Raw genomic sequence first — 144,179 nt, 5'->3', positions numbered from 1 at the left:
GGTTAGTCTCATGGGAGCATTGCAATTCAACTGCTTTCCTCATGAGAAATTGTCAAAAATTAAAAAGATATGGTATTCTTCCACAACTTTGGAAACACTACTATAGCATTCTCAATATTTAAATAAATGTTTTCTGCTGAATATCCATGCTTGGCTCTATTGATTTTTTACTGTGTAAGTGTGATCTGGCTTGGAATATGTAATATGTTATGAAATACCTACTTAAAGATTTATTAGGCGTATATTTTCAAAGTAGAAGGGAAATAAGGTGTCAATGATTGTTTGACCAGAGATAATATTTTAAATTGTGCATAAAAGGATTTTTATTTGAAAATGCATTCTACATGTGCTGTATAAACTATTTGGAAGCAAAAAGCATGTGTATACAATATATATAAATGCATAGAAAACAGCTATCTGTTTATGGCCAATATTTGTTGAATGTCTGCTGCTATGTGCCAGACACTACTTTAGGCACTCCGGATATGGTACTGCATGAGGCAGGGAAAGGCCTGCTTCACAAAGACTGTGATATCTTGGGAAAAGAAAACATTAAACTAATATTACAAGCATGATGAGTATTCCAATGCGGGAAATATCTAGTGCTATGGGGATGTATAATAAGAGACTAGACACAATAAAACATATTAACAGGTTATTTCTGGAAATCAAGAAAAATTACAAGTGATTCTGTATTTTTTATTTCATTTTATTTTTCAAACTTTCTGTTTTGAGCAAAAGTTTTTGCATTAGTCAAGATTTTCCAGAGAAAGAGAATGAATAGGATATATGTATAGAAGATATGTATACAAGGGGATTTATCATGGGATTTGGCTCACGTGATTTTGGAGGTCAAAAAGTCACATGATCTGCCACCTGCAAACTGGAGAACCAGGAAAGCTGGTAGTGTCATATTCCAAGTCTGAAGGCCTGAGAACCTGGAGTTCTGATGTTCAAGGGAAGAAGATGGATGTCCCAGTTTTAGAAGAAAGAGTGACTCCATCCTTCTTCTATCTTTTTTTGTTCTATATGGGCTAATCTCTTCCAGAAATCCCTCACAGACACATATAGAAATAATGTTTTACTTGCTATCTGGGTATCCTTAAACCAGTCAAGATGACACACAAAATTAACCATCACACTATGGTTACCAGAAAAGACATAATGTTCATTGAGTGAAAAAGAAAGTCAAACAAAGCATTTTAAGTGCTGCTTCATCTCTTGCAATTCTGATCAACAACTTTAGCTTTCTAAAGTTTATTTTAAAACATTAAACCCTAAACTAAAGACAACGTTTTCTTGGATTAGTCAGTGAGAATTGCTGACTTTTGTTCAATCCTGGACATCCTGGTAGCATTCGGATTAAAGAATACATTTATATAGCATAAAAACAGACATGTAGACCAATGGAAAGGAATAAAGAGACCAGAAATAAACCCACACTTGTAAGGTCAACCAGTGTTTTACAAGGACACCCAGAATACACAATGGGGAAAGGACGGTCTCTTCAACAAATGGTGTTAGGGAAAATGTGTATCCACATACAAAAAAATGAAATTGGACCCTTATTTTACAACATATACAAAAATTAACTTGAAATGGATTAAAGACTTAAATATATGGTCTGAAACCATAAAACTCTTAGAAGAAAAGGTAGGAGAAAAGCTACTTGACATTGGTCTTGGATATGACACCAAAGGCACAGGCAACAAAAGCAAAAACAAACAATTGAGACTACAACAAACAAAAAAACTTCTGCGTGGCAAATGAAACAATCAACATAATGAAAAGGCAACCTGTGGAATGGGAGAAAATATTTGCAAACCATGTAACTAATAAGGGATTAATATCCAAAATATCAAAGTTCCTGAACTCACACAACTCAATAGAAAAAACTCAAGTAACCCAATTTCAGAAGGGGCAAAGGACTTGAATAGACATCTTTCAAAAGAAGATAGACGAATGCCCAGCAGATCTGTGAAAAAATGCTCAAAATCACTGATCATCAGAGAAATGCATATCAAAATCACAATGAGGTATGACCTCACACCTGTTAGGATGACTACTATGAAAAATAAAAGATATAACAAGTGTCAGTGGGGGTATGGAGAAAAGGGAACCTTATACATTGTTGGTGGAATAAAAATTGGTACAGTCATTATGGAAAACAATATGAAGTTTCCTCAAATAATTAAAAATAGAACTAAGATATAATCTATCAATTCTGTTTCTAGATATATATCCGAAGAAAATGAAATCAATATCTTAAAGAAATATCTGCACCCCTATGTTCATTGAAGCATTATTCCTAACAGCCAAGACATGGAAACAACCTAAAACAACAATCAACAATCAACAGATGAATGAATAAAGAAATTGTGGGACATATATACATTAGAATATTATTCAGCAAAAAAAGAAGGAAATCCTGGCATTTGCGACAACATAGATAAACCTGCAGAGCATTATGCTAAGTGAAATAAGCCAGACACAGACAAATTCTGTAAGATCTCACTTATATGTGGAATCTAAAAAAGTTGAACTCAGCTGGGCACAGTGGCTAATGCCTGTAATCCCAGCACTTTGGGAGGCTGAGGTGGGTAGATGATCACCTGACGTCAGGAGTTCGAGACCTGCCTAACCAACATGGTGAACCATCTCTACAAAAAAACAAAACAAAACAAAACAAACAAACAAAACACCACAAAAATTAGCTGAGCATGGTGGCAGATGCCTGTAATCCCAGCTACTCAGGAGGCTGAGGCAGAAGAATCACTTACAACCTGGGAGGCAGAGGTTGCAGTGAGCTAAGATGGGGCCATTGCACTCCAGCCCGGGCAACAGAGCGAGACTGTGTCTAAAAAAAAAAAAAAAAAAATTGAACTCATATATAAGCAGAAAATAGAATAGTAGTTGCCAGGGGCTGGGGAGTGGAGAAAATGAGAAGATGTTGGTCAAAGGGTATAAACTTTCAGCTATAAGATGAACAACTTTTGGAGATCTAAAGTACAGCATGAGTGGTGATAGCTGTGTTAATAATAATAAAAATATCTTTTTGGGGGGTTTACAAAATAAGCACAGATTAAGAAACTCAAAGATTCAAGGCCAAGTTCCATGCTATACTTCTACAGGATAATGAACAGTTTGAATTTCAGTTCCTCCACAGGAAGAAAGCAGAGACTGAGATTGACCACCAGAGCATATAAGTGGGCTAGGAATTCTGTTTAAAGCTACTGCAAGTAATGCTCACATTTGTTTCCATTAAATTACAGATCTAAAGGGTAGTTAGTGATTCAATATCAGATTCTCCCTGGTGATAATTAGAGAGAAATAACTTTTATAACTGTGTATTATATGTTTTTTCAGGATTCTGAAATGACTCACTTATTCACATACTAAAAAAAAACCATCTCCATGAGAAATAGGCAGATGCCTAGAGCATATAACAGTTTTGTGCATAGAGGACACAGTGTTAAAAGTGACTACTGACAATTAACAGTTAAAAATAGATACTCGCCTAGAACACCTATACAACACACACATTACATTTCTAAAGGGCTTAACAATTAAATGCATTCAATACTAAAACTACCTGGACCACAATTTAATATTCAAAACCTGGTAGGCTCTTCATTATGAACATTATTTACTGTAGATATTTGGAAGTGTCACAAGATAGAATGCCTGGGCAGACATGCTTTTGTATTACATACACTATAAATGTATGGTACAAACTATAAATCAGGGTGACTTCTCATTTTTCAAGTGAGAGTGAATTATCACTTCAGCCTGGTAATTGGTATATTATGTGAGCTAGTTGATTTTTTAAACTTTAAAGGTAATATGTAATGATACAGGCACAACAATTTATAATATATTTGAGCTTCCCTGAAGTCAAACTTCAGACTTTATACAGAATCAATCCACTACTATAAATAGAGAATAGTAGATAGCATTGTATTTGGTCTTTAGAAGATCAGTGATGAAGGAAGTTTGGGCAAAATAGCAAGTGTTTAAATGGAAAACAGTGTGACAGAGATTATGGTGGGGTTGCAGCATTGGCAATTAGCTAATGTCAATGATACACTTAAGAAACACTGTGCAAGACAGCCGATAAATCACTGCCAACCATCATTAATAATCCATGACAGAAGGGAAAAGAGAAAGAAAGGAAAGAGAAGAAAAAGGTAGAGGAGAGTGTTCTGTAGTGGGATATACAGTAAAAATGAAGTATCCTATAATTAGCATTATTTCTATTACCAGAGTACTGAGGAAAAGCTATCTAGTGAACAATTCAACAAATAACCAGGGGGTTGATAAGCATATTGCTAAGTGATGAGTTTTTCACCTCTTCCCTTTCATTTTAATTGTGTGCATGTGAGTGTGTGTGCCTTTAAAAGTCATGGTATCAGGTGCCTTTATAATAAAAGGCACACATAGATATAAGGGAGTTGAATTTTGACTTCCTACATGTTTCTAAAAATATTACAATTCCAAACCAAAAGGTAGGTAATATATTGCCATATAGTCTCTGTTGGAACTTCTTAACTAGATAATTTGCCAGTGGCAACATTTAATAATAATCATTGGACTCAGAAAATAATACCCCAAAAGGAAGGCCGCAGAAGCAAAGTTTTTCTCTGACCTGCCCTCCTGTCTCTCACTCTCATTTTCCCCCAAGACTAGCCAAACAAATTAGGATCCCTCCTCCCTGAGCTGAGTCGTAGAAACCAGAATCCCTTTCCTCAGAGCCAGCCATAAAATCTAAAAATATTATTCTAACTTTCTCGCCCTACTTTTGTGTAAAAACTGGCCATACCAGGAGTTTGAGACCAGCCTGGCCAACATGGTGAAACCCTGTCTCTATTAAAAATACAAAAATTAGCTAGGCATAGTGGTGCACATCTGTAACACCAGCTACTCAGGAGGCCGAGGCAAGAAAATCGCTTGAACCCAGGAGGTGGAGGTTGCAGTGAGCTAAGACCGCACCACTGCAGTCCAGCCTGGGTGACAGATGACAGAGTGAGACTCTGTCTCAAAAAAAAAAAAAAAAAAAAAAAAAGAAAGAAAGAAAGAAATAGAGAAAGAGACTGGTCATAGGGAAATTATCTGACCTACTTTGTTTGAGTATAGGTCATAAGACTCCCATTCCTGAGAGGGTCTCACCCCTCACTCAGAAGGAAGGAATGCATGATCAGAGAGGCCAAAAAGAATCTAGACGGACAGGCCATGCTGGGTTTTCCCCCTCAGCCTATTAACATTAGATCTTACCCTTTTGTCCAATCATATTTTTATACAGCTTCCATACTTTCTTGAACCCAAGCATAAAAATGGGCAATTTCCCCTCTATCTTTGGGTTTTCATTCTGAAGGCTCCCATGTCAAGTAAAACTATGATCAAATAAATTTGTATGCCTTTCCTCTTAGTAACCTGCCTCTTGTCAGTGATTTTCAGCAAACCTTCAGAGGATGAAGGGGAAGTTTTCTTTGGCTCTGACATAACCATTACTTGAAGTTTACCCATATACAAAGAACTTTACACTCTTCTAATATCCATTTAAAGTTTCCAGTCAATGTTGTTAACTGTATCTTAACAATTATGCCAGAGTTCATAGTGAGAAGTGCAGCATGCTAATTTTTAAACACTGACTAGGCTATTAAACTGGCAATTACAATGTGGTGTGATAGGGGAATGCCAGGGAAAGTGGGAGGTGCTATCGTCAAGGCAATGACTTCAAAGGTCAAGGAAAGCTTCCTGCAGTGACGTATAATATGAGACCTGAACAGCTTGTAAGAAATAAACAGACAAAGATAGAGGAGGAGTGGGGTGGAGAATATGATTCAAGCAGAGGGAGTGTCATGTGCAAACCCTAAAAGTAAGAGGGAGTATGGCAATATGGAAAACGGAAAACAATTTAATCTAAAGTGATGGTAGATTTTGAGGTATGAGTGATGATAGATAAATCTGGAGAGGTAAATTGAGACCTAATAGAAGTTTGAGGCCAGTGACAAGGCAGTACCGAGTTTAAGCAGGGAAATGGCATGATCAGGTCTAGAGCAATTACAGTGATCCAGATAGGCTATGATAAAGATTTTAAGCACTAGTTGTAGTAGTCCTTAGATGATGGTTACACAGAGTTAATGAAGGGGATAGAAAGAGGTTGGAGGCAGAATTCACAATAATTAGTATTCATTATTGAATTACAAATTCTTAGAGGAATTTCAGATTATTATTTTACCCCCATGTATGTAGCACAGGATAAATATTCAACAAATATGTGTCAAATTAATTAAGAAATAAAACAAATTCAACCAAATTAATTTTTCTTTGCAACCTAACTTTGGAGAGGAGTTCTCATCTCCATTAACATTGGCAATGTCTGGAGTGGTGGTTTTTTTGTTTTTTGTTTTTTGTTTTCATTGAGCTGTCCTAACTTTAAGAAAGTGAAATTACTGTTCCAAAATGTTTATTATGTAAATTTTAAAACATATAGAAAAGTTGAAAAAATAGTAAAATAAATAACCCACCACCTTGTTAATAATTTGCAATATTTCCTTTGTGTGTGTGTATATGTATCATTTGAAAGTTACAGACATCACACTTCACTTCTAAATATTTTAGCTGTAATTTCTTAGAAGATGGGATTTTTTCATATAAAATTGTAATAGCATTATGGTCCCTAAGAAATATAACAGTAATTTGCACATATAACAGTAATTCTGAAATATAACACTAATTTACCTAATATAATCATTTTCAAATTTCTCCAATCATCCCAAAAATGTCTTTATAATTTTTAAAATAAGGATTTAATCAAGATTCACAGATGTGCCTGGTTGTTTAGTCTCTGGAAATGAGAGCTTTTTGGGTAAAGAATAAAAGTATAGAATTATTTGACCTGGTACAAAAGTGCTGAGACTCTCTTAATATTTGATAGACAGTATCGGGAAACCAGGTTTATTTCCTAATTGGAAATGCTTTCTTTCTCTTTAGCCAACTAGTTCAGTTGGCAAGTGCTTTGTATTTATGAGTCTTAGGTCAAAGATCCACTCTCCATATGATTTTCCTCTTACTTTATGGAGAATATCTGTCCACGTTATCATACATTGTACTCCATGCCCTAGGTAATCACCTGATAAAACAACTGGCCTTTGGTCACAGGCAGGAACTGAATAAGTGTATGTAGATTGTTAGGTGAAAATCTAGTACACCTTTAAGGGAAAAAACTTAATATAATAAGTTATTCATTTGGTGGGATATCTTCAAATACAAAATAACCCATTGGCTTAAGTGCATTCTTACATCATGGGGTAATTTGCATGGTGCTTCCAGTTGAGTCTGTGATTGGGAACAAAGGATAAGCTGAGATAAATGACAAGCAAAGTTGGACATCATTCTCTCCCATCGCACTTTCCAAATAATCAAAATGTAGAAAATATTAAGTACAAATATCTGAGCTTACTTTCTAGAACTAATATTTGTCCTCCTTTCACTTCCCTTTCCCTCTCCCGATCCTTCCTCTTTGATTGAAATGCCAGTAGGAATTTGATAGTGATGGACACCCTGGTGGCCTCATAATGAAGTTTGCAGTGTCTCCATTTCTAGCTGCACAAGACTGAAAGATGATAATAATTATCTTTCTTTGCATATGTTCAAGCACAGTATGGCATTCCAGGGTGCTCTCTCTTAAAATTATGAAACTGCAAGTTAGAGTGTTTTCAGAAGACTCAGTGAATGTTGGTTTATACACTCTAGTTCCTAACTACTTGAAGCTTCCCTGTGAGCTGTAACAGAGAGGACGGATAACTAAAACGGAAACATTTGAACTCTCTGAATAACTGGGGTAATTCCTTTATGAGCTTTCTTTTTCCCTTTAAAATTTGAAAATGATATATACCATTCTATATCACACACTCTGGTTTTATGTTAAAACAAGCAACCTGATTTTTCAATGCATATTAAATATAAATATTTGCAAAGGAATATTAGTGATAATGATGATGGGGCAGTCGTGGTGTTTTTGGAAAGTTTGTATGTGAACAGTAGTCCTTTCCATTTATATATGTATATCACTTTCTGGTTTTGGGTTGCTACTGCTATTTGTAGAGTCTACCCTTGATGGTAAGCAGATGTCTCTACTCTTAACCTCTATCCTTAGCCTTTGTTTCAGGCAAGTTGGCTCATTTCTAATTGTTCCACACTGGGCTAAGCCATCCCTTTTTCTTACAATATACTCGAATGGCATATGGTTAGATGCTGCTACAATGCAGATATTAGGGAATCCCTACATAATGCATTCTGTGAACATTCCCTGCTCATTGTCATTAAATAAAAATCCCCATTATTAAAATGCAGAGATAAATAGGGTTCCAGAACCAAGTGACTACTAGGGCTTCAGGACATTACCATTTTCTATTAAAGTTGATTCAGAAATAAAGCTCACAAAACTGGAAACGCCAGCAGATGGGACATCAACTGGAGGTTAGATGTACTTCAGGATATATTAGCAACTGTAATCACAAATTGTTCAGCTATATATTCATAGTAGAAAAGATTATTAGTGGACCAGGGATTCCTAATCATCAGTGTGTGGCAGATTAATGGGAGGTGAAGAGAAGGTTTACAGGTAGCCTTCAGATTATTGTATACAGTCTGCAGCCAACTGTATCTCTACTATGCCTGTAGTAACAGTGGGTATACATACTTGTGCATATAAATGTGACTCATCAGAAACCTCCTGCAGAAAAAAAAAATAGTTTGCCATTCCTCACTACTTGAAAACCTACATTTTTCCCTTAGAGTTTCAAGTAGATTAATTTCCTTTCCTGTCTGCCATTCTAACTCTCAAAGAAAAAGCCTTCTAGGAAATATAAATCAGTGGATTGCCTCAACTGACATAACATTGAATTGAGAACTTTATCAATAGTTGATATTACGGGGACATTTAGTGCTTTTGATGGAAAGCTGTTTAAGGAAATAGATACCCATGGGACTATCTTACTAGCATTGCATGCATTTCAGACTTTTACTGTGCTCAATTAGTGATGTGTTAAAATCACAAAAGCATATAGAAAGCTTTACTTTGTTTAGGAAATATGTTTACTGAATATAGTACAGGAATGTACAGTTGCCCAAAGGGAAAACTAAGAGGAGATTCTCTCTGCCCATTGCTCAAAGGAGGTTTCAGGATTTTATTAGCATCTTTATGTAACCAGGTAGGGGGAATCAGAGTCCTGGACTGAGCCTAAAGTAAGATTTAAGCCCATTCAAACATGTCTGAGGAAATTTTAGGCAGGACTTTTGCCATTTGCTGGAGAGTTTCTCTTTGAAAAACAGGGAAAGGTAGGGAGGTTTTGTGCCTCAGGTATGCCTGTTTCATAGCCAGGGCCCCAAGTGTGAAGTTTAAAGAGAAAGACGTAGTAGGCATGAAGCATCGAAGCAAATTCCTTAAAGCACTCAAGGGAGTAGACTGTGACATCAAGAGGCAGGAGGCTAAGTATTCCCTACCCTTCTGAGTGGAAAAGACCTTGGCTTTGGCACAGTAAGACTCCTGGAAATCCAATGTTGGGAGCATCTAGGGGAGGCACCGTGGTGTGGCTAGACATTAGCCTTGTCACAGGACCAGCAGCAGGGGAGGCAAAATGTACCCTCGGGTAGCTTAGGCAGAATCTGAGTTTTTATGAGTCCATGAAAACCATAAGTGGGAAATCCAAAAATAAATTGGTAAGACTTTAAGTGGGACAGAATTCCTGAAATCACAGGCAGGGGAATGAACCAGTGTTCTTCCCTCAATATTAGCCTATGTGCAATAATGACCACAGACAACATTTCTTTTGAGCATCTTACAAGTCCTAAATCATCGCCTTTATAAGTTGGACACTATTATCATCTCAAGGTTTTTTTTGTACATGATAAAACTGAGACACAGAAAAGTTAAATGACTTACCTAAGGTGACACAGTAATAAATGTAGAGCCCCAAATCAGACCCACCCAGACAATCTGACCCCAGACTTCTCTCTTTACCCCTTTACTATACTGCCTTGCAGTATTAAACACACTGGTCTGAGATCAATCAGGTTACCTATGTGACTTTCTATTTTCTTTCAGGAATATCATCTAACCCTTATAAATCTAAATAAAAACTAGAGACTGTTTATATTACAATAAATTAATTAGCATTGAAAGTTTTCTTTCTTTTTTTCTTTTCTTTTTTTTTTTTCCAAGACAGAGTCTCACTCTGTTTCCTAGGTTGAAGTGCAGTGGTGCCATCTCGGCTCACTGCAACCTCTATCTTCCAGGTTCAAGCGATTCTCTTGCCTCAGCCTCCCAAGTAGCTGGTAATACAGGAGCCCGCCACCACGCCTGGCTAATTTTTTTTTATGTTTTTAGTAGAGATGGGGTTTCTCCATGTTGGCCAGGCTGGTTTTGAACTCCTGACCTCAAGTGATCTGCACGCCTTGGCCTACCAAAGTGTTGGGATTACAGGCATGAGCCACAATGCCCAGCCAAAAGTTGTCTAAGTATCATTGGATTTGCAAGAAAAATGGCACTTTAGAATTACTTATTTATTAATGTGATAACTGTATCTACATACTCATGAATAGCAGTCAAATTAGTGAAGGTAAAAAATACAAAGAGATTAGTTGAGGAAGCTTGGCATATGGAATGGACATGGAGTGAGCAAAACCTAGTTCAATTTTGACTCTTTTGGCCACACCTTTTACTATACTTACATTAATTTCCTTAATGAGAGGCTCTGAGTCTAGTATATGACAACAAAGGAAAGAGCTCCAAAAACATCACCAGAAATGTGCAGTGTTCATAGTAATAAGCTAGTTAGAAAAGCATAGAAAGTAAGTCGAATAGGGGAATAGGGCACGGAGGGGAGCCTTCCTCTCTTTTAATCATTCTATGTTGTGAAAGCAGAAGCATTATAGATTAAAGATGGTGTTTGCATCTAATAGGAGGAGGCTTGACCATTAGGAGAGGTAGAAACGCTTTTTAAATATAGCATTTTGATTTTTTTTTTTTTTTTTTTTTAGTTATGGTCTTCGAGAATTCAGCCTGTCAGGGTTTGAGACCCTTTCCTTCAACCTTTTCATCTGGGTTGCATTCTGTTTAAGTTTTTACTGCAGGCTGAAGGAACCTGGAGGCAAGAGCAAATTTACATTTCTTTCTGGCTTCCTGTGATAAGCAAAGGAGGAAAGGATCAGGGCCCCAAAATACTGTCTGGGATTAAAAGCTGTATTAGGTTTGGGCCCCAGCTCACAGGTACCTAACGAAGGGCAGAGATCAGGAGGGACATACATCCTGGTTACCGTATATTAAGTGCCAAATTTCTGAGTTTCACTTATAAAATGATGATAGCACTGTATATCCTACTTACTTCCCAAAATTGTTTTCAAGATTAAATAAGATGATATATATGTAAGCTTTTAGAAAACTATATAGATTATTTTAAATTAGTAGGCAATTATTCTTTAAACTATATATTTGTGTGCTATGGCTTTTCCATTAGTAGTTATGATTATCTTAATATAATAGGATATTCTTTATTAATTACAAAAGCAGTGATTTTATAATATACTTTTGAAAGTAAGTATATTATACTACAATTTGTACTCTGCAGTCTTATTCAAGTTGAATGACTTTTCATTTGTATATTTTTTATTCTTTCCTAGATTTTGAGTGCCTTGTATTCAGGGAGTATTGGATTCATCTTTATTCCCAAGCTTCTGTCACTCAATAAAAGTATGTGACCCAGATAAGTGAATATGCAACCAATCAGTGATTCATAAATAGTCACCAAGGCACATATGTGAAGAAAATGTGATAAAATTTTCATCAAGTGAAAAATGTAGATAGTTAAATAATTTTTGAGAGAATAGAAGTTTTGGATTATTTGTTAAATGACTATACTAAATGTCTTCAGTTCTGGTTTAATGTGTTTGGAGGTACATAAATTCTTTCAGGCTACTAGGATGCCCTTTTAGTTAAGATAAAACCTATTTTACCAGTGGTACCCTAATGACCTCTGGACATTAGTGAAAACTGCCTAATTTATGCCTGTGGCTAACTCATTTATCAAATAAAGTCCCACCCAGAATACAGACATAAAGAGAAGCAGGGTTTAGATCACTCCAGGGGCAACTGAGCATCTGTTCAGTGCCCCAGGAGGCAAGATATTGAAAAACATGTCTGAGAATGAAGAGATGTAGGGCCCTAGTCCTGACTCTGCCACCAAACAGCTGTGCGACCTCAGCTGATCAAGCCTGTTTTCTAATCTTGAAACTCGCAGTGGATCTCAACCACTGCTAATTTACCACAAATATATATATGTAGCATAGATGGCATGCCTGAGTCTTTTGAACAAATTTTAAGCCATTATTATAATGAAAGGAAGCACAAAACTCAGAAAATGTTGTGTTTGCATTTTGTTGTTGTTTACTGTTTTTTTTCTGTTATGGTGAGACCCAGGAGCTTGCTGGATTTATACTGTATAAGAGGTTGAAAACCAATGGAACTAAATGATTCCTACTACATCTTCCACACTATGGTTCTGTGAGTCTAGTTAATCACTGAATGTTTGTATGGAAGGAAACAAAGCTGGCCATGAGCCAGAATTTGTTCTAGTTATCCAGCCAAAGCCTGCCCCTCTAAATAATGAGCTTTTAAAGTGGCTAAAACTGTTTTTATTCTTACAGTGAGCAGCTTGCTTATAATAAAAGGATAGCAGACTTCAAGGGTGTTCCATTCCCTACAAATCTAATATCCACATCAAATAAATCTGCCATAGATAATTACAGTTGCAAAAATTAGAAATGTTTGTCAAAATTTTTCCCTTAGAGTTTAACCACATGTGACAGGGAATTTTTTCAAAGTTATCTGCTGTATTTTAAAAAGACAACAATTTTCTTATTCTGTGTAAAATGCAAAATTTCTTTCTAAAAAAATTAAATAAGACAAAATTATTGTTTTTTTCATTTCACTGAAGAAGAGAGAACAAGACAGTATGTTCCAATTAGCATAAATACACAGATATTTTCTTTTCTGCTGCAGACATAGATCTCTGATAGGAGACATTATGTCTGGTACAAGTTATCAGGAAAGGATCAAAAGTATTTTGTAGCATGACAAACAAAGGCACAAAAAGCAGAAGGGAAAAGAAAACTGTAGCTACCACAGTAATAATGAAACAGCATAACATTTTACTAACCTTTCAAAATTTTCAAGACTCAGAAGTGACTCAAAAGCAGCAAGTTATTTTACAGAGATAAAATCACAATCAGAACACTTTTAACAGGTCTAAAGGAGAGAAAAATAGAAACCAAATAATCATTATGAAAACTTGCATTGATGGAAATAATTAGAAATATTAAGGGGAAAAAGGAGTATTTGAAAGGGCATGAATTGAAAACAAATGTATATATGCCATTATATATCACCACAAATCCGCCTTTACCTCAAAGTAGACTAGCCTAGGTAATAGATTTAGCTAGCTCTAATTTATATGAATTGGATCATGGAAGGATAAGATTTCTAGAAGAAAATCATTAATCCACTAATCAGTGTTTTCAGGACTGAGAACTGTTGCAATATATACTGGTTGGGAGACAATTCTCCATGGGTCTTTCACATTTATGCACACATTGTGACTGCCCTTTTTTGCGGACAATCTCAAGGGTGTTTGTATGGACTTGGCAAATGAAAAAAGTGTTGTGCTTCTGAACAAAGATTTGCTTACAGCCTTGGAAGATACAGACAGTATCAGCCTCTGGGGCAATGGACAGGCATGCCTAATATTCAGTATAACAAAGAGAATATCTCATTCCAAAGCAAAGGGCAGGCATGCTCACTGCCCTTATAAAAGATTCTGGCGAAGTTCAGGTTCCTTTCCTGTAACACAACCAACAGTGCATTACAGCTGTCATCGGCCCCCTTTGTGCTGTCCTGTAAGAGTTGGGGCTCCGAGAACCAGCACAAAAATTCTGACACTGGCTACTGCTATCTTTCATCTCTGATCCAGGAATCTTGTCTTTTTTTCAGCATCCATGAAACTGTGGCAGCATAACTTGTAAGCCAGCAAGCAAGGTAAAAATCTGAGAACCTTCACAGTTCAAGATAACACTGACATTTGTAATTAACATCATGGTCTCTTCTCTGGAGTTCTAGTAAATAGAAAAATTTCATGTGTTTAAAATCGATAATTTTTCAGGATATACAAACAGTAGTTTTACTGTCATATGGAGAGTAGATACAGAGATATGAATACTATCTGTCTGATCACCCCAATAAGTTTTTAGAAGTACCAGTACTTGCATATCTAGAAATTCTGTATTGTCTGGGTCCTTAGAGTTGTTACAGCCTAGGGACTAACAAAACTCATATGAGATCGATATATAGTTCATAATGCCTCTGCGTTCATTCGCATCAAAAAATATCATCTCCAGCCAGGTGCGGTGACTCATGCCTGTACTCCCAGCATTCTGGGAGGCCAAGGCAGGCAGTTTGCTTGAGCCCAAGAGTTTGAGACAAGCCTGGGCAACATGGCAAATCCCTGCCTCTACAAAAAAATAAATAAACATTAGCCAGGCATGGTGGTGCATGCCTGTAGTGGTAGCTCCGTGGGAGGCTGAGGTGGGAGGATCACTTGAGCCTCCATGGTCGAGGCTGCAGTGAGCCATGATCATGCCACTGCACTTCAACCTGGACATCAGAGCAAGACACTGGTCTCAAGAAAAAATTGTATAATTTCCAAGTGGATCAGAAGTTTGCCAGAAAAAGAACAGGTAAGTGCCAACTCTTACATGCAAATCCAGTGTAACTAAATTAAAGAGAGAATGCTCTCAGTGATAAGTCTCACCAAGTCTGGTACATGTATGACCACTTCAGGTTACATTCCAGGTTGATTATTCATATTCACTTCATCAGTGTGCCCCCTCTTCTGAATAATGCTGAATAACCACAAATTTTACTTTGGAAGATGTTCTTTTCCAAAATCCATACAGATCATTTCCTCCCTATAAATACCTGTTTTCTTCAGACAGCAAGCAATTCCATTGATTAAGTTTTAGCTTTCATTGTCACAGTTTCTTTCTAGTAATTTAATTTCACTGAAGATACAACCTTTGTACTTTGGCCAGACTCGGTTGTTCCCAAACCTTTTCTGTTACTCATTTAGAGATAATAAAATGTCTAGTTTCACTAGTTGTGTTTTCACTTTCAAATTCATTCTGACTTTCTTAAGTGTACATTCTAAAAACATGAAATTAGCCATAGGTTATGTGGTTTTCATTCTTTTGTTTTCAAGGTGTGGCTCCCAGTCCACTATCATTAGCATTACCTGGGAACCTATTAGAACTGCAGCTTCTGGTTCTCTACCCTAAACCTACTGAATCTGAAATTCTAGAAGAGGAACCCAGTAACCTCTGGTTTGATGTGCCTGCAGCTGATTCTGAGGCATACTAAAGAGACACCATATTAGTTAAATCTCGCTAGATGAATAAAGTGAATTCATCTAGAGGGCTGTTGAAATTATTGAAAAATATGTAATCTGCTTAATTAAAAACAATATGGTCATGGACTGGAAATATTTTGTTGTGTATAAAAAAATCTGTTAATCATGTTAATCTTTGCTATCCTTGGGAGAAGCTGGATGGAAAATGCATAGTACCTCTTTGTACTATTTTTATTATTTATTTATTTAGAGACAGGGTCTTACTCTGTTGTCCAGGCTGGAGTGCAGTGGCACAATCTTGGTTCACTGCAGCCTCAACCTCCAGGCCTCAAGCAATCCTCCCACCCCAGTCTCCCAAGTAAGTAGGACTACAGGCACATGCCACCATAAGAGGCTTTTTTTTTTTTTTTTTTTTTTGGTAGATGTGGGGTCTCGCCATGTTTCACAGCCTGGTCTTGAACTTCTGGGCTGAAGTGATCTACCCACTCTGCCTCCCAAAATGCTGGTATTACAGGTGTGAACCACCGTGCCTTGCCTGTACTATTTTTATAATTTGTTGTGAGTCTATAATTATTTCAAAATAAAAAATCAAAAACCCTTTAAAATATATTTTTATTATTAAGGGAATTTACTTTCATATAGAAAGAATTAAGGTAGCCTCATGGCACATAAATGAGAAAACAAAGATGTTTACCTAAGCAATCTGTGCTATACTGAAATCTCTCTTATGCTTTTTTTCATCGTATCAATGAGAGGGAAAGTGAGAAACATATCAGTTCTAAAGATCCGATGTCTACTTGGGCACTGTAGGACAAACCAAAAACAAATTGATATTCCCCCAAATAAAAAAAAAATGCAGAATATGTAATTATATTCATAAAAAGTTTTATAATTAATAAATATCAGAGTTTAATTCACAAAAGTATAGGTGTAAGTTTTACAGATTTTCAACAGGATTGTGCTTCAAAGGATAAAATTGACCAAATTAAAGGTTGGATGATTTTTGTGTTCTTGCCCTCAAAGGAGCAGGTGTCAAATGGAATTAGACATCCAAAAACTATGCCAATTTGGGACATTTTTAAAGGAACTCTGTGTGAAAATTTTCCATCATATATGGTTTGAGACCAAAACATTCTAATATAGTAAAAATTAATATAATAGCTTTCATACACACAGTAAAATACCTGATGCAATTTTTTCATGACTGTGCGACTCATGTGTACTGTATACTGTATAAGGAAGGACACAAAGCCCCAGCCCAGGTCTGGCAGTGCCTGTTAGAGCAAGGCTACAGACACCATCAGAGCTCTCTGATGATCAGGTGTTCACATAGTAGCCATTCATGGCCTTTTCATTTGTTTGTTTTTAATTAATAAACTTTGTCTTAGAGCAGTTTTAGGTTTACAGAAAATATGAGTGGAAAGTACAGAATTCCCATATACTCCCTGTCCTCACTCCCTCTCCCTACCCTCTACAGTTTCTTCTGTCATTAACATCTGGCATTAGTGTGGTACATTTAATGACCCAGTCCCAGTATTGATACATTATTATTAACTAAAGTCCACAGTTTATGGCTGAGTTCACCTTTTTGTGTTGTATAGTCTATGGGCTTGACAAATGTATAATGACGTATCCACCATTACAGCATCATAGAGATCAGTATATTGCCCTAAAAATCCCCTGTACTCCACCTATTCCTTCCTTCCTCCCTTACTCACTCCTGCCTCAAACCCTTGGCAACAGCTGTTTGTTGTTTGTTTTTTTGGTTTTTTACTGTCTTCATAGTTTTGCCTTTTCGTGTAGAAGCACATAGTACGTAGCTTTTTCAGATGTGTATTTAAAACATGCATTTAAGCAATCTGCAGTTAAATTTCCCCCATCTCTTTTCATGATTTTGTAGCTCATCTCCTTTTATCTTTGTATGAATGTACCACAGTTAGTTTATCCATTTACCTATTGAAGGACATCAGTATTGCTACTCTGTGCCCCCTCCCCTTTTTTCTTTTCCCTTCTTTTCACAGGTGTTCAACTGTGGCCCTTTTAAAGATCGAAAATAGCACTTTTGTGAGGTCTTACCAACTTCTTTATTAAGTACTCCAACATGATTCTCACTTTATGCAGAAGGAAATATAGCAGGTAGGATAGGCAGAGATTTTCTCCATTCCAGACTAAAGAGAGACACAAATCTTTCCAGCACAAAACAAAGCTTTAATCATAGTAAGCAGGGATTTCTGAAAAGAACTTAATGTTTATGGCTGTTTCCACCTTAACCTCAGCTACTAATTAATACCCTTTTGGCGAGTAAACTTTGAGACTCAAGCCTGAATCAAACTTGTATTTCTAAAACTTTGGTAAATAGTTGTTGGTAGTTTTCTAAAGAGATGTTCACTGAAAATAACAACAGAAGGTAACGCTGGATTGTAGGAAAGGTATTCATTTTCTTTTAGCTTTCCAGTAAATGGAGATAGACTTTTAAAATCAATTTCCGCCCCTTTAAAAAGATCTCTACAAAGAGAAACAGATGGTTTTCTCCTCCTAGCACACCTGTTTTACTGGTTACCCTTAGTCAGACAAAGCTTTAGACACAAAAGACTCACACTGGTTTACTAAAAAAAAAAACCTGTATAATTATAATACACATGTTCCTCTACAAAGTATAAGGGAACTGAGGTGTTTTCCAGTTTTTTAAAAAAACTACAATTGTCATTAATAAAATATTTTACCTAAAAAATAAAGGGAGATCAACTGCCTTTTATTCTAACCACAAAAGTAAAACATGTTTGGTCAGGTGTGGTGGTTCACGCCTGTAATCCCAACACTTTAAGATCTCTTGAGCCCAGGAGGTTGAGGCTGCAGTGAGACGTGGCTGTGCCATTGCACTCTAGCCTGGGCAACAAAACAAGCAAGACCCTGTCTTTAAAAAAAGTGTGTGTGTATATATATATATATTTGAAGATAATTTCTAATAGTCATTATCTAATAAATTTGGTTATTTAGTGGCAATGAAAATCAAGGCAAACTAAAGAGTGCAAAACTGATTTATTTATGCATGTACACTGCTTTCAGCTTATAGTCCTTGTAAATTCTTCTTCAGCAGTCTACTAGTATATTATGTTGACTTTCTGTATCATTTATGGAAAATGAAAGGAACTCAAGAAGTAAAATAGCATAACAGTGTGCTCCCTTTGTGAAAATTATGTAGCCACCTGTGTCCCCAGTTATACTTAAGGTATTCCACATAATAGTGGGGATAGCAAGCCACTGTAAATTAATGCTTTTCCATTGTTTCCTGAGGAACATGGTAAATTCACTCACCTACTCAACTCAGTCTCCAGGTTTTGCACTATTCCAGGGGCTCTAAAGAATGTGATGAACAGGTAGAGAAAAAAACTCTCCATATTCTCTCTGAGCAGAGAAAATAGGTAGGTGCCATCCTCCCTATTCTGCAGAGAAGACTAAAAAACTAGATCAGAAGTATAGCATATATAGGTTTATTGCCATGGTATAGATTTTTTGGGTTTTTTATATTGATTTTCAAAATATGGAATTTTTTGTTAATTTTTCAAGTCATCAGAGACATAATACAATACATACAGATTTTATATAAAAAGAATAAGCGGAAACTTAGGCTTAAGTTCCTGATCATCAATAAACAGACCTAACACAGTATTTTTAAATCTTTATTACCTGTAAAAAAGAACACAATTCAAGAAGAGAAGAACCATCTTATTTAATCTAGCTCTCCTCTCACTCCCTTCTAGCAGAAAGAATAATCTTTTTACTTAATGTATATGTCTGTGACACAATCTGCTCTTGTAAAACATACAGTCATTCACCCAGATCAAGCCATGAGTAATGCAAGATGAAAAATACACGTGTGAATTTCTTCTTCCTCTAACTGTCTCTTAGAGAAAGGGTAGAGGATGCCAAACCTTTGTATAAGTCAGAATAAAATGTGATTTTAAAAATGTGTATAAAATTCTGTCTTGTCCATACAGTTACTGCTTGGTTCAGGTGGATGTTTTATTTCCTAATTAGACTGTAAACTCCTTTTGGGCAGTGACTTTATCTCATCATCTTTTTTTATTCCCTTACAGCATATACAATTAATATTTGTTTACAGATTGCTTTGCAAGGCTTCAAGTAAATGAGCTAAAAGTAATGAAAACCGTGTAATAAAATGTGCTCATAATAAAAGTTAGTGCCTTGAAACAATATTACTCTCTATTAGATAATTCTAAGGCCAGGCTGGGTAGCTGAGGCCTGTAATCCCAGTACATTGAGGGACTGAGGTGGGAAGATACTTAAGGCCACGTGTTGGAGACCAGCCTGGGAAACATAGTAAGACCCATCTCTATAAATAATAATAATAATAATAATAATAAAATAAATAAATAAATTTAAATATTAGCAGGGCATGGTGGTACACATCTGTAATTCTAGCTACTCAGGAGGCTGAGGTGGTAGAATCGCTTGAGCCCAGGAGTTCCAGCTGACTGAGAGCTATGATTGCCACTGCATCCAGCCTGGGTGACAGAGAGAGACCCTGCCTGTAAAACAAAAAATAAATTCTGAGGCGATGGCTCACGCCTCTAATCCCAGCACTGTGGGAGGCCCAGCAGGCAAATCCTTTGAGCTCTGCAGTTAGAAGCCAGCTTGGCCAACATGGTGAAACCCAGTCTCTACTAAAAATACAAAAAAAATTTACCCAGGCATGGTGGCGTGCGCCTGTGTCCCAGCTACTCTGGAGGCTGAGGTGGGAGGATGGCTTAAACCCAGGAGGTTGAGGTCAAGCTGAGATCACACCACTGCACTCCAGCCTGGGCAACAAAGTTAGACCCTGTCCCTGTCTCTCTCTCTCTCTCTCTCTCTCTCTTTACCTCTACATAGATAGATAGATAGATAGATAGATAGATAGATAGATAGATAGATAGATAGATAGATAGATAGAAAATAAAAATAAATTTTAAAAATCTGACAAGAGTTTCTTTGAAAATAAAGACATTTCTAAGTTTTCATAGAGTGCAGTGAACCTCCACTAAACATAGGACATTATATTGAACCTCCACTAAACAGAGGCCATTATATATTCTGTATGTATATTGCATACATATATGTGTGTACATGCATTCCCTATCATGGTTGAAAATAACTTTTTGTCCCAAACATGATAAATAATCAAGAATAGAAATACAGCATTTTATAACTGTTTCACTCTTAGGTAAGACTAAATTATTAAAAACTTTTATTTTTCCTGCAAAAATAACAATAAAAACAGAAATTTGACTATCAGCTATTTGTTCTCCCATAAAAGGCTGTCATTGCATATATCTCTAAAGCTAAACTGGAATTTTAAATTTTGTTTGCCTCCCTCTTTAACTATAACCCTTTATATTCAGAGGAGCCAAGAGTGTAGCATCTATGTCTCTGAAACACACACACAGACACAGACACAGACACACACACACACACACACACACACACACATTGCTTCCAGACAGCAGGTGATTAAAAGGTATTTACTACATGCATTTTTCTTTAAGTGGTTTACTTGGATGCTTGTACAAATCAGTTAACAATTTGAAGTTTTCATAGTAACTTATGTTGATACTACTATCCTAGATAGGCCTTTACTAATGGATTAAGATGTGGAATGCTGTTAAATGCATAGTAGTCTTAATTTTTAAAAATATTTTGAATGCTATAATAACTATTTACAACAAATGCCTGGATTGGCCTACATAATAAACTGTGAGTTAATTATACATAAAATAGATTGACCAGATTTGAACACTGAAGTTCTAAAATTAAAAAAATAGGCTGTGAATTTTATAACTACTATAGTATAATACGAGTATTTCAAACACGTTTTGGTGGTCATATTTTTTTAAATAGGAATCTACATAGCACACAGAAAAAAAAGGTAGTAAGAAAACCAATGATTTGCATGATCTACTTTTGCCTGAATAGTCCATCCTCTGCCAACTAAACGTATTCAATTTTTCTGTATCTTGGAACCAATCATTAAAATGATGATAATATTTACTAGGCACTTACATGCCAGGCACTATGTTAGTTCACTGAATCCTTAAAACAACATTATGAAGTAGATATTACTGAAGCCATTTTACAAATGAGAAACCTGAGGCCTAGGAAAAGATTAAATAATTTGCCCAGGGTCATGGAGGTAGTGATTCAAATCTAGCTGCTCTGGCTTTACAGCTGAGATTGAAATCTAGCTGCTCTAGCTTTATAGTCTATGCCCTTAGCTCCCGTACCATTGCTTCAGAAATATGTATGGAGCATGCACAATGTGTCAGGTACCCTGCTGGATGCTGAGGAAAACATAGCTGCATATTTTCTGACCTCAGTGTAGCCTAGTAGGAGAGACAGACAGCAAAAAATAAGACAAATGACGAAAATAATTACAGATTTGTGTGTATGGCTACAGCATAGGCATACAGTTCCTAGGCTTGGGGTGGCACTGAGTCAGATGGTTCTTCCTGACATCACTGTGTCATCTAATTCCTGCAACAGCATCTCTTTGATGTTCTTCATCCTGCACTGTCTCAGTTCTCAAGGAGGTTAAAGTAACAGAATACAGGAAAGCATTTGATTTGTGTTATTGACAAATCTATCAGCTGAATTGTTCCTCTAACCCATAAGAGAAGCTACAGGGAGTTATGTCAGAAGGGATGATTCCAGTTCCATCACAGAAATTTGCTGCCTCCCTCAGGAGTCGAACTACTCCCCTCAAAATGGGTCTCAGGCCCACCTGGCATGTAAGGCCATGCGTGTTTAGTTTGTACCTTGGTAGAGATGGCTTTCAGTTGATGCAGACTAACTGATTATTATCTTATTTATGACGAATTTTATGGTTTTATGGAGGCATCATTTTGGAATAAGGTCCAATTGCATCTTCTGGCAAGAGCTACACCTCTGAGGACGTTGTCAATCAGATTCATAGCTCCATTTAAGTGCAGGGCTGTTTCCACCATTGAGGTATGTACATGATTATTTAAATGATACACAGGATTGCCTTTAATTGCTTGACTTGAACAAGTTCCTTGCACAGTCATGTACCGCATAATGACATTTCAGTCAGTGATGGACTGCATGTATGACAGTGACCCCATAAGATCATAATGGAGCTGAAAAATTCCTACTGCCTAGTGATGTTGTAGCTATAGTAACATCATAGTGCAACACATTACTCAAGTGTTTGTGGTGATACTGATGCAAGCAAACCTATTGTGCTGCCAGTCTTATAAAAGTATAATACATGCAATCATGGACAGTTCATAATTCTTGATAATAAATATGTTACTGGGTTGTATATTTACTATGCTATACTTTTTATTGTTATTTTAGTGTTTACTCCCTCTACTTATTACAAAAAAAAAAAAAAAGAAGTTGACTGTAAAGCAGCCCCAGGCAGGTCATTTAGGAGGTATTTCAGAAGGAGGCATGTTATCATAGGAGAGGACAGCTCCGTGTGTGTAATTGCCCCTGAAGACCTTCCAGTGAGACAAGATGTGGAGGTGGAAGATAGTGATATTGATGATCCTGACCCTGTGTAGGCCTAGACTAATGTGTGTGTTTATGTTTCAGTTTTTTTTAAAAGTTTTAAAATTGAAAAAAATTTAAATAGAAAAATGTTTATGGAATAAAAATATAAAGAAAGAAAACTTTTCGTACAGCCTGTACAATATATTTGCATTTTAAGCTAACTATTACAAAGAGTCAAAAGCTAAAAAAACTTTATAAAGTAAAAAAAAACCACAGTAAGCTAAGGCTACTTTATTATTGAAGAAAGAAATTTTTAAATAAACAGTGTAGCCTAAGTATACAGCATTTACAAAACTGAGAGTAGTGTCCAGTAATGTCCTAGGCCTTCACATTCACTCACCACTCACTGACTCACCCAGAGCAACTTCAAGTCCTGCAAATTCCATTCATGGTAAGTGCCCTAAATAGGTATGCCAATTTTCTCTTTTATACCATATTTTTACTGCACCTTTTTCTATGTTTAGATATGTTTATATACACATATATTTACTATTATGTTACAATTGCCTACAGCATTCAGTACAGTACATGCTGCATAGGTGTATAGGTTAGGAGCAATAGACTGTACCATATAGCCTGGGTGTGTAGTAGTCTGTACCATTTAGGTTTGTGTAAGTGCACTCTCTGATGTTTGCACAATGATGAACTTGCCTAACGATGCACTTCTCAGATGTATCCTGTCATTAAACAATGCACATGTACTCACTGGCTGTCTCCCCACATATGATTTCCATCAGGAATCTTAAAAATCCCCAAAGCAGCAAAGAAACAAATCCAAATGGTCTCCACATGTGCTCTAGGCCTTAGTGCCTCTGTAATACTTCAGGAAGCAAGTCAAAGCACTTATACAAAATCTGTGCCTTCTGAATGTTGTTCCACTTGAGAAATGTATTGGTTTTCCAGGGCTGCCATAAGAAAGTACCATAGAATGGGTGACTTAAACAACAGAAATGCATTTTCTCACAATTCTGGAGACGAGGGCTAAGATCAAGGTGTCAGCAAGGCTGGTTTCTCCTGAGGCCTCTTGGCTTGCAGATGGTTGTCATCTCCTGCATCTTCACATGTCTCTCCTCTGTGTCCTACTCTTTATTTACAAGGACGCCAGTCATAGGGCCGACCCTATAAAATAGGCCCACCTATTTTAACTTAATTACTTCATCAAAGGCCCTATCTTCAAACACAGTCACATTCTGAGTTTCTGGGGGTTACGACTTCAACAGATGAATTCTGGAGGGACACAAGCCAGCCTGTATCAGGAGAGGTCATCAGATGGGATAGCATTCCCTGATCAACATGTCATTCAGTTGTAGAGTGTAGGGGTTCATGGTAACTCCTCAATTCCTGAACAGTTTCCAAGGCTGGCCTAGGGCAACATCCAAGTCTGCTCCCTAACGCTTTACACAGGGCAGCTTCCTCCAGCAAGTGTTTGCTAGAGAGGTGTGCACGCTGGAAAGGAAGTGAGGTTGTAAAAATAATATCGAATCATATAGAGAAAGTGACTCAAAGTGCTTGCAGTTCTTTTGAGGAAGTCCTTGAACAGTACCAGTTTGTTAATGCTTTTAACAGTTGCTAATTCCTCCTACCTACTTTCTAACCTTTTTTTTTTTTTCTTTTCTTTTCCTAAACAAACAGAAATCAAGCCTCAGGCTCAAGAGCCTTTGGCAAGCAACAGCAACTAGCCTTAACTAAATACTTTTTAAAATTGTTTTCTGATTGTTTTCATTGAATTAATGAGGTTGCCTTGCATATCTTTGTGGTAAGTGATACTGTTTCTTAAAATTAAAATAATATGATTTTATTTAACACATATTTATATTTTAAGAAGTGAATCATTTCCATGAAAAATATTAATGATAGCACAGGTGGTAGGCAGATACAGAAAAATCATGAAGGTAGTCTACAAGGGATCTAAAGTCTTGGAAATGTTGCTGTACCATAAAAGCAGAAATACTGGTTTTAGTGACTCTTGAGTTGTCCACTAAGGGACACTCCTTAGAGCAATGGAACTTCCAGCTCCACCCTGAGCCACCATTCTCGGTATGGCAGTTAACACTCGTTTCCTGGGCCTGGTTGGTTTAAAGGCAATCTCAACTTCTTGCAACAATGACTGGGTTAAAAATTGGGCCTGAGCAAGTCAGCTGTGGCATTCCCCTAGCCACAGGACTAGTTCAGAAATGAGCCTGAGGGCCAATGTGAGCCAGTGAGACTCCAGCTGCTTGGAAAGAAATGTTCTTGCTTTTAGGAGAAAACTCCTAGAAGAGACATCCCCTCTTTCTCTGGCAGTCTGGCATGCTGTTGCAATGCCCAGGACTGTTACAGCCTGGCTTCAGGGAGGGAAGCTGACCTGAGAATGAAACAACTTAGAGAAGACAGCACAAATGAAAAATCTGCATTAATCCTAAAACCCTTCTTACTTCTAAAATATCAAAGGCATACATTTTCTTATTCTATAAGCCAGTTGGGGTAAAGTTTTCCATGTCTGGCAGCTGAAAGCACACTAATACTGATACAGCATATATAATATTGAAGAATTCTTCGAAATATATATGTATCATTTAACTTACCACACCATGGTTTTTGTGTGAATTGAGTTTCACTTCATAGGTTGGAATGAATAAGAAAAAAGAAGTGGCTTTAGTCTCTCTAACTATTGATTGAAGTTAATTACCTAAAATAGCATCTTAAATATTAATTCTAAAAGTTTCCATTAAATACAGCATCATAACATGGTTAGGTTATAAGAGGTGAGGGCTTTTAGCAATCACAAAATGTCAATGATTTTCAGCAAATTTCAATAATAGGATTTATGCTTAAACTATGTTTTACCTGTATAGTCCTTGGGATCTTATCTTAAAATATCAATGCTGATAAGCAATGATTAAAATACATTTTTTGTGAATAATTTATGTATCACATCATCAAGATGAAGAATTACATTAAAGGGAGAGTTCAATAACTCTATAGTAACGCTGGAAAAATAATCCTTATGTTTTTTAAAATGGTGTCTTTTCAGATCGCTCATTCAGTCCTTTAAATTTATTGTCCTAAAATTATTAAAATAAAAATATTTTAAAACAGCAACATTAACACTACAAAATTTAAGGTGAGTTCTTTTTTCCCTCTTTAGTAAAATTATGTTATATTCTGTTTTGTAATTTGTATGTCTAGGAAGTCAGTTACCTTTAGGGTATGGGGAGGAGAGGAGGTGATGAAAAACAGATGCAAGATAATCACATGATGATTTTCTAGGAGAAATGTAACTGCATTGAAAGTACATGTTTTTGAAGATTAGTTAGGTGCCAAAATAATTGTGGCACACCTGTATTACATTTTGATAGAAAAATCATCTGCCCTTCAAACATGCTTATTTGGGGGTTTCCAATTTCTCTTCATTAAATTCAGCAGTATTTATTTTGCAGACTACAGATCCACAGGCATATTGCCATCCATCTTCCATTATTTACTTACATTTAATTTGCTAGATTCATACATTTCTACATGTTATAATAGCATATGGCCACAGTGGAAATAAAGTATTCAAGCTGGCTGAATATTGATCATCGAGATTTAAATTGATTTCCATTTTGCTGACACAAGAAAGTAGGAAAAAAGATGGCTTCACCAAAAAAGAAAGCTCTTAAATTAAGGAAAAATGCATTAAATTGACTCTATTATTTTGGGTGTGGAGTTCATGTTTGAGATTTTAGGAGGGAGGGCAGTATCTGAACTACCAACTAATTAGACAACTAATGAGATGATTTGTAGGTTCTACTTCTAAAAATCTAAAACATTTGAATCCAAGGAGACTTTGTTTAGGGGAAGAGGGCTTGTTAACAAAATATCTTAATGAGTGAAGTTTTGATTGAAATAAATGCCATAGATGGATACATTATCAACTTTGAATAAAGCCATGGTCGACCTATTTGAGGGGGGTGGGGAGATGAAGAATGTACTGAATAATTTTTCTCTCATTACTGGATATCAAGTTAAAGTGTGTTTGATTTAAATAGATTTGAAGTTAATGAATAAGAAAAACTGCTAGGAAGTTCCATCTCTTTATATCAAAATGATAACATTAGGGACCCATACTCATGAAAACCAGGTTGGGCAAGGAGAAAAGGTAAATTGAGCTAGGCAGAAACACTTTAGGGGAAAGAACAAGAAAGGAAACATGACCACACGTGTAAGATGAGTGCACTCTAAGCTCTACTCTTAGAAGCGGTAAGTTGACTGTTTGCATGGGATGACAATTGGATCTATTGAGCTCCATTTGTTATACCATTTAATGCTTTTTAAGTGGAAGCAAACTCAAGCCCTGGAATGTCTGCTCAGTTTTCCTAAAACTTAGAAGGTTACTTTAATTTAAAAAAAAAAAAAAAAAAGAAAAAAGAAAAAAGAAATCACCAGCAAACTCTACTGAAAATAGATATGTGATAAATTTATTCAATTCCCCTGTGTACATTCAAAGGTAAATTTTTCAAGATAGATAACAATGTGGATTGGGGTATTTGAAATTTGAAGAAACTCCTGGGAATCTTATAGTGCCTGATGTTTCTACTTTGGTCCAGTTGGGAAATAGGAGAAAGTCCTTGAAAACCTCTGATTTCCACATAAAAAAATTGAAGTTTAGAAGTTTGACAAATGAGAAAGCTACTAGCCAAATACAATAAAATATTATAACATTTTATTGTGAAGAAGTGAATATTCCAAGAAAGTATTTAATATTTTGATTCATTTACTTTATAAAAGAGGATATTACTTGAATATATCATGTCGGATTAGATTTAACAGTCAGTCCATCTACTGACTAAAATCTATTATGTATCATGTTGAGCGCTTATTGTATGCCAAGCACTATTCTAGGCCCTGGGGATAGAGAGGTGAACAGGTGAACAAACAAGATACCTATCTCAGGTAACTTAATAGATTGTACTTCATTGGCACTTGTGCTAGCAATATAATGACACTAATTTAAACAAGGATTTAGCATGCACTATATCAAAACTCTTAAAATTCACAACAAAGAAATAATAACAAACACATAAATTTTTTTTAGAGGATGTCTTGGTCTGTCACCCCAGGCTGGAGTGCAGTGGTGCAACCTGGGTTCACTGCAACCTCTGTCCCCAGGTTCAAGCGATTCTCCTGCCTCAGCCTCCCGAGCAGCTGGGACTACAGTCACCAGCCACCAGGCCCAGCTAATTTTTGTATTTTTAGCAGAGGTTTCACCATGTTGGTCAGACTGGTCTCAAACTCCTGACCTTGTGATCTGCCTATCTTGGCCTCCCAAAGTGCTGGGTTTACAGGCATGAGTCACCACGCCCGGCTAATAAAATATCTTTTTAACTTCACCCTGCTGAATAGACATCATTTTTGTGTGTTCATATTCCTTGATAGAGATAACCGAACCCAGTTGGTTAATAAATGCTGCCTGGATGGTGAACAAAACTATAATAGTCTATATCTTGATCCTTTGTAAATGTTATATAAATAAGAAGTAGTAGAAGTGGCTGACAAATACATATGTTTTCAAAAAACATTCAGAAAATACCACTCATTGTATCAGTGGGTATTGGTTTAAGTTCTTCAGATGTCTAGATTTTTAACCCCCCTCCCCTCCCACTTCCTTCCCTCTCTCCCTCTCCCTCTCCCTCTCCCTCTCCCCTCCCTTCCCCTCCCTTGCCCTCCCTTCCCCTTCCCCTTCCCCTTCCCCTTTCCCTTTCCCTTTCCCTTTCCCTTTCCCTTTCCCTTTCCCTTTCCCTTCCCCTTCCCCTTCCCCTTCCCCTTCCCTTCCCTTCCCTTCCCTTCCCTTCCCTCATTCCTTCCTTCTCTCTTTCTTTCTCTTGTCCCCCTCTTACTCCCTAATGAAATATCCTCTGGTTGTCAGGCTTCTTGTGGTACTGCCAATGAAAATACTAACATAACATATAAACTTAATATTATATCCCTCCCTTTTCTTTCTTTTGTTCAATTTTTCTTCTTTCTCCTCTTAACACTTATAGATTAGACATATTTTCCAATGTTAAACTATTTACCCTTATCCCTTATATCCCTCCAAAATCATCTGTTTACAGTCACCTTAATATTTGAGCCTTTTCCCAAAGCATTACTGTAAATCTTTCTCTTCTCCTCCTGTGCAATAAATAATTTCCTTTCATGTTATCAAAAAGCTTCTGAAATCAAATAAATGCATCATAATGTTTTTCTTAATGCATCAAAGAATGGCTGGCAATTTTCTCAAATGCAGTTTGAGTAAGACAATCTCTCACAGCCACATTTTTCTTTATCTGCACTTAATTATGTATTCATTATTGTCTTCTACACATATAAGAATTATGTATGTCTCTATTACTCTATCACTGGTGTAAAGATCTAACATTGTTATAAATTTAGCTTCATTCATTTATTAAATAGGAATTTATTGAGTCTTTACTATAAATTTATTCAAGACACTTCTAGGCACTAGGAATATGGTAATAAAAAAGACACATTTTATAAGTTACTATAATTTACATTTGTCAACTTTTGGAAGATTATATTTTTCTTAATGTTAAGCCTGTAAATGTTGACATTACAGATTCTTAGCCAGAAACTTTTTTTTAAAGAAATCACTATTTTGTATCTCTGATTTCACTAATCTGGGATATTAATCAATTTTATAATTAGCAAATGTACTTCACATTCGTAACCATTTATAGAGTACACTAACATTCTGTTTTCACACTCAGCAATTATAAGGGTACTTCTCAGTTAAACATTCAACCAAATGTATCTGGAGTAACTAGAATATCCAAGTGAAACTTCCTAAGAATGTCATTCACTATATTGATGTTAACAACGATTTTAACATGTAATTGGAATAATAACTTTAATCTTCTTCTACCATATGGAGCATAATGTGGAAGTAGCACGTTACTTTCTCTTAAACATTAGGAAATGTTTCCCTTTCACTATTCCAAACAGCTTTCAATGTGAGTATGGCTCAAGAATGTAGGTGATGAGCTTCTCAAAGGTTCCCCAAGTTACTTCTTAAGTGCAGAAGAGGGTTAACATAGACATGGTTTCTGTAGGTTACAGGCTGAAGATATAATCCAAAACAAATTACTTTGAGGTATATTTTATATTTAAAAATCATGCAAGGCCATGTGTGATGGCCCATGTCTGTAATCCCAACACTTTGGGAAGCCAAGGCGGGCGGATTGCTTGAGCCCAGAAGTTTGAGACCAGCCTGGGCAAACACCGTCTCTACAAAAAATTAAAAAATTAGCTGGTCGTGGTAGTGCCTGCCTGTAGTCCCAGCTACTCAGGAGGCTGAGGTGAGAGAATCATCTGAGCTCTGGAGAGTGAGGCTGCAGTGAGCCATGATCATGCCACTGAACTCTAGCCTGGCTGACAGAGTAAGACCCTATCTCCAAAAATAATAATAAATAAAACATGCAAATGTTTATTGTTTCCGCATAGTTTCTATTTTTTTATTATAAATACAATGTTTTAATTTCTTACCATTGACGAACATTGTTGCTCTACAACATCATATACTGTTTCTACTCCAGTTTCCTGGCACAGCTCCATGTTCTCAGGGTACTTTGAGAATAACTTGGGTAGCTTAACATAAGCACTCAGAAGACCTGAGCTCTGATTGTTATCAAATTGCTCAGGTTATCAAACTTCAGATTTTCTCATCTGTTAAAACATGGTAAAACTCCTGCTTTTCCCTCCACAGTGTTGCTTAGGAGATCAAAAGTGGCAATATGTATGATTGGTTTATTCAACAATCTGAACTAGGGTCAAGTACAAATATGAAATAGTTCATGTTTTCTCCAAATACTGCTTTCAGCTATGTTCCACTGAGTCTTTTTCCCATCCCTCATTCACAACTTTGTCAGATCTCATAAGCTTTCTGATCACTTCCAGCTATTAAAATGTCAGTTCATTCCATTTTGATCTAATTTAAAATTTAATCTCATATCTATTTGAAGTCTCATCTCCTCCTACCCCTCTAATTTCAGCAAAGTTGCTGTCTGAGGGACTTGGATTGGGGAGGGAGTGGAATCAATTTTTTTCACTCCTTTTTTTGGGAGCCTTTTCCTGGGGATCAGAGACAGACTACAAATATCCTTACCTTAGTGATGTGGCTGTGTTCCTCACTTGTCTCTTGCTCTTTTTCTGTTCAGGATCCATCTGTCGCTGATGCTAAGTGGATCCCAGATAAATGTAGAGTCTCTCCTGGGACACAAGTGTTATTTCTTGGGTTGATGTTGCAGAGTGACGGAGTGGGGGGTCCCAGTGCCATATATTCTGTTCTTGGAGACCTGCATAATGCAGTGACTTCTGACATCTGCTCAACTCTTCTGAAACCAAATCAGTTCTTATTTTGGATTCTATACCAGGTAACGTTATGCTGCTTCAGTCTTCTCACTGGGTGGCCTGTCAACTTGGACACCAAAATAACTGAAAGTGACCTGCCATTATATTCTTTTCACCCACAGGAATCTCACACATTTTTGCCACGACAAATTTGGACACAGGCTGCTAATCAATTAATCATCTCTCTCTCTCTCTCTCTCTCTCTCACACACACACACACACACACACACACAGTCTTTCTCTCTTTTCTTTCTACTCAAGCATTCATGGTGAACTGCTGATCAGCAGGTTCACCCATCTCTGTGAGAGGTTCCCTTTACCTGCCCTCTTCTACCTGGCTTGGGGGTGAGAAAGGGAAGTGCTCCCACCTTCTAAATAGAAAGGGCCTCAGGCTTATCACTCAATACTCCTCTGCCCATCATCTAGGAATATAAAGTTAGGTGGTGCTAAACTGATGGCTGAAGGTAGCAAAGTCAGTGTCATCTCCTCTTACCAAGACTGGGAGTGGTATCTGTGCCTCAGTTTCCTTGGGTGTTCTTTAGAGAAGGGGGAAACACCACCTCTGTGTCATCTTTTGGGTCATAGGTGGTAACACTAAGGCAATAAATAAAAGTCACCATTCAACTTCCTGTTAACTGTTACACTTGCTAGATGCTTAGAAACGTACACATTTATGCAAATACAAAGCATTATGTTGGCAGCAGAAACACATACCATAATTCAGGAAGAACAGTTTTGTGGCTGATGCAATAGTCAAGGGATAGAGCTTTGTTATACCCCTAGTGAAATGGGTGACTCAGCTTACTAGCTGCTGGCTGCGGAAGCTTCTTGTGCAGTTGCTTAATGTATGATGGAGGCTTTTCTCGTCTCTGAACCCAGATTGTATGTTTAGAAACTTCCTCTGAATTCAAAGGGGAAGGGGGTTATTATTGACTGTTGTTATAATTTATTTATTTATCTATTTTGTTCCTTGAAACACAGAGAAGTAGGGGATAGTCTTATAACCTTCAGGTGTACTTGTAATGTTAGCATTAAATAGAACCCTTCTGCCAGAGATAGCTTGTAGTACAGAAGATTCTGTGTTGCCATTTACTGAGATCAGACTTTTATGGGCCAAAACACTGACCCAGAGCCTGGGGAATTTCTTCACCAGAGAGCTGAGTAGGCCGGCACCAGCTCTTCCTCTGCTATTGGCTCCAGTGTGTCAAAAGAAAGATTTTTGGATGAAAAAAAAAATCCACACACATCAAACATTACACAATAAGTGAATCAAAGTCCCACAATGTCATGTAGTGTTTCTCAATGTCACAGTGTTACAGAGAGGGGTTCCAGCATCTACCATCTGTTCCAATCTCTACTCCTAAAATGAAACCTGTTCACAAGTCAGCTGTCTCTAGAATGTGGTCATTTTGCCAATGGTATAGTTTTTCCAAAGCAAACCTGAGTAGCATTTTTTGTTGGCCTGAAACCCTTTGCTACAGTTCCAGAATGTCCCTACCTCTGCCTTTCCTCCATAGAGTAGGGGGCATTCTCCCACCCTCCACTCTATACCTTGCCTCAGGGAGAGCCACTGTGACACACACCACAACAGAGTGGCTCAACGCTCATCTCAGCCTAAAGTTATCCCATGAAGCTTAGAACACACAGGAGAGTGCGCAAGAAATGTTGCTTTTCTTTATACTCAAATTCAACCCCAATCTCCTTCTGCCAATCAACAGGAAATTCAATCTCAGTAATCACTGGGGCTTCCCTCTCCACATACATAGTGTTGGACAAAGGTGTTGGAGTTCTCACACAGAGCAAATATTGGGGGAGGCCTTGCTGGCTCTTGCCTTGCTGGTCACTGATAAGCTGACTAGTATCCAAGCCAACCTGCTGAGTCCGTCAAATTAGGGGCATAAGAATCTATGCCAAGGATGATAAACCAGGACCTAACGTCTCACTTCCCTAGGGTTCCCACGGGGCCACTTTCTGTGTCTGTCCCCTCTCCAAGACTCTGCCAAGGAGTGGAATGTTGGTCTCCACTATACTTTCATTCATCCTGTTTCTTCCTAGCTGTAGGCAATCTCTTTTATTTACCGCTCTCTTTTCTCTTCCCCTGACACCTATCACAACCATCTCAATGAATTTGGCTGTAGGTAACTAACCTGTGGCTGGCAGAAGTGTTCGGTCTGGCTCATGCAGTGTTTTTTGTTTTATTTTGCTTTGTTTTGTTTTTTTGAGACAGAGCCTTGCTCTATCACCCAGGCTGAAATGCACTGATGCAATCTTGGCTCACTGCAACCTTGCCTCCCAGATTCAAGCAATTCTCATGCCTCAGCTTCCTGAGTAGCTAGGACTACACGTGTGCACCACCATGCCCAGCTAATTTTTGTATTTTTCATAGAGATGGGGTTTGGCCATGTTGGCCAGGCTGGTCTTGAACTCCTGGCCTCAAGTGATCTGCTTGCCTCAGCCTCATAAAGTGCTGGGATTATAGGTGTGAGCCACTGCACCTGGCCTGCTTTTTGTTTTTAAACTAAATTTCGTTACTGGCATTTAAAAATTGCATGAGTTCACATAAAAAATCTATAATTCTATCTCCTTATGAAACTTACAATCTGTCTTATTGCATGGCAATGATCAGCTGGAGCAGAGCAGGGCTCCTCCTTGAGACAGCTGTGTGCCATACTTCTGCCCTCACCCCGCTTCACTACTTGATCACACCTGACCTGCAGGATGGTTTGACTTTGGCATGCTCTACTGTGGTCTTTCACAGAAGTCAAGGAGATATTATGCATTGCAGACCTGTATCAAAATATCTCACATAACCCATAAATATGTATACCTACTACATGCCCACAAAAATTAAAAAGCAGCCAGGGAGAGAGGAGCTGTTTTGGGGATATCACCAATAGAACATAAATATAGGCCAAGGTGAGGGAATATAAAGGGTCTGGTTAACTTTGTAGAACCAAAGAAAGGGAACAAATATCAGAATAATCCCACAACAAATTATCCCTCCATACTAACAATAAAACTAGCTACCACATTTGGAGATTTCATAGTGGCCTAGGTCCCTCACAGAAGCAATCCCATTTAATTCTGACAAAAACCATGTGAGGAAAGGACTAATACCCTGTTTTACAGATGGAAAAACTGAGGTTCAGAGATAAGTGACTTGGCCAAGTCACAAAGCTAATAAGTCATGCTACTTGAAATTCAGGGACATATGGCTCTTTGATACTGGGTTATCCTGCCTCTCTTATGATAGATGATAGAGGCCCTACTTCCAGGGATCAAAGATGCCCAAATTAATTGCCAAGTTTAATTACAGTAAATCCTGAATTGAAAGGTTCTGTCTTCTTGACACTAAGCGATGAGGACTAGTTATCACTTTTACTCCCATTCCCTCTTTCTAATGTAGTAATTTTAGAAGCACCTCTTGAAGTTGGGTCTGGCACCAAGCTTTTACAAACTGCAATTATTCAATAGACATGCTAATTTTATTAGTCTTTGGGAGCTTGCCTAAAATTTTACGAAGTGTATGTGTATTTTTGTGTATACAGTGGAAAAGGCTGAGGAAGAGAAATATAGCTCATAATTCCTCCTGTGGTGGTCGACAGAAGTGGTTAAAGAGAAAAAATATAGAGAACTACTACAAAGTAAAATGTTTTCCCAAAAGGTAAAATAGCTACAGCAAAGAAAGGCTTAAAATATGTCAAAATGCTTTGTTTTGTTCTTTTTTTGATAGAAAGTTATGGAACTAGAAAGCCACCTAATATGATTAGTTATTAGGTTGACAAACTAATGAATTCAGAATCAAGCCTTTAGTCAAACCTGTCAGTTTCACCCATGCGCGGTGGCTCATGCCTGTAATCCCAACGCTTGGGGAGGCCAAAGCAGGAGAATCACCTGAGGTCAGGAGTTTGAGACCGGCCTGGACAACACGGTGAAACCCCATCTCTACTAAAAATACAAAAATGAGCTAGATGTGGTGGTGTGCACCCGTAATCCCAATTACTCAGGAGGCTGAGGCAGGAGAATCACTTAAACCCTGGAGGCGAAGGTTGCAGTGAGCTGTGAGCCAAGAGCGTACCACTGCACTCCAGCCTGGGTGACAGAGCAAGACTCCATCTCAAAAAATAAATAAATAAAATAAAAAAACCTGTCAGTTTAAATTTATAAGCTTATAGTGTAATAAATCTCATATTGTCTTATAGATAAAAATTACATGTTACTAGCATTTACTTTCATATTTTGAAGCAGTAATTGGTACTTTATAAACTTATAACAAGATTTTCCCTCATAAATCTAAGCTTAAATGTGATGATTTATACTAGAACCGAAGTCACTACTGTTTAATATCACATATGAAAGGAAATTAGATTATAGAATAACAGATATAGATGATGATAGGATTATAATTCCATTTCTAGATGGGGAATTTTGTATCATTGATTTTGTACATTCTGTTAAAGACAGCACCAGGCCAACTAAATTGGTGACTTTTCAGTAGCTGTGCTGAAGTGATTTTAGGAGTAATAATGTTGTTCATGAGGAAAATCCAAATAAAGGGAATCATGTGAAATTTACTACATGAAAAAGTTCGTTTCTTTAATTTTAATAATTGTCAGATTTTTTATTACCTAAAACTATTTTATGGCATACACTAATGGTTTATAATCTAGGTTTGAAGCCCTTCTGGATATCCTAAAGCAAAACAACAAGGTATGCTGATGGACAGTTCCTGGCTCTTTTCACAGCTACTACTTAAAGGTCTGAGATTGTTCATATAAAAAAATAACAACTAGGTGGCATTTACTACATTTAAGTCCTGTACTAAAGAACCATGCGTACTGTCATTTTATAGCTGAAACTGAGGCTCAAAGAGGTAAAGTGATTTGCTTAAGGTCACCTGGCATGCAAATAGCAGAGGTAGGTCTCAAACGCTGATCTTCTGGGGTATTCTATCCATCAGAGGTACTTGGGCCTCTCTTTGTCTATAATGCTGAGTACTGGCTTACACCACTGATAACATTACATTTGCTTGTTGTTAATTTGTTTCCTAATCTTTAAGTGTTGTTAATGTGTACGTATTTATTAGACCTCTCAACAGAGGATATGTTAAACCACAACACTGGTATTATACAACAAAATTTAGACTGGTAAACTGCAGACACAACCAGTTTCTTCAATAAAGAATTTCAAGAAAAAAAAGTAGGATTGGGTACCTGCGTTAGTCTGTTTTCATACTACTATAAAGAACTGCCCAAGACTAATTTCAAAAGGAAAGAGGTTTAATTGACTCAGAGTTCAGTATGGCTGAGGAGGCCTCAGGAAACTTACAGTCATGGCAGAAGGCAAAGGGGAAGCAAGGCACCTTCCTCACAAGGCAGCAAGAAGAATAGTGAGTGAGTAAAGGGAGAAGAGCACTTAATAAAACCATCAGATCACCTGAGAACTCACTCACTGTCAGGAGAATAGCATGGGGGAAACCCCCCCCATGATTCAATTACTTCCACCTGGTTCCTTCCTTGACACGTGGGGATTGTGGGGATTACAATTCAAGATGAGATTTGGGTCAGGGCACAAAGCCTAACCATATACATTAAAAAGGACAAGAGACACACCAATCACTGTATTTTGGAATTTGTTTGGATCCTGATTTGAAAAAAACAACTGCAAAAAAATTATTAGACAATCAGAGAAATTTGAACAGTGTATATTTAATGGATTAAGAAATTTTTGTTAATTATTAAGTGTAACAATGTGATTGTGGTTAAATATTTAATATTTTAAGATTCTTTTAAAAGTGTTTATCTTTTTTTTTTTCCCCCAGACTGAGTCTCTCTCTGTTGCCCAGGCTGGAGTGCCGTGGCATGATCTTGGCTCACTGCAACCTCTGCCTCCTGATTTCAAGCAATTTTCGTGCCTCAGTTTTCTTGTTCCTGAGAAAATAAAGAAAATGCTCATCATCACTGGCCATCAGAGAAATGCAAATCAAAACCACAATGAGATACCATCTCACACCAGTTAGAATGGCGATCATTAAAAAGTCAGGAAACAACAGGTGCTGGAGAGGATGTGGAGAAATAGGAACACTTTTACACTGTTGGTGGGATTGTAAACTAGTTCAACCATTATGGAAAACAGTATGGTGATTCCTCAAGGATCTAGAACTAGATGTACCATATGACCCAGCCATCCCATTACTGGGTATATACCCAAAGGATTATAAATTATGCTGCTATAAAGACACATGCACACGTATGTTTATTGCAGCACTATTCACAATAGCAAAGACTTGGAATCAACCCAAATGTCCATCAGTGACAGATTGGATTAAGAAAATGTGGCATATATACACCATGGAATACTATGCAGCCATAAAAAAGGATGAGTTTGTGTCCTTTGTAGGGACATGGATGCAGCTGGAATCCATCATTCTTAGCAAACTATCACAAGAACAGAAAACCAAACACCGCATGTTCTCACTCATAGGTGGGAACTGAACAATGAGATCACTTGGACTCGGGAAGGGGAACATCACACACCGGGGCCTATCATGGGGAGGGGGGCGGGGGGAGGGATTGCATTGGGAGTTATACCTGATGTAAATGACGAGTTGATGGGTGCAGCACACCAACAAGGCACAAGTATACATATGTAACAAACCTGCACGTTATGCACATGTACCCTACAACTTACAGTATAATAATAATAAATAAATAAATTTATTTATTTATGAAAAAAAATAAAAAAAATAAATAAATAAATAAAAAAAAAAAAAAAGAAAATAATTTTATTTCATTTTAAGAATGCCTGTGACAGTCTCCCAAGTAGCTGGGATTTCTGGCTTGCACTACCATGCCTGGCTACTTTTTGTAGTTTTAGTAGAGATGGAGTTCTGCCATGTTTGCCAGGTTGGTCTCGAACTGCTGATGCAAGTGATCCGCCCACCTCGGCCTCCCAAAGTGCTGGGATTACAGGCGTGAGCCACCACCACGTCTGGCCAAAAAGTCTTCATCTTTTAGAAGTACGTATCCAAAAAAATGAATTGATGTGATGTTGGGAATTTCCTTAAAAATAATATAACAGATGAAGATGATTGGTCTTAAGTTGTTAATTGTCGAAGCTGGGGTCTCGGTACCTGGGGGTTCATTATATCATTCTGCTTTCTTTAAAGTATGTTTGACATCTTCCACAAAATCATGCATTGTTCAATGATGAATACAAAGTAGATCATTACTTTGATTTTACATTGAATAGTGCTTCATTTTAAGAATGCCTGTGACAAGACCTGAAAGAGCCTTAGAAGTAATTAGTCCAGTCTCCACATATTTCTCTTTTTCTTTTGGGCAGAAAGCAAAGAAGAAAGAAGAAGAAGAGGAAGAAGAAAACAATAGTGATGTTGTATTATTTGCTCTCAAAATAACTTCTACATTTACAAAACAAGAAAGTAATAGGAGAAGCCGGACTTATGTCCACTACCTAGTGCCATCTCTACAGCTTTATTTTTCTATTATGATTTACTTTTGTTTTCTGAAGCAGAATCTTTCCCAAACTTTATAATAGTGTCCACGATCGCTCCAACCAATTTGGTTATTTAGGTTTCAAGCTAGATAACCTCGAAAAGAATTTTGCCTTTGACTTGAATACATGCTTCATGCTATTTGAGTAGTATTTAGGAGGCCGTTCCCTTTACAAGTCTTGAACCATTTAAGTCTGAATTTGGGAGACGTTAAGTGGAAAGGGTCGGCAGACAGCATCTCAATGCCTTGTTTATGTTTGGTTTTGACTTTCCTAGTAACTTTGTGATCGGGGGTGGAAGAACCTATACCTTTATATTTCATTGCCCACGTGACAATGTTTTTGTTTTAGGGGGAATTTTTAAGGGACAGGAAATTCTCGGGGAGTTTACGTCAGCTCCAACAAGTACTGTGATTACCGTATTGACGCTACTTGTTTTCAAAGGTCGGAAATTTGAGGTGCCGCGTGAGCACGATTTAGGGACTTTAGAGTTTAGATTTAAGTTATTATTTTTCTGTGATTTAATTTTTTAAGCAGTGTTGACATTGGGTACCTCAACTAAGCTAGGTTTTTTTGTTTTTTTAATTCCCACTAACACAACTCTCAGGTTGTCGCTGAGGCACAAAGCACGTAATACGCTACACTCTTGCTCCTTAAAGGCTACGCAGTTTCAGGAAGCGTTTACAGCAGTAGTGCGCCTGCGCTGCTGGTCCCACACCAAGTCGTCCGCCTCTCCCCGTCCGGCTAGCAGAGGGCGCTGTGAGGTAATGAAGGCGTCCCCCTTAGGGCTCTGGAACAGAGCGTAAAAGGGCGGGAGGCGAAGCTCGCTGACGGGCGTTCTAGCCTTGACTGCTCTGTCTCTATCACCCTTTGTCCTCCAACCTCCCCTGGGCACTGGGCCTGCGGGCCTGGTTGCTAGGCGGAAGCTGGGCGCGGCGGCTGCCGCTGCGGCGGCCGGGGCGTTTGAAAAGCGGCTACGCAGGCGGCAAAAGGTCCTCGGGCGGCGGGCTCGTCTCTGCCTGCAGACTGGCAGGGCTGCAGAGCGGCTTTTTCCTTGAGTCGGGGCAGAGTTAGGGTCTGGGCTGGCGGCTCGGGGCAGAGGAGCCGGGCGCGCTGCAGCAGACGGCGGTGGGACCTGGCTGCGGAGCGGGGTCCGGGCATCAGGGACCGGGACCCGGGGCGGGCAGTGGGGGTCCCGCCGGGGGTCTCGGATTACCCGCGACTCACCTGGACCTCACTTTCCCCCAGGCGACTTCGCCCCCAGACCGCCCACCGCAACCATGGTCTCCAAATCCGACCAACTGCTCATCGTCGTGTCCATCCTAGAAGGTGAGCGGCCTGAGGCTTGCTTTTGCAACTGCTGCCTCCCGAGTTTTAAAAGATTAGTGTGGGACCGAGGCCTTGTTAACCTTAGGAACCCTGTCATCTGTGTTTTTATGGTCCCCACAGACTTGTTCAAAGTTGTACGTAGTGAAGTCTGTTAGGCAATTGATTTAAAAATCTCTCCAGGGATATGCGCGCTATTAGGAATAAGTGATATTTAGCGTGACTAGCCATAGCCCCAGAGAATCTAGAGAAAACGATTTTCATCCAAAGCAGCACGTCGATGGCTTTTATATATGAGCTGAACGTGGTCCTGAGAAGCGCGTTTTGATCAGCGGTTCCCAATAATAGCACTTGTAAGAGCTTTGACTTGAATACAGGTTTCCTGCAATTCCAGAGTGTTGCGGAGGCAATTGCCTTTACACGTCTTGGTGGAGGACTCAGGGGACTACAGTTCTTAAGAGGGTATATTATACATTTCTTAAAAAGTGTGTTTTGAGTGAATGACATTTGTTTATTGGGGACTCATTGAGTGTCAGACACTGTGCTGGGAATGTAATAATAACAGTCCTGATTCTAAAAAGCTAAGGATGTAGCTTGGAGAGTGTGTCAGCAAATAATTCATCGGGATATGAAAGACCCTGATGAATGACCACCTCTGTCTGAGGAAACTGGGGAAGATTCACCAGAGGAGGTGGCGTTTTTTTGGGTCCTACAGATGGTTAGGAATTTGTCAGGTGAAAAAGGGAAGGGCATTCCAGGCAAAGGGAAGAGCAGAGAGCACTTCAAGTATGGAAAAGCAAGACACGTTTTGCCTTGCTTCATTATATTCATTCAGTAAATGTTGCTTACATTCAGTGTAGTTGGAGAACAGATTTGCAAGAAAGTGGAGAGCAGAGGAGATAACAGGTGAATTGAGGACACTTTATGAATAATATGTTAAGAAGGAGTCATCTTGAGCCAGAGCAGAGGCCTGGCTGCATTCTTTCCCCCATGGGAGAGTATTTTATAAAGGCCTGGCGCTGTGTGAGGGACGAGAGCAAAGGAAACATTGTAATCCTAATCTTTGAATTTTGGGACAAGAGACTGACCAGAAGCCATAAAGATTTGGAGCACTATTAGCTGTTAGGTTACTTATTGTTTAAAAACGCAGGACTGAAATAACCTTCAAATTTGGTTAACAACACTTTTTTTTTTTTTTTTTTTTTTTTGAGACGGAGTCTCGCTCTGTCACCCAGGCTGGAGTGCAGTGGCCGGATCTCAGCTCACTGCAAGCTCTGCCTCCCGGGTTCCCGCCATTCTCCTGCCTCAGCCTCCCGAGTAGCTGGGACTACAGGCGCCGCCACCTCGCCCGGCTAGTTTTTTGTATTTTTTAGTAGAGACGGGGTTTCACCGGGTTAGCCAGGATGGTCTCGATCTCCTGACCTCGTGATCCACCCGTCTCGGCCTCCCAAAGTGCTGGGATTACAGGCTTGAGCCACCGCGCCCGGCCAACAACACTTTTTAGACTTAAAACTGACCATGCTATGAGAAAACAAACATCTACTTTCCCTCCAAGGATGTAGAGGTCTGTCCATGTGGGGAGATCACAGGACACAATATGTTGGGGTATAATATATTTAAAATATGTGATATGGATTATAAATATAGGTTTGAGGGTAGGGTGGGCGGGATGGCTGAAGTTCTTTAAGTAATAAGTGAGCTTTAGATATGTGACAGTTGAATTCTATGGACGACCCAGGCCAATCTGACAACCCAGGACATACATGCAGTTCATTTGGGGAAGCTGGTTTTAGAACAGCAGAAAATAAGGTCCTGAGAGAGGCCTATTAGTGCTAACTGGGAGAGCGGTGCCATGTGTGTTAATATTCCTGATACAAAGTTTCAAGTGAGAGCCTCAGGCTTAAACTAAAAACGTTAGCAGTGAAGGTCTTTCTGACCAGCTTGATTCCCAACCAAGTAACTTGTGCCAGGGTGAGCATGGTGGGTGGAACATTGAAAAGATCAGCAAGATGACCAGGGTGAATATTTAGAAATGTCATGGTAAGAAATGAGCTTGTACAACTAGAGCAAATAGGCCTTGAAAGCCAGTTTAGAATTAATGTTCTAAGAAATAGATTGGCCTCATGTATTCCTAAATAGAATACTTTTCTCGAGTTCAGTTTAGTAGCAGTGTGCAAGGAAGAGAACCTGGAGTCAAGGATGTCAGTTAGGTTGTTACCACAAACATACCCGAAACTAGCATGTGGTCCTTCCTCCAAACTATTCTTCTCTTTTGTTTGTACTGTATTTCCATTCATCATAACCATGCTGTTGCCTCAAGCCAAGAACCTAGGAGTCATCCTCAGCCTGGATTCACTCTCCATTTCTAACTTCCAAATGGTCACCATGTAAAATTGATTTTATTTCTGAATAATAATAGATTCTACATGTAAGTTTTTGAATGAATGAGTTTCCATTGTGAGTGCCTTGGTAAGGGGCGCTCATCATCCACCTAACTTATTGTAATAATCTTTTCAATAGTCTGATTCTTGAATGTTTTCTTCCTTTCCAGAAACATCTAGACTTCCTCCATTACTCACTGGGGATAATCTTTCTGAAATGCAAATCTGATTTTCTTAAAGTCCTTCAGTGTCGTAAAGGGTTATGTCTGTATTTCTCAGAATGGCATACGTGGCCCTTTGTGGTAGACCTCTTGCCTACCTTTTCAGTCTCATTTCCCCTCATGTATTCCCAGCTCTTCGGCTTGGTGGAGGACTCGGGACTATAGCCCTTAAGAGTTACTTGCAATTTCTTGACTACACTTTTAGAAATGCCCTTTATTCAAAAGAAAATGGTTAAGCTTTTACCATGAACAAAATTTGGGCTATGTACTAGATTCCAAGGAGGAAGAAGACGGTTTCTATTCTCTCTGTATCATTGTCCGCTGCGAGGCAGGCACCTGTTTGTTCCACTTCACATCCTCTGTTCTCAAGCTTATTGGAAGCTGTTGGTTCTAATAATGTGGAAAATATAGGTTCTTTGACATATATGACATTTCATTTGGGGAAACTGGGTATCTTTTGGAGCAGCAGAAATGAGGTCCTGAGAGGGGCCTCTGTTAATGCTAGTTGGGAGAGCTGTGTGATGTGTGTTAATACTCCCAATACAGTTTCAGTGAGAGCCTCAGGCTTAAACTCACAAGGTTAGCAGTCAAGGTCTTTTTAACAGCTTAATTCCTACACTTCCCCCACAAGTAGCTTGCGCCAGAGTGAGTAGCAGCAGGGATTTCTTTATTAATCAGTGGATAAAATTCCTCTCACTAGGATCCACCTTACCAGATTTATAAACAGGAGGACTAGTTGACTCAGGGCAAGATTCTTAGTGTTTCTTCGTTGATGTTCTTTAGCTTTCTGTTTTCAGTTTTTTTGGTTGTTTCTCTTAACTAGACCCTCAGGTTTTTTAGAGCAAGTACTCTGTTTTACTCATTTTGCACTCCACCGTCTGATATAATACCTGACTCTGAATATGTCTTCAGTAAACATTGATGAAATGGGGTTTAGCAGTACAAATGAAAAGTGATGTGTAGATAGAATATTTGAATACTTCTTGATAGTATACAATGTTGTCCTTGAGAATAGAATGAAGGAATCTATGTGGCTATTTTTCTGTAGCTAATTTGGAAAGTATGCTTTTTTTTTTTTTTTTTTTTTTGAGACAGAGTATTGCTCTGTTGCCCAGGCTGTAGTGCAGTGACACGATCTCGGCTCACTGTGATCTCTGCCGCCAGGGTTCAAGCTGTTCTGCCTCAGCCTCCCGAGTAGCTGGGACTACAGGTGCGTGCCACCACGCCCGGCTAATTTTTTCATTTTTAGTAGAGACAGGATTTCACCAGGAAAGTATTCTTAACTGAGTTAACGGAAAAATTAAGATGCAGACAAGTTTGTTTTTTACTAATTTATTTCCCAGCTCTTCAGATGACTGTTCTCTATTAAGTACTGCTATAGTAATATCTAAAATTCATGTAATCACAGTAAGTCTTTAATTCCAGATGTTGTTGAGATCATTCCTACTGAAAGTGAGAACCAAGGACAGCAGCATTCACATCACCTTGGATCTTGTTAGAAATGTGGAATCTTAGGCCCACCCTAAATCTACTGAGTCAGAGTGTACATTTTAACAGGGTCCCTAAGTGATTCATGTGCACACTAATGTTTGAGAAGCACATATTTGTAAATTATAGCTTTCTATTTGATTCATGTGTCTTATGAATTATGAAGGTGGGTGTATATGTGAGCCTGCATTAGTGAGGTAGCTTATGGAATGTCAACCACACTTAACAGATACTAGTTTTAAAAAACACATGCTAGGCTGGGCGTGGTGGCTCATGCCTGTAATCCCAGCACTTTGGGAGGCCGAGGCGGGTAGATCACCTGAAGTCAGGAGGTCCAACGTGGCAAAACCCTGTCTCTACTAAAAATACAAAAATCAGCTGGGTTTGGTGGCATGCGCCTGTAATCCCAGCTACTCTGGAGGCTGAGGTAGGAGAATCGCATGAACCTGGGAGGCAGAGGTGGCAGTGAGCTGAGATTGCACCACTGCACTCCAGCCTGGGCAACAGAGTAAGACTCCATCTCAAAAAAAACCAACCAAACAAAAAAATACATGCTAAATGATCCTGTTTGATTTTTGTACACTTTTGATTAATCTGTATATTCTGTTTCTCCAGGTCGCCATTTCCCCAAACGTCCAAAGCATATGCTTGTAGTGGAAGCAAAGTTTGATGGAGAACAGTTGGCTACTGATCCTGTGGACCACACTGACCAGCCAGAATTTGCTACTGAGTTAGCCTGGGAAATTGACAGGAAGGCACTTCATCAGCACAGGTGATTATCATTTTCATTTTAAAGTAGCTTCTTCATTGGTTTCTTGTTTTTCAGGCTGTTATAAATAAATGCGGGTTGAGTATTTAATACTTGCGACCAGAAGTGTTTCAGATTTTTGGAATATCTGCATAATCAAATACCTCGGGGATGGGACCCAAGTCTAAACATGAAATTTATTTGTGTTTTACATTATACACATAGTCAAAGGTAGTTTTACATAATGTTTTAAATAAATTTTTCATAAAATGAAGTATGTGTTAAATGCTTGTGTGTGGAATTTTCCATTTGTGGCATTACGTCAGCACTCAAAGTTTTAGAATTTGGAGCATTTCAAATCAGGAATGTTCAACCTATAAATTTTGTATCTCTCATTATGTTATAGTAATAATTACAGTTATTGAGTGTTTTTTTAAATGTGACAGGAAATTTTTAAAGTGCTTTGCAACAAAAACAGTTAAACATCAGAACAACACTATGAAGCTGATATTTTTATTTCCGCTGTATTATAGATGAGGAAACTGAGGCCTGATAAGTTAAGTATTAGTAACTTGCTTTGAGTCTGTTAGCTTAGTAGTGGTAGAGCCCAGCCAGTCCAGCTCCAAAGCCTAAGCTTTTACACTACACTTACACTGAGCTGTTTGGGGTTTTTTTTCCTTATGTGTGAGACAGTAGATATTCTAGAAATACCTTGATGATACCTACTCAGTACTAAATATGGTTGGAATTCATTAATTCTGTTAATTTACTTATTGTATATTTACCTGGCTTGCCAAGGATATATAGAGGGGTATCCAGTGAAAAGCTATGAAAGTAATTCTATCAAGGTTTCTTTCTAATTAATTTATGTTTGATTTTAAACAAAACCACTTTATTAGTATATAAAATAGACTTATAGTATATCTTTTATGTGAACTCTGTGACTGGAAGCAAGCAACAACAATAAAAGCAATACTCTTATTTATTAAAGGATTAAAAATATATTTTCTTCTGGGAAACATGTTGTCACTTTAATACTTGCTTGTTCTCAGTACTAAATTAAATCAAAATGGAAAGTTAAAGCAAGGAAAACTCAATTTGCCTCTATTGCTAGAGTAGTCCATGGATTTATTTGAAGAATTATTGCATCTTTAGAGAATATCAATGTTGGATTTCCTTTTAGTGGTGTCTGTAATGGAGTCCTGCTATGAGCTGTTAGAGCTTCCATTTTGTTAGTGCCAGATTAGTACCACTCTGATTGTTGTAGGCTGAGAAAATACAGATAAATTGAATTTATAAGTGATGAGTTTGTGCTAAGTGCAGTTCTATAATAATTCCACTAGATAAAAGCAATGGCAAAATCTATTCAGCTTAATGCATGAGCCAGTTTAGGGGTTCCCAACTAAAACAGAGCCCATGCTAAACAAGCCAATATCATTCTTTCAGAATATTGTCTTAAATTATTAATTTAAATTTTAATTTATTTTATATTCCTGTTTGTTTTTTAGCTACAAAAGAGCTATAAGCATGTATTTCTAATTTTATATATGTTGCAGTATAAGAAAAATAAAATAGATCCTGAAAATTCATGATAATTTTTTACTTTCAGAAAGTTTTACACGTTACAGAAGCTTGAGAAACATTGACCTACGTGATGGCTTCTTAGATGAAAGAATGTAAAATATGTTGACATGTTTTGTATAATATTTAGTTGGTGTAGAGGTTAGTAGATATAATTAATAGTTCTTGCCTCTTTATTTTTTTTTATTTTTTTTTAATTTTGGAGTCTTGCTCTGTCGCCCATGCTGGAGTGCAGTGGTGTGATCTGGGCTCACTGCAACCTCTGCCTCCCAGGTTCACGTGATTCCCCTGCCTCAGCCTCCTGAGTAGCTGGGATTACAGGTGCGTGGCACCACACCCAGCTAATTTTTTTTTTTTTTTTTTTTTGTATTTTAGTAGAGATGGGGTTTCACCATGTTGGTCAGGATGGTCTCGATTTCCTGACCTTGCAATCTGCCTGCTTCGGCCTCCCAAAGTGCTGGGATTACAGGTGTGAGCCATTGCACCTGGCCTAGTTCTTGCCTGTTGAAGAGTTTTTTAGACAATATAAAATAGATATAGTTTTATCCAACAAAATTATAAGTATCTTGATAATAGGTAATATTTTCAAGGCTAATAGAAAGTTTATTAAGCAAAAACCATTTTATTTATCACATGTTTTGTTATAGGCTGCAACGTACTCCTATCAAACTCCAGTGTTTTGCCTTGGATCCTATAACTTCAGCCAAGGAAACCATAGGTTACATCGTTCTGGATTTAAGAACCGCCCAAGAAACAAAGCAGGTATTGCCCTTTTGATGTTTTGCTAATGATTATGTTAGACAGTTGATTATTTTCAGTAGATAACAGATTGATGAAAAGGACGTGAAATACTAGACCTGATCAATCATAGGCTTAAGCCAACATGGCAGTTTTTTTTTTTTTTTTTTTTTTTGAGATGGAGTCTCTGTTACCCAGGCTGGAGTGCAGTAGCACAATCTTGGCTCACTGCAACCTCCACTTTCCAAGTTCAAGCAGTTCTCCCTGCCTCAGCCTCCTGAGTAGCTGGGATTACAGGCGCTCATCACCATGCCTGGCTAATTTTTGTCTTTTTAGTTGGAGTTTTGCCATGTTGGCCAGGCTGGTTTCAAACTCCTCACCTCAGGTGATCTGCCTGCCTCAGCCTCCCAAAGTGCTGAGATTACAGGCGTGAGCCACTGCACCCAGTCAGTATGCCAGTTCTTATGTTTTAGTTTATGAATTAGATTTAGAAAATCTCAACGTTTTAATCATTTCCTTGGCCAAGAACTGTCTTTCTCAAAAAAAGTCTCTGAACTCACTTGTATCCAAGTTGCTATTATCAGAAGCTTAACATGCCTAGCCCCTGAGCTTTCCTTTTAAAGGTGGTTAATCCTCTTCCAATGTTTCCTGCTTCAGTGAATTGTCGCCACTCCCCTTTCGGTTTTACAAGTTAGAAATACAGAAGTCTTCCTTGACATTTTTCCTTTTCCTTCCCCCATAACCACCTATTCCAGTTGGTTTTTTCCCTCCTGATCTCTCTGCTATTCTTTTCACTGCTGCCACTCCAAACTCAGCTGCTATTGTTTCTTACCTTGGCTATCATAATAGCCTCCCTGCTTCCTGCTCCTTGCATAGCAGTCAGAGCAAGTGAACTTATTGAAACACACTTGATGTTATTTAACCAGTACCTCTCTCTCTGCCCCACTACTCCCAAGAAAAGGAACTCAGAATCGTCCTGATTCCTGTGATAGTGACTTTTATTATTTAACATGGTGCTGTTTAGGGCTTTTTTTTTTTTTTTTTGAGATGGAGTCTTGCTCTGTCGCCCAGGCTGGAGTGTAGTGGCGCTATCTCAGCTCACTGCAAGCTCCGAGTCCTGGGTTCACGCCATACTTCCGCCTTAGCCTCCCGAGTTGCTGGGACTACAGGTGCCTGCCACCACGCCCGGCTAATTTTTTTTAAATTTTTTTTTTTATTTTTAGTAGAGATGGGGTTTCACCATGTTAGCCAGGATGGTTTCAAACTCCTGACCTCATTATCTGCCTGCCTGGGCCTCCCAAAGTGCTGGGATTCCAGGCGTGAGCCACCGCGCCCAACCGCTGCTTAGGGCTTTGAGTCTCTTCTGCCCTTTTCGTATGTGACTGCCTTTAGAAACCTCCCTTGCAATGTTTCTGCTTGTCTTGGGTCATAATTTTCTTCAGGGGGAAAAAAAGCTAAAAAATTAAAATAATATCTTCTCTTTTATTTAAAACTCCTTTCTTGATTTGAATCTTAAATTGGTATTCTGTGAAGAAAAATTTATCTCTTACTAACGTTTTTGCTGCTGATAGCAATGATATTTGCATATGATCAGTCAGCCTAGCCCAAGGTTGGAATAATTTAAAAGAAACTGCAATTTTAAAATGCTTTAAAAGAGGACTTGTTTTCCTCCCATCCTTGGTACTCATTACCTCTCTGCCCCTAAATCTTATCTGAAAAGGTTTTTCCTTCTTTAGTTTTAGACCCTGGGCCTTGATTGGGCTCTTGATGTTTCTCTTAACCACCTTCTCTCATGTAACGTGCAAGTGTCTAGAAGACACTTCTGCAGTCAGTTTAGTTGCAGAGAAGGTAAATCCTCTTAGGAGGGTATCTGAGGGATGAGGTCACGCCTTTAAATACTCTTGGCATTCCTTGTCCCCTTGCCCTCTAGGACAGTTTGTCAACGTATTTGTAATCAAAGTTAGGGAGAAATGGCTCAGTTATTTAAACCAAATGCTGTATTGCTTATTTTCTCCTGTTTGTCAGCATAAATATTTGAAATTGGATGGTACAATATTTGAAGCTCAAAATAAATTGATTCTCTGTAAATAAATATAAACAGAAAAAAATCCAGACTTATTTTTCTGAGTTATGTAACAGAAAAAGTCATCAATTCTCTGAGTAGCTGGAAATCTTTCTTTCAGGCTTATATTCAAAATTATAACATATTTGTCATAAGAAATACATCAATAAACTGCATTATGCGTTTTTATCTTTAAAAACTTAGGTTGTTGATTTTTATTTAAACCTATGGCCTACTTAATTCTGTTTTACTTATCAAACATGACTTGAATGTAAAATAGCAGTATAGGCACCATTTATTAATGTCTTTATATAACAAAGACAATATAAGCACCATCTACTATATCTTTATATAACAAATTATCAGAGTAAAAAATGCTGTTTCCAAGTATTGAGATGGTGTTCCCACTGACCAGTGATTCCTGCACTAATAATATATGTAGGCATGATGTATTTCAGGCGGTCTTGAGTACTAGAATTTCTGAGGTTGGTCTAGTGGGGATATTAAAATAATTTAGGATGCTTTATTCTGTAAGAAGGGTTTTGTTTCAGTATCAGTCAAGTACCTGGTTCATAATCCACCACTCTTCCATCAGGCCTTGACTTTAGTATTTTGTTAATGCTTTTTATTAACACTAATAAGATTTTCTTTTTTCTTTTTCTTATTTATTTATTTTTTTTGCAACAGGATCTCACTCCTGTTGCTCAGGCTGGAGTGCAGTGGTGTGATCATGGCTCATTGCAGCTTCAATTTATCATGCTCAAGCAATCCTCCCATCTCAGCCTCCCAGGTGTGCACCACCATGCCTGGCTAATTTTTCGTATTTTTAGTAGAGACGGACGGGATTTCGCCATGTTGCCCAGGCTGGTCTTGAACTCCTGGACTCAAGTGATGTGCCCACCTCGGCCTTCCAGAGCGTTGGGATTACAGGCATGAGCCATCCATCCAAGATTTTCCTTTGCTTATTGATATAAGCAGAACGAAGCAGGTCTGTGGCAGAAAGAAAAGGTATACTTTTAAAATGTGAGAAGATAGAGGTTAAGGAATTAGAAAACTGGTAGTTTTTTGTGTTGCTTAAGGGATGGAGTGACATTGGGGATATAAGGTGAAAGGTAGAAAGAAATATATTATGCTTTCTTCCTTTTAATATTTTACCTCTTGAAGCATAGAAGACAAGCAAAGAAAACAATTTAAACTTCTACATAGTTTTTCCAGAGGAAAATTCAGTTGATGGCTTCCTGAGGAGGATTAATTTGTTTTGAGAAAAATGTGAAAAAAAATTGTTTATAGAGGATAAAGTACTGAAAAGCTACAAGAAATTTATTTAGAACCATATAGCATTTCCCAATATTTTTTTTCCCTTATTAACTAGTAGGTGTTTTGTTATTTTGTTATTCTCTAGGCACCAAAATGGTACCAGTTGCTGAGTAATAAATACACCAAATTCAAGTCTGAGATACAGATAAGTATTGCTTTGGAAACTGATACAAAGGCACCAGTGGATAGCTTTAAAGCAAAGGGGGCTCCCCCTCGAGATGGAAAAGGTTTGTGCATCATCTCTAAAAACATTCTCTGAGAAGTTCCATCTTTGGACTAGAGCTTTAGGAAGGGGGAGTGTTATAGGGAGATATATGCAGGGTGTAAACTGTTCATCAGACAAGTGTTGTGACATTGTTACACATGCAGCACTTGTTGCTCTTAGCTCTTGTTTACAAATCTTAGGACATTTTTTTCTTTATTTGTTATGTAATAGAACAAAGCACAATGTTGTATAGTTTTAAAAATTTGCTACTTAGGACAATTTTCTTCCTAGGATGAGTACAGGAAAGCCCAAAATGGTCATGCTGTTCTCTGTTTATTAACTCAACTGTAGTTTAACAAAACCTTTATATTTTTTCTTTTTTAATTAATACACTTTATTTTTTAGAGCAGTTTTAGTTTCACAGTAAAATTAAGCAGAGAGAAATGAGAGTTCTTCTATATACTCCCTGTCCCCACATATTTGCAGCCTGCTTGCTGTCAACATGCCACACCAGAGTGGTGATGCTACAGTGCATGAACATACATCATTCATATCAGTGTCACCTAGGGTCCATAGTTTTACATTGGGTTTCTCTCTTTGTGTTGTACATTCTATCGGTTTTGACAAATGTAAATGACTCGTAGTATCCACTATTGTAGTATCATACAGAGTAGTTTCACTACCCTAAAAATCATCTGTGCTCCTCCTATTCATTCCTCCCTCCTCCCAGCCCCCTTGGCAACTATTGATCTTTTTTACTGTCTCCATAGTTTTGCCTTTTCCCGAATGTCATATCGTTGGAATAATTTCATATACAGCCTTTTCCAGATTGGTTTCTTTCCCTTAGTCGTAAGTGCATGTAAGGTTACTTCATGTCTTTGCATGGCTTGATAGCCCATTTCTTTTGAGTGCTGAGTAATAGTCAATTGTCTGGATGTATCAGTTTATTTTTTCACTCAGCTCCTAAGGGACGTCTTGGTCGCTTCTAACTTTTGGCAATTATAAATAAAGCTACTGTAAACTGCTGTAAACATCTGTGTGCAGGTTCTTATGTGGACAGAAGTTTTCAGTTCGTTTGGGTAAATTTCCAGGATTTCAGTCATTGGATCATGTGGTAAGAGTATGTTTAGTTCTGTAAGAAATATCCGCACTACTTTCCAAAGTGGCTGTGCTATTTGGCATTCCCACCAGCAATGAGTGAGAATTTCTGTTGCTCCATATTGTTACCAGAATTTAGTGGTGTTAGTGTTTTGAATTTTGGCCATTCTACTAGGTATATCATAGTATCTCGTTGTTTTAATTTGCAGTTCCTCAATGACATAGGATGTTGAGCATGTTTGCATATGCTTACCTACTATGTGTATATCTTCTCTGAGGTATCTGCTCAGGTCTTTGGCCCATTTTTAAATTGGGTTGTTCATTTTCTTGTTGAATTGTAAGAGTTCTTTGTATATTTTGGATAATAGTTCTTTATCAGATATGAATTTTACATATATGTTTTCCCAGTATGTGGCTTAACTTCTCATTCTGTTGACATTGTCTTTCCCAGAGCAGAAGTTTTAAATTTTAATGAAGTCCAGCTTATGAGTTGTTGCATTCATGGATTGTGCCTTTGTAGTTGTATCTGAAAAATCATTGCTACCACCCAAGGCCATCTAGGTTTCTCCTTTGTTATCTTCTAGGACTTTTATAGTTTTGCAGTTCACATTTAGGTCTGTAATCCTTTCTGAGTTAATTTTTGGAAAGGTCGTAAGGTCTGTGTCTAGATTCACTTTTTGCATATATGTGTCCAGTTGTTCCAGCACCATTTGTTGAAAATACTTTCTTTGCTCCATTGCGTTGTCTTTCTCCTTTGTCAAAGATCAGTTGACTTTACTTATGTGAGTCTATTTCTGGTCTCTTTATTATGTTCCATTGATCTGTTTGTCTGTTTGTTTGTCAATGCAACACTGTCTTGATTACTGTAGCTTCAAGTAGGACTTGAAGTCAGTGCCAGTCCTCTGACTCTATTCTTTGTCTTCAATATTGAATTGGCTGTTCTGATTCTTTTGCTTCTCCATATAAACTTAAGAATTAGTTTGTCAGTATCTACAAAATAATTTGCTGGGATTTTTATTGGGATTGTGTTGAATCTGTAGATCAAGTTGGGAAGAACTGACATCTTGACAATATTGAGTCTTCCTGTCTGTGAACATGCACTCCATTTATTTAGTTCTTTGATTTCTTTTATCAAAGTTTTATAGTTTTCTTCATACAGATCTTACATATTTTGTTAGATTTATATCTGAGTTCTTTATTTTTGGGGGTGTTCATGTAAATTTTATTTGTTCATTGCTGGCATATAAGAAAACTGTTGACTTGTGTATTTGTATCTTATAACCTTGCTATAATCTCGTGTGTGTGTGTGTGTGTGTGTGTGTGTGTGTTTTGCGTGTTTTGTTTTTTGAGACAGGGTCTTGCTCTGTCACCCAGGCTGGAGTGCAGTGGTGTGATCTTGGCTTACTGTATCCCTGTGTCCTGGGTTCAAGCGATTCTCCTGCCTCAGCTTCCTAGGTAGCTGGGACTACAGGTGTATGCCACCATGCCCAGCTAATTTTTGTATTTTAGTAGAGAGAGGGTTTCACTACATTGGCCAGGCCAGTCTCAAACTACTGACCTCAGGTGATCTGCCTGCCTCAGCCTCCCAAAGTCCTGCGATTACAGGCATAAGCCACCACACCTGGCCTTTATTTAAATTCGTTTCGTCGTCATTGTTGATTCTTTCCACAGACTTTTTTATGTAATCATGTCCTCTGTGAACAAAGACAATTATATTTTTTCTTTCCTAATCTGTATACTTTTCCTTTTCTTTTGTATTAGTAAGGCTCTAAGTTTGATGTTGAAAAGGTGTGGTGAGAGGGGACATCCTTGTCTTGTACCTGATCTTGAATGCTTCAGGTTTTTCACCATTAAGTATAATGTTAGCTGCAGGTTTTTAAATATTCTTTATTAATTGAGGAAGTTTCCTTCTAATTCTGGTTTATTGAGAGTTTTTATCATTAATAGATAATGGATTTTGTCAAATACTTTTTCTGCATCTATTGATAAGATTATGTGATTTTGTTTTTCTTCATTAGGCTGTTGATGTGATGGATTACATTAATTGATTTTCGAATGTTGAATCAGTCTTGCATACCTGGGATAAATCCCACTTGATCATGGTGTATATTTTTCTTTCTAAAAACCTTTTGTAAAGATGGAATCTCCCTATGTTGCCAAGACTGGTCTCGAAGTCCTGGGCTCAAGTGATCCTCCCACCCCAGCCTCCCAAAGTGCTGGAATTACAGGTGTGAGCCACCATGCCCGGCCTATAATTCTTTTTATACACTGATGGATTTGATTGGCTAATATTTTGTTGAAGATTTTTGCATTTGTGTTCATGAGAGATATTGGTCTGTATTTTTTGTTTTCTTTATTGTAATGTCTTTGATTTTGGTATTAGGATGATGCTGGCCTCATAGAATGAGTTAGGAAGTATTCTCTATGTTTCTGTCTTCTGAAAGAGATTATACAGAATTGGTATAATTTCTTCCTTAAATGTTTGGTGGAATTCATCAGTGATTTCTAGACCTGGTGCTTTCTGTTTGGGAAGGTTACTGATTATTGACTCAATTTCTTTAATAGATATAGGCCTATTCAGATTGTCTATTTACTCTTGTATGAGTTTTGGCATATTGTTTCTTTCAAGGAATTGGTCTAATTCATCTAGATTATCAAATTTGTGGGCCTAGACATCTTCGTAGTATTCCTTTATTATTATTTTAATACCCATAGGCGCTGTAGTGATCCCATCTTTCATTTCTGATATTGGTAATTTGTATCCTTTCTTTTCTTTTTTTTTTTTTCTTATTGAGCCTGGCTAGAGGCTTATTGATTTTATTTATCTTTTCAGAGAACCAGCTATTGATTTTGTTAATTTTTCTATATTGATTTCCTGTCTTCAGTTCCATTGATTTTTCTCTAATTTTTATTATTATCTTCTGCTTACTTGGACCTAATTTGCTCTTCTTTTTCTGGTTTCCTAAAGTGGAAGGTTAGATGTTTGATTTTAGATCTTCTCTTCTAACAAACGTATGCATTTAATGCTGTAAATCTTCCTCTAAGCACTGCTTTCATTGCGTGTCACAATTTCCATGCCCAGCGAAATTATCCTTCAAAAGTGAAGGAGAAATAAAAACTCTCAAATAAAAATTGTGTCTCACAATTTTTGTTGTGTTTTCATTTTCATTTAGTTCAAGATATTTTAAATTTATCTTGAGATTTTTTTTTTAACCCATGTTTTATTTAGAAGTATGTTTAATCTCCAAGTATTTTGGGATTTTCCAGCTATCTCTGTTACTGATTTCTAGTTTATGTAGCCTTGATAGCAGACACGATTACTATTCTTAAATTTGTTCATGTGTGTTTTATGGCCCAGAATTGCTCTGTCTTGGTGAACTTTCTCTGTAAGCTTGAGAAGAATATGTATTCTGCTGCTGTTGTTTGAAGTGGTCTGTAGATATCCATTGCGTCCAGTTGATTGATAATGTTGAGTTCAACTATGTCAATGATTTTCTGCCTGCTGGATCTGTCCATTTTTGATAGTGTGTGTTAAAGTCTCCAAGTTGGATTCAGCTGTTTCTCCTTGCAGTTCTGTTAGTTTTTGCTGCATGTATTTTGATACTCTGTTAGGTGCATTCACATTAAAAATTATTTTGTCTCTTTGGAGAATTGACTCCTTTATGATCATGAAATATTCCTCTTTCCTTGTTAACTTTCTTTGGTCTGTAGTCTCTTCTATCTGAAATTGATATAACTCCTACCATTTTCTTTTGATTAGTATAGCTTTTAATCTATATTTGTTTTTATATTTAAAGTGGGTTTCTTGTAGATAACATATAGTTGGATCTTGTTTTTTGATCCACTCTGACAATCTGTTTTTTAATTGGTACATTTAAACTATTGATGTTCGAGGTGATTATTAATATGTTGTGTGAATAACCTTATTTGTTAGTGTTTTGTATTTGTTTCTCTTGTTCCTTAGTCCTGTTTTTGTCTGTTACTCTTTTCCCACGTTTGTGGTTTTAATTTTATTTTCTCTTTCTTGCATATCAGTTATACTTTTTTGTTTTTGTTCTTTTTTTACTTTTTTAGTGGTTGCCCTAGAGTTTGCACTATACATTTACAAATTTCGAATAACAGTATACTGCTTTTACTTTGAAGGTCCAGCTTCAAATAACACAATTCTGCTTCACAGGTTGTTTTAGGTATTTTAAAATAAAATATTACTAATCCCTCCTTCTTGTCCCTTGTATCATTACTTTCAGTTACACATCAGCATACACACGCACATGCGTGTACACACATATAATTGAAGAACCTTTTATCTGTTAGATCAATTAAGAATAAAAAAAAGTTTTTATTTTATTTTCATTTATTCTCTGATGATGTTCATTTCTTTGTGTAAATCTGAGCTTTTTACCCATGCCATTTTTCTTGTCTGTGAAGAGCTTTTTAGTATATCTTGCACGCAGGTCTACTGGCAACGAATGCCCTCAATTTTTATTTGAGAGTTTTTATTTCTCCTTCACTTTTGAAGGATAATTTAACTGGGCACAGAATTCTAGGGTGGTGTTTTTTTTTTTTTTTTTTTTCTCTCAACATTGTAAATACTTCACTCTACCTTTCTTGCTTGCATGGCTTCTGAGAAATTGGATGTAATTCTTATCTTTGGTCTCCTAGAAGTAAGATTTTTTTTTTCCTGTTTGACTTCTTTCAATATTTTCTCTTTAGCTTTGATTTTCTGATGTTTTTATATGGGATGCCTAGCAGCAAGTTTTGTTTTGGCATTGATCCTGCTCAGTGTTCTCTGAGCTTCCTGAATCTGTGGTTTGGTGTGTCATTAATTGGGGGAAATTCTCAGTAATTATTGCTTCAAATATTTCTTCTGTTCCTTTCTCTCTTTTTTCTTCTGGTATTCCCAGTCTGTATTTATTACCCCATTTTTAGTTATCTCACAGTTCTGAGATGTTCTGTTCTGTTCTGTGTTCCCCCCCCGCCCCCCCCAGTCTTTTTTCTCTTGACGTTCCAGTTTTGGAAATTCCTATTGTCATATCAAGCTAAGAGATTCTTTCCTTAGCCTGTGTCCCATCTACTAATGAACCAATTCTCATAGTCATTCATTTCTGTTATAGTATTTTTTTGTCTCTAGCATTTCTTTTTTATTCTTTCTTACACTTTACCATCTTTCTGCTCCCATTATCTCTCTGCTCTTGTATGCTGTCTACTTTTTTCATTAAATCCTTATAAGGCATATTAATCATAGTTTAAAAATTTTTTTCTGTTTTGATGATTCCAACATTCCTGCCATAAGCTTGTTTCGTCTCTTCAAAACTGTGTTTTTTCTTTCTGTTTTTTTTTTTCCTTTTAGTATGCCTTGCAATTTTTTGTTGCAAGCCAGACATGATGTATGGGGCAAAAGGAACTGCTATAAATAGACCTTAGTAATGTAGTGGTCAGGAGTGGGGAAAGAGAAGCATTCTATAGACTTATGGTTAGGTCTCAGTCTTTTACTGAGCCTGTGCCCCTTGGGTCTGAACTTCACCATTGCTTCTCAGTTTTTTCTCCCCTTAGATGGGGCAGAGTGTCTGGAGGGGCTGGAGTTGTGTATTCCCTTCCCTTGCATGGAAGACCAGAGGCAGCTGGAGTTGGGTATTTGTCTTCTCCCAGGTCAGTTAAGCTCTGATAGAACCTTAACAGGTTAGGCTCTGGCAAATAGTTTCTCCCGAGGGCAGGCCTTGTTAACAAAAGCAGAATTGTCTTTTCTCTTCCCTATGCCAGAAGAATGAGGGAACTTTTCTCTGATATTCACTGTGAGGACCTGGTAGAGCTCCTGGAGGTAAAAGTCACAAAAGTGTGGGGCTCCCTTGTGACTGGGTCCCCCTGGAGTTTTTATCTCTCAGGCTGTTTCACACCAAGCTAGTAGCAATTCCTCCCAGTTCAGGTTTTCCTACTTCCTGCATTGGCTCTTTCTGTTCCAAAATTGTGATTCTCTGTAGCTCCCTGTTTGTTTCCTTAGTTTTGGGGAGCAGCAGTTTTTTGAGACTTCACTTCTCCGACAGATCTATGGAGAGTTGTTAATTTTTAGTTCGTCCAGCTGTTTATTTGCTATTAGGGCTAAGTGAAGATTTCTAAGCTCTGTGTGCCAGACTGCATTATTTCTTCTTCAGTGTTTTACAGTCCCTATTTTCTTTTTGGTAAAATGATGGAATTGAATGTGATAGTCTCTAAAGTTCTTTCCTACTCTAATATCTAGTGATTCCATCTCTTGTGTAAACTTTTTCTGTAGAGGAAGAAGGAAGAAGGTGTCTTCTGGAAGTGAGAGAAACGAGTAGTGAAATTGAAATCATACAATTGGCATTCTGTGCTTCAGTCATGTTGCATGCAATGTCCTAGACTTATCTGGAAAATAACGTTAATAGCACTCTTTGTATTGGCACATACATTCTTAGTTCAGTGAATTTATAAATAGTCTTGTCCTAAAAGTTTAATTCTGAGTTGAGAATTACCTTTTGAATTGAGAAGATAATTATAATTCAGTATTTTAACAATAACTTTTCCTCAGTTTCTTCTCTTACCAGTACTTCTTAACTTCCTTTTAGCCTTTTCTTCTTCCCAACCTTTATATGTTAAAGAAATCTCTTCTCATTCTGTATACACTCTTCTAATGCAATCTTATTTATTTACCAGGCATCAATCATACTCTTCTGTGCCAAAGACCCCCCACTTAGGCCTTTGGACCCAAATAGCACTTGCCTCCTGGACATCTTCTTTTGGATGACCTCTAGGCACCATGAACCCAATAGATGGTTAAATTGAACTTCAGCGATGTGTTTGCCAAAATGGCATATGTCATAAGTAGTGAAATCAGGATATGAACTTGGAAGTCAGATTCTAGAGCCTTTATTATTTTTTCCCTTAGTGAAAAAATATTTTTAAGAATTTGTTTTCTGTTGTGAAATAATCTGTCTTCCCCAAAAGTTGGAAGTATGTTATGAAGAAGAATATTTTTCCCTGGAGTATTTGAGGGGAATTTACTACCTAATGCACCTGAATATTTGCAGTATTTATTAGAGCATTCTCCTTCATAATCATGGTATATCCATCAGAACTGGGAAATGTACATCAATATATGAACACATATAACCTTATTACATTAATGAAACATTGATACATTATTACCACCTAATTTCATTTGAGTTTTGTTTTACCAATTGTCTTTTCCCAGTAATTTCTGTTATAGGTAAAGGATTTAGTTTAGAATTAGATGTTTATATTGAATTGTTGTATCTGTGTATTCTGAAATAGTTCCTTGATCTTTCCATGACCTTAACATTTTGAAAATTGCAGGCCAGTTAATTTGTAGATTGTTTCATGACTTGAGTTTGTCTGATTTTAGATTTAGCTTATGCATCTTTGGCAGGAATATCACCGAAGAGATGCCACGTTCTTCCCATTGCATCTTATCAGGTGGTGCACAGTTTTGATTTGTCCTATTACTGATGCTAACTTTGATGACTTGATTAAAGTGTTGTGTGTTAGTGTTCTCAACTGTAAACTTGTTCTTTTTTCCTTTGTAATTAATAACTTTTGTGGGGCAGAATTGTGAAATTTTGAATATATTCAATTTCTTATTAGACCTTCAATTCATTTATTTGTATCAGTCTGAATTTACAGTTTTCTCTTTTTGTTTAGTGTTTTATAATATTTAACTACCCTTGAATATTTGTCCCGGATTTGGGCAGCCCTTTCAAGTTGATTTTGTTTGCTTTTGAATGTCTCCATGATTCCTTGAACTTATCAACAAATATTTTCAGGCACAGCAAGATGTTCCAAGCTCATCTTGTGCTTACCCTGTCTCAGCTCTGGATTCAGCCATTTCTCGAAGGAGCCCTGCTTCCTTTTAGTAAAGAATGATTTTTAGAAGCCAAGATCTAGGTGCTAGGTATGTTAGCTGATATCGAGGTGTCACTGCTCCCAGGCCCTTTCAGTAGACAAAGTGAGGGAATTTGTGTATATATGTGTACACACACATATAAATACATACACACATTTGTATATATACATATGATCTTACCTGTTTTGTGCTGCTATGATGGAATACTACAGACTGAGTAATTTATAAAGAACAGAAATTTATTTCTCACAGTGCTGGAGGCTGGGAAGTTCAAAATCAAGGCACTGGCATCTGGTGAGGGACTTTGTCCTGCATCCTCACATATTGGAAGGCTGAAGAGCAAGAGAGGAACTCTCTCCACCAAGCCCTTTTATAAGAGCGCCTGATCTCATTCATTAGGGAGGAGCTCTCATGGCCTAATCACCTGTTTAAGACCTTATCTCGTAATATCATCACATTGGCCATTAAGTTTCAACACCTGAGTTTTGGAGGGGACACGTTGAAACCATAGCACATGTACACCATTTTGCTTATGTTTATCAATATACATTGAACAGGGCCAGGTGCGGTGGTTCACGCCTGTTCTAGCACTTTGGGAGGCTGAGGCAGGTGGATCACTTGAGGACAGGAGTTCGAGACTGGCCTGGCCAACATGGTGAAACCCCTTTTATACTAAAAATACAAAAAATTAGCCTGGCTTGGTGGCACAAGCCTGTAATCCCAGCTACTCAGGAGGCTGAGGCGGCAGAATTGCTTGAACCCCGGGGGGACAGAGGTTGCAGTTAGTCAAGATCCACTTCAGCCTGGGTGACAGAGCGAGACTCTGTCTCAATAAAAAACAAAAACAAAAAACACCATATATATGTGTATATATATGTATGTATATATGAGATATCTGAATTGATGCTGTTCTATGTATATTGAATTCAGATTCAATATCAGAATTGATGCTCTTCTATATATATGTATATAGATTGATGCCTCGGTATATATAATTCAATTCAGATTGACACCAATTCAGATTGACACCTTCAATTCCATTCCAACACCACAAGATTTATTCTAGTTTTCACCTTCACCCTATTTGTAACACCCTTCACTGTCAGTGAGAACATGTCATAGTTATTTTAACTTCTAAGCTCTGTCGGCCTTACTATGTAATGGCTACGTTTATTAAAGTGCTTAATGGGTCAGAGGCTGTGCTAAATGCTTTGCTTTCATTATTTAATTTGATCTTTCAACAACTCTATAAAAGCTTTCTAGAAAAAAAAATGGAGACTAAAAGAGATGGGTATAGTTTCCCTGTGCAACAAGTGAAGGACAGAACTGAGATTGGAACCTTGGTCTATGTGACTTAGATATCTGTGCTCTTAATCATTATACTGTTTTCAGCCACTGCTACTTTGAGCACAACTCTTTAGGATTAACTCCTAGAAGAAGGATTGCTTGTTTATAGGGTATGCACATGTAAAATTTTGACAGGCCCTGATACATCACCCTCTAGTAAGTTATTCTAGTGTATACCTGCCAACATTGAGAGCACTCACTTTCCTGCATTCTTCTCAACATTGGATATTATCAATTATTTTAGTTGTGTATATTTTTTGTTTTTTAAATCAATTTGAAAAACGCTGTCCCTCTTCAGTCTCCTCATACTAAAGCCTATTTGATTATGTCAGTTTTCTTCTCAAAACTTATTTCATGATTTTCTCTTATTCTTAGAAAACTATCCAAAAATGTATCTGGATAGCATACAGAAAGAATGTATGATATGGCTTCTGCTTATCCAGCCCCACCTCCCTCTGTATGTCAGTTCTCACTCTGTAATCTGGCACCCTATGCCTGTGTCAGTTTTCTCACACACACTTTCTCTTGTTTGCTTCTGTGTTTTTGTACATACTGTCCCTTCTGTCTAGAACACTTTTTTTTACTCCCCCATTCCCTGTTCAGCTACCCTTTTCTTCTTAGCCAAATATAGTTTATTCACTTTCCAGTTTAGATTCACTATAAAACCTATGTTAGATGCCTTTTCTTTGTGGTTTATTACCTTAAGGTTTTAAAGGGTTACTTCAGAATTTTATATACAGAAAGAATATGCTGGTTAAGTAAGGTTTCTTTGGTGAGTATGTAAGAGAGTATGTAAGAGAGTAAAGGAAACCTTACTAGATATTAACTGTATTCATGAAAATTACCAAGCAAATTAAAAAATACCAGTTTTAAAAGTCTTATAATGGTTTATAACAAACTGCAATGTAGTTTAATCGTGTTTTTCTCTGTAAAGTACCTGCCATCCTGGCTGGACTTGACCCCAGGGACATTGTGGCTGTGCTGAATGAAGAGGGAGGCTACCATCAGATTGGACCAGCAGAATATTGTACTGACTCCTTCATTATGTCAGTGACCATAGCATTTGCCACCCAGTTGGAACAGGTGAGACTTTCCGTGAGATTGGTGACTTATGAATAATTTGAAAACATTATGTAAAACATTTTAGCTTTCAGCTATTAAAAAGACTTGCAAGTAGACTTTTTTCTTTTACTTTTGAGAAATGAGAAAACATGTTTTCTTTCATACTAGAGAGAAAACTTTTTAATTTAGAAAAAAGAATAGATTTTGATGATCTTGATTGTAAGATAATAAATCTTCAGGATTTAGGAGAGTGACCATCAGTTAACATTGTTTTCCATTGTGCTGTGTGGCATTGTAAGGACTGACATGAAAGGATTTTTAAATTTGTGAATAATTTACTTTTTGGAGAAACTTAAAATGTCAGGAATACTTTCTGCCAGTAATGCTTAATGCATATACAGTTTTGGGTTCTATTTTACCTTGTTTATAAACTAACAAATTAAGCTGTTACTATCATGGATGCTAGCAGAAGACACAGGTTCTTCGATCAGAAACGAAGGAATTTATTACCCTTAGCACAGCAAGAACATGAATATTGGTATATTTCCTTCAGTTGCCCTTACCTTAAGTCCCATGGGGACTACACAGAGGGGCCCAGGTGGTTGCTCTGCACATAGTGGGTTTTATCACAGCTGAGGAAACTGAATTTGGGGAACCTGCCACTTTTATTGTAAGCAGTAAGCAGGCCTGGTCTTTGTCCAGGAAGACACATTACCTTATCTCTCAAGCTTAAACAACCCTGGGAAATGTGCTGAGTAAAAGAGTGGTCTGGGCCTTACAGTCTTGTCATACTCTGCAAGAATGTGTAGGGATGCTCAGGGCTCATGGTAGATTGCTTTCCTCCCAACAGCAGCTCAACACAAAACTAGCTGTTATTCCACTGTCTTTCTCAAGTCCACTTCCTCTTTTTTTCCCTCCTCTGCCATCAACTTGGTTTTACAGGTCTACTTTTCTTGACATTATGTTGTTCTATAGTAGCTGAAATGAATACTTACAAAAACAGATGATATGGCTTATAACTGTACAATTTTTATCAGATGATTCCCCTCCCCCTTTTTTCCCCTAAGAGACAGGTCTTTCTTTGTTGCCCAGGCTGGAGTGCCTTGGCGTGATCATAGCTCGCTGTAGCCTCAAGCTCCGACAGTCAATTGATCCTTCTGCCTCAGCCTCCTGAGTAGCTGGGATTACAGGCATGTGCCACCACACCCAGCTAATTTTTAAGTTTTTTGTAGAGACAGGGTTTCACTATGCTGCTGAGGCTGGTCTCAAAATCCTGGCCTCAAATGATCCTCTCACCTCAGCCTCACAAGATGCTGGGATTACAGGTGTGAGCCACCATGCCCAGCCTTATTTACTTTCTTAGAGGAACAGAATATCCATGTAATCCACATTCACAAATGAAATATGCAATTAGTGGCCACATTTTTATTTTACTTGCAAGGTACATCAGGTAAAGATTTTTATCGGGAAATGTGTTTACTTTGTCACACTGAATTCATGCCCACTATATAAAGAACTTGGTGTTCTTTGAGTATTTACTCTTTCTCTCCTAATTTGGTACTGTGAATTTCCTTGTTGATACATACGTACTTTTGCGTTTATATCAGTTTCTGTATTTTTCTTCTCTTCTTAAAGCTCTGCTTCTGGATTTGTTATAGTTTAATATGCCACTCTAGTTGCAAGGAAAGACAGATATCTGTTGGCTTTTTATTTATTAACCACATCAGAACACTCTTGTCCACATGTCAGATACTTAGGAATGTACTGTATTTTTACTGTGTTGTTACCATATTTTCTAAGCTTTTTATTTTTTATTTTTATTTTTTGAGATGGAGTCTTGCTCTTGTCGCCCAGGCTGGAGTGCAATGGTGCAGTCTCAGCTCACTGCAACCTCTGCTTTCCCAGTTCAAGAGATTCTCCTGCCTCACCCTCCCGAGTAGCTGGGATTACAGGCGCCTGCCATCACGCCTGGCCAGTTTTTATATTTTTGGTAGAGATGGGGTTTCACCATGTTCGCCAGTTTGGTCTCAAACTCCTGACCTCAGGGCATCTTCCTGCCTTGGCCTCCTAAAAGTGCTGGGATTACAGGCGTGAGCCACCATGCCCAGCTGAATTTTAAATCACTGTTTTAACAATTTTATCCTCCTTAGGGAGGCATAATTGTTCATATTTATTGATTACTTACTGTGTAATGCTTTGTATAATAGACATTGTGCCACCCACTCTGCATATTTTGCATTTAATCCTACCACAGTCTTAGAGTTGATCATTTTCATTTTAGAGATAAGGAAACCAAGTCTTAGGAAGATCTTACGGCTAGTTAATGGCCCAAGTATTTCTGACCATGTGGTCATTTTTAATGTTCTCTTGGTCCCATATAATGCTCTCTTGCCTCTTAATGAGTTTGGAATAAAATAGATTTGAGTTGTAATCTCATTCTATTTTCTAGCTCCTTCAACGTAGGCAAGTTACATAACCTTTTTGAGGCTTGATTTTATAGTTATACAGTGGTGATATTTACCATCTTTTCAGTTGTGCGTGAGGAATGAGGTAATATTAGTAAGTTGCCGACCATGTTGTTTGTGAGAAAGTACATTTGTATGGTAAAGTTTCCTGTGGGTAATTGACCTATTGAGTCCATAACTTTTAAAAACCAGTATAATACAGTTCTTGGTAATACAGGTGAATTACTGGGACAAATTACTATTTCAGTTTAGTTTTAAAAAAAAAACACACACAGGTTGATGTCTGGCAAACTGTTTACTATCTCTATAAAAAAGTAAGCCAGATAGATTCCTCAGAATGTTAAACAGAATTATGACATGATCAGCAATACTACTCCTAGGTATATACGCAAAAGTATTGGAAACAGGTGTTCAAATAAAAATTTGTATGTGAGTGTTTATAGCAATACTATACACGATAGCCAAAAGGTGAAAACTACCCAGATGCCCATCAGTAGATGAATGGATAAACAAACTTTGGTATATGTACACAATTAAATACAATTTAGCTATCAAAGTGCTGCCTGTGGGTGGTGTGGTACACAGCTGTAATCTCAGCTCCTCAGGAGCCTGAGGCAAGAGGATCCCTTAAGTCCCAGCAGTCCAAGACCAGCCGGGGCAACATAGCAAGATCTCCATCTTTATAGTTAAAAAAAAAAAAAAAAAAGGAATGAAGTACTGATACATGCCACAACATAAAGGAATGTTGGAAACATGCTAAGTGAAAGAAGCCAGACACAAAAGGCCACATACTGTGTGGTTCCATTTATATGAATCATCTATAATAGGCAAAAGTTCCTTCAAGCAGATTTGTGATTCCAGGGACTGGGAGCAGGAGAGTATGGGTGGTGGGGTGTTGCTGCTTAATGATTGTATTGTTTATGTTTGGGATGAAACTAGCTGTTTAGTTTTTTCCTCTCAACTTAGTCAAAGGCAATGTGAGAAAGCATCTAGCAATAAACAAATTTACAGACCTTTTCAGATGCAAGTCAGGGACTTAGCACATGTTACTATAAAGTTTTAATAGAATGGAGGATTGAGTTTGGAGCAGAAGCACTGGCTAGTGACAATCTTGCTTCCTCCTTAAATATTGAAAGTTAAGAGTAGGAAAAAAATACAGTCTCTAAATATAGAATAATAAAGAATTTTTAAATAATTTCTTCCCATAATGGGAATAATTTAGAATTAAATATACTGTGAAATGTTTAAGGGTCTTTATTTCTTAGTATTTTTGTTGCTTTATGATTATGAAAGAAAGTAAAATAAAATGAAAATCTTCTCTAAACTCCTCCAGAATAATCACTGTAACGGATAGTATGTTCTTCCCCAGGATTTTCCATTCTCACATAACAACAGCTAACTGTGTGCTAGGCGTTGTTGTAGCAGCAACTATGTATCTCTTTTAATCTTTCCAACCCTAAAACAAGTGGATACACACAGTGATTAAGTAATTTTTCTAAAATCTCACAGTAAGTTACTGATGGAACTAGAGTTGGGGTTTGGGATCTGACTCCAGAATTTGTGACTGTAACAATTATAAGTGCATAGGTGTTCCTCTCAATGTGTGTAAGTCCACATGATTAAAATCTCTTCACTTAAACATGAATACATTTTAAAGTAGGATTAAAATAGCTTACGTTTATTATGTGACTGGTACTGTGCTGTTGTAATCTAAGTGATTAGTACTTTTATTTTCACAAACTATACAAACTATCCTGTAATTTTTTTAAACCAACAGTATATCTTAGAGAGGGATCCTCAACCCTCAGGCTGTGGACTGGTACAGGTTTGTGGCCTGTTAGGAACTGGGCTATATAGCAGGAGGTGAGCAGTGGGCAAGTGAACATTACGGCCTGAGCTCTGCCTCCTGTCAGATCAGTGGTGGCATTAGATTTTAATAGGAGCACGAACCTTATTGTGAACTACACATGCAAGGGATCTAGGTTGCGTGCTGCTTATGAGAATCTAATGCCTAATGATCTGAGGTAGAAGTTTCCTCTTGTAACTATTCCCCCTATGCCCTCCTGTTTATGGAAAAATTGTCTTCCATGAAACCAGTCCCTGGTGCCAAAATGGTTGGGGACCACTGTCTTAGATAACTTTCAAGTTAGTATGTTATTATTTAGCAGCCATGCTGTATGATAATTATATTTAAGGCATCCCCTATTGATGAACATATTGAATGTTTATAGCTTATTGTTTAACAATATGCTAGTGAACATTACAGGTCTGTTAGAAAATATTTTATATTTTGTAGGACAGGAATCCCATCTCTTGGTCATATGTGGCCATGAAGCTAGTGACTCTGAAAAGTAACACTCATAGTACAAAAGGTATTTTTTTGGTGTTAATTCATAGGCCTCTAAATTTTGACAGAATAGCTAAAAACTTTATTGGAGACCTCAACTAAGATGTTATATATTAAATAGCCTGGATTAAATTTTTTTACAAACCTTTTCTCATTCATAACATAGAGCCTCTGATGGCTGAGGAAGTATAAGATGAAATAAAATATGTGAAAATAAGGAAAGCTCAGTTTGAAATACTTAATCTCTTTCTTCTAAGTAGAACTTTCACATATTCATGGACCAGTTGAATGCAATGAAAACTTTAAAACGACATAAATCTATAAAGTCTTTTAGACTCTGCTTTTCTAAGATGACCCTTTTTTAAAACAGTAATTTGGTAGCAATTTGGCAGAAATTCAGAAATTTTATTTGAGGGTTAAGACATCAAAATTAAAAAATCAACATTTTAGCAAATATTTTTGGAATGCAATAGATACACTAAGCATGTTTAGTGGTTTAGAAAGTAATACTGTTTTCTTTTTCCTGAAATGTTTAGTTAATTCCATGTACCATGAAACTTCCAGAAAGACAGCCTGAGTTTTTCTTCTACTACTCTTTACTGGGAAATGATGTTACAAATGAACCCTTCAATGATTTGATCAACCCAAACTTTGAGCCAGAGAGAGCATCAGTTCGCATCCGCAGCAGTGTAGAAGTTCTTCGTGTTTACCTGGCTCTTCAGTCTAAACTACAGGTGAGTACTGCAGCAAATCGTTTTTAACTGGAGGTGGTCTTTTAAGCGTTAATTTAGTACCTAAATTTAATCTTATTTCAGTAGTAGAGGTTATCTTTCTGCCACATCTTCTAATTTTTTTAGGTACTATCCTGTGTCCTGACATTGTTGGCATTACAGTTACTTCAGAATTTTATGAGATAGCACCTCTTTTCCCCGTAATTGAGAAAAGAGGTATATCAGTTACCAGTCCTTTGCAATAAAAACAATTATACCTGGAGCCTAGAGCAGTGGGCATGGGCAGGGTTTGATTATTGTTAGTGGAGATATTATGTGTAGGCACACAGATCACACTCTTGATTTCAAAATATATATGCCTTACTGCTATTAAAAGCAATGAGGTAAGACAGCTTTCTAAAATCTGCCCTTGATTTGAGTATTTTTTATGAACTCTTTTTGAATTGGACTCCATTTAAAAGCAAACATTGGCTGAGCATGAGCTCACGCCTAGAATTCCAGCACTTTGAGAGGCTAAGATGGGAGGATCACTTGAGGCCAGAAGTTCAAGAATAGCCTGGGCAACATAGCAAGACCCTGTCTCTACAAAAAATAAAAAGTTACTTAGACGTGGTGGTGTGTGCCTGTAATCTTAGCTACTTGGGAGGGTGAGGTGGAAGGATTGCTTGAGCCCAGGAGTTGGAGACTGTAGTCAGCTATGATCACACCACTGTACTCCAGCCTGGGCAGCAGAGCAAGACTCTATCTCAAAAAAAAGATAAGTTAACCTTACCTAGTAAACATTACTCTTCTGTCTTTTATGACACTTCCTTTTGATCAAAACCAAAATAGGGTGGTGTTGTATATGGTTAGATATTCATTTGTTTAAAATAAAGTAACGGACAGGAGGTGAGAAGAAGCATTAGGAAATTTTAGTAGAACTGAATTTTAGAGATGGTTCTACTAAACCCAAGATATTTAGAAAACTGAAGACTATATAAAATGATGACATGCAGGAAAAAGCAGTTTGAATTTTATTCTGTATCTGACGTATCAGTCCTCACCAAAAGTATTGATTTATTTATTAGTTTCTAATGGAGGACATTTACATCATAAAAATACTTTTTTTTCCAGCCCATAAAAATATTACACCTTAATATAATAACTTTGAGACTAAGTTACAGGTCTCTCTTAACTCTTTCACTGATGATATTAGAGCTAAATATATTTTACAGCATGATTGCTTGTTGATTATTCATTAAAATACTAAGTTTGCTAAGGCTTCAATATAGTAAGGGAAAATAAGTTATATATAATTTTCTGGAGCAGTCTTTTTTTTTTTTTTTTTTTTAACTTGTCAAAAGGTGGTAATATTGAACTTTTAATTAGCTATCAGTGATTCCACTCCAGAGATATTCTTTTACTTACTGTTAAGCACTCTTTTTAATATGAGGTCTGAAAAGCAAGAAAAGAGAAATACTCAAGATATCTTATGAGTGAAAAAAACAAAACTATTTGAGGTTTTTAAATTCCAAATCAGGATTGATCCACTGACTTAGTTTTTGAAACCATGTTTAAATTAATGGTAAAATGGAAATAGAAAAATGTTGAGGTATTTTTTTTGTTTAAATTCATGCATTAGTTATTTTCTTATACACTTTTCATAGTAAAATATTAAAGTAGTTCATCAAAGAGGCAGAAAAAGGAGCAATAACATATGATTATGTAATACCAAAAGAAATGAAAAGGGTAATAACTATTATTGAGTTTCTAGTAAACTGTGTTTTATCACCAGTTTTAACAGTTATGTGTGAGAATTCATTACTTAGTCACTTCAGGTCAATGAGGTGCATTATATTTTCTTTCCGTGAGTCATTTTACAACTTCTTATTAAGTTTATGATGTTTAGGAAAAAGGAGAAAGTGTAAAGCCCTATTTTGATTTTTCCCTTTCATATTAGATTCATCTCTGCTGTGGAGACCAGTCACTTGGAAGTACAGAAATACCTTTAACTGGATTACTTAAAAAGGGCAGTACAGAAATCAACCAGCACCCAGTCACAGTCGAAGGTGCTTTTACCCTTGACCCTCCAAACAGAGCCAAACAGAAGCTTGCACCTATTCCTGTGGAGCTAGCCCCAACTGTGGGAGTGTCTGTGGCTCTGCAGAGAGAAGGCATAGACTCCCAGGCAAGTAGTGGCCCTCCTTCATTCCCCTGGCTTCACTAGTCCCACTCATGATTACTTACAAAAGTTGAATTTCGGAAGAGTTACCTTCATAAGGATATATTTATTAATCTTAATTAGTGGCCTGTGTTATATGATACCCCCTTTCTGAAAAGACCTTTCTGAAAAGTGCTGTGACTTCTGTTGTGGTTCATAAGTGATCCTACCCAGAGCCCTCTTAGCCTTTGGGACAGTCTTCTTGTGTAGTGGAAACCCACTTATGGTCTCCCCGACCCCCAACTCAGTTAATGACTAAGGCAGAAAAGGAACTCCAGTGAAAGAGAACATTTTTAGACCTAGTTTCTGAGAATCTGCATTACTGGTATCTTTTTGGTTAATGCAACCGAAGCCAAAATAAAATCCTTGGTTCCTTAGTGCTTTGTAGTCCTCATACTCTTTAGTCACTTTTCATAATACAGGTGATCGTTTATTTGGCCGTGTATTTTTTTTTTTATTGTATCTATTCCCAGAATCAACTTTATCTTGTTCTTTCAAAAAGCTGATCTTTATACAGGTTGTGAATTAAAGATAGAAAAACCGAAATGAGTGTTTAAAAGATATATATACATACATTTTTATTGGGGAGTGGAATAAAGGAGAGAAAAAGTCATACTAGACATCTGTGTTTTCTCTTTAGAAGTATAGTTCTCCATTGTACTGCCTTGGTAGGAATAACCATTCCCAGGGACACCTATGCCTGACTTCTTTTCTCAAATATCCTTTCTTACCCATTAGGATGCATTTTGGTATTCAGCTCTGGATATCATATTTCCTCTGTTCATCTTCCTTTTTCTGGTGCTAGATGCTATAAAGAAATTTGCAAATTATGAAGAAAAATAGACTAGGAATATCCAAACTGGGAAAGGAAGCTTATATTTTTAAAAAACAACGCCAAGTTTTTTGCTTAATTATGAAGGAAAGTTCTTTGCAAATTATACTTTATTTAAAAATTGTTTTTAGTCTTTAATTGAATTAAAGACCCAGAATGAACATGAGCCAGAGCATTCAAAGAAGAAAGTTTTAACCCCCATAAAGGAGAAGACACTTACTGAGCCAAAATCACCAAGAGTGTCCCCTGTTCCATCTTACAACCAGTCACCTCCAACAAAAGATGATGCAACAGAAAGTGAAGTGGAAAGTTTACAGTATGATAGGGACACCAAACCAAATCCAAAAGGTAAGGTTTTTTTGTTTGTTTGTTTGTTTACAGATCTTTGAGGTATTGCATTTTGCAGCCATCTAAAAACTGACTATGAGAACTTAAATGAGTTTTAAGTAAAAATTATGGGGTTGTTAAGAACCAATAAGGTTGGGCGCAGTGGCTCATGCCTGTGATCCCAGTACTTTGGGAGGCTGAGGCAGGCGGATCACCTGAGATTGGGCATTTGAGATGAGCCTCACCAACATAGAGAAATCCTGTCTCTACTAAAAATGCAAAATTAGCCGGGCATGGTGGCTCATGCCTGTAATCCCAGCTACTCGGGAGGCTGAGGCAGGAGAATTGCTTGAACCCAGGAGGCAGAGGTTGTGGTGAGCCAAGATCGAGCCATTGCACTCCAGCCTGGGCAAAAAGAGTGGAACTCCGTCTCAAAAAAAAAAAAAGAAAAGTAAAGAAAAAAACCCACCAATAATGTGTGGAAATATAAAAAATTTCAATGCAAAGTCATTGCAATCTATCTAACTTCAAAATAGAATTCGCTAAATTTATTTAAGGGATTTTTTATTTTACTTGTACACTGGAAATATCGTATTCAATAGACATTAAATAATACAGTTTTTGCAAATAGATTTTTTAAATGATTAGATTCTTAAATATGTTGAATTTTAGAGAGAACAGTTATTAACTGCCTCTTATAGTAAACTCATAATAGCCATTTTTGATCCTAAAGTTAAGGGAGAGTCTGATAATGCATGATTATCTGATTTAATAAAAAATTTCCTTCCATTGCAGTTATAGTTAGTAGTGTAAATAACTAGTAGTGGATTAAGAGTTAGATCTCTTTGCTGTAAGTTACATCTCTGTCACTGAGTAGCTGTGTGACTTAGGCCACTCACCAAGTATCTCTGATCTATAATAGGGTTGGACTAGATATCTGTCTTCTTAAGTTTTAGCCTTCTGTTATTTTAAATATGCCTACAATAACCAAAACTACTTTAAAAAGGTGATGTCATTATATCAGTAAGTCTCATATACAGCCCTTCAAATGTTAAGTTATGTGCCTCCTGGAAATAAGTTAGTGCCTGCTAGGCTGCAGTCATACATATTTCTCTGTTGGTTCTGTACATTTTCTATGTGTGTTGAGAGTAAGCTCTTCTTTCACACAATTCTAGAATGGAAATTGAAACCTGGGTTATTTTGTATGAGTTACTTTTAAGATACTTATACCTCAATTCATACGTTCATGAGACAAAATAGCCCAATTCCTGCTTAAAGGTAAATGAGATGATAGCCTTAAACTATCTGTACAATTTAAGAGAAACTGTTAGCAAGTGTGATTGTTTTGTTTTATTTTATGTTCATTTTAGCCAGTTCTTCTGTACCCGCTTCACTGGCCCAGCCAGTGACTACATCCAATGCTTCAGAAGTAGCTTCAGGACAGAAGATTGCTGTTCCAGCAACATCACATCATTTTTGCTTTTCAATAGACTTAAGGAGTATACATGCCTTGGAGATTGGTTTTCCAATCAACTGTATATTAAGGTGTGATTTGATTTTGTTTCAAAGTATTATTTTCTGAAGAGAAAGGACTTTCCTGTGTTTGGGGAATTGCAAAGAGAAATGGTCACCAAAGAAGTTATAACATTTGTTAAATCAGTGGACTAAAAGGGGGTAAGGCTATATCCTAATGATTTTGAATTTAAACAAGGGTAGCATTGGTAGAGGAGAGGTAACTGTCTTATCTATTCTGTTATAATAATTGTAGGCATTTATAATAATTTAAGTAATATAACTATTATATGTATTTTGATATACATAATATGCCATTTAAAGTACAGTGCCTCTTAAACTTCAAAAGTGCTTTTTTTCTGGAAAAAGGTATTACCGGTCAAAATAATGGTAGTGTATTACCTGATTTTTCTATATAACTGTATTATAATGGGAGCTCATATTCCTAATACCCACACTTCATAGCTATGAATCTAAACACCATACTTAATCAGCTGTAAGTGGAATGTGTCTACATTGTTCTATATTAAGAATTTTATATAATATATATGTCAGTTAAGTAGTTTTACACAATTTGTTTTTAATGATGTTACATTTTTATAGTCTTTTGTGCCTGAGATATAAATTAAATATAATACAATAATGTGTTTAGTTTGGGGTAGTTAGCATCTCCTCATAAATTTCTTTGGAACAAGCATTAGCATTTACAAAAGTTGAGGAAATAAATTGTTAAATCCACTTAACACTCTTTATAGAATTCACTTGATACAGACTAATAGTTCTATCTTTGAATCATTTTAAGGCACTTTAAAAATGCTGACCATTTAACTTTTTCTGTTTGATAAATTTTCATACAATGCTCTCTATTGGTATGGAATTGTAGTTTGCAACTGTATCATGGAATTTGTTAGGTAACACTGGTATTTGAAAAGTTTCTCATCTGCATGACTTCCTTTATTTATTTATTTTTCTTTTAATCACTAAATCCTGTAGTGTGGTGGTAAGCATAGGGAGTTGAAACTCTAGGGCACTTAACTTTCTCAGAGATAACTTGATTTAAATGGATATGTAATTATATAGGAATTGGGTGAATACATAGAATTCTTGTTGGAAAGCAGTTTTTACTATTAGTGTTTAAATTTTAGTTCTCATATATGAATAACAAGATGCAAGATTAAATTTAAATGAGCATTATAATGTCTTTATATTTGGCTTTAAATACAAAGTAAGTTCAGCAGTAGTCAAGCATTCTTCCATTTAATCTAGCGTGGGTTTGTGATGAAAGGGAGAAACAGTGTTGTTATGTCACTCTCTGATTCATCCATAATACATTCAAATTGCTTGCATCCTTGCAAGATTACCATAATTACCAGATTACCCTGAATGCATCCTTTTGGAGTTGACTAAGGGCTTTTTATCCCATAAAAAATCAGGACACTATTGTATAAAATAAACTAGGTTTACAAATAAATTTAGGAAACATTTCTTGAATATTATATATGGCAGAAACTGCCTGTGTCCCTGGGAGTGCAAAGATAAAAAAGGTAGGACGTGTGCCCTCAAGAAACTTTTTACACAGATGGCAGATTGGTATTTCTACCATGTTTCTATTAAAAAGTTACATTTGCTCATAATATTCATATTGTACTTTTTTTCTAAAAAACAGACTAAATCTCGTCTGTATACCATATCGTAAGATTTTTTTTTTTTTTTTTTTTTTAATTCTAGGTACTCATATCCATTCTTTGGAAGTGCAGCTCCTATTATGACTAATCCTCCTGTAGAAGTTCGGAAAAACATGGAAGTTTTTCTTCCGCAATCTTACTGTGCATTTGATTTTGCAACTATGCCTCATCAGCTGCAAGACACTTTCTTAAGGTAATGCATACAGTGTATGTATGATATTAATTATTTTAAGTCAATTCTTGAAAATTTGTATTTTATTAAAAAGGAATTCCTATAGGTTTAAATCCATAGCAGTTTATGCATTTGAGGATCAAGAAACAAATTTGCTAATGATGTGTATGAAATTTGTGCATCTGCTACAGGGTCTTGCATGGTTTATTATAAAGGTTCTTTTTAGATTTTCCTATCTTATTTACCTGAATTTAGATATTTTAACTTTGTTAAAACAAACTATATGTAATGAGGGACCTTTGAAAAGTGGTCTTGCCTTTTCCTAATATAATATGGGAAGATAAAAAGCTAAGAACTAAATATTTTTGTTGATTCACCGAATGAAAAAAATTGTTTTTTCTAATTTTCTGAACCTATAACTAGAGATGTTAATCTGACTATCTGAAATGGATTCATGAAAAAATCTGAGATCTGCAAAACACCTTTACTTTCTCAGAGTATCACAATTCAAATTTATACATTATTTTAAAAAGAATGAAGGGTAACTTAAATCTAACCATTTGTGGTAATTGCAGCATTTGAAGGTTTTTATTACATAGAAAATGGTACAAAAAATGTAATAGTAGGCCTGGCATGGTGGCTTACATCTGTAATCCCAACACTTTGGGAGGCCAACGTGAGCAGATTGCTTTGAGCCCAGGGATTTGAGACTAGCCTGGGCAAAATGGCGAAACCCTGTCTCTACAAAAAATACAAAAATTAGCCAGCATGGTGGTACGCACCTGCAGTCCCAGCTACTCAGGGGGCTAAAACGGGAGGATCACTTGAGCCCAGGAGGTTGAGGCTGTCGTGAGTTGTGACTATGCCACTGCACAGCAGTCTGAGTGGCAGAGCAAGACTCTGTCTCAAAAAAAAAAAAAAGTATAGTCATGAATTACTTAAAGATAGGGATACATTATGAAAAATACATTATTAGATAATTCTATTGTTGTGAACATTGTAGAATGTATGTACTTAGACAAACTTGGACGGTATAACCTACTGTGCACCTAAGCTAGATGGTATAGCCCATTGCTTCTAGACTGCGAACCTGCACAGCGTGTGACTGTACTGACTACTGTAGGCAGTTGGATAAAGGTAAGTATTTGTGTATCTAAACAGAAAAGATACAGTAAAAAATATGATATAATTTTATGGAACCACCATTGTATACGAGGCTCATCATTGATGGAAACATCATTTCATATTTGCTGCCTGTGAAATTTAGTGTTCAGTCTAACAATTGTGTTAGATGACATTCCAGGTAACAAAAAACATCTTTGACTCCATTAAGGGAATTCAAAGAATTTAGTTCAGAAAAGACTTTATTTAGGTCAGAGTTGATAGGTATGAACACATGTTTCTCTCTTCCTTAGGATTCCATTACTGGTTGAACTATGGCACAAGGATAAAATGAGTAAAGATTTACTTCTGGGAATTGCAAGAATCCAGCTTTCTAATGTCTTGTCTTCAGAAAAAACTCGTTTTTTAGGTTCTAATGGTGAACAGTGTTGGCGTCAAACTTACAGTGAAAGTGTGCCTATTATAGCAGCACAAGGGTAATGCATTTCACAGAATTGGTCTTTGCTTTTTCTTTTTAATTCGTTGAATGATTTTGATTAGCCAGCTACCATTTCACCCTTTCATAACCTCTTTTTTCTGATCCACCACTTCACCCTTTCATAATCTCTTTTTTCTGATCTTCTCTGACCTGTGGCAGCTATACCCCACTTTGCCCTTTAGCTTTCTGATACGCATTTCACCTCACAAAAGTCAAGAGTCTGTGCTACCATGGTATTGTAATAGTCAGATGGCTAATTATTTTCCTTCCTCTCTCTAGCTTTAGAATTTTAAATGCAGGACCTATTTTTTTTATTTTGTAATTTGAGATTAAACTTTATAATGTGTTTTATATTATTTTGCATTGGGAATGGCTGAGACTCTTTTCCCACTTAAAATATTTTACTCCTACCCCAAATCAGAAGTCTGAGGACATTATAGATATTTGGCATTCAGAGGCGGTTTTTAAAATAATTATTGTTTTTTTTGCCCTCAACTTCATTGCCACAAAGAAAAACTTGGGTTTTTGTTAACATATTTTAAATACAGTAAAATACTTGTTGAATTATCTTTTTAAAATTAACAATAAAAGTTTAAAATTTAATTTAACATTATATATCATATGCCCTTTATTGTTAAAGACTAAAAAAAAGATAGAAATAAGGCTCAGTAAAATTTTAGATCTAAAAGTATTATTGAAATGTCTTTCCTCACTCCTCACCATTCGTAGCCATTTTGTTTCAGCTCCTATTGTTGAAGAATCTTTCTTAAAAATTAGCATTTTTTCTGTCATCATAAGATAAAATCATTAATAATGAAAGCTATTTTAATGCTGCCTGTTTGTTATGAATATTTACTTTTATTGCCCTACTTTGTAGACAGAAAGTTTTAGGAGATTTACTTAAGTGAGAACCTTAGATACTCTCAGGAGTTTCTGTCAGATATAGTAATGCTTCATTAACCTTATTCATTTCTTCTGAAATCTGTGAGATTACAAGAAGAAAATGTAAAAGTTGGTTAATTAAGATTTCTAATTGTGTGAGAACCATTCATTCAAGTTTTGTTTGACGAGAGTATATTTGATTTAGACAAAATCATGGTTTTGTATTGCTAATATTTTATTTTCTTCTAATATTTTCTCTTGTTTTCATTTGGCTAATGGCAAATGCTGCATGCAGTTCTATGATGCAAAGAGGTGCTCATTATGATAATACTAACATATAATTATCCTAGAAGCATTGCTTATGTGCCAATTATACCTAGAGGCATTGCTTATATCTAGTAAAATATTTATGAGTGTGTACATCCCAGGAAAAGTAGAAAAAAGAATTCAGAATAACCAATATAATCAAGAGTAGGGGAAGTGTTAAGTATATTTTACTACATAAATTCATTTGTATATTTTACAGACAATAAAAAAAATCACATTTTTAAATGAATATTATGATGTGAGAAAATGCCCCTGATGTAAATAGGAAAACAAGACAAAACTATGTGAAGTCAACATGGATGTGTGCATGTATATCTATATGTAAATAAAACAGGAAGGAAATAAACTACATATGAGCAGTAATTACCTGTGGGCAGTAAGATTTTAAATTTCACCTTTATACCTTTTACAACTCTTAACGGGGTCATTTTGTAGTAAACGTATGCATGTATTTAGCAGGGTGTTTGTGATGATCAGTTTATGTATATAGAAGGTGTTGAAGCCTACAGAAGCTGCTGCAGTTTCAAAAACAATAGAGTTAGGTGCAGAAAATGTTGCTTACTCCCCATTGCTAAAGCACTGTGGAAATAAAAGGAAAAATAATATAAAAGTATTTCTGTGAATTTTAAGGTATTTCTTATTTTATTTGTAGATCAAACAACAGGATAGCAGATCTTTCTTACACAGTGACTCTAGAAGATTACGGACTAGTAAAAATGCGTGAGATTTTTGTCTCTGATTCATCTCAGGTAAATATAATTTAATCTTGTCAAATTATTTTTTACAAGGAATCTAATGTGCATATGTGTGTGAGTGTTTAAATGTACTTTTTGGTTCATCTCTTAGGGTGTGTCTGCCATACAACAAAAGCCATCTTCTCTTCCTCCAGCACCTTGTCCTTCAGAGATCCAGACAGAGCCTCGTGAAACCTTAGAATACAAAGCAGCACTTGAACTAGAAATGTGGAAGGAGATGCAAGAAGATATATTTGAAAATCAGGTTACTTTTTAAATGTTACTTTAAAAATTCTGTTTTGTCTACTCTGTATATTTTTCCTTTTCCATAGCAAGGTTTAATCTCTAAGTTCTGTAGGTATTTTATCTAATTTCTTTGAATGTCAACAATGCCTTACTTAAAAAAAAAAAAAAATTGAGAATCAAAAATACCTGAAATGTGGCAACTTGGCAGAAGCAACTCAGAATTCTGTAAACTTTCTTCATGATTATTGGGTAAAATTAGGAAGTTACTCTTTAAATTTCATGTCCTCATTTGGCACACCCTCCTGGAACTTGCATCACTGGTCTCCAAACAAGTTAGAAAGCACAACCCACTGTTAGCTTTATACTTTCCTGAAGTGAACTCAAATGGATATCATTTGCCTCAGGCATCTTTTTTTTTTTTTTTAAGAATAAAAAAGAATGCGTGAAAAAGTCATATTAGTGATTAGTATCGGTTCTTTGACAACTGATTCATTTATTTGACATATTTGGGGTTTTCTGGCGACTTTATTTTTCTTCCTTCTGTAGCTGAAGCAGAAAGAACTGGCTCATATGCAAGCTCTTGCAGAGGAATGGAAGAAAAGGGACCGAGAAAGAGAATCACTAGTAAAGAAAAAGGTAATAACTTGTGTAAAAGTGAGGAAGAAAAGGAAGAATATTAATGATAGTATCTTGTATTTGCATTAAAGACAGTCTCTGGAAGGAATAACTAATTATAGTGGTGATATGTTGGCATGGAAGAAGTGGATGGTGGCTCTGGATAGAAGGGAGGCATTTCACTGTAAAGTATTTTGTGCTTTTGGAATATGCAAATGTATTACCTATTCAAAAAATATATAAATATAGGCCAGGTATGGTGGCTCACACCTGTAATCCCAGCACTTTGGGAGGCTGAGGGAGGATTGCTTGAGGCCATGAGGTTGAGACCAGCCTGCACAACATAGTGAGACCCCCATCTCTTAAAAAAAAGTGTGAGTGTATATGAATATACAAAAATGAATAGAGAAAAACCCTGCTGATGTGTAAAAAAGAAAAAGATAGCACATTTCAATATATATATAACTACATATTATAATCTGTAAGTTAATAAGATGCCTCAAATATTTAAGCTATTTTTAAGAATTATGAAATAAATCACATTTTTAAAAATGATAACATGAGACCATCTGATTTTATTCCTGAAGCAAGAGCTTAATATTTGTCCATTTACACTCAAGTTATTAAATAAAACAACCCTAACAGTTAGACTTTCTTCAAATATTCTATTAATAATTTTAGGGCTTTAGAAATACTCTTAGTGGTTAGTCAGTATTCAGCTTCAGATTTGAGGGGATGGCTCTACAGGTCTCCAGTGCTCCTTCTCTCTGTAACCCCATCCTCTCATCAACTCTAGTTGCCTCAGCCTCTCTAGTCTCCATTCCATTTTCTCAGCTCAGCAAGATTGCTAGTGTCTGTTTGGGTTCCCCTTTCTTGAGCTACAGTCTTCAGGCAGTAAGCTAGATATATTGTAGGGGTTGCCTTATTTATTTCCCACCTTTTAGGGATCATCGTCCTGTGCTGCCAGTTGCCCAATGGCTGAAAACAGTTGTTTCATAAATGTTGTTTAATTTGTGTTTGTAGAGGAGGGCCATTTGTCTTTTATGGGTGGAAACAGAAGTACACAGGCCTTTGATTTTAAAATAACCATATCAGCTTTTTCTAACTTAATTCTCACTATTAAAAACTTGAATAACCAGTGAACTTTTTAAAAAGCTGAAAGACAAAAATAAGAGTACATCAAAGTCTCTATTCTTTAGAAAAGTTCAGATAATCAATATTACAATAATTAGAAGCCCTGACATACATTTTAACATTATACTAGTTATCTTGTTATTTAAGAGTGAGTTTTATATTAAGTAATATTTATAGACCTCACCTATTAGATATTCATTGAATCTGGGGGAGCTGGAAAATATCATTTTAATTTTAAACATTTTAGCCTAGCCTTTTAGACAAGATGAGTTTATCCTTGAACCATTTTTCTTCATTGCTGTTAAAGAGTATTTTAGTATTGAGGTCTACAAAATTCAAATCAGAAAATATTTGAAAAGTTAATAAAATTACTAGAAACGTGACAAAAATTCAATTTGTGCCATAATTAAACTTTCTGTGAAAACTCACCAAGTAATTTTTGGTTTATTGTCATTTTGGTAATAATGATCTTCTCAGCTAAAATTTGTAATTGGTTTCCATTTATACAGCTTCTACTCTTTCAGCCTGGAATGATGAGTTCCTGGCTAGTTAATAACTCCAGTCAGAAAACAATGTGATGCCTACCTAATAAGTGATTGTGCTGTTTACTCAAATTAATCATATGGTAAAGGTAGATTTGAGATTGAGATTTGCCATTTTCTTTCAACCTAAGTGCATTTTTGGGACCAAATACTTTAATTCATTTGTCTTAAAGTATCCTGTCTTGCATGGGATCAGTTTTTCTTTTAAATTTTTTCAACCACTACAAAATAAAGTCAGTAGTGAGAAAAAAAAAAAAAAGTTGCTTTTCAGTATGATCAAATATTTTAAAGCTAAATACTCAGACTCTCACTATAGTATTTTTTAAATGTCAATTTTATGTGAGCCTTTTCTGTTTATTTTTGTTTTATTTACCTAATTTTTTTTTTAAATGATGTATAACTTCTTTCATACTTTGAAAATTTACCTGAAGGAGTAAATCTCTACGTCGTTCATGTTCTGCCCTCTGGAGCAACTGAGATATACTCTGTCTTACATATGACTGTCCATCAGATAGCTGAAGATAGTCATTACCCACATAGAAGGAAGACCTCAGTTCTACGTAAGGGAAAATGAGGAAGTGTTCTGTAGATAAGATCATGCTTTCACTTTGGTGAAGATTGGTGGATATTGCCAGGTAGACTCAAAAGGTATTCCAGACACAGCCCCTACAGCAAAAGGCAAAGAAGTTTGAAATAGACTCTGCATTAAGAAAATTATAAGTAGTTTGATGTTGGAAGAGGGGAGGAAAGAATGTGCCTCAAGAAATAAGAGAAGTTGATGCCCTGGAGAATAAATGATCTCATAATCCATTATGTAGAGTTTAGACTAGATACTGTAGGGTTTTTTTAACCAGGCCTTCCTGAGAGAATGAAGCCCTTAATACCCTAAGGGATCCATTATTGGTAATAAATTAACTTTATCCTACGCATCTAAAATGGTAGTTATGTACCATTTTAGGAGAGGATGGAGAAAATAATTAAATCATTTTCTGTGTTTTGTGTTTCAGATGATAAACCCTGGTTGAGAAAGGTAGAAATATCAGAATTTTTTAAAATGAAGATTTTTATATAAAATAAGATAGTTAGGTTTTCATTCTGTAACAATAATTCTGATGGAAGTATAGTGGATAGAATAGAGGAATGTGAAACTAACGTCCAGGAGACCAGGAAAGAAATATGTCTTAAAGAAAACGAAAGCCAAAAACTTACAGTAGCGAAAGGTTATGGAGAAAAGATGGGTGTTATAGAGATGATTTTAAGGAGGTTTAGGACCTCAAGCGCTAAGACGTCCTCATGGCTGCTCACAATCCTACTGCTTTCCCTAGTCAATTCATTTTCTCACTCACCAGAACAGTTAGTTTTTGTCTTAACAGACAATCCTTCCTCATCCTTACTCAGTTATCTCTGTCTTTGAAACACTTCCTCTACTTGGCTTTTTTGACTATACTTTTTTCGGGGGCTATACTTTACTACTGTTGTATTCCGCTGTCTTCACTGGTCTCTCTTTCCTAATTTTCATGCTAGATTCTCCTCATGTTGGCTTTATTGGCTTGTCCCAGAGCCCTGTCCTCAAATATCATCTTTTCTTTTCTTGGTATGCTCACTCCTTTGATGATTTCATTCACTCTCTTGGCATTATATACACCAAGACACCCACCACACACACACCCCCATCCCCTTACTTCTTCCCTGGACTCTGCACTTGGCTATTTAGTTGCTTACACTACATACGCATTTCAAATTTAAGTCTTTTGTTTCCATCCTCTGTAAATTTAGATTAAGTCTAATATATTAGAGGATGTGGAAATCATAATATATGAATAACAGTTAAAATTTGTGTTTATCTTGGAGAAGAAAAAAGACAAGAAGGAGGAAATATGGCCATCACCAGTCTCAAATTCATAAAAGCACATTTTTTCTTTGAATTGGAGGATGTAAGTTGTGACTTTCCTATTCTCAGGTCCTGTGTTTCAGTGAAATTATACATATTTTTGAATTTGTGTGTGTTTTAAGTTTGGGAGAAGGTAGGTAACTTTTTATTTTTTTAATACTATATTTTAGGTGGCTGAATATACTATTCTAGAAGGAAAACTTCAAAAAACTCTAATTGACTTGGAGAAGAGAGAGCAGCAGCTTGCTAGTGCGGAATCAGAGGTATTTCATTCATCTATCATATATATATTTTTTTCCAGCATAGAGGGATTTCTTGCAAAGTAGAAATACTATTTTGAAAGTTAGGTGCAAAATAGTCCCGAGAGAGAAGTGATTCAGGATGGGCTGCTTATAAGAATGAGACAGCAAAGACTGGAACTAGAGGGATTCCATTTATGGGAATCTTACATAATTATTTACAAAGAGGTGGAAAGTGGTGTTATTAGTAAGCATGTCATCTATCATATATCTTTATTTCACAGTCTATATATGAAATTCTTACTGTTTATTACTTTGTGCTCTATATATTTCATGAAAATTGTCTTTTAGACATGCAGAAAACTGCTGTTCAAACTGCTATTCAGCATATCTTACATATTAGAATAGGTAGAAAAGTATGTCAGAGTGTTTAAACTTAATAGTGTAGATATGTTCCTAATACTAAGGCTCTATTCTGTGCGTTTAGGCAAGAATCAGACGTTTCTAAAAGAAGAGAAACTTGGGCATATTTGCTTACAGAATTAAAAAGGTTTTATTCAAATGGAAATGTTAAGTGGTTAGGGTTTTGAAGTGAATTTATACAAATTGTTTATAGATTTTTATATGTGTGTATAATAGTATTAAACAGTGATTGAAAATTTATAATGGTACAGTTGAACATTAACTGTCTAAAACTGAAAAAGATGTGAAAATAAATTTGTAAATATCCTGAACATTTGAGTGTATAGAAAGATATTGGAATATTGAATAGTATAATACAGCTAGTAATAAACCAACCTCTTAAAGATGCCTTTGTTTTAAGCTTCAAAGAGAAAAAAAGGAACTGCAATCAGAACGTCAACGGAACCTGCAAGAACTGCAGGACTCTATCCGTAGGGCCAAAGAGGACTGTATTCACCAAGTAGAACTAGAAAGGTTAAAAATCAAACAGCTTGAAGAGGATAAACACCGCCTTCAGCAACAGGTTGGATAACGTACTTATCATCTTTTTATACTTAGTTTATTTGCATTCTAATAATAAGAGAAATAGTTCACTACTAAAAAGTGGTAAAATTCACAGTAATTTAGACTATTAATCATATTTATTGCGCTGAGATTCAAATATACTTTAAGTTGGATCTTCTAACTATTTTGTGTGAAATTGTGCATATTTCAGGTCATTTCCAACTTAAATCTTTTTCTGATAAGTCTTCTTTAAGCAAACAGATATTCTTCATGTAGCACTAAACCAAATTCATTTAAGGACCAAATTTAGTTAAGATCCAAATTTCATAAGAGAATTGTCAGTGTTCCTGTTTCCTCTCCTCATACTCAGTAAAACTGATTGATATAATCAACACTGTTGTCCTTGTTTTTGTATTTTCTCAACTTCCACATCACCACTCTTTTTTTTTCTATCTTTCTGGCCACCCTCAGGCTCTTTTGCAGGCTTGTCTTCCTTTAACCGTTACATGTTGGACTTCCTCCAAGCTCAGGACTTACTTTCTGCAAAAACAATCTTATTCATGATTTCATGCCCATGATTTCAGAGACAATCTGTACATCTGGGGACTTTCACATCCAGGGTCATATCCAAGACCTTACCTTTGCCCTCTAGACCCATATATCTGATTGCCTTTTTGGCATCTCTATTCAGATGTCTTAAAGGCATTTAAAACCCATTGTGGCCCTTCTCTCCATACTTGACCTTCTACCTGTAAATGTTCTTTGTTTCAGTGATGGGCCCCTCTAATCTACTCCTCATGTTGTAGCCAGAATGATATTTTTGAAATTTGGGAATCTTGATACTCTCCTCTTTAAAACCTTTCAGCATTGTCTCGTTGCTCATAGGACAAAGATCAGAATCATTGCCTTGTCCTGCAGCCCTCTGCATAGATCAGAGCCTGTCTCTCTGACTTCATCCCACACTCTTGTGCCTGTGCTGTATACTCTCTGGCCATGCTTGTCTTCCATCAAGTTCTCAGGCATGCCATGCTCGCTTCACCCACAGGATCTTCATGTTTGCTGCATTATCTGGGCCTGGTGTACTCTGTTCCTCTTTCGGTTTTAAGCTAAAGCATCACCTACTCCTAGAAATCTTCCCTATTTCATGCTGCCCAAGTCTAGGTCAGGTTTTCATTTTATGGTCTCATAGGACATTATTCTCCTATTCTTTTTCTTTATGATATGTCATATCAGTTTGTTTTTATTTTCATTAGCATGATAATTTAATCAGTATCAGATTGTTTGCTCCATGAAAACTGTATCCCAGGAGTCCAGGCCAGTTGTCAACACATAATAGGGGCTCAATAAATATTTGCTTAAAAAAAAGAATCAAGCTGTTAAAAATTAAGCTTATCTTTCTTGAAAAATTCCAGTGTAGATTAGATATGTATGATGAATGCCTCCCAAGTCTTCAGTAAATTTTCTCATGAACAGTTTCCACAGCAGCACAGGGCCATTATTTAGGTGGTTGTAAAAATATGGATTTGATTGTTACCAAGTAGGGTAGTCTCGTTTAAAATACAAAAGATAAAGTTGTAAAAGTTAGCACTTGTGGTGGGATTCACCAATAATGCTTGTCTTCTTCCACTTAGCAGGAAGATTCAACCATCTAGAACAAAAGCTCTTAACACGTATTAGAGTCACCAGGAGAGCTCTTGAGAAATACGCATGTTTGTACCTTGTCTAAGACTGGTATAAGCAAGGCACGGTGGTTCACACTTGTAATCCCAACACTTTCAGAGGCCAAGGTGGGAGGATTGCTTGAGCCCAGGAGTTCAAGACCAGCCTGGGCAACATGGCAAAACTGCACCTTTGCAACACATATAAAAATTAGCCAGGCATGGTGGTGCACACCTGTGGTTCCAGTACTCAGGAGTCTGAGGTGGAAGCATCACTTGAGCCCAGGAGGTCAAGGCTCTAGTGAGCCGTAATCACAACATTGCACTCCAGCCTGAGCAACAGAATGAGACACTTTCTCAAAAAAAAGAAAAAAGACTTGCAGATAGTGTTGTATATTGTGTAGTTTACTTCTTTGTAGGAATAACTAACTTTGGTGGGAAGAACTGGTATTTTGGAAAAATTACCCGGAGCACACTTCTGTTCTTGAACTACTGTTCTAAAACCTGGGGGAAAAAAGGGGAGGTAAGAAGGACAGGAGGAGTTACCAAGATGCCCAGATTGCTAAGTCCATGACTGTATGCATTTCACATTTTAGGTATGGAAAAGCTCTTTGGACCCTTACCTTGACCATGTTACATGTATTATACACACAATTCTAACTAGACTGGCAGAAGGGACAGTTAAATACACTGTCAGTGAGAGCTGATGAAGATAAAGTATCTGTACTCAAATAGATTATAGCAGGCACCAGAACTCAAATCACTATATTTATGGATCACTTAGCAAAGGAAAAAGAGCCCAACATGCTTTAATAGCTTACTGCTTTATAACCCTATTGTAACAAGAATTGTTTATGATAATGTTCTGGAATTGTGAAGAAACTACCAAATTTAATGTTTTCTTAGCTTTTGTTTAAAACAGAAAAGTGAGAGACTTTAGAAAGGTTTTCTTTTCAACTTTGGATGTTAAAAAATAGGTAAACTTCTGTCATATGGAAAATTCTCATGTATGGAACACCACATTTCCTAAAGATGCTAGATAAATCCTAATTATTACTGATGATTTCCATTTTTGCCGCATATTTTCTTAGTATTAATATTTCAGATTTAGGTAAGTCCTACGCCTTAGGGAAGAGATAATTGGTTTATCTAATGATGGATAGTCATAGCAGTACATGTTTTTGGAAAACATCTTCAGCAATCTTTGTTCGCATTTCAAAAAAAAATCTCAGGAAGAACATCTTCATACCTTTTTTTAGAAAAAATTTGAAACTATTCTAAAAGAAATTTGAATGTTCAGTCAAGGCTGACTGTCGTGTCATTTTGTTTTTCAGGAAGTATTGACTGCTTTAATGAAAGCATTATTCAAGGGGATGAAGAGGTCTGAAGTCGCTTTTTGCCCCTGCTACTGACTTAGCTCATTAGGTCTTTGACACTACCTCGATTTAGCTTCTTTGACTTTCAGGTTTTTTTTTTTTTAACCTATTAGTATGAAGGAATTGAACCAAATAATCTTTAAATTACCTTAACTTGTAATAGTATCTGAATTTGTAAAATTCATACGGTACCAAACTATAGAAACAAGAAATGCTACATTAAAATTGAGCTTATTTTTATTTACATGGATACTTATCTGGCATATCTGTAATGCTCAGTCTTTTTTTGGCAGGGGGTCAGGATTATTCATTTTTTTCACATTTTCATTACATTGGGCCAGGCAGAGTCATGCACCAGAGTATTGATGATTATGTTATTCTTTTGCTTTCAAACAGAATTGGGATCCAGGTTGTCACTGTCTCTAAATTCAAGATCTGGAGCAGAATCAGAAGAGGTTGACCACTGCTGCTGGGGGCTAGGGGTCTCTGGGAAAAAGGAGTCAGCATGGAGCTGACTATGGAGGCCTTATGTTCCAGGGCTCCATTGGGGTACCCAAGGATCTTCCATGTGGCTCAGAGGAGCTCCTCAAAACACAGGCCTGGAGTTAGAACTTAGGAATTGGAAGGACGACCACATTTGTAAAGACAGAACCTGAAAAGATGTCGTCCTTCCATCTGTATCCCAGAATCCTGTGTAGGCCTTCTCCTTAAGTAGAGGGCCAGGGTTGGGTTGTTGGCCTCAAAGTAGTCCGGTAAAAGTCTGGAAACTTGTCACCATCTCTTCTTTATGCTCCTGTGCTTTGGACACTGGGCACTTGCTTTAGACTATTCCTGATTGTTCATCCTCAACTCTTCAAATTCAAGAAATTTCCATTCTTTTAGTAAATCTCCCGGTCACTCCTTGATTTACTTAACTGGGCTGATGGTTTTTCTGGTTTATTTTTCCTTCTTTGTTTTCTGAGCATTTCTAGTAATTTTAGCCTGAAATCTCTTTCTCTGTTTTTATTCCTGAGTCTTCTCCTGAGATTCTTTTCCACTGAAGCTGTAGGGCCTAATCCTGGGTTGGCAGAGAACTTGCACTTACTCTGCTCTAATGGAATCCAGGAGAGACAGAGTTGCCTTAGTGTTGAAATGTGTTTGCCCATCTCTGCTTCTGTTGGTCTCTTGCTGAATTTTTTCTTACATGCGACATCTTAGTGTAAGTGTAAAAAAAGTGTATTTCTGAAGGTAACTTTTAAATTTGACATTTGAGCTTTACCAAAAACATTTTCATGATACTGTTTGATAAGAAATTTCATACTCTTCAAAAGTTTTTGTATAATCAGTTGATTTACTGAATTTTTAATGACTGAGGATCTTTATTTTCCTCATTATACCTTAGCAGTTTTCCAGATTTTCTACTATGAGCATGCTTTAGAATAAAAAAAAAAAAGAAAGACCCTGTTGAATTGAATTCTTTATTGTTAAACTTTGCATATCATTGTTTTGAAATGGCTAAACTTTTTTAAATACAGCTTAATGATGCTGAAAATAAGTATAAGATTTTGGAAAAGGAGTTCCAACAGTTCAAGGACCAGCAAAACAACAAACCAGAAATCCGTCTACAGTCTGAAATAAATCTTCTCACCTTGGAAAAGGTACACATGTTAATTTTGCACAGTTTAGCTAGTCCCAGTGATCAATTTATAAAATCAATAAATAATGTGTATACAATGTAATAATGTTTTGCTGTAGTGTTCTGATGTCAAATAACGCATGAGAGAATTAAAGGCACATGATATTATTAGTACTTGAATTTCTTGGCTTATGTCAGTTGTAGCTTATACAAATTAGAGTCCTTGGTTGCAGACATCTCAGAATTGACTAACTCTAGTAAGGAAGGAATTTACAAAGCTTTCAGGAGGCTAAAGAACTAGTTTCAGAATATGGGCAGGATAGGGGAAGGAAGGCATAGCCAAGATCCTGTCAGAAAACAGTCTACTTTGGATGCTCCTGTTGGTGCTGTCACTGCCATGTCACTGGATTCCCTGCTCTCTGATTCTAGTGTCATGCTGTTGAACTGTTTCGTGGTAGCCATTGTGAGTATTCTCTCCATGTATCACCCCTGTAGATTCGATGTCCTAGATAGGAGTATTCATTTGAACTACAGACTTGCACTCTGTCTGTCAGCTAGAAAGAAGGGATGGTTGTCTTACTTTGTTTTCTATTGTTGGAAGCCATGTTCTTCTCATTTAAATTGAGATTCCTCCACAAACAGAATGTTCAGGTGCTAGGCATTAAAAATGTGTAATGTCCATTAGACAATCTAAGTTTGACAATATGTGTTCTTGCATTTTATGATTTGATAACTTTTAGGCATGGTTAAAAAAATATAGCATTCAGAGGAAAATAACACAGGTAATACATAGGAAAATTACCTTCAAAGTTTAAGGATTTGATTGTGCCAGCCATTCCCTGTCTTTTCCTACTCAGCTTTGTGTTGAAGGTTTCCTTGCCCTCATAGACTCGCCACCAGGGGGCACTAGCAGAAGACTGGTGGGTGGAAGTTGGATCTATGCTGCAGTAGTTTTTTCCATCTCTCTCCTTCCTTTATTTTGACCCGCAGTAGTAGAATCTTTTTATGGTTCCATGTCCCATCAGAGAGCCCTTCTCTCCAGCTTTCTTCCTCACTGTCGTTGTAGTTCACTGGACAACAGAGCTCCGGTGAGCGTTTCCTTTGGGCATTTCTATAGTTTGGCTCTGTGTCCCCACCCAAATCTCATCTTGTATCTCCCATAATTCCCAGATGTTGTGGGAGGGACCCGGTGGGAGATAATTGAATCATGGGGGCAAGTCTTTTCTTGCGCTGTTCTCTTGATAGTGAATAAGTCTCCCAACATCTTATGGCTTTAACAAATGGGAGTTTGCCTGCACCAGCTCTCTCTTTGCTTGCCACCATCCACATAAAATGTGACTTGCTCCTCCTTGCCTTCTACCATGATTGTGAGCCTTCCCCAGCCACGTAGAACTGTGAGTTCTCCATTAAACCCGTTTCCTTTGTAAATTGCCCAGTCTCAGGTTTGTCTTTATCAGCAGTGTGAAAACAAACTAATATAGGCATCATGTTGACATTCAAAAAGTTTCAAATGTTGGAGAATTTTAGATTTTCGGATTAGAGATGCAGAACCTGTAGTAGTAGTTTACAAAATAGGGCTAATAAGAGAATGCTGGAAGTAAAGGTAATTTTTGGCCATATGAGGGAAGGTCTTAGATGCTAAGTTAAAGAATTCAAATTTTATCTGGTAAGAAAAGTCAGATGTTACTCCCAAGTTTATAAGATTGGTGTAATGGATGTTAATAGAAATGAGTTTTGATGAATCGTAATCAGAAAGCAACACTGGGGGCTGCGTGCAGTGGCTCATGCCTGTAATCCCAGCACTTTGAAAGGCACGGTGGGCAGATTGCTTGAGCTCAGGAGTTCAAGGCCAGCCTGGGCAACATGGAGAAACCCTGTCTCTACAGAAAAAAAAAAAAAAAAAAAAAAAATTTTTTACATATATATATATATATAATGTGTATTATATGTACATTATATATATGTGTATATATACACACATACACCTATATATGTGTATATATAATGTACATACACACTAGCTGGATGTGGTGGTATGTACCTGTTGTCCCAGCTACTCAGGAGGCTGAGGCGGGAGGAGCACTTGAGCCCAAAGAGGTTGAGACTACAGTGAGCCATGATCCCACCACTGCACTTCAGCCTGGGCGACAGCAAGAACTTATCTCAAAAAAAAAAAAAAAAAAAAAAACAAAGTAGCATTGGAGAGTGAGAGATAGACTTCCATGTTTGGGAAAATGGACTAAAAAATAACAATCACAGCCAAGAGTACTTTGAGAGAAGTAGTGTCTGGTGTGTGCTAAAGTGTGGCAGGGAGAGAAAGACTATGGAATAGCTTCAAAATCTTTTACTTAATAAATCCAGCACTCAGATCCTTAAAGCTTATGTTGAGATACTATAATCTGACAGTAGGCTGTGGAATAGATTCCTTTAGGAACTTTTAATACTTATTGTGTACTTTTTCTACTTATTTCAGAACTACCATAATCCAAACTAAATTCTAAACTTTCCAAGGCAGAAACCATGTTATAGCTATTTTCATATTACCTGTTCTTAGGACAGCACACTGTACCTTATAGCACTGAGTAAACATTTTGTTAATCATGATGATGAACCAGCACCATCTTTGCTACTCAGAATTTTCATTTATTCATTTATTCAGCAAAAATTAATGGAGGGCATGTCGTCATCTTGGTACAAAACTGTTTTGAGATGTTAAGTTGCTGCTAATCATTCCACCAGCTATTTATTGAGTACTTTCTGTGTTCCTAGGATTATAGTTAGTCTTGCATTGAACAAGACAGATTCCTCAGGGAGATCCATTATAGAGGAGAGAGTAAAAAAATAACGAGATCATTTTTGTTTATGTCAAACGTAAAAGTAATAAAAAAGGTGATGTCATATTGAATGTGGCGATGTAGGTGGCCTGTCAGGATAGATACTACCCAACATAAGGTGGTTAAGGAAGGCCTTTTTGAGGAGGTAACTGACATTTTAATTGGGACCTGTGAGAAGAGAAGGAGCTAGCAATATGAAAAGCTATGGAAGGTGTCCAGGGAACAGCTAGCTACAAAGGAACTGAAGTGGGACTAAGCCTGGATTGTTTGAGGTTGAGGACGAAGGCCATCCTAGAGCATCAGGGAAGGAGAATATACAAGATGAGGTTCAAAGTATGGGCCATTAAAGCCATGACAAGGAGTTTAGGTTTTTATTCTAATAGAGTTATAGTATAATAGTCCTTAACAGTATGAAAATGAGCCACATCACCTTGGTTCAAATCCTAGCTCTGCCACTTGGTTTACTTCTCTGTACTTATTTCCATATCTTTTAAATGGAGGTAGTAAGGTAATAAGGTCGATGACAGATTTAAATGACTCAGTATTTGTAAAATGCTAAGCACAGAACCTAGGACATTGTTTTACTTAAATCCTGTGTTTGTAAATATAAGAGTTAAGTAAATAATGAGATACCATTGAATGGTTTTAAGTAGGAGAGTAATTTGATCTTTAAGGAAAAAAGATATTCATCTAGTGTGTAGGAAATGTGTATTAGAGGACAAAACCTGTCTTTTTGGCTTATGACCCATATATTCAACTGCCTAACCAACATCTTTTCTTGAATGCCTTAGAACAGTAGTTCTCAAACTTTTGGACTCAGGGTCCCTTTATTGATAATCACTGTATTAGAAATGGTAAAAAATACCTAGATAACGTTTTTATGAAAAGTATTTTCTAAAACAAAAAATTGAGAAGAGTAACATTGTTTTACTATTTTACAAATCTCTTTAGTGTCTGGATAATAGACATCTGAATTCTTATATCTGATTTTGAATTCACTCTGTTGTGATACTATACATCATGTAGCCTCTGGAAAACTCCAGTGTACATTCATAGAAGAATGAAAGTGGAAAAGACAAATAATCTTTTGGTATTATGAAAATAGTGTCCATCTCCTGGACCCTTGGAGGTCAGTCTTCAAGATATCCCAGAATGTCCAAAACTAAACTCAGTCATCTCCCTGAAATACATTTTTCATCTAGTGTTTCTGAACTCAGTAAATGTTTCTGTAGCCTGTTAACTGCCAAGCTATCTTGGGGTACTCTTATTCCCACATTGATTTAATTGCAAGTCTTAATTGATTCTTTTTCTTACCTGTTTGGACAGTCTCTTCATTTTTCTGCCAGTGAACTTGAATCCAGCTGGACATTTCCTACTTCTAAAGTATTTCTGTGTTTATAAATATGAATTCTGTTGTACCTACCAGAAATATTTAAAGCACTCATTGGATAATGTCACATTGATTCTCAGAAGATCTATTACGTGGGTGTCTAAGAGTACTTCTCTTTTACCCCGGGGAAATTTAAAGACCAGAAATCAAAATAGTAACAGAGGTATTATCTTATTCATCCCTGAATATAGACTGGTTGACTAGTAATATCCACGATAAAAATAAATTTTAAATGACTTTTAAAATTTCTTCCAACTATGCTTTATCAAAAGGATAAAAATCATTAAACATATTAAAGGTATAAGCAGTACTGTGAGCTTGCATTGAGAGAGAAAAGTACATAATTGATTTGCCTCTATTTTAGACTTAATACATTCATCCAGCATGTTTAAGTGCCTAGTGAAACAAGGCTTTTCAGCTCTTCTGAAAATTCCTTGTAAATCTTTTTGGAGCCAGAAGAGGGCAGAATCTTATTTCTTAAAATAGTGACAAAGAGATAATTGCACAAAAAGAAAGACCCAAGTTAAAAAGTATCTGATTTAATTTGTAAGCTGTGGTTATGTCTGATTGAGAGCTTTTTACTTTTCTCATTACCTATTCTTTTCAGTGTAATATGCATATTCCCATTTTTTACTGAAATTGTCTGAAAATAAGTTAACATAAACATATAGTTTTTTTTTTAAATTTATTTATTATTATTATACTTTAAGTTGTAGGGTACATGTGCATAACGTGCGGGTTTGTTACATATGTATACTTGTGCCATGTTGGTGTGCTGCACCATAAACATATAGTTTTAGCAAATGGAATTGTTGATTCTTTTTATAGGTTGCGTATCCCTTATCCAAAATGCTTGGGACCAGAGGTGTTTCCAGTTTTAGATTTTTTTGAATTTTGGGATGTTTGCATTGTATTTACCTGTTTAGCATCCCTGATCTGAAAATCTGAAGTCTGAGATGCATTTCTTATATGTCATGTCAGTGCTGAAAAAGTATTGGATTTTGGAACACTTCGGATTTTTGGATTAGGGATACCCAACTTGTATTGTGTAAGAAGTGAGTATTAGTTTATGGTTTTCTTTCAGTTAGGAAATTTTTTAATATATATATAGCTTAAATAATGGGGACTTTAAAAATGAAACGTGGAAGGCATATAATTTAGTAGGGCCTCCAGAGGCTGAAAAGACTGAAGATATATTAAAAGAACATAGATATTTTTAATTAAGCTAAAATTTATGTACGTAAGAATATTTGGCAAGTATCTACTATATGCCACCCCTGACTTGGGGCAAATGGGAAAGTAAGAGAAAAATCAAAGATAGGAAGAGAAAACTTACATTATCCTTTTGGGACTTCCTTTTGAGACTTCGCTTAGAGTTCGTAAAGTAATTGGGAGATTAGTCCGAGAGCAGTAAATGACCATGAATAATCAAACTCCAAGAAACGTGGTAGAAACCATTGGGCGTTCGGAATCTAGTAGTTTTATGACAGCTTCATGTAGAGGTAGAATCTGAGCTGAGCCTTAAGATTTAGGTAAGCAGAGGAAAAAGAATTGGCAGGCTCAGGAAGTAACTTGGGCAAGGAGTGGGGAAGACACAGGGGACACAAACCTGGTTGGAGTTGGTTTCCTGTTGAGGAAAGCAGGAGCAGGTAGGACAGATACTATATTTTGCAATGCCTTCAATCCTAGGTCAGGTAGTTTAGGTTTAATACTGTAGACAAATAGTAGCTACTATAGATTTATTTAATAGTAGTTTTTACAAGATTTGTAGATAGAATAGATTTGAGGCTGGGGAGGCTGGAGAGACAAGAGAACCTCTTATAGTCAAGATGAGTTGAGAAGAACCTGGGCTAAGGAAGTAGTGGTAGGAATATAAAGGAATAGAATTTGAAAAGATTTCAAGAGAGAAATGTAGAGTTCTCTGTGACAGAATTGACCTGGGAATAGCAGATTAAGAGACAAAGACAATGCCATACTTCTAGTAAAGAACTAGAATTGTAGGTGTATCAAGGGTAGAAATAGGGAGATTGGAAACCAGTGAATTTTCATCTATGCTTTGAGTTTTACTAGCCTCTGAATGGACTGTAGGTCCTGAGCTGAGTTTTTCTTTCAGGAGTATATAACTTGGCTTATGGTCTATTACCTCAGTCATGACCAAGAAAACCTAAAGAAAAATATAAGTACAAAGGCTTCCAGAAGTTTAAATCTACTTACAGTAAGGGCTCTTAAGAACCCAAGGTCTTTGAATGTCTTGAAATTATAAAATTTTAGCTGTGTACATTGTTTCTGGGAATTGGGTCCATCTATTTCTTTAGAATCACAGAGACATCTATATCTTAAAAAATAAAAAGTTAGGAATCGTTGATTTGGGTGTAGGAATAAATTAGAAGAATGAGGTTTGTGTCTCAGATTTACTAGCTACAAGATTTTATTAAGAATAAAGAAATTATATCTATAACTATACATGTGTTTTAAATTAGTGCGACTATGCAAATACAAATTGTTTTAATAATTATGGCAGAACAGATATAACCTATCCACAATCTTTTCTGATGGTGCATTGAGTATAAATAATCCCTCTAGGTTCATCTCTAGCCTAACTCTCATTCTTGGGCTCGTCTAGTATACTAGACCTTCTCCAAGACCCATGGACATGATTGCTTATATAATTGAATACTATCCTCTTATCCCACAGGTATAAAAATATTTTTTTCTTTTCTTCTGAGGTATGGTCTCTTGTTAAATTAACAAGTAGTATAGGTATATATCTTTGGGGCGTAAGTAGAAGAGATCATCTTCAATAATCTCAGCAGTATTATTCAACTTAAGATGCTTGAGTCTAGTTGTGAAATGTCAACACATTTAAATCCAAGCACTAGGGATTTGTAAAGCAGAAAAGACCTTGACTCCATGTGGTCATATATTACTGCAGAAAATGTTCTGCACTTCTGTGAAGGGAATTTGGCCATCTGCTTTTCCTTTCATTTTATTTTTCATATGAGTTTTCTGAAGTTGGAATTTTTGGATAGTATCTTCATTTTTGTTTTCCTGTAAAATACTACAAGCTATATGTATGGGAAAAACTAGACTTGATATAAAAATTAGACCGGTTCAGAGTAACAGTGTTTTACTCTAATTCAAGCAGATTATTACATTATCACTTAATAGTAAAACTATCTGTTGGCTACATGAATTTGTTTGGTACTTGGTTTGAAACACTGAGTACATTCCAAAACATAGCCAAGTTGGCTTCAGTTCATGTACAACAGATTGCCTGCTGCAAGTATAAATAATCATATTTTTAATTGAATCACTTTAATGTTTTTCTTTATATATTTGAGGAAAAATAGAAAATAGAATGTGTGTTATTAAGGAACATTATTTTTCTTACTCTTGGCTTTATGTTAACATTCTTAAAATATTTTTGACTTTGTACTCTTTCTTAGTAGACTGCTTTCTGATAAAACATTTCACTGGTTTCAGAGTTTCACAATTTTGCCAAAATACAGTTATAAAAGCATCTCTACTGGCTGTCTTCATAAGACAAAATTCCATATGAAGATAGGCCTCCAAAAAGAAAATTTGGCTTCTAAGATTTAGAGTGCCAGCTAAATTGGAATGTTAACAGTTAGAACTGTTTTTTGTAAAAAATGAATGTATTTCTCACTCCATGATCTTTATATAATATATATGTTTAAATACATTTATAGTAACTGTCTGGAGGTTAAGACTAATTCAGTTCTTTTTAGGATAGACTGTTAGGCAATAAAAATAAGACTATATTTTAAACAAGAAAATGTTCATGTGCCATAATATTTATAGTAAATTATATAACAGTTTTAGATTATGTCGTATGTTACACTGTATAAACTCTTTTCTTAAGCCAGACTCTTTGTATATATTATCTTTCAGTGGTTGTACACAGTGGTATAGTGTTTCACTTGATATGATTTTAATCACTGTTAGGTTGAACTTGAAAGAAAGTTGGAATCTGCAACTAAGTCTAAACTGCATTACAAGCAGCAGTGGGGACGAGCTTTGAAAGAACTTGCCAGACTTAAACAGGTATGTAGTTTATAGCTTATTCTTTTTATATCTTTTTCCCTTGTTTCTTTGCAAATTCGCATGTTTGGCAATATCTGTTACATTCAGATGTCTGCATTTGAATATTGCTATTTTTTGAGATTAGAGGTTTTTATAAAAATATGTTATAAAGGCAAGATCTTTCTTTTTTATAGTTAGAAACAATTGTGTCTTTAAAAAAAAAATGCCAGCTATCCCTTTCCCCAGAAGAAACTGGGAATAATTTATTTTACTTTCACTTATAAAACAACCACTCTTTTCTTTCTTAGGATTAAACTTTCCACAGGGAGTGCCTTTTAGGACGAAATTTAAGGATAACTTGAACATTTTGTCAAGTTTAAGAATATATTTCAAATGTTATTCTTAAGACACAGTAATTCAGTCAAGAAAAGGAATTACAAGGAATTTTTGCATGATTTTTAAAGAGTTTAAAAACCTTGATAGAAGTTTTCTGAATTGTTATATTTTTTTTCTTTCCTGCTACCAATCAACAAATGCTGTGTGCTTCAGAAGAAATTAATCTTAATTTTGGACATATTTGATCTTAATCATTTGAAGAAATTATGAATAAGATTTTTATTTTGAATCTAACCCTAACTGACCTAAATCTTTTAGAGAGTAATAATGGTTCATTTATTCCAAGTTCACTTTTACTTAATGTGTCAGTTTTATTCTGAATGAAATTTCACACATAGGGTCTTTCAAGTTTGTAGTTTTCTTAATGTGTCTCCATAAGCGTCAAATACTATTAAATATCATTATGCTATTATACTAAATGCTTACCCCTTTCATAAAGTACTACCAGTCTACATGAGAATTAAAAACTAGGGTAGATAGTTTACCCTAACATAGATGACAGAGGAGTTGGGATTGTAAGCATTACAAATGAAGACAGGTAGATATAGATATAAAATAATGTGCCATGTGACTATGTTAATACTGACAGGACTAAGGATAGACATTATGTGTGGTACTAAGAGTCTCCTGTATTGAAAGCAGTGTCTTACATGTATAATAAGTATAAAGTAATATTATACCAGGTGTAAATCTATGCAAGACATTGGCCTTTCCATCACGGAGCTTGCAATTTAGTAACAAGGAAGAAACAACCATAAATATAAAATTTACTGCCTAATAGTAAGAGCCTTGACGCAGACCATATAGAGTACTCAGGAGTTGGAAAGGTGTCATAGGAGAGGAGGTATTTGTGATAGGCCTCTGGAGATAGATACTTAAGATTTTAATAGAGGAATTGGTTGTGATTTAGGAAAGTAGTGGGGGAAATGTGAATATACTGAATAGAATGATCATAGCAAAGAGGCATAAAGTGGGAAAGCATAGGCTCTTCTTATAAAACAGAGGAGGACCCGTTTTCTAAGTCATTTCTGGTGATAAGGGCTGGAACTTAAGTAGTAGCAGTAGCAATGCAACAAGAAGATTCTTGTCAAAGATGATGCCAAGGGCCCAATCTTCAGTGTCTGGTCCAGTTTGGGAAATATGGTTACGAAAAAGCTGTTTGGAGGGTGGGAAGGAGATAGGATTTGCAAATTTGGATGTTTTAATTTTTACAGAATGAAATTTGGCTACCAGTTAGAAAGAATGATTGGGCTTAAAAATAGACATAAAGGAATCCTTTGCAGAGGTAGTGTTTAAAGTTGTGCCAGCTAGAACTTGGAATTCTTATGTTTAAGAAAGAAAAAAGAAAGCTAATGAAGGAAATAAGTAGAGAAAATGTGAAGATCATTATGATGATACTGGTAGAGCAATTAGCGTGTATTGAAGGCTTACTTTGTGCCAAGTGTAGCACCAAGCCCTTCAGAATTTATCATTTAATCGTGACAAAGATCCCTATATAGCAGGTAATATTCCCGTTTTATTAGGTTGGTGCAAAAGTAAAACGGTAAAGGTGCAAAAGTGAAAGTGGCAAAAACTGCAATTACTTTTGCACCAGCCTAATAGATGAAGAAACTGAGACTTAAAGAAGTTAAGTTTCATGTGATCACATAGGTACTAAGTGATAGACCTAGTATTGAAAGCTTTTGAGGAATCCAGCCTGAGGCTTCTTTCCCTTTTATGATATTATGGTCTTAGTCCATTGAAGTCAAGGAATGAAAGAATATCTAGAAGAAAATTAGCCACTCTGACGAGAGTACTGAGTTAGGTGAGTTGGTATATCCTAAGAAGGAAAATGGCATCATTGACCACAAGAGAAACCCGGTCTGGTAATGAGAATTAAAGTGATTTTGAGAGAGAAGCAGCTAATATATGGTCCTGCTGCCAAGATATTTAAGTTGCATATAGTATAATAGAGAGGAGTCCCTGTGGAATTGGGGCCAAGGAAATATGATGAGAATGGCTGTTAAAGGTAACGAGATATAAACTCCATCAAAAGCAGCATAAATAGTAATTAAGAACATGACCCTGGAGTCAAGAGAGCTAGGTTGAGTTTTGGTTCTACCTCTCTAATTAGTCTCTTCATTTGAACAATGAGAAATTTTCTTCCACAGGTTATTCTGAGAATTAAACGAGTGGTTTTAAAGTGTGTATTTAATACAGTGTTTGATACATAGTATGTGCTCAGTAAATGTTAAGTAACTTGTTAAAAAGAGATGAGCCATAAAGCCATTCTGTGGTGGTGGTGCGTTCAGTCAGTGGGGACCTAATTGGACAGTAGCTTTGGATATTGATGAACAGAACAAATACTAGAGGGCTCTGTGACTGAGAGTCAAAATTCTTAAGTGTGCATAATTGAGGGATGTTGTTATGCAGTGATAGTTAGACATTCTGTAGAAAACTACAGAAGGAAAAAGTATGAAGGGCTAAATGTGCAGATGTGCAAGAGTGTCAGCAGGTAAACTTCCCAAGTTTGAGTATAAAGGAATGTGAGTACATTGAGATGAAGAAACATCTGTAGTTAGTTCATTCTTTCATTCATTCAGCAAGTGCTTATTGAGAGCCTGCTATGCACCTTGCACAGTGGGATGCTATGGATATAGCAGTTGCTCCCATGTGGAACTTAAAGTTCACCTAGGAGGACTGATACTTAGAATATAGCAGGGTGTTAAGAAATGTAAATGAAGTCAGCAAGTATTAGAAAAACAAGGGGACCACTGGGGGCTATCACCACATATGTCACTCAAAGCTAAGGGAGAAATATTTCAAAGAGAAAATGCTTCAAATAACACTACTAGATAGGAAATCATTTCAAGTTTTTAAAAGGAGAGTAGAGGGGGAAGAAGTGGAAGATAGTGCTTCCATTGAAGAAGCTGAGTAGTGAACAGTCATTACACATTACCCAAATCAGCTGAAAAGGGAGAAAACTGTTAACTATTGGTTAGGGCATTTTCTGTGGAGAACTGAATAATCATTAATTATTGAAACTTAATCTCATTCTAATTGACGTGTTTTTTTATTGAGAAGTATCTATGCAAGAACTTTTTACTTTGTCATGTTCATGTGTGTATATTATAGATTACATTCTTTAAGTTTTTCACCATTTGAGGTAGTTTCAAAAAATATAAGTAAACAAACAGTGTTCTGAATAGAATCCCCCAAATTCCTGGCTTTTGATTAGTTTTACACTGGGGTATTGAAGGAGACTCCTTTAAAAGAAGATTCAGTGTGAAAGGCTCCAATGTAAGAATTCCTCCTTCCTAACACACGCATCCTCATATACTTTTGTTATCTTCTGGATCTTTTTTCCATTTAATCCATTTTTTATTTAACCTTCTTCCTGTGTATTTCCTACCGTCTTGCCCAAAAAGCATTGCAAAGTAATTTTAGCTATTTTATTCAAATAAGGAGGATATCACATTCAGATACCTTTTGTAAAGAAAAGGAAAAAAAAAGTTTTAAATTAGTGGTTCAATTCTGAAACTTATACTTCATGAAAGAAAAGTTCTTTGAGTGCAGAGATGCTCATTGCTTTTTCACTGCAAACCAATTTAATCCTTATCCCACAAACATTCTGCTTTAGAGGCACCTCTGTAAACACATTTTGAGGTCACTAGGAATCACTGATGTTCTGCAGACCACACTGAGATGCAACACTTTAAGAAGAAAAGTAATAGACCTTGGGGTTACCATAGTGAGTTGTGCTCTGCCCCTAACTGTTTTAGTAAGATTAAAATTAATAACTTCATCAAATAGGCACATTTCATGTGTGTGAAAATTACTCAGTTTTTTTTCCTTAAATTTTTTATTAAAAACACATTTATTGTGCTTGAATATAATTTTGGAATCATCTATCTGGTTTTGTTCAGAAGATTGTTGGTGCAACTTCTTGTTTAAATTGGATTAGTACCATGTTAATTTTACATTGCCTCTGGTGAATAGCCACGGGGCTGTAATCTCTGCCAGTAATTTGTCACATCAAAACCCTCTGGAGAGCCATACAAAACATTTGTGTAGTACGGATTAGATGGTGAAAGCCATATCTTAGATTGTTAATAAATGTTAATGACAAAACCCAGCTGGTAAAGCTTGGAAATAAGACCTAATGCTTGGTGCCCATTGCCAGAAGAATGTTTAAACAGAGATTTCCATTACTCGAAGGTGACCCAGAATAGTAAATTTGTGAATTAAAAAATATAACCTAACTATTTTGTAACCTTCTAATTATTTAGAAAAAAATCTTTTCTTTTGATTCGCAACTGTAAAAGCCTGTTTCCCAGTGGAAGGCTTTTTTGTTCTTTGGTAACTGGGAAGGCAACAGCTGTAAAATATAAATAAGCATAACATAAAATGAGTCCTGATTTAGAAAACAAGGAAGTGATACCCTTAAGTTTGATATCATGGGACAAAGTTAAAAGTTCTACTTGTTAGACTTGTAAGAGGTAATTTAGTTTCCTTTTATCTTCTTCAAGATATACTATAGAAATATTTTAAAACCAAAAGAAATACTTGAATTGCATTGGTCTACAAATACTCAAGTGAAGTTGTGTGCTTTCGTACTTGTGCTCTAAATAACCTATTTGCATATTTACTTAAAAACATTTCTTGACACCTTAGAATATCATTAAGTAGAATAAAGCCTACTTTTTAAAAAAATAAATGAAGCATTGTTATGAAGTATGAGTTTGTTGTAGACAATTTAACATTTTTATGTCAGATATATTCAAAGTAGGTATGTATGTTCCCAGGACAGGAAAGAGAAGTAATATTTTGGGAAGGATTGTGGGTCTGTTACCATATTTGTGCACAGTAGATCTGTTTAAAACTGAGCTGATATATTTAGTTAAAACAACACAGACTTCATTGGCTGACATCAGCACTATCTTGTCCAGCCTCCTGCTTATCCACTCTGAGTAATTAATTTGATTAATTTATAAGTAATTTAGCCAAGGATGGGATGTAAATCTTTGTTTAAGAAAACAGTTGGAGGTCCAAGTCTTGGTTAAAAACTGTGTCTTGAAACCATCCAGGCCCTCCTACTGACTTGTCAGCTCTGGGTTATTTTCAGAAAACTTTACTTGAGTTCCTTAGTTTAGTTGTAAGTTTTTTCCCACAGACTTACATGGTATGTGTGAGTGGGAGAGTAAGTAGTGGCCACTTTTTAGCCGCTGTTTAGTCTAGTGTATGTATGTTTACATCTCCTCTCTGGATTTATAGGCAGCCAAGGCAAAATAAAGATTATACTCACTTGATTGAGGAGCCTTTAACCCAGAGCACCTGGCACTGGAGAGGACTTCTTTCACTAACCTCTAATTTGTGTGTGTGTGTGTGATTATTATTAATGCCCTATTCTTGATTCAAAATTCCAAACATTTAAAGGATTTTCTTATGTTTTAGAAAATGTTAAATTTTATCAAAAACTTAGTTTTACAGAGTAAAGCTAATAATCAACTTTTATTACTTCCTGCTTGCAGTCATACTTACTCAATTTGCAGCACCATGTAACTTTAGACACTACAGATCACCAGTAATCCTCTCCTTAGCCAAAGAAGAGAGTTTGGTGCATTTTTGTCCAGATACGTTTTTCTTTTTAAATAACTTTAAAATGAAATACACATTTCAAAGAAGGTTCTTCTCCTCTTTCCACCTGCCTCCTGGTTTAAGAAACAGAGCATTATGAATGCTTTGGAAGCCCTCTGTGTCCCTTTCTCAACTGTGTGTTCTGTTTCCAGAGGTAATTACTATCCTGAATTTGATATTATTCCTTTGCTTTTTGTCATAATTTTGTGACATGATATATTAAAAGTCTACTATTTGCAAACAACATTGCTTAGTTTTGTGTGTTTTGAACCTTTATATACATACAATCATTCTCTCTAAATATTGCACAATTTTATCCAGGATAAGAGAACCCTGAATGTGTTAGTGCCTGTAAGAGTTTCTCTAGTATTTATATCTAAAAGTGGGATTTCTGGTACTAGGGGACATTAATTTCTTCAGTTTCACTAAATATTACGTAATTATCTTTAAAGTGGTTATACTAATTTGCAATTCCCAAGAGTAGCATATAATTGTTCCTGTCCTTCACATTTTTGCAAACAGTTGGCTATTGTCAGATGTCTTAAATTTTTCAGTTTGGTTGGCCCCAAGTAGTGTCACATTGGGGCTTAAATTTTCATTCCTGTTGTTACTAATAACTAACTTTGAGCATCTTTTCCTATGTTTGTTTTTGAAACAAGGTCTCACTCTGTCACCCAGATTGGAGTGCAGTGGTGCATTCACAGTTCACTGCAGCCTCAACCTCCTAGGCTCAGGTCATCCACCTCAGCCTCCGAAGTATCTGGGACTCCAGGTGCACGTCACCATGCCTGGTTAATTTTTGTAATTTTTTTTTATTTTTTTTTATTTTTTTTTTTTATTTTTGTGGAGACAGGGTTTTGCCACGCTGCTTACATTTCTTCATCTGTGGAGTGCCTGTTTATGTCTTGTGCTCAGTAGAAATTAATCAACAAGTGTAATTCAGATTCTGGAATATCAGACAAGAAGTTTGAAATACTACCATCATTATACTGTAGAAAATAGGTGATATGATGAAGAAATGTATTAGAGAAGTAGTATATTTTGAGACTGTCTTATGTGTAATTGGAGAAAGAATGGGGAGAAAGCAATATTTAAAGAGATACTGGCTAAGAATTTTCCAAAGTAAAACAGCTATCAGTTCATAGATTCAAAAATATCTATGAACTGCAAGCAGGATAAATACAAAGTAAACCTACCTAGATGCATCACAGCAAAATTGACAAAAAGCAAAGAAAAACCTTAAAAGCTGTTGGGAGCAGGGGTGGACAGATACATTGCCTTCAAATGAGCAATGATAAGACTGACAGATGACTTTTTAACAAAAGTAAAGGAATTTGTAAGACAGTAAAATAGCATCCCTAAAGTACCAAAGAAAACAATTGCTGAACTAAAATTTTGTTACCCAGTAAAAGCATTATTTATAAAGGAAAGACTGTAGACCAACAAAAATTGGCAGAATTTGTCATGGCAAATCTGAAGCAAAAGAAATACTTGGGTTCTTCAGGCAGAAGAAGAAGAATGATCCCAAATGAAAGTTTTGAAATACAGAAGAGTAAAGAACAATGGAAATAAATATCAGGCTAACTGTAAATGGATATTGGTTGTAGGAAAACAATAAGAGTATTTGTTGACTTTAAAATATACATAGAATTAAAAGTTATAACAAAAATAGTGCAAAAATATGAAGAGAGTGAAATGTTTAAAGTATGTTAAATTATCTGAAGATGTAAAAGTCCTAATTAGATTCTGTTAAGTGAGGGATACATATTTCTAAAAGAAGAGTTAAAAATTATTTAGTAACAAGACAGAGGGTGAAAATTGAATGACAAATTATTTCATTAAAGGGAGAGAGAAGGAGCATAAAATAGATGGAATGAATAGAAAATCATAAGATGGAAAGATTTAAATCTATATCACCAATTGCTTTAAATATAAGTGGACCAGATGCTCCCATTAAAGACAGATATTTAAAAGCTGAATTTTAAAAAGTTAACAATATGCTTTGTAAGAGATACCTTAAATATAAGAACATAAGATGGTTGAATTCTAACAGAAGGAAAATATATACTACAATAATACTGAGAGAAAGCTGGTATAGTAATACTTCATATTAGGCAAACCAGACTTTAGGGTGAGAGACATTTTACTGTAGGTAAAGGGAGTTTTCATAGTTATAAAAGGGGGTTAATCCACTTGGAAGATGACGACAATTGTACATTTGTACCTGGTAACACAGCAACAAATTAGATAAATTAATAGAGCTTAAAAGAGAAATAGGTAAATCTATAATGATAGAAGATTTTACCATAACTCTCCAGAGAACTGATGGTGCAAACAGACCGAAAATAAGTAACAATGTAGAAGATTTGGGCAACACAACTAACCATTGGTATATTCTGAACACTTCATCCAAAAAGTCCAGAATATACACTGTTTTCTAGTGCACATGGAACATTTAACCAAGTTGCTTATATGCTGGATTAAATTACAATTCTCAACACATTCCAGAAGATTGTAATATAGAATATGTTCTCTGACCACAGTGATATTAAGCTAGAAGTAAAAAGATAATACGAAATGTCCCCAAATGAGTGAATATTAAGTAGTGTACTTCTCGTAACCCATGGTAAACTGGAGACCACAGTAAAATTAGAAAATATTTTGAACTGAAAAATAGTGCACATAAAACACATCAAAGTGTGGAATTTAGTGAAAGCTGTGCTTAGAGGGAAATGTATAACCGCAGTTATGTTTAGCAAATAAGACGAATAAATCTGCTCTCTAAATATTCCTTTCAAAAACTCAGTAGAAGAACAAGAAAGTAAAGTGGAAGCAAGGAAATAAGATGAATAGAAATTATTTCTGAGAGGAAAAGTACAATAAAAATCAATAAAGCCAAAAGTCATGTCTTTGAAAGGACCCCTCTACTCCCCCTTAGCAAGTATTCAAGGACAAAAAGAATAGACAGTAACTATCCATATCAGGAATCGAAAAAAGAGACAAGACTACAGATCTCAGACATTTACAGAGATAAGAGGATAGTATGAACAATTTCATGTGAATTTGAAAAAAGAACTTCCAAAACGGATACACCAAGACACAGAAAATAGAAATAGTCTTATAGCTATTAGAGAAATTGAATCTGTAATAAAAAAACCTGCCCACAAAGAAGGCTCCAGACCCATATGTCTTCACACTTGAATTTTAGTGAACATTTTAGGAAGAAATAACACTAATCTTACACAAAGATTTTAGAAAATGGGAAGTGAAAAACGCTTCTCACCTTTTTAAAACGAGACTAGCATAACCTTGATCCTAAAAGCCTACAAGGACAAAATTAATTGGCCAGTCTTTTAAAACATTAAAGATAACAAGTTTAAGATATTAAACTTGTAAGCATTACAGCGAAGCTTATTTATTAAGCAAATGCAAGGTTGGTTATTTACCACATTCAGAGAGTAAAGGAGAAAAAAATATCAACAGCTGCAGAAAAAGTCATATTCCTTAACAAACTAAGACTAGACAGTAAATTTGTTAATCTAGTGGAGTTTTTACATAAAGCCTACAAAAAACATTCTTAAAATAATGAAACTTTCCTCAGATCAGAAATGAGAGAAACATTCCCTCTATCACCATTTCTTTTCAACATTCTATTAGAGGTGTTCTAGCCAGTGTAATAGGGCAAGAAAAAGATAGTGTGTCATTTGGAAGGGAGAAAGTAAAACTACCCTTATTTGCAGATAACACGGATGTATTTAGAAAGCTAAGTAGTATCTAAAATTAGGAATAAGTGAGTTTAGCAAGTTTGCTGGAAACAAAGTCAATATGTAAAAATCAATATTATTTGTCTACTAAAGTAATTAGGAAATGAAAATTGTAAAGTTCTATCATTTACAGTAGCATCTAAAATCAAATATCTAGCAGTACAATCATATATGTTAGTCTTAGCATATAGAGGACTGTAAACTATTATTAAAAGTTAAGACCTACATCATTAGGTAAACCATTTCATTGATTAAAAAATCAATATTTTAAAGACACTGGTTTTGGCCAAATTGATCTGTGGATTCAATATAATCATAATAAAATCTCAGCAGGTTTTTTTTTAGCCTTAGAAATTGAAATTTATATGAAAATGTAAGAGCCAAGAATAGCTAAAATCATTTTGAAGAATAGCCAAAGGTAGAGGAACTTACACTATCATATATTAAGACATTGTTACAAGAGTTGAAGTAATTAAAACAGTGTAGTGTTAATGTAAGAATAAATAGATCAGAGCATCCAGAAACAAAAACATACATATATGGATGGAGGTGATATGTGACAGGTAATAATAACTGCCAAGCAACAAGAGAAGAGGTGTTTTTCAGCAAATATTGCTAGGTCAGTTTGAGCTCTATATGGGGAAAAAGTGAAACTTCAGGAGGGTAACATAAAAGAATATCTAACAGACTGAGACAGGCAAAAAATGTCTTAAATAGGAAAGAGCACTAATCAAAAAGGAATAAACAGAAAAATCTGAACTATGTTAAAATCAAGGACTTCTCTTTATTAAAAACAACATTAAAGGAGTGAAAAGACAGGCCAAAGACTACTGGGAAATAGTTGTAATTTATAAAATTGACAAAGGACTTATCCAATATTTATAAGCATCAATAACAGAAGATGGACAACCAGGTAAAGTACCAAAAGCTTAAATAGGAACTTTATAAACAAAGATACCTAAATGTCATAAAACTATTAAAATATGTTCAACCTCACTGGTCTTTAAATAGTGCAAGATAAAATTACAATGAGATTCTTCTACGTCACCTGTCAAATGGCTAAAATGAAAAAGAAAATGACATCACCAAGCGTTGGCAAGAATATAAAGCACTGGAATGCTCAAGTGGAAGCATGAATTGATACGACTACCTTGCAAACTGTTTGGAAATACAGGTTGAACATCCCTGATCCGAAATGCTTCAAAATCTGAACTTTTTGAGCCCTGACAGGATGCCACAAGTGGAAAATTCTACACCTGACCTTATGTGACAGTTCACACAGAATTATTTAAAACATTGTGTAAAACATTGTGTAAAATTACTTTCAGGCTGTGTATACAAGGTGTATGTGAAACATAAATGAATTTCATGTTTAGACAGTCCCATCCCCAAGATATCTTGTTATGTATATGCAAATATTTCAAAATCAAAACACTTATGGCCCCAAGCATTTCAGATAAGGGATACTAAAACCTGTATTTACTAAGGCTGTTCTAATTCTTACATCCTCTGACCACGCAATTTGAAGCCTATGTATATATCCAGTAGGAATGCATACAAGTGTGTTCCAAAAGACATGTATAAAATCTTCACATCAGCATTATTTATAATTCAAAACTGGAAACTGCCCAGTGTCTTTCAGCAGTGAATGAATAAATTGTATATTCATTCAGTGGAATGCTGTATAATAATGTAAATGATTAACTACATAGAACAATGAGTCTCAAAAACAATGTTAAATGAAAGAACCCTGACACAAATACATACTGTACAGATTCTGTATTAAGTTCAAAACTTATTTGTGGTGTTAAAATTAGGGTAGTACTTATCGTTGGGAAAGGGTGAATGGTTAGTGACTGGGAGGAGACACAGATTTCTGGGATTCTGGCAGTCTGATCTCCGGATGGTGAGTATGTGAGTGGTCTACTTTGTGAAAATATATCAAAATGTATCTTGTCATTTGGCAGTTTTCTGTTTTGTTACAATTCAATAAATACTTCAAAAAATAGTTAACAGAAACCTATTGACCCAGCTTTCCCACTCTGGGATTTTGTCCTAAACAAAAGAAAATGACTTAAGGATTCCTGAGCTAACCTGTGTGATAGATGACAGAGTGTCCTATTACAGCAGTGTTTGTAGTAACAAAAGTGTCTGTTATTGAGAAAGTGGTTGAATAAGTCATGGAATATGCATTATGTGGAATGTTACTCATTTATTTTAAGACTTTATCTATTGACTTGAAGAATTGTTAAACTTTTTTCAAAATGCAAACTAGAATGTATTGTTTGTTTTCATTTTTGTTTAAAAACATATGTGCATAGGTTTTGTATGAGTCTGGAGAACAGAGTGGAAAGGCATATTTACTGAAGGAGGAGTGGAATTAGGGATTTGTACAGGGACAGTTAATGAATTTTTCTAGGTACATCTTTGTATAACAATTTTCTCAGATGCTGCTCTTACCACTAGTCTTTTAGCAGTTCATTGTATTGACAGCAGCCTCTTTCTTGCCTTCAACATCTATTGTCCTGTGATAGTCAGCTAATATCAATCACTGATTGAAGGATTATGACTTCTAGTAAAAGAGAAGTAATAGAGTGTTTAGAGAAAACTTACCTGGGTATTTTCTGGATAATATATAACTCATAAAATTAGCAGTGCAAGGGTGGGCACACACCTTGGGCCCAGGTACTCCTACTTGGGCCCAGAGGCCGAAGCAGGAGGATTGCTTGAACCTAGTAGTCTGTGGCTTTAGTGTGCTTCATTGCTCCTGTGACTAGCCAGTGCACTCCAGCCTGGGCAACACAGTGAGATTCTGGTCTTAAAAAAAAAAAGAATTGGCAGTGTGTGGCTATATCATGGGTGTTGTCAAATAGGATTATAATCACAAGTCAAAGTCATATGAAATATTTGTTCCTAATATTAAGGATATGGCTTGTTTCTTTGTTTCTTTCAAGAGGGAACAAGAAAGTCAAATGGCTCGTCTTAAAAAACAGCAGGAAGAATTGGAACAGATGAGACTACGTTACCTGGCTGCTGAGGAAAAAGATACAGTAAAAACCGAGCGACAAGAATTGTTGGATATAAGAAATGAATTGAACAGGTATAATAACTAAAAGAGTGTTTCTTTCAAAAACCAAAGTTTGGTTCAGGGAAGGTACAACTTCAGGTCTTTCAAGGATGAAGTAGATCATATATAAAAATATAGAAAATGTAGCAGACATATACAATAAAAAAATCTATGCCAGCTGGGTACTGTGGCTCATTCCTGTAATCCTAACACTTTGAGTGGATGGTGGGAGGATCGTTTGAGCCCAGGAGTTCTGGGCTGCAGTGAGCTGTGGTCACGCCACACTGCACTCCAGCTTGAGTGACAGAGTGAGGCCTTGTGTCAAATTTAAAAAGAAAGAAAAGAAAATCTATGCCAAAGACTATTAAACTTTTTTTTTTTTTTTTTGCTATGAATACAGCTGTGGCAAGTCCATTCAGCTCTTGTGTTTCCATTTATAGCATTACTACTTTAAAATTTATTTTTATGTGGTGATTTCAGGATTATTGCTACTATTGAACTGAGTATTGACTTACATAAACTATAAGAAATTTCAAATTTAGTCATATTATTAATATCTGTAACAATAGCTCTTAATGAGCCCTTACTTTGTGCCAGGAACTGTTTTAAATGTCTTGTATTGCCCAGCTCTTTTTTTTTTTTTAATCTTCAAAGCTACTTTGTGAGGAAGATATTTTCACCAATTTCAAGATGAAGAGATTGAAGATTAAAGACAGAGCTTAAACACATTATTCAAGGTCATGTAGCTAGTAAATCATGGAGCCAGAGTTCAAATCTGATTCCAGAGATTGCATTTTTAACTACTATGCTACACTGGGCTTCTCTGTAGTGCTGTGTTCATCTTAATCACAACTTCAACGGTGTTTCATGTTAGAAAAGTAATCACTAGGAAGCAGCGTAAAAATGAATTCTAGTTTTTTTGGAGGGTAATTTTGGGGGAAGACTTTTTGGCTTAGTTTATCAAGGGTCTAGTATATTTTTGTTTGAGCAAAGTGCAGTTTTAGTTAACTTGGACTGGTTAAAAAATATACCATAGACTGGGTAAACAGAAGTTTATTTTCTCACAGTACTAGAGGCTAGAAGTCAAAGATCATGGTGCCAGTGTGGTTGGTTTTAGAGGGCCACCTTCTTGCTGTGTCCTCTCTCTGGTGTCTCTTCTTAGGAGAGCACTAATCCCATGATGAGAGTTCACCCTCATGGCCTCATCTAAACCTGATTATCTCCCAAAGGTCCATCTCCAAATACCATCACATTGGAGGTTAGGGGTTCAACATCTGAATTTGGCAGGGACACAGTTCAGAGCATACACATTACATTTAACACAGTATCTTATATCTCCATGTATGAAGTGGAGAAAAATGTGGTCACTATATTAAGTGGGTTCCTAGCTGAATTAAATAACTGTATTTAAAAGATAATTGAAGAAATACCAGTTGTAAAAGGTCAGCTCCAAGTACCATGCTTAACAGGGTTCAATCTGTGGTACTTTTATTCTCATTTATTCAGGAAATATTTATTTGGTATCTACCATGTTGTAGACTTGCAAGACATTACAACTTAATGAGTTATAATATCCTTGCCTTCCAAAATTTTGCTGTCATATATAGCACTTTCTTGGTTCCAGTTTAGGCAAATATATGTTTAGCTCCTGCTGTTTGCTAAGCACTGATTTGGTGGGTTAAAGATATCCATGTTGCCTATCAAATCTGTAGATCATACACAGTCTTACTAATGCCTTAATAAATTAGGATTCTGAGAAAACTGAAACCAATAAGTTTAAATATATTAGAGACAAAAGCAGAGTCCTCTGTATAAGCTATAAGAAAAATCACTTAAGTGATAGATAAGACATAAAACAGGTGATGTGTAGAAGCCTAGGAGAACTTCTGTGGCCACTAATAATGGTGTGATTTGGCTACCGAAGAGTCAGTGCAGTTAGGGTCATTCATAGAAGTAGTGTTCATTATTCAGTACTGGTAAATCACCTCTGGGGTGTTCTTACCACTGTGCAGCACACTTTAAGGGAAATTAGCTACCTAGAGAGCTTCCAGTGGAATGTGACCAGGACAGTAAGGGGCAATATATCATGCCATCCAAGAAGTGGTTAAGAGAGTGAGGGATATTGAACTTGAAGAACTCTTGGGCAAAGTGGTAGGTAACTGTCTTCACATATCTGGAGAGCTACCATATTAAGAAGAAGTAAGCGGGCTTCTCCTCTTAGGCAATATCATAGCCAATTACTGAAAATATAAAGAGGCATACCGAGTTCAATACAAGAAGGAACTTTCTAAGTTAGAGCAGTTCTACACAGTAATATGTTCCTAGTGGCAGGGAGTGTGCTTGTAGAGTCCAGAATAGCAGTTGTCAGGAATGTTCTAAAAGTTTTCTTTAACAACTTTATGGGCTTCTTCAGCCATCAGGTTCTAAAATTCTATTGTGATCATGACTGATAATTGCATTTTAGCAAAGATTTGGTAGAGATGATCTATCAGTTGTACAAAAATTGCATTTGTCCCATATGCATAGACAGATGATGCACAGAAGGGAAATGGTTAAACTTTCTGGTACATAGTTTGGCATTGTGTGCATTAATTTACCTAGAGGACCCTATCCTCCAAGACAGCTATAAGAATTAGCGTAGGAGAAACAACGATTCAGAAATCTGCCCTTCCTTATCCACATGAATCACTCAAATTCCATGGAAAGACTTTGGTACCAGTGTCTCACTAACCACTCCATTTCCCACCCAGGTCCCAGAGTACAGTGCCCTGCACTGTTTAGGCTTTTGGTTTTAGAATAAAGACATTTGGTATCCTTCTTGGACTGTAGTTTCCTTTTTTGTGTGAGGAATTATAGGAGTTTCATGTTTCAGAGGGTCATCTGAACAAACGAAAGTGTGTTCTGCCAACAGTCATGTACCCTCTGGGGCCATCCTGGTCTGTGAGAGCAGGACTTGTTCCTCACTGCTTTCTCCCTCTCCCTCATCCTGTGTGTAAATTTAGAAATGGACTTAGTCTTCAGCGGAAATAAGCCACAGAAAAGCCAGTCTCAAAGGGAGGAACTTAGATGCAAATGCTTTGTCTTACAATCAAGACAAAATATCAGAATCATTGCAAATTAAAATACTTTTGTAGCCACTAATATAGAAAAATATAAAATTATATCTTTTTTTTTTTTTTTTTGAGACAGAGTTTTACTCTTGTTGCCCTGGCTGGAGTGCAATGGCCGATCTTGGCTCACTGTAGCCTCGGCCTCCCGGGTTCAAGTGATTCTCCTGCCTCAGCCTCCCAAGTAGCTGGGATTACAGGCATGTACCACCACGCCCGGCTAATTTTGTATTTTTAGTAGAGATGGAGTTTCTCCATGTTGGTCAGGCTGGTCTTGAACTCCTGACCTCAGGTGAGCCGCTTGCCTCGGCCTCCCAAAGTGCTGGGATTACAGGCATGAGCCACTGTGCCCAGCCAAAATTATATCTTAGTTGTACGTTCTACATTAAACATATTCCATATCCAAACTTAGTGTTATTGTCACTTAGTAAGTAGGCCAGGTACAGTGGCTCACACCTGTAATCCCAGCACTTTGGGCGGCCGAGGCAGGTAGATTACTTGAGCCCAGGAGTTTGAGACTAGCCTGGAAAACATAGTGAAATGCCATCTCTACAAAACTCTCTCTCTCTCTCTCTCTCTATATATATATATATATCTCACTCACACACACACACACAAAAATTAGCTGGGCGTGGTGGCATGGCCTATAGTCCCAGCTACTCGGGAGGCTGAGGTGGGCAGATCCATTGAGCCCAGGAGGTCAAGGCTGCAGTGAGCTGTGATCACACCACTGCACTCCAGCCTGGGCGACAGAGTAAGAACTTGTCTCAAACAAACAAAATATACTAAGTATTATTATTACTGCTCCATTTTCAAGACAGTTTGATCAACAGTGTTCTATTGGAAATACCCAAATTGCAGGTCAGCATCTACTCTCCTTTTCTCATCCCCAAATGAGATTATAACAAACATAACTTGAAGATATCCATACAAAACCTTAACATGCATATGCCCTTTGAACCACACATACATATAGAATTTCACTTTCTACAAATAATTAGAGATACAACTCCATAATAGCAGGGAATTTTCTTGGTTCACTTCTGTATCCCCAAAACTAGTTTGGCACAAATAAATGTTTGTTGAATGAATTTTTAAAAATATGTTCAAAACAGCAACAACAAAGGTTTAAAAACAAGCAACCTAAAGATAATAATAAAGGATGACGAAATGATGATACCCCAAATGATGGAATATTATAAAACAATTTAGAAGAACATTTAATGATATAAAAAAATCACTATATAAATGAGAAAAGTAGTATACAGAATTGCATATGTAGTATCATTAAGTTTTTCAACACATACATATTTTAAGTACATATATGCATTTTTTAAACTTGAAAAGAAATACAGAAAAATGTTACTCAAATTGGGATCACATTACAGATGATTTTTATTTTCTTCTTTACATAGCTCCATAATATCTAGTTTTCATGTATTTTGTAATTAGAAAAACAAGTATTGTTTTTAAAGTTGCCTTTTATAAATGTGCAGACTGTTGACTAGCCAAGTGGAACATTGTTTTTGTTTTCATCCTGAAAATATTACTGAAACCTTATTTTACCATTGAATCGTTTTGTTTTTAAATAGTGACGTTAAGAAAACCAACACAGTTGCTAGAGTGGCATTTGTTCTTGACTTCTCAGGTTAAGGCAACAAGAGCAAAAACAATACCAGGATTCCAGAGAGATTGCAAGTGGAAAAAAGGATGGTCCCCATGGCAGTGTATTGGAAGAAGGCTTGGATGATTATTTGACTCGCCTAATAGAAGAAAGGGATACTTTGATGAGAACGGGTGTGTATAATCACGAGGATCGAATAATAAGTGAACTCGACCGACAGATCAGAGAGATTTTGGCAAAAAGCAATGCCAGTAATTAATAACATTTGGAAGAGCTTTATACTCTAAATTTTAATTTCTTTGTAAAACCTTCAAAAGTGAGGAAAATGGATGTTTTAAAATGGTATTTTCAATTTTTTATAAGCAAAATTTTGTATGTTATTGTATAGTATTTATTTGATCTTATTTACTTTATGCTACCTCTCCCACACTGGTTTTATTTGTAATTTGCATTTTATATACTCATTTTAAATGACTTTTCAGTGTTTTTCATAGTTTATAATCTGATGGCTAACTTTCAAAACAGCTTTTCACTAAGTTAGTTGTAGGAGAAATGACTGCGGTAATTTCCAGTTCTATAATATTTCATGTTGAGCCAAAAGAGTATATCTTGCACTTTAAAAATGCTGCGTCCTATTCCATTTGAATGTAAATTTTTAAAAGTTGAGACCAATTGTAACCAGTTTAACTCATTTTAGATGACCTTTTTTTCTTATAATATTTGCAAGTGACAAGTTTGAAAACAAAGCAAGATCAGTGCAGAGAAGCCATATGACATGTTGGGTGACAAATTGGTCATTTGTTTAAATAAAGTTAATACAGATTAAATTTGTTTCAAGAGCCATTGAATTTTCAAATTCTCAGTGTACTTATAACTTTTAAGAACATGAAGTATTAGCTTAATATAGTTTTCTCTGTTGGTTTCTTCCTCAAGTTTGCATTGTTTTATTTTGTTAAAATTAGAGATTTGTTTTTATTTTCCAGTTATAGTAATACTAGCTGTCAGCTTAAACCCTCTGTAATAGAACATGGAAACAGACACATAAAGACATTAGCTGAAAAAATAGAGTGAAAATCAACTATTTTTTACTCCCCCTAATTTCAGTCAATCTTTTTCAAAGTGCACGAGATTCAGTCATTGAATTTATTCAGTGCCATGTCTGTATAAACTCTGAGAGTTCCTTTATATCATATTCTTCAGAGCCAACATTTATCCTCAAAGCAACGCTTCCCACCTCCTTTTACAGAGTACCGAAAAAGTTTTAGCAAAGTCACAGATTAGGTTGAATTTCAAAATATATGTACTTTAAAAAGTTCTGATTTCCAAATATAATTAAGTATATACTTTAGGAAGTTACCAATAACTTCCATCAAAGCAGAGTAGGATATATGGTAACATTAATTTTCTGTCATTTTAAATGAGATATATTTCTTATTAGGGAAATTAAAGTCCCTATGCTTTTATTTTTTTCCTTATTAACAGAGTATTAATCTTCTAAAAAATAACCCAGCAGTAAATAATAAAGAAATTACTGAATGAGAGGATAATGAATCTGTGAATCATAGCAGGAATTTGCAATATTAATTATGATTAGCTATTTTTCTCTCATTGATTTTTGTGCCACTTGAATGGAACAGAAGCATGCCTTTTGTTTTGAAAGGTCTGGGGTAAAATGCTGTGACTGTTTACTGCAATTGCATTGTGTGTTGCCTGAGACTGCTTTCAAACACTAGAGGGGGCCTCTGATTTAGAGAAACAAAAAGGGCTTTTCTAAAATGGATGTGTATTTTATTTTCCCTTCTGTAAAGCTCTTTTGGCTACTGTAATTTAACAAATAAAATCATAATTGTGTGCATCTCTGAGTTCTTGAGCAGCCTGAGTTCTTTTTTTTCTAAACAGAGTTGGCAAAGTGTTCGGGTTTTCCTATTTCAAATGACTGTCTTTTTTTCTCAAGTGTTTACATACTATTTTTTTGTCTTACAACTAGGGGAGTCTAAAATCTTAACTCTCTTTTGTAGTCCTTTTAGCAATAACCATTCCATTTATAAGTGACATCAAATGGTTTTACACTGATTTTGCCTAGGAGTTAATGAGTATGACCACAGTAGATATATCAGTGAGTGGGTGCAGGCATGGGTGGGTGAATAAGTTTCCAATAACAGGAAAATATCAAATATTTGAAGGTGAAATCAGATTTACCTTTAAAATTTTTGTGTTTTTTTCATGGAAAAAGTCTAGTTTCCATGTTTAATGCAGGCATGTACTGCATAGGAGGGTGTGTAATGTCTACCAGGTATATCTAATACCATGTTTGTATAAACATAGGAGTTCCCTTGCAGATAAATCCTAGTAATTTCTATCTGTACCTGAATTCCTGTTGCTTCAAGCATATGTGGGAGTTTGAGTGTGGTTTAAGGACGTATTAGGGCCTCTGCTGATGGGGAGACAGTCTTTCGTCTGACCAGATGATTTTCTCCTCTACTTCCTGTCCAGATGCTGCCCAACCTGAATCTGAGTTCACAGATTGCCCCAGCATATATTGCTTGTTTGCAGCCACTTCAGAATGGACCGACTTGTTTTTTACAGTTTGTAGGAAGGGCCCTCTGGTAGCTATTTATGGACTTAAAAGATGTGTTCTCACTACCTTTTTGTCTAACTTGATTGAATACCTAAATTTTTCATTTTTAAAATTGATATAATTCACACACCATAAAATCACCATTTTAAAGTATACAGTTCAGTGTTTGATATAGTCACAAGGTTGTACAACTGTCACCACTATCTTATACATTTTTATCACCCCAAAAAGAAACCCCTGTACCCATTAGCAGTCACTCCTCATTCCCTTCTATCCCAGCCCCTAACAACCACTAATCTTTCGGTCCCTTTGGATTTGCCTTATTCTGGACATTTCATATAATGGAATCCCAAATTGGATATTGAAAATAGAAAATATTAGAAAACCTAAACTATCACTAGTTTCTATACGTTTTATCAGATGTTGAATTAAATGATATAGAGATTCAGAAGACCAACATAAGGGCATAATATTCATCATAATATTCATCCATTGGGAAAAGAGTTCAACTTTTCTTCTATCTATCACCTCTAAAGCACTGACCAAATATAATAGTGAAAAGTGGATAATGTTCTAGCAATTTAATGCTGAAAATGGGGTTATTGACACATATCATCAGTATCTCATCAAAATTGCACACTCTTCCGTGCTTTTCAGAGTTTGGGGATAAAGTGAAGCAGTGTCAACTAGAATGTGAGGTCTGCGAGGGCAGTGACCTCACATTCTAGGTCTGTCTTAGTTTCTTCCAGAACTAAAAGAGTGCCGGCCATATATAGGCACTCAGATAATATTCGCTAAATTCATAAAGAAATGAAAAGATTGTGTATGGTCTACCTGTCAAAATAGATGTAAAAAAATTTGACGGCTGAAATGCAGGGGAAAATAGGACCCCATGGCCTCACTGACAGGTTTATGAACTTGTGGTCTGACTACCCAGGCCCTGTAGAAGTGGAGGAGTTCTATTTGTTGGATTGTTTTTTGCTTTAAAAAAAAAAAAAAAAGTTTGCTTTAAATTCATAGATGTAGAAAGGAGACTAGTGGTTACCAGGGGCTGAAAGGAACTAGGGGAAAAGAGGAAGTGGGAATTACTGTTCAATAGGATCAGAGTTTCTGTTTGGGATGGTGAAAAAGCTCTGGATTATGGATAATGGAAATAGTTGCACACATTGTGAATAATTCCACTGAATAGTACACTTAAAAATAATTAAGATGGTACATTTTATGTTCTATATATTTTACCACAATTTAAAAGTTTGTTTCAAACTGTGCCTCAAATCTGCTTACCCAGTGTTCTCATGCTGAAAGTTTTCTGCACAAGAGTCACTTGTCAAGTAATTTCTGAAGATAACATCTTGTCATTCTTTGATTGTAGAAATGGATCAAAGGTACTTCCTTAAATGTTTATAGCACCTTTACCAAAACCTGAAATAAGTGAAAACTAATGGCTACATTTAAATCCTGAGTTCTAAAGATAAGTTGGAGACTCCTCGAAACTTAGAATTGTAATGCCTTCATGTTTTATAAAATTATGTCGTTATCTTTAATGACAATTTAGAAAAAAAAAATTGGTTTTTAAAATTTAAGAGATAGTCCAGACCATGGACGTAAATTGGAGTGAGAATTAAAAAAAAAAAACCACCCAAAACATATTACTAGTATAGTAAAGACACTACTAGCTTAGTGTCTTTTTTTGGTGGTAGGTTGTCTTACTGTCGGTTAGTGGTCTTATTAACCAATAAAGTGGTTTGTGTAAGCCTGTTAAAGTCTGGCTGAGTAATTTCAAATTATGACTTGAAAATTTAAATCCATCTTAGACGTTTGTGTTTTGGCAATTGTATTAACAGCATATCCCTTGGAGCCTAGACGTTTCTTCATACCCTTTTTCTGCCACTTGCTCTAGTGTACGATCATGCTTTTTCCTAGCTAATGTGCCCTCTGCTTCCAGGTCTTGGAGACACGTAATCCATCCATATTGGCATAAATGGGGAAATAGAGACAGAACTGCCGAAGTACCTAAATGTTCTACTGAAACTAAAAGAACTAGATTGCTCACTGATTTTGTTATATAACCTCTGTTTGGCATCAAATTAGAATCTGCTATTGTTGGGAATGTAACTGTAGAAAGGCTGCTATATACTTAATTCCCATTTTATTTGCTTCTCTGGGGGTTGTCTTAGTGTTTTCATTTGAAATGTTTTTACAGATGTAGGCTCTTCAGATATGAAGTTGCTGAAGTGGAGACTCAGAAGTTTAGCTTTCAAATTGAAGAGGGATGGAAATTTGTTTAGGAAGATTAATTTTTAGATAAATAATTTACTGACCGATACATTAATGTACAATGATCCCTAGAGGCTTTTAAAGATGTTATTATATTCTTAAGGTTTCTAAGAATGTTAAACCTGTCATTCGTAATAGGAGAGAACTAAAATAGAGTCCATTTATAATTTCTTCTTGGAAACATTTCACTCACACATTCGACGACAAATTTCTTTTCTCTTCCAAATAACTTATTTAATAGTTGGACAGCATAGCTCTTTTCTTGATTAACATGTTAACTAGTCAAAAGCATGCAGATGCACTGGATGAGTGCAGAATTTTCCCCAATAGTTTAGATTAAAATTTGGCTAGAGCAAATAAAACTTTACTATAAAATCCTACTTTGACATAATTGTAAATTTTAGTGAATGTCAACCCAATAGTGAGAGTCTATGTCTAGTAGGTTACAGTATACTGCTCAATTCTTCAGCAAGTTCTCATATTAGTGAATAGATTGAGCAGGATTAAAAACATTATTAAAGCACTAGTTTCATTTCTATGACTAATTTGCAAAGAAGGATTTAGTTACTAAAATTTCAATCTGTTTTCTTGAAATTTGGAATCTCAAGACTTACCGCATTACTTGAACTCAGTTCATATTGTGAGCAAAATGTGATGCCCTGCAGATGGTAAGTCAAATCAAGAATCTGAGATGTTACTATTAGCATACATCTTTAGTTATTCTGTTTAGATCAGAGAAGATAGTGTAGCAGTCTGCTTGGTGTATTCACTTAATTGTTGCCTTGAGGAAGGAGATTTCAGTTCCTGATTTAGCTTCATTGTTGGCAGATGAGATTAATGGTCTTCTCTTGGTTTCTGGCAGAAGTTTATTTAGGTAACTAACTGAAATTTGTAAAATTTGCACAAGCAGAATAAAAGTATCAAATAGGAAAAAGACGTGTGAATAGTTTTCAGAAGTAATTTAGCCCACAGACTTTTTTCCTTTTGCAGTAAAAATTGCATTTGCAAGTTCACATTTAGCCTACTGTCTTCTCCTCTATTACCAATCTTCATTTTTTTTCTCTTCTATCTCCTTATCAATGTATAAGTATTTGCCAGGAACAATGACACTCCAAATTTGTCTTAAAAAGATTATTTAGAAAACTCAGAGCGAGAGAGATATGCTGAGAGAGAGAGGAACAGACAGACAGAAAGAGAAAGAGACGGAGAAGAGAGACAGAGATTGGGGCCCAATTTTCATTTGGTCTATGTTTTCTTTTTCTTTCTAAGGTCTATAAAATCGTCATATGGTTCCACTGCTTCCACAATTATTTTTTGCCTCATATTGTCACTTGAACCGCAGTGTCATTATCACATCTATCTGAGCATCTCTATGATCCCAGCAGTGCAAATATGAAGGGATGCAATTGTCAACCTAGTATGTTTTGGCATGACTCCAGAATTTAAAATTTCCTCTATATGTGCAGTAGGCATTTTAATGCTACCCTCAGTGCATATACACATTTAGTATAATTCCCAATGGTGTGCCCTTCTACTAGATAAAAGAGAATAATCTCCTATTTACTGTGATCAAATAAATTGAGGAATTCATTCAACTAAAATGTATATATTTAGCAACTATATGGAAGCTTTTTAGTCTAAAACTTTACATAGTTGTGTATAAAGTATTACTATTGTTCTTCCCATTATGGTATCTTGGAAGGAGATTTACACATTTCTTTGTTATTAAGAAATTATGAAAGTGTCAGGGGGCCTCCAATGCCTTCATGTAATCAATAGCAAAGACAGAATAAAACATATATAGACAGACAGATTTCTTCTCGTTTATCTACACTCACTGCTCTCCCAATGATGGCTTCAGTTGCTATGATGCACAGTACACAAAAGTTTCTAATCACAGCATTATTACTAAAAGCTCTAATTATACGTGTTAATTGTTTTATGTCAGAACTTTTTTTTCAGATTCAGTAAGAGGAGATACTAAATTTGAAACTACAAGTATTATCAAACCCATTTGAACCAGAGAAGCAATTTGTTATAAATTACATTAGATTAGCTGCTAGTCATAAGGGAACTTCAGAGGTAAGCCTATTGAGGAGACTAGAACATCCCAATCTATTTCTAGGCCTGTGCTCCAAGAAAGTTGACTAGCAAAGGATGAGGGAGTGAGTATATGCAAACTCAGATGGACTCTAAGGTACCCTTAAAATCCATAGGGTCCAATGCACTCTATAGAACATAACGTTTTTGACATTTGGGGTACAAGTGATGCTGTTGTCTGAATGCTTGTGTCCCTCGAAGTTCATCTGTTGAAACCTAATTACCAATGTGATGATATTAGAAGGTGGGGCCTTTGGGAGGTGATTAGATAATAAAGGCGAGGTCCTCATGAATGGGATTTGTGACCTTATAAAAGAGGACCCAGAAAGCTGCCTTCATTCTTCTACCACATGAGGACACAGCTATTAGGGACATCTATGCATCAGACAGTGGACCTTCACCAGACACCGATACTGGATTTCTTAGCCTCTAGAACTATAAGAAATAAATTTCTGTTATTTATAAGCTACTCGGCCTTTTGTATTTTGTTATATCAGGCCAAACAGACTAAGACAAGTGATATTAATGGTCAAAGAAAAGAAAAGAAAAAACTCCCCAGCAAACTTAGAGGAACTGTCTCGACCTGATAAAGGACATCTATGAAAAACCTACAGCTAATGTCCCGCTTAATGGTGAAAGGGAGATGCTTTCCTTCAAAGATCAGGAACAGAAACAACATCTGCTCTATTCAATAGTGTATTGGAAGTTCATAACCATTGAAATAAGGAAGAAAAAAGAAACTAAAGTCATCTAGATCGCAAAGGTAGGAGCAAAACTATCCTTGTTCACAGATGACATGATTGACTACCTCAAAAAAATCCAATGGAATCTACAAAGTTTCTAGAACTAATAAGTACATTTAGCAAGGTTGCAGAATACAAGGTCAATATGAATAATAACCAAAAATCAGTCACATTTCTATATATTAGTCACACACAGTACCAATACTATAAAAATATGCAATATTTAGGAATAAATATAACAAAAATGTGAAAGACATATGCACTGAAAACTATAAAATATTATTGAGAGAAATTAAAGAAAACTGAAGTAACTAGAGAGACATGACGTGTTTATAGATCAGAACAGTCAGTGTTGTTAAGGTGTCATTTTGTAATCCCTATCAAAATCCCAGCATACTTTTTCGTAAAAATTGAGAAACTGATTCTAAAATTTCATTTGAAACACAAAGCACCTAGAATATCTTCATAAATCTTGAAGTCAGGTAGTGTTACTCTTCCCATTTTTTTTTTCTTTCAGAAAGAAAAAGTGGGAAGACTAATATTACCTGATTTCAAGATTTTTAAAGCTACAGTAATCAAGACCACACATACATAGACAGCTGATTTTCAACAAAAGTGCAAAGGCAATTCAGTGGAGAAAAGATGGTCTTTTTGACAAATAGTTCTGGAAAAATTGGATGTCCATAAGTAAAAAACTAAACTTTGATCCCAACTACTAGACACAAGTTAATTCAAAATAGTTCATAGGTATAAATGTAAAAGCTAAAGTTATAAAACTTCCAAAAGAAAGCACAGGAGAAAGCCTTTGTGGCTTTAGGTTAGACAAAGATTTCTTTCATGTGACACCAAACGCACAATCCATAAAGGAACAAACTGATAAATAGAACTTCATCAAAATTAAGAACTCTGCACTTCAAAGACACTGATTAGAGAATGAAAAACAAGCCATGCTTAGAAGAAAATATTTGCAAGTCATGTATCTGATTACAGGATTTATATCCAGAATACATAAAGAATTTTTGAGCATCAGTAAGAAAATAGCTCAATCTTTAAAAAGATAAATCATTTAAATAAATGCTTCACTACAAAACATATATGGATAGCCAGTCAGTACAGGAAAAGAAGCTCAACATCCTTACTGATTAGGAAAATGCAACTTAAAACCATAACGAGATACTGCTACACAACTATTAAAATGGCTAAAATTAAATGGACTACATAGACTGACCATGGACTCCCAGGTATTTACTCAGGAAATAAAGCATACATCCATACAAAGAATTGTACATGAATGTTAATAAAAGCTTTGTAGCTAAAAAAGAAATGTTCTTCAACAGATGAATGGGTAAACTATGACGTATCCATACAATTAAATATTACTCTTCAATAAAAATGAGTTACGGATAACATGCAACAATATAGAGGAATTTCAGGATAATTACACAGAATGAAAGAAGCCCAATGAAAAGTACATTATGTATACTTCCATTTATAGAACGTTCTAGAAAGTGAAAATTAGTCTATAGTGACAGAAAGCAGATCAGTGGTTGTTTCCTGTGGGGATGCTGGGTAAGGAAATGAACAGGATGGAGAAATTATAAAGCGGTATGAGGAAACTTTAGGGGTAACGGATAGTTTTATTATTTTGATTCAGGTGATAGTTTTACAGATTTATACATGTCAACATTTTCAAAATGTATACTTTCAATATGTGCCACTTATTTTTTGGCACATATTTATCTTATGGCAATTAAACCTAAATAAAGATGTTGAATTTTTTTAAAATACCAGTAGTAAAATAACAGCTGCCAATCCACCCTTGGTTGTCCTTTTGTATTGATTGATCGACTGATTGATTGATTGAGATGGAGTCTCAGTCTGTCACCCAGGCTGGAGTGCAGTGGCGGGATCTAGGCTGACTGCAAGCTCCGCCTCCCGGGTTCACGCCACTTTCCTGCCTCAGCCTCCTGAGTAGCTGGGACTACAGGCTCCCACCACCACGCCCAGCATGTACTTTTCCACATAAGTAGACTTTCCAGATAACTGAGGCTTAGCATTTGCTCCATTGGAAACTGCTTATTTTAACCATTTTAAAAGTAAACCTTCAAAAAATGTATCACAGCCTCCTTTGAATGTTAAATCACAGACTACAGAAACTGAGTTACCTTTTCTGTATATCACAGACTACCATGACGGGCCGCTGCAGCAGAGGGGAAAAAGTACTATATTTGGAGTTATTTGATATTATGTTCAGGTTTATAGCTTGCTTCCTTTCACAGGGAATTTGAGGCACTTTGCAAAATTATGTTTAATTCAAAAGGAAAAGAATAAATTGTTGAAGGAAAGAGAAAATACAGACTAGCAAATACTAAAGCTAGGGAAAATATTAGTGAACTGGAATATTGTCATAATCAATGATCTTATTGTAAGTGACAGAAATCCATTTTGAAATCGCTAAGCACCAGATAGAAAATAATTACCCTGTAAAAACGATGGTGGTAATGAAGAATGGTGGAGATGGCATTGAGATTAACACCAAAAGGACCCTCTCTGTATGTTCTTGCTTCTGATTCTGTGTTTGCAGACTTTTCTTCACAGCATTAAGGGAGTGAGAAAAAAAATAAGAACATAGAAGACCTAAATATTAATATTAATATTATTATTTTGAGATGGAGTCTTGCTCTATCACCCAGGCTGGAGTGCAATGGCACGATCTCAGCTCACTGCAACCTCCGCCTCCCGGGTTCAAATGATTCTCCTGCCTCAGCTTCCCAAGTAGCTGGGATTACGGACACCCACCATCATGCCTGGCTAATTTTTGTATTCTTTAGTTGAGATGGGGTTTCACCATGTTCGTCAGGCTGGTCTTGAACTCCTGACCTCAGGTGATCCACCCACCTCGGCCTCCCAAAGTGCTGGGATTACAGGTGTGAGCCACCACACCTGGCACTAATATAATTAAAAGGTATAATTTGTAGATATGCATTCTATATTCACAGAACAGAAAATCAACCTTTACAAGTTTACTTGAAATATTCAGAAACAATGAGCATATATTAGTCCACAGAAAATATTAAATTATAAAAATATTGAGTAGGGGGTGGCTGGCTAGATGGCCAAATAGAGACAGCTCCAGTCTGCAGCTCCCTGCAAGATCAATGCAGAAGGCGGGTGATTTCTGCATTTCCAACTGAGGTACCTGGCTCATCTCATTGGGACTGGTTAGACAGTGACTGCAGCCCGCAGAGGGTGAGCAGAAGCAGGGTGGGACGTTGCCTCACCTAGGAAGTGCAAGGGGTTGGGGAACTCCCTCCCCTAGCCAAAGGAAGCCATGAGGGACCGTGCTGTGAGGAACAGTGCATTCCAGCCCAGATACTATGCTTTGTCCATGGTCTTTGCAACCCTCAGACCAGGAGATTCTCTCTGGTGCCTATGCCACTAGGGCCCAGGGTTTCAAGCACAAAACTGGGCGGCCATTTGGGCAGACACCAAGCTAGCTGCAGGAGTTCCTTTTCATACCCAAGTAGTGCCTGGAATGCCAGCAAGACAGAACAGTTCACACCCCTGCAAAGCGGGCTGAAGCCAGGAAGCGAAGTGGTCTAGCTCAGTGGATCCCACCCCCACAGAACCCAGCAAGCTAAGATCCACTGGTTTGAAATTCTCGCTGCCAGCACAGCAGTCTGCAGTTGAGCATGACCTGACCATGCTCCAGCTTGGTGTGGGAAGGGGCGTCCACAATTGCTGAGGCTTGAATAGGTGGTTTTCCCCTCACATCATAAATAAAGCCACCAGGAAGTTCAAACTGGGTGGAGCCCGTCGCAGCTTGGCAAAGCCACTGTAGCCAGACTGCCTCTCTACATTCCTCCTCTCTGGCAAGGCATCTCTGAAAGAAAGGTAGCAGCCCCAGTCAGGGGCTTATAGATCAAACTCCCATCTGGAACAGAGCACCTGGGGGAAGGGGTGGCTGTGGGCGCAGCTTCAGCAGACTTAAATGTTCCTGCCTGACAGCTCTGAAGAGAGCAGCAGAGCCTCCAGCACAGTGCTTGGGCTCTCCTAAGGGACAGACTGCCTCCTCAAGTTGGTCCCTGATGCCCATGCCTCTTCACTGGGAGACACCTCCTAGCAGGGATCAACAAACACCTCATACAGGAGAGTTCTGGCTGGCATCTGGCAGGTGCCCCTCTGGGTTGAAGCTCTAAGAGGAAGGAACAAGCAGCAATCTTTGCTGTTCTGCAGCCTATGCTGGTGATACCCAGGCAAACGGTCTGGAGTGGACCTCTAGCAAACTCCAACAGACATGCATCAGAGGGGCCTGACTGGTAGAAGGAAACGTAACAAACAGAAAGGAATAGCATCAACATCAACAAAAAGGACATTTACAACAAAACCTAATCTGAAGGTTGCCAACATCAAAGACTTTGGTCTTTGATAAATCTTTGGAGATAAATCCATGAAGATGGGGAGAAACCAGTGCAAAAATGCTAAAAATTCCAAAAACCAGAATGTCTCTTCTCCTCCAAAGGATCACAACTCCTTGCCAGGAAGGGAACAAAACTGGATGGAGAATGAGTTTGATGAAGTGGCAGAGTATGCTTCAGAAGGTGGGTAATAACAAACTCCTCCAAGCTAAAGGAGCATGTTCTACCCCAAAGCAAGGAAGCTAAGAAACTTGAAAAAAGGTTACATGAATTGCCAACTAGAAAACCAGTTTAGAGAAGAATATAAATGACCTGATAGAGCTGAAAAACACAGCACAAGAACTTCGAGAAGCATACACAAGTTTCAATAGCCAAATCGATCAAGAGGAAGAAAGGATATCAGAGATTGAAGATCAACTCAGTGAAATAAAGCATGAAGTCAAGAGTAAAGAAAAAAGAGTGAAAAGAAATGAACAAAGCCTCCAAGAAATATGGGACTATGTGAAAAGACCAAATCTATGCTTGATTGATATACCTGAAAGTGACGAGGAGAATGGAACCAAGTTGAAAAACACTCTTCAGGATGTTATCCAGGAGAACTTCCCCAACCTAGCAAGACAGGCCAACATTCAAATTCAGGAAACACAGAGAACAACACAAAAATACTCCTCGAGAAGAGCAACCCCAAGACACATAATTTTCAGAAGCACCAAGGCTGAAATGAAGGAAAAAATGTTAAGGGCAGCCAGAGAGAAAGGTCAGGTTACCCATAAAGGGAAGCCCATTAGACTAACATGGATCTCTCTGCAGAAACCCTGCAAGCCAGAAGAGAGTGGGGGCCAATATTCAACATTCTTAAAGGAAGAATTTACCCAGAATTTCATATCTAGCCAAACTAAGCTTCATAAGTGAAGGAGAAATAAAATCCTTTACAGACAGGCAAATGCTGAGAGATTTTGTCACCACCTGGCCTGCCTTACAAGAGCTCCTGAAGGAAGCACTAAACATGGAAAGGAACAACTGGTACCAACAACTGCAAAAACATACCAAATTGTGAAGACCATCGACACTATGAAAAAACTGAATCAACTAAAGAGCAAAATAACCAGCTAGCATCATAATGACAGGATCAAATTCACACATAACAATATTAATCTTAAATGTACATGGGCTAAACGCCTCCAATTAAAAGACATAGACTGGCAAATTGGATAAAGAGTCAAGACCCATGGGTGTGCTGTATTCAGGAGACCCATCTCATGTGCAAAGACATACATAGGCTCAAAATAAAGGGGTAGAGGAAAATTTACCAAGCAAAGCAGGGGTTGAAATCCTAGTCTCTGATAAAACAGACTTTAAACAAACAAAGATCAAAAGAGACAAAGAAAAGCATTACATAATGGTAAAGGGATCAATGCAACAAGAGTAGCTAACTATCCTAAATATATATGCACCCATTACAGGAGAACCCAGATTCATAAAGCAAGTTCTTAGAGACCTACAAAGAGACTTAGACTCCCACACAATAGTGGGAGACTTTAACACCCCAATATTTCTGTCAAAATTAGAAAATTAACAAGGATATCCAGGACTTGAACTCAGCTCTGGACCAAGTAGACCTAATAGACATCTACAGAACTCTCCACACCACACCAAATCAACAGAATATACATTCTTCTCAACACCACATTACACTTATTCTAAAATTGCCACATAACGGGAAGTAAAACACTCCTCAGCAAATGCAAAAGAAGAGAAATCATAACAATCAGTGTCTCAGACCACAGTGTAATCAAATTAGAACTCAGGATTAAGAAACTCACTCAAAATTGCACAACTAAATGGAAACTGAACAACCTGCTCCTGAATGACTACTGGGTAAATAACAAAATGAAGACAGAAATAAAGATGTTCTTTGAAACCAATGAGAACAAAAACACAATATACCAGAATCTCTGGGACACATTTAAAGCAGTGTGGAGAGGGAAATTTATAGCACTAAATGCCCACAAGAGAAAGCAGGAAAGATCTAAAATTGACACCCTAACATCACAGTTAAAAGAACTAGACAAGCAAGAGCAAACAAATTCAAAAGCTAGCAGAAGACAAGAAATAACTAAGATCAGAGCAGAACTGAAGGAGATAGACACATGACAAACTATTCAAAAAATCAATAAATCCAGGAGCTGGGTTTTTTTTTTAAAGATTAACAAAATAGACCACTAGCCAGACTAATAAAGAAAAGAGAGATGAATCAAATACATGCAAAAAAAATGATAAAGGGGATATCACCACTCTTTCCACAGAAATACAAACTACCATCAGAGAATACTATAAATACCTCTACACAAATAAACTAGAAAATCCAGAAGAAATGGATAAGTTCTTGGACACATACACCCTGCCAAGAATAAACCAGGAAGAAGTCAGATCCCTGAATGGACCAATAAGTTCTGAAATTGAGGCAGTAATTAATAGCTTACCAACCAAAAAAGTCCAGGACCAGACAGATTCACAGCCAAATTCTACCGGAGGTACAAAGAAGAGCTGGTACCATTTCTTCTGAAACTATTCCAAACAATATAAAGAGGGAATCCTCCCTAACTCATTTTATGAGGCCAACATCATCCTGATACTAAAACCTGGCAGAGATACAACAAAAAAAGAAATTTCAGGCCAATAATCCTGGTGAATATAAGTACAAAAATCCTCAATAAAATACTGGCAAACTGAATCCAGCAGCATATCAAAAAGCTTATCCACCACGATCAAGTTGGCTTCATCCCTGGGATGAAAGGCTGGTTCCACATACACAAATCAATAAACGTAATCAATCACATAAACAGAACCAATGACAAAAACCACACAACTATCTCAATATATGCAGAAAAAGCTTTCAACAAAATTCAACACCCCATTCATGCTAAGAACCTCTCAATAAACTAGATATTGATGGAATGTATCTCAAAATAATAAGAGCTATTTGTGACAAACCAACAGCCAATATCATACTGAATGGGCAAAAACTGGAAGCATTCCCTTTGAAAACCAGCACAAGACAAGGATGCCCTCTCTCATCACTCCTATTCAACATAGTATTGGAGGCTGTGGCCAGGGCAATCAGGCAAGAGAAAGAAATAAAGGGCATTTGATTAGAAAAAGAAGAAGTCAAATTGTCTCTGTTTGCAGAAGACACGATTGTATATTTAGAAAACCCTATTGTCTCAGCCCTAAATCTCCTTCAGCTGATAAGCAACTTCAGCAAAGTCTCAGGATACAAAATCAATGTAGAAAATTCACAAGCATTCCTATACACCAATAACAGACAAACAGAGAGCCAAATCATGAGTGAACATCCATTCACAATTGCTAGAAAATGAATAAAATACCTAGGAATCCAACTTACAAGGGGTGTGAAGGACCTCTTCAAGGAGAACTACAAACCACTGCTCAAGGAAATAAGAGAGGATACTAACGAATGGAAAACACTCCATGCTCATGGATAGAAAGAATAAATCTCATGAAAAATATAAATTACTCTAAAGTAATTTATAGATTCAATGCTGTCCCCATCAAGCTACCATTGACTTTCTTCACAGAATTGGAAAAAACTATTTTAAATTTCATATTAAACCAAAAAAGAGCCTGTATAGCCTAGACACTCCTAAGCAAATAAATAAATAAATAAATAAATAAATTTTTTTAACAGAAAGCACTGGAGGCATCACGCTACTTGACTTCAAACTATACCATAAGGCTGCATTAACCAAAACAGCATGGTACTGGTACCAAAACAGATATATAGACCAAAGGAACAGAACAGAGGCCTCAGACATAGCACCACACATCTACAACCATCTGATCTTTGACAAACCTGACAAAAACAAGCAATGGGAAAAGGATTCCTTATTTAATAAATGGTGTTGGGAAACCTGGCTAGCCATATGCAGAAAGCTGAAACTGGATTCGTTCCTTACACCTTATACAAAAATTAACTCAAGATGGATTAAAGACTTAAACGTAACACGTAAAACCATAAAAACCTTAGAAGAAAACCTAGGCAATACCATTCAGGACATAGGCATAGGCAAAGACTTCAGAACTAAAACACCAAAAGCAATGGCAACAAAAGCCAAAATTGGCAAATGGGATCTACTAAAATAAAGAGCTTCTGCACAGCAAAAAAAACTATCATCAGAGTGAACAGGCAACCTACAGAATGGGAGAATATTTTTGCAATCTATCCATCTGACAAAGGGCTAATATCCAGAATCTACAAGGAACTTAAACAAATTTACAAGAAAAAAACAACCCCACCAAAAAGTGGGCAAAAAACATGAACAGACACTTCTGAAAAGAAGACATTTATGCTGCCCACAAACACGGAAAAAAGCTCATCATCACTGGTCATTAGAGAAATGCAAATCAAAACCACAATAAGATATCATCTCATGCCAGTTAGAATGGCAATTATTAAAATGTCAGGAAACAAAAGATGCTGGAGAGGATGTGGAGAAATAGAAATGCTTTTACACCATTGGTGGGAGTGTAAATTTGTTTAATCATTGTGGAAGACAGTGTGGCAATTCCTCAAGGATCTAGAACTAGAAATACTATTTCACCTAGCAATCCCATTACTGGGTATGTACCCAAAGGAGATTATAAATCATTCTACTATAAATACACAAGCACAAATATGTTTATTGCAGCACTGTTCACAATAGCAAATACTTGGAGCCAACCCAAATGCCCATCAATGATAGACTGGATTAAGAAAACATGGCACATATACACCATGGAATTCTATGCAGCCATAAAGAAGGATGAGTTCATGTCTTTTGCAGGGACATGGATGAAGCTGGAAGCCATCATTCTCAGTAAACTAATACAAGAACTGAAAACCAAACACTGCATGTTCTCACTTGCAAGTGGGAATTGAACAATGAGAACACATGGACACAGGGAGAGGAACATCACATACTGGTGGGAGGGATAGCATTAGGAGAAATACCTAATGTAGACAACAAGTTGACAGATATAGCAATCCACCATGGCACGTGTATACCTATGTAACAAATCTGCACATCCTGCACATATACCCCAGAATTTAAAGTATATTAAAAACAAAAAAGAAAAAATAATAATTGAACAAAGTCTCTAAGAAATTTGGGATTACGTTAAATAGTCAAACCTAAGAATAACTGGTGTTCCTGAGGAAGAAGGGAAATCTAAAAGTTAGGAAAACTTATTTGCCAAAATAATTGAGGAAAACTTCCCTGGCATTGCTAGAAATCTAGATATCCAAATACAAGAAGCTCCAAGAACTCCTGTGAAATTCATTTCAATAAGATCATCACCTAGGCACATAGTCATCATGTTATCGAAAATCAAGGTGAAGGAAAGAATCTTAAAAGCTGTGAGACAAAAGCATCAGGTATCTATAAAGGACAACCTATCAGATTTACAGAAGATTTGTCAGCAGAAACCTTATCAGCAAGAAGGATTGGGGTCCTATCTGTAGCCTTCTTAAACAAAATAATTGTTAATCGAGAATTTTGTATCCAGCAAAACTAAGTTTTATAAATGAAGAAGAGAGAGTCTTTTTATGACAAAAAGAAATGTTCAAACAATTTGTCACCACCAAGCCTGCACTACAAGAAACACTAAAAAGAGTTCTAAATCTTGAAGCAAAATCTTGAAATATACCAAAACAAAAAATCATTAAACCATAAATCTCACAGGGCCTGAGAAACAATAACACAATGAATAAAAAACAAGGTACTTAGGCACCAACTAGCATGATGAATAGAACAGTACCTCATATCTCAATGCTAACATTGAATATAAATGGCCTAAAGGCTTCACTTAAAAAGATACAGAATGACAGAATGGATAAAAATCCATCAACCAAGTATCTTCTGTCTCCAAGAGACTCACCTAACACGTAAGGACTCACATAAATTTAAGGTAAAGGAGTGGAAAAAAATATTCCATGCAAATGGAAACTAAAAGTAAGCAGGGGTAGCTATTCTTATATCAGAAAGAAAAAACAACAACAACAACAACAACCCAGACTCTAAAGCAACAATAGAAAAAAAAAGAAAGACAAAGAGGAACATTATATAATTAGAAAAGGATTAGTCCAACAGGACAATATTACAATCCTAAATATATATGCACCTAACACCCAAATTCATAAAACTACTACTACTAGACCTAAGAAATGAGATAGACAGCAACACAGTAACAGTGGAGGATTTCAATTTTCCACTGACAGCACTAGACAAGTCATCAAGGAAGGAAGTCAACAATGGACTTAAACTATACGCTAGAACAAATGGACTTAACAGATATTTACAGAACATTCTACCAACCACTGCAGAATATACATTCCAATCATTAGCACATGGAACATTCTCCAAGATAGATCACATGATAGGCCACAAAACAAGTCTTGATAAATTTGAGAAAAATCAAAATTATATCAAATATCCTCTTAGACCACAGTGAAATAAAACTGGAAATTAACTCCAAAAGGATCCCTCAAAACTATGCAAATACATGAAAATTAAATAATCTGCCCTTAAATGATCTTTAGGTAAACAATGAAATCGAGATGAAAATTTAAAACTTCTTTGAACTGAATAACAGTGACACAACTTATCAAAGCCTCTGGGATACAGCAAAAGCATTGCTAAGACGAAGCTTCATAGCATTAAATGCCTACATCAAAAAGTCTGAAAGAGTACATTTATGTAGCCAACAGACACATGAAAAAATACTCATCATCACTAGCCATCAGAGAAATGCAAATCAAAACCACGATGAGATACCATCTCACACCAGTTAGAATGGCGATGATTAAAAAGTCAGGAAACAGGTTTTTGGAGAGGTTGTGGAGAAATAGGAAAAATTTTACACTGTTGGTGGGACTGTAAACTAGTTCAACCATCATGGAAAACAGTGTGGCGATTCCTCAAGGATCTAGAACTAGAAATACCATCTGACCCAGCCATCCTATTACTGGGTATATACCCAAAGGAGATTATAAATCATGCTGCTATGAAGACACATGCACATGTATGTTTATTGCAGCACTATTCACAATAGCAAAGACTTGGGACCAACCCAAATGTCCATCAATGATAGACTGGATTAAGAAAATGTGGCACATATACACCATGGACTACTATGCAGCCATAAAAAAGTATGAGTTCATGTCCTTTGTAGTGACATGGATGCAGCTGGAAACCATCATTCTCAGCAAACTATCGCAAGAACAGAAAACCAAACACCGCATGTTCTCACTCATAGGTGGGGACTGAACAATAAGATCACTTGGACACAGGAAGGGGAACATCACCCACCATGGCCTGTTGCGGGGTGGAGGGAGAGGGGAGGGATAGCATTAGGAGATATACCTAATGTAAATGATGAGTTAATGAGTGTAGCACACCAACATGGCACATGTATACATATGTAACAAGACTGCACATTGTGCACATGTACCTTAGAACTTAAAGTATAATAACAAATAAATAAAGTTTTTAAAAAAGAGTACAAATTTACAATCTAAGGTCACACCACAATGAACCAGAGAAACAGGAATGAACCAAACCCAAACCCAGCAGAATAAAAAAAAATAACAAAGACCATAGCAGAACTAAATGAAATTGAAACAACAACAACAACAACAACAACAAAATGGAAAGGATAAATGATACAAAAAGCTGGTTCTTCAAAAAGGGAAATAAAACTGATAGACCACTGGTAAAATTAAGCCAATTTCTAGAAGGGTTTTTCCAATGTTTATCTTCTAGAGTTTTTATGGTTTCAGGTCTTAGACTTAAGCCTTAGATAGATCACACATTAGGCCACAAACTAAATGTTCATAATTTTTACAAAGTTAAAATCATATGAAGTACTTTTACCAATAACAATGAAATGAAATCAGAAATCAATAGCAGACTGAAAAATGAAAAATCCACAAGCATGTAAAAATGAAACAATGAATATGTCAAAGAAGAAATCAAAAGAGAAATTCCAAAATGCCTTGACACAAATGAAAATGAAAACACAGTATACCAGAATTATTGGATACAGTGAAAGCTGTGCTGAAAGAAAAATATATAGTTAAAAGTGCTCAAATAGAAAAAGAATAATCTCTAATTGACAACCTAACTTTACCCCTTAACTAGAAAAAAGAACACTCTAAACCCAAATCTAGCATAAGAAGAGAAATAGAAATTAGAACTTAGACAAAATAAAGAACAGAAAAACAACAGAAAAAATAAGTGAAATTAAGTGTTGATTTTTTGAAAAGATTAACAAAATTGTCAAATATTTAGCTAGTTGACTAAGCAAAAGAAACGAGACTTAAATAACTAAAATCAGAAATTAAAGAGAAGACATTACTACAGATTTTTACAGAAATATAAAGCACTATAAAAGAATATCACAGACAATTGTAAACTAACGAATTGGATGACCTAGATGAAATGGACAAATTCCTAGAAATGCACAACCTACCAAGACAATCATAAAAGAATAGAAAATCTTTTAGAAAATCTATAACTAGTAAAAAGATTAAATTAGTAGTGAAAAATATCCCAACAAAGAAAAGCCCAGGACCAGATGGCTTCACTGGTGAACTCTATGACGTATTTAAAGAATTAAAACCAATCCTCCTCAAGCTCTTCCAAAATATTAAAGAAGAGGGAAAACTTTCATTTGAGGCAGTTTTCATTCTATTGGAAAACTTCCATTCTTTGAGGCAACATTAGCCTAATCACAAAGTCAGGAAAAAACAGTACAAGAAAAGAAAACTACAAACCAATATCCTCGATGAATACTGATATGAGAATCTTCAACAAAATACTAACAAACAGAACTTAATAGTACATTGAAAGAATTATACACTCTGACCAAGGGAGATTAATTCTTGGAAAGCAAAGATGGTTCAACATACAGAACAAATAAAAATATTAGTTTAATACATCACATTAATGAAGAAAATCTTCATATTATCTCAATTGATTAGGAAAAACATTTGACAAAATTGAAGACCCTTTCATGATTACAACATTTAAATTAGAAAAACTTCAGTTTTTCTAATTTCTTTTCTATTCCTAGTTTGAATGTTTTAATCATAAAATGCCCAATCTTACCACTTCTATTCAACATAGTTCTGGAAGTCCTAGTCAGTGCAATTGGGCAAGAAAAATAAATAAAAGGCATTTATATTAGAAAAGAAGAAGTTAAATTGTCTCTGTTCACAGATAACATAATCTTATAAACAGAAAACCCTAAAGTTTCCAGGAAAAGCAATAAATTAATTTAGCAGGACCAGATGGCTTTACTGAATTCTACCAAATATTTTAAAAAGAATTTTAAAAAATCCTCCTCAAGCTCCTCCAAAATATTGAAGAGGAGGGAAAACTTCAACTAATAAATGAATTCAGCAAACTTCTGGAAAGCAAAATTGACAAGAAAAAAGTCAGTTGTGTTTCTATAAAATAACAATGAATGATCCAAAAGGAAATTAAGAAAACAATTCTATTTACAATAACATCAAGAAAGTACTTAGGAATAAACTTAACCTTAACCTCCTTGGTTAAGTTTATTCCTAAGGACGAGTACACTGAAAACTACGAAATGATGTTGAAAGAAATTAAAGAAGAAACCAATAAATGGAAAGACATCTCATGTTAATGGATTGAAAGATTTAATATTGTTAAGAGGTCAATACTACCAAGAGCATTCTACAAATTCAGTGCAATCCCTATCAAAATCCCAATAACATCTTTTTCCAGAAATAGAAAATCCTATCCTAAAATTCATAGGGAATTTTAAGGAACTCTGTCTTAGTCCCTTTGTGCTGTTATATCAGAATGTTTAAGTTGGAATAATTTATAAAGAATAGAAACTTATTTCTTAGAGTAATGGAGGCTGGGAAGTCCAAGGTCAAGGCACTGGCAGGTTTGGTGTCGAGTGAGGGATGCTGTTTGCCTCCAAGATGGCACCTTGCTGCTGCATCCTTCAGCAGGGGGGATGAACACTGTGTCTTCATATGGTGGAAGGGAAGGATGGACAACAGAGTACTTCCTCGAACCTTAAGCGTTTCTATAAGGGTACTGATCCCATTCATGAGGGCAGAGCCCCCATGACTTTGTCACCTTCCAAAGGCTACATCTCTTAATACTGTTGCATTGGGGATTCAGTTTCAACATGAACTTTGGAGAGGACACCACCATTCAAACATCAGCAGACTCTGAATAACAAATACAATCCTGAAGAAAAAAAGTGAAGTTGGAGTTTGCATATTTCCTGATTTCAAAACTTACTACAAAGCTATATAATCAAAATAGTGTGGTACTGGCATAAAGTCAGATATATGGACCAATGTTCTAGAATTGAGAGCCCAGAAATAAACCCACACACATATGGTTAGATGATTTTTATAAAGGTGCCAAGACCATTCAATGGGGAAAGTACAGTCTTTTTGACAAATGGTGTTGGGAAAACTGGATATACACATGCATAAGAAAAAAGTTTGACCTTTACCTTAAATCACATATAAAAATTAACTAAAACTGCATCAAAAACCTAAATTAAAACCTAAAATTATAAAACTCTTAGAAGACAACATATGAGGAGATCCTTATGACATTGGATTTGGCAATAATTTCTTGGATATGACACCAAAACCGCAGACCACAAAAGAAAAAAAATAAATTGGACTATATCAAAATGTAAAATTTCTCTGCAAAGGACATAATCAAAAGAGTGAAAAGCTAACCCATGGAATGGGAGAAAACAATTGCAAATCATATATCTAATAAGGAGTAAATATCTAGAATATATAAAGAACTCCTACAACTAAAAAATGACAATAAAACAACTTGACTTAATAATGGCAAAGAACTTGAATAGGCATCTCTGCCAAGATATGCAAATGGCTAATAGGCCAACACACATGATTAGAAAACTGAGACTTTCAGCCTCACCCTCCCATCCTCTTTTGAGGGGAAATGGGCTAAAGGTTAGGCTGATAATCAATGGTCAACAATTTAATCAATCATGCCTACATAATGAAACTTCTGTAAAAACCCAAAAGGATTAGATTTGGAGAATTTCAAGACAGCTGAACATGTGCCAGCTCCTGGAGAGTGAGGCACCTGGAGAGGGCATGGAATCTCCATGCCCCTTCTCTCATACATCACACTATGCATCTCTTCCATCTGAGTATTCATCTATATTCCTTATAATATACTTTATAATAATAAGTAAATGTAAGTAAAGTGTTGCTCTGAATTCTGTGAGACACCCTATCTGATTAATGCAACCCAAAGAGGGGTTGTGAGAACTCTGATTTATATGGTTGGTCAGAAGGATAGGTGACAGCCTACTACATATGATTGATGTCTAAAGTGGGGGATGTTATACTACAGGTAGAATTAAATAAGGGGACACCTAACTGATATTTGCTGCACAATTGCTTGGTTGGTGTGTAGTTAAAAACAACAAGGGGATCTGGGTAGATGGCTGAATAAGAACAGCTCCAGTCTGCAGCTCCCAGTGAGATCAATGCAGAAGGCAGGTGATTTCTGCATTTGCAACTGAGGTACCCAGTTCATCTCATTGAGACTTGTTAGGCAGTGGGTGCAGCCCATAGAGGATGAGCAGAAGCAGGGTGGGGTGTCACCTCACCTGGGAAGTGCAAGTAACTGGGGGACCTCCCTGCCCCAGCCAAGAGGAACCATGAAGGACTGCTACCTGGCCTGGATACTACGCATTTCCCACAATTTTTGCAGTCCTCAGACCAGGAGATTCCCTTGGGTGTTTACATCACCAGGGCCCTGGGTTTCAAACACAAAAGTGGGCGGCTGTTTGGGCAGAACCCGAGCTAGCTGCAGTTTTGTTTTGTTTTGTTTTGTTTCATATCCTAGCGGTGCCTGGAACCCTAGGGAGACAGAACCATTCACTTCCCTGGAAAGGGGGCTGAAGCCAGGGAGCCAAGTGGTCTCACTCAGCAGGTCCCACTCCTGTGGAGCCCAGCAGGCTAAGAACCACTGGCTTGAAATTCTAAATGACAGCACAGCAGCCTGAAGTCAACCTGGGATGATCAAGCATGGTTGGGGGAGGGGTGTCTGCCATTACTGAGGCTTGAGTAGGCAGTTTTCCTCTGACAGTGCTAAGGAGGCTGGGAGGTTTGGACTGGGTGGAATTCACAACAGTGTGGTGAAGCTGCTCTGGCCAGACTGCCGCTCTAGATTCCTCCTCACTGGGCAGGGCATCTCTGAAAGAAAGGGAGCAGCCCCAGTCAGGGACTTGGAGATAAAACTCCCATCTCCCTGGGACAGACGCCTAGGGGAAGGGGCGACTGTGGGTGCAGCTTCAGTGAACTTAAACTTTTTTGGCTGGTGGCTCTGAAGACAGCCACTGATCCTGACAAGGAGGATTCTCCCAGCACAGTAGTTGAGCTCTGCTAAGGGATAAATTGCCTTGTCAAGTGGGTCCCTGACCCCTGTGCCTCCTGACTGGTAGAGACCTCCCAACAGGGATCAACAGACGCCTCATACAGGAGAGCTCCAGCTGGCATCAGGCTGGTGCTCCTCTGGGATGAAGCTTCCAGAGGAAGGAGCAGGCAGCAATCTTACTATTCTGCAGCATCCACTGGTGATACGCAGGTGAACAGAGTCTGGAGTGAACCTCCAGCAAACTCCAGCAGACCTTCAGTAGAGGTGCCTGATGGTTAGAAGAAAAACTAACAAACAGAAAGCAGCAACATCAGTATCAACAAAAAGGACCCCCACACAAACACTCCATCCAAAGATCATCAGCCTAAAAGATCAAAGGTAGATAAATCCACGAAGATGAGGAAAAACCAGTGCAAAAACGCTGGAAATTCCAAAAACCAGAATGCCTCTTCTCCTCCAAATTATTGCAACTCCTCTCCAGTGAGGGCACGAAACTGGACAGAGAATGAGATTGACGAATTGACAGAAGTAGGCTTCAGATGGGTAATAACAAACTCCTCTAAGCTAAAGTAGCATGTCCTAACTCAAGTAAAGTAGCATCTCTTAACTCAATTCAAGGAAGCTAAGAACCTTGATAAAAGGTTGCAGGAACTGCTAAATGGAATAACCAGTTTAGACAGGAAAATAAATGACCTGATGGAGCTGAGAAACACAGCCTGAAAACTTCGTGAGGCATACACAAGTATCAAGCGTTGAATCAATCAAGTGAAAGAAAGTATATCAGAGCCTGAAGATCATCTTACTGAAATAAGGCAGGAAGACAAAATTAGAGAAAAAAGAATGAAAAGGAATGAACAAAACCTCTAAGAAATATGGGAAACAAAGCCTCCAAGTGAAAAGATCAAACCTACAATTGATTGGTGTACCTGAAAGTGATGGGGAGAATGGAACCAACTTGGAAAACACACCTCAGGATATTATCCAGGAGAACTTTCCAAACTTAGCAAGACAGGCCAACATTTAAATTCAGGAAATACAGAGAACACCACTAAGATACCCCTCGAGAAGAGCAACCCCAAGACGCATAATCATCAGATTCTCCGAGGTTGAAAGAAAGGAGAAATATGTTAAGGGTAGCCAGAGAGAAAGGTCAGGTTACCTAAAAAGGGAAGCCCATCAGACTAACATCAGATCTCTCTGCAGAAACTCTAGAAGCCAGAAGAGTGTAGTGGTCAATATTTAACATTCTTAAAGAAAAGAATTTTCAGCACTGAATTTCATATCCAGCCAAACTAAGCTTCATAAGCAAAGGAGAAATAAAATCCTTTACAGACCAGCAAATGCTGAGGGATTTTGTCATCACCAGGCCCACCTGACAAGAGCTCCTGAAGGAAGCACTAAATATGGAAAGGAAAAATTGGTACCAGCCACTGCAGAATATAAAGACCAATGACACTGTGAAGAAACTGCATCAACTAACGGGCAAAGTAACCAGCTAGCATCATGATGACGGGATCAAATTCACACATAACAATATTAACCTTAAATGTACATGGGCTAAATGCCCCAATTGAAAGACACAGACTGGCAAATTGGATAAAGAGTCAAGACCCATTGATATGTTGTATTTAGGAGACCCATCTCATATGCAAAGACACACATAGGATCAAAATAAAGGGATGGAGGAAAATTTACCAAGAAAATGGAAAGCAAAGAAGAAAAAAAAAGCAGGAGTTGCAATCCCAGTCGCTGATAAAAACTGACTTTAAACCAACAAAGATCAAAAAAGACAATGAAGGGCATTATATAATAGTAAAGGGATCAATTCAACAAGAGGAGGTAACTATCCTAAATATATATACATCCACTACAGGAGCACCCAGATTCATAAAACAAGTTCTTAGAGAACTACAAAGAGACTTAGACTCCCACACAATAATAGTGGGAGACTTTAACACCCCACTGTCAATATTAGATCAGTGAGGCAGAAAATTAATAAGGATATTCAGGGCTTGAACTCAGCTCTGGACCAAGCAGACCTAATAGACAGCTACAGAATTCTCCACCCCAAATCAACAGAATATACATTCTTCTCAACACCACAAAGCATGTATTCTAAAATTGACCACATAATTGGAAGTAAAACACTCCTAGCAAAATGCAAAAGAACAGAAATAATAACAAACTGTCTCTCAGACCACAGTGCAATCAAATTAGAGCTCAGGATTAAGAAACTCACTCAAAACCACACAACTACATGGAAATTGAACAACCTGCTCCTGAAAGACTACTGGGTAAATAATGAAATTAAGGCAGAAATAAAGAAGTTCTTTGAAATTAACAAGAACAAAGAGACAATGTACCAGAATCTCTGAGACATAGCTAAAGCAGTGTTAAGAGGGAAATTTATAGCCCTAAATGCCCACATCAGAAAGCTGGAAAGATCTGAAATTGACACTCAAATGTCAACATTAAAAGAACTAGAGAAGTAAGAGTAAACAAATTCAAAAACTAGCAGAAGACAAGAAATAACTAAGATCAGAACAGAAGTGGAAAAGATAGAGACATGAAAAACCATTCAAAAAATCATTAAATCCAGGAGCTGGTTTTTTGAAAAGATTAACAAAATAAACTGCTAGCTAGACTAATAAAGAAGAAAAGAGAGAAGAATCAAATAGAGACAGTAAAAAATGATAACGGGGATATCAGCACTCATCCCACAGAAATACAAACTACTATCAGAGAATGTTATAAACACCTCTACACAAATAAACTAGAAAATCTAGAAGAAATGGATAAATTCCTGGACACATACACACCCTGAAGACTAAACCGGGAAGAAGTCAAATCCCTGAATAGACCAATAACACGCTCTGAAATTGAGGCAGTAATTAATACACTACCAACCAAAAAAAGCACAGGACCAGACGGATTCACAACCAAATTCGACTAGAGGTACAAAGAGGAGCTGGAACCATTCCTTCTGAAACTATTCTAAACAATAGAAATGGAGGTACTTCTTTCTAACTTATTTTATGAGGCCAGCATTATCCTGATACCAAAACCTGGCAGAGACACAACAAAAAAGGGAAATTTCAGCCCAATATCCCTGATGAACATCGATGTGAAAATCCTCTATAAAATACTGGCAAATCAAATCCAGCAGTACATCAAAAAGCTTATCCACCATGACTAAGTCAACTTCATCCCTGGGATATAAAGCTGGTTCAACATATGCAAATCAATAAACATAATCCATAACATAAACAGAATCTATGACAAAAACTACATGATTATCTCAATAGATGGGAAAAAAGGCCTTCAATAAAATTCAACACCTCTTCATGTTAAAAACTCTCAATAAACTATTGATGGAACATATCTTAAAATAATAAGAGCTATTTATGACAAACCCACAGCCAACATCATATGCATGGGCAAAAGCTGGAAGCATTCCTTTTGAAAACCAGCACAAGATCAGGGTGCCCTCTCTCAGCACTCCTATTCAACATAGTATTGGGAGTTCTGTCCAGGGCAATCAGGCAAGAGAGAGAAATAAAGCGTATTCAAATAGTAAGAGAGGAAGTCAAATAGTCTCTGTTTGCAGATGACATGATTATATATTTAGAAAACCCCATCGTCTCAGCCCCGAAACTCCTTAAGATGATAAGCAACTTCAGTAAAGTCTCAGGATACAAAATCTATGTGCAAAAATCACAAGCATTCCTATACACCAATAACAGGCAGAGAGCCAAATCACGAGTGAACTCCCATTCACAATTGCTAGAAAGAAAATAAAATACCTAGGAATACAAGTTACAAGGGACATGAAGGACCTCTTCAAGGAGAACTACAAACCACTACTCAAGGAAATAAGAGAGGACACAAATGGAATACCATTCCATGCTGATGGACAGGAAGAATCAATATTATGAAAATGGCCATACTGTCCAAAGTAATTTATAGATTCAATGCTATTCCCATCAAGCTACCAGTGACTGTCTTTGCAGAATTAGAAAAAACTATATTAAATTTCATATTAAACCAAAAAAGAGCCCATGTAGCCAAGACAATTTTAAGCAAAAAAGAAAAAACAAAGCTGGAGGCATCACGCTACCTGACTTCAAACTATACTACAAGTCTACAGTAACCAAACAGCCTAGTACTGGCACCAAAACAAATATATACACCAATGGAACAGAACAGAGGCCTCAGAAATAACACCACACATCTACAATCATCTGATCTTTGACAAACCTGACAAATTAAGCAATGGGGAAAGGATTCCCTATTTAATAAAAGGTGCTGGGAAAACTGGCTAGCCATATGTAGAAAACTGAGGCCGGGCGTGGTGGCTCATACCTGTAATCCCAGCACTTTGGGAGGCTGAGGCAGGTGGATCATGAGGTCAGAAGATCGAGACCATCCTGGCTAATACGGTGAAATCCTGTCTCTACTAAAAATACAAAATATTAGCCAGGTGTGGGGCATGTGCCTGTAGTCCCAGCTACTCAGGAGGCTGAGGCAGGAGAATCACTTGAACCCAGGAGGCAGAGGTGGCAGTGAGTCGAGATTGCGCCACTGCACTCCAACCTGGGTGACACAGCAAGACTCCATCTCAATAAATTAAAAAAAAAAAAAAAAAGGAAAGAAAACTGAAACTAGACCCCTTCCTTACACCTTATGCAAATTTTAAATCAAGATGGATTAAAGACTTAAATGTAACACCTAAAACCATAAAAACCTTAGAAGAAAACCTAGGCAATACCATTCAGGACATAGGCATGGAAAAGGCTTCATGACTAAAACACCAAAAGCAATGGCAACAAAAGCCAAAATTGACAAATGGGATCTAATTAAACTAAAGAGCTTCTGCACAGCAAAAGAAACTATCATCAGAGTGAACAGGCAACCTACAGAATGGGAGAATATTTTTGCAATCTATCCATCTGACAAAGGGCTAATATCCAGAATCTACAAGGAACTTAAACAAATTTACAAGAAAAAAACAAACAACCTCATCAAAAAGTGGGCAAAGGATATGAACAACAGATACTTCTCAAAAGAAGACATATATGTGGTCAAAAAACATGTGAAAAAAGGTCACCATCACTAGTCATCAGAGATATGTAAATCAAAAGCACAATGAGACACCATCTCATGCCAGAATGGCGATTATTAAAAAGTCAGGAAACAACAGACGCTGGTGAGGCTGTGGAGAAATAGGAACACTGTTACATTGTTGGTGGGAGCATAAATTAGTTCAACCATTGTGGAAGATAGTGTGGCA

The 144,179-nt window shown here is 36.5% G+C and overlaps 1 protein-coding gene across 3 annotated transcripts; it reads left to right on the top strand.

Annotated features, from left to right (window-relative positions):
* The first annotated feature begins 39,586 nt into the window (after nt 1-39,586).
* Nucleotides 39,587-116,156, top strand: CEP120 (centrosomal protein 120). Of its 3 annotated transcripts, none has more exons than XM_025389304.1 (21): nt 39,587-39,670; nt 40,155-40,235; nt 44,938-45,094; nt 47,299-47,413; nt 50,854-50,995; nt 62,229-62,377; nt 67,705-67,902; nt 69,839-70,066; nt 71,063-71,279; nt 72,629-72,803; nt 74,499-74,648; nt 76,043-76,225; nt 78,089-78,185; nt 78,283-78,435; nt 78,963-79,052; nt 82,769-82,861; nt 83,661-83,822; nt 88,352-88,474; nt 96,643-96,741; nt 109,451-109,596; nt 114,319-116,156. In XM_025389304.1, the coding sequence occupies exons 2-21, from the start codon at nt 40,187-40,189 to the stop codon at nt 114,551-114,553; spliced, it is 2,961 nt and encodes a 986-aa protein (XP_025245089.1). In that variant the 5' UTR covers nt 39,587-39,670; nt 40,155-40,186; the 3' UTR covers nt 114,554-116,156. The 3 variants fall into 3 exon arrangements, with proteins under 3 accessions (XP_025245089.1, XP_025245090.1, XP_025245088.1); XM_025389303.1 differs by lacking the exon at nt 39,587-39,670 and adding an exon at nt 40,610-40,717 and having other exon boundaries at nt 39,855-40,235; nt 114,319-116,149; XM_025389305.1 differs by lacking the exon at nt 40,155-40,235.
* Nucleotides 116,157-144,179: the final 28,023 nt, after the last annotated feature.

Source organism: Theropithecus gelada, chromosome 6 (genome assembly GCF_003255815.1).
Source record: "Theropithecus gelada isolate Dixy chromosome 6, Tgel_1.0, whole genome shotgun sequence".
In the NCBI taxonomy this organism is placed as follows: domain Eukaryota; kingdom Metazoa; phylum Chordata; class Mammalia; order Primates; family Cercopithecidae; genus Theropithecus; species Theropithecus gelada.
Note: the sequence above shows the minus strand (reverse complement) of the source record. Positions and strands in the feature narration are given on the sequence as shown.

What these genes read in the sequence shown, in the direction of transcription:
- CEP120 (XM_025389303.1), top strand. Translation starts at nt 40,187, where the DNA reads ATGGTCTCCAAATCCGACCAACTGCTCATCGTCGTGTCCATCCTAGAA. An exon ending in TCCCCCTCGAGATGGAAAAG is followed by an intron (nt 50,996 to 62,228) that starts GTTTGTGCATCA and finishes TTCTCTGTAAAG; the next exon opens with TACCTGCCATCCTGGCTGGA. An exon ending in TTGCTAGTGCGGAATCAGAG is followed by an intron (nt 82,862 to 83,660) that starts GTATTTCATTCA and finishes CTTTGTTTTAAG; the next exon opens with CTTCAAAGAGAAAAAAAGGA.